General features: G+C 39.3%; 1 protein-coding gene across 1 annotated transcript; it reads right to left on the reverse strand.

Annotated features, from left to right (window-relative positions):
- Positions 1 to 8,813: 8,813 nt before the first annotated feature.
- Positions 8,814 to 119,196, reverse strand: COL12A1 (collagen type XII alpha 1 chain). The gene is made up of 66 exons (XM_040983050.1): positions 119,150 to 119,196; positions 116,240 to 116,347; positions 108,532 to 108,648; positions 107,014 to 107,157; positions 106,410 to 106,469; positions 104,270 to 104,533; positions 102,792 to 102,956; positions 101,798 to 101,971; positions 99,159 to 99,449; positions 98,352 to 98,954; positions 95,978 to 96,250; positions 93,892 to 94,164; positions 91,956 to 92,228; positions 81,659 to 81,931; positions 77,784 to 78,050; positions 77,197 to 77,389; positions 76,086 to 76,207; positions 74,238 to 74,387; positions 74,024 to 74,143; positions 73,739 to 73,903; positions 72,997 to 73,143; positions 70,250 to 70,389; positions 69,579 to 69,708; positions 68,075 to 68,217; positions 67,636 to 67,765; positions 65,012 to 65,148; positions 63,257 to 63,386; positions 62,061 to 62,200; positions 61,687 to 61,819; positions 61,546 to 61,572; positions 59,996 to 60,138; positions 56,474 to 56,603; positions 55,995 to 56,134; positions 55,478 to 55,607; positions 53,830 to 53,972; positions 52,594 to 52,723; positions 51,815 to 51,957; positions 49,720 to 49,849; positions 47,932 to 48,051; positions 46,650 to 46,796; positions 45,822 to 45,938; positions 45,567 to 45,713; positions 45,081 to 45,155; positions 43,286 to 43,425; positions 41,055 to 41,178; positions 40,738 to 40,881; positions 39,095 to 39,259; positions 37,802 to 37,840; positions 37,576 to 37,714; positions 35,009 to 35,151; positions 34,292 to 34,401; positions 29,502 to 29,651; positions 28,156 to 28,233; positions 26,547 to 26,633; positions 24,764 to 24,817; positions 23,659 to 23,754; positions 23,139 to 23,192; positions 22,832 to 22,885; positions 19,350 to 19,403; positions 18,637 to 18,708; positions 14,899 to 14,934; positions 14,724 to 14,790; positions 14,131 to 14,319; positions 12,794 to 12,862; positions 11,178 to 11,348; positions 8,814 to 8,986 (listed from the first exon to the last, which is right to left on the reverse strand). The coding sequence occupies exons 2-66, from the start codon at positions 116,310 to 116,312 to the stop codon at positions 8,814 to 8,816; spliced, it is 9,360 nt and encodes a 3,119-aa protein (XP_040838984.1). The 5' UTR covers positions 116,313 to 116,347; positions 119,150 to 119,196.
- Positions 119,197 to 144,179: the final 24,983 nt, after the last annotated feature.

Consider the following 144,179-nt stretch of genomic DNA (forward strand, 5'->3'; position numbering starts at 1 on the left):
GCATTTGATCTGAATAATCTAAACAATAGATGTTGAAACTGATAAATATATTTTTTATCTGCTTCAATTTGGCAACCCTGGAAGATGTTCTAACTGAATGCATTTCCAATTTGACATTCTTGGTTAATCTGGGGGGCGGGGGGAGGAGAGTAACTTTAGCTCCAATCAAAAGTTTTGATGACGAGGAACAGTTTTCATTAAAACCTCTCCTAACAAAATGTTAATTTTATAATAAACTCGATTGTCTAAACCTCCTGCTTGGTGTTTGATTATCAGGCAAAATTGTCCTTCTAATCAAAGATGATAGAACACCTCTTCCGCTTCATCTTCTGGACACCTGAGGATTTTTTCATTTCATTAACAACTCCAATATTTTGGAGCAACCTTTCTATTTTATTTTCCATTTATATATTTTGAAGAATAGAGATGGAAAGTTTTTCTGGGCCCAGTACTATGGCTCAGTGACTAAATCCTCACCTTGCATGCGCAAGGATCCTTAATGGGTGCCAGTTCATGTATCAGTTGCTCCACTTCCCAACCAGCTTCCTGCTTGTGGCCTGAGAAAGCAGTAGAGGACGGCCCAAAGCCTTAGGACCCTGTGCTTACGTGGCAATCTTGGAAGAAGCTCCTGGCTCCTGCCTTCAACTTTGGCTGTTGCAGCTGCTTGGGGGGCGGTGGTGGTGAATCAGCTAAAGGATGTTCATTCCCTCCATCTCTCCTTCTCCCTGTAAGTCTACCTTTCCAATAAAGATAAATGTTTTTAAAAGAAAATTTTCTTATAGTTTTGCCAATTAGCCTACTCTTCATTATTACATTGCCTAGTATTCACAAACAGAGAAAAGAAACATTAAAAGTCTGCCTGGGGCTTAGGGACCAGGACAAGCAGATTAGATTTCAGCAGGTCAGAGAACAACACAGAGTCACTTGTGGGCTTATACATCCTTTGTACTCACAGTGGTGATGAGAAATGTACAGGAAAATTACCCCTAGCAGTACTGGGACCACAAGAGGTATTCACCTTTGTGTCCATGGTAATGAGTAGAAATACACAGACATCTACATACAACCACACATCCGCAATAATCACATGTGCATGTCAACAAGCAGTTACACCCAACTAATGGTCACATAGAGCCACATGTCCATCCACAAGCAGCTGCACCTAACCTTAAGGGGCCTATAGACAAAAGAGGCCCAAAGCCAAACCATTATTTAACAGGCTTGCGGGCAGCTAGCCAAGCAGATGGACCTGTCAGTTGCCATAACACTGGTTATTTATAAGGTAGAGTACAGAGGTAGGGGAGCACAGAAATAACAAGTCAAGGGCAAAAGATCACCTCATCACCCAAGGTAAGGAACAATTAAGCCTTCTGTCATTAATTGTTCCCATACAGTGTTAAATACTCAATAGCATTCCTTTTCTGCTCTCTTTATAACAAAATAAACATGAAGTCCAATTACCCTTTCCATTCTTATAGGAAATAAACACATTCGTGAGAACTAGCATTAAGTCTTCTCATTAGAACAAGGGCCAGGAATGGGAATTTAAAATTTTTGACATAATGAGAATAGGGCTGGTCAAATTACTGAGCAGTTTCAGCTAACAAGTAGAGGTTGGTCATCATGGATTTAAAGATTTAAAAAGCTTGAAGGATGACTTTCTTCAATAGTGTTCAGTATTGGGTAAAGATTACAAATAGTCAAGATAATTAGAAGTTAGGGTTTTAATACATATGCATGATGGAGGGTTAAGGATCATGGAGTTTGACTTACTTGGGGAACAAATATTAAATGGGACTTTTGTTTTTACTCAGATTTACATAAATGGTCAAAAAGATGAAAACGGCAATTGTATATTACCCACATTCTAAAGAAAACCAGAAAACCCAGACTTGTAAGACTTCCAAGAACTGACTAAATCTATTCTGCCACCTAAACTACCACTCACTGCCCTCAGACAGCCTATATTTGCAGAAGACTGAAAATTCAGAACCCACTGAAGTGGATAATTATTGTTGTGGGGCAGAGAGTCGTGGCTTCTGCCTTCTATAGCAGAAAGAGAGCTCCAACCCATCATGAGAGTCACATGAGGGAGATTCTGAAGAGTCATTCATGCCTGTAAGAATGGCATGTTATCCCATTGCGGATATAAAAAAAAAAAAAACAGTGGGCTTACAGACCTGACTTACATTTCTATGTGCTTGGGAAAAATAAGTGAGACTCAGCAAGGCAAAGAGAGGGGATATTTGTTGGAGATTTCTTCCATGTGGTTAACAGGAATGTTTGAGTTACCCAAGGCCAAATGGACTTACAAGGTAGCCAGCCTTGAGCCAACTTGCTGGAATCTGTCCTTAATGGAATCAGGCAAGAGAAAATGACACTGATAGTAAGTATTCATTAAGTATTCTATGTGAGCAAAAGGTGAGTTAGCATTTAGACAGGTCATTTTAGAGTTCCATTACGCAATCAACAGTGGATCGTGCCCCTGAAGGGTCCCTGAAAAGCAGTAACAGGAAGCTTATTAAACTCCAGCATTGGGGCCCCTGACATATTAAATACTTACACCCAAGACAGAATTCTAATGGCACAGGTTAAGTAGAAAACCTTAACCTCTTCTTTTTTCAACTCTGCTCCCAAACTTGAATCCTGAAGAAGCTGTTGTAAACAACTGGTGTGTAATTTCTGTGGGTGTTCTGATTTGAAAATGCTTTATCCCCTTCACCACTAGTGTTAGAGCTTAATCCCAATGCAAGGTTTCAAGAGGGTAAGAACTGAATCTAGTTATGATGCTTAGAAGCAGGGCCTTTGGGAAGGGGTTGGGATCCCTTAAGGTCATTTAGGTAGAGAGTCTCCATGATTGAAAATGGGTTGTAAGAAAACAGGTCAGAATGCGCACATGCATTCACTCCCTGTCACTCACCATGCAGTTTTCAGCTCCACCTTAAGATTGTCAAAAAAGTATTATCACTGGATGTGGCTTCTTGTCCTTAGACCAAAACCATGAGTCAAAATAAACTAATATTCATTTTAACTTATCCAGTTTGTGGCATTTTGCTATTAGCAATAGTCAAAATTCCTATGTCTAATGTGTGGCTTTAAGGCAAAAAGAAAAATGGACACTAAATTGGATTTGAGATTAAAGCTTTCAATTGAATTAAATTGAGCTGAAATAATCTGGTGTATTCATGCTTGAAATTATTCACAAGAAATGAGATCTGTCTGTGGTACAATACGGGAGAGAAGGAAAAAACATATCAACAGAACATAGCCAAAGACGGTGGTTAAAACCAACTAGTTTTTTACTCCTCTGTAGCTAAGGTTGATCAACAGTGTATTTCTGTGACTTGGAATCCAAGCTGAATAGCAAAACAAGTGGAGACAAGGAAGGGCTGATGAATAGGAAAAACAGAGAAAGTTCCCTGTGCTGGGTATCACAAGGAAAAGTATCTCAAAAGTATCTTAATTTATAATGAGTTCAAATCTTGGAGACTGGGTAGCAGCATATAAGATACACAGAAAGAGAAAATTTTGAAGACAAGAAGATCAAGTAATTAAGGATGTTGGATTTGGCATCTTCATCACTGTCTTCCTCTTCCTATCTGTCTTTCGTGTGTTTGCACTCTCTGCCTCTTCCATATTCAGTTGCTCTCTTGCTTCTAATGCACAGATTCCAAGGACAGAAGGTAACACTGATGTATCCTTCACATGCTGTCCACTGCTCTGTTTAAGCCATTGAGTAGGCCCAGCTCTAACACATGTACTCCATGGTTGGAGCACAGATCCTGCAATTCTCCCCCTGGTTGGAGTTCTGAATCCAGCAGTTCGTTTGGGGGGATCCCCAAAGAAATATCACCTGATGTGATCCCAGGCTGGACTTATGTGTGCTTGCCAGTATGGGGTCTGGCTCTGTCTGTCATCCACATCACACAACATACACACTGGTAGTTATAACTGCTGGGTCAGTTCTGTTTCCAGCCTCATCTCTTATGTAAACCGATGGATGCCACAGCCCAGCCCAACCCTGCACACCACACACTCTGTCCTCACGTACACCAGCGGGAGATGCAGCCTAGTTGGAGCAACCCACAATAACCCTCACTAGACCTGCCCCCAGCCATGGTTCCTGTGCTCCCCAGTGTGTGCAGGAGACTGGTTCAATCTGTCCCACATCCTTTTCAGCTTTCATTCGTGTCAGTGGGCCTTGAAGTCTAGCTCAATTCAGCTGACCCCACTATCCAGCCCACACTCATGCCAGTGGGTGTCACTACCTGTCTAGCCAGGCCCACCCCAAGCCCTGGTTCTCAATCTCACCAGTAGGAGTTGCAACCCATCAGAAGAGTGTCCACATTTTCTCTACTGGGCCCACTCCCAGTCCCAGATATTGCATTCTCCAGGTGGTTCTCCAGTCTAGCTTGACAGGATTTGTTTCCAGTCTCAGGACTTGCCAGCTGATGCTATAGCAAAGCCCAACCAGCCTGCTCTTCCTGCAGCTTATTCCTGTACCAGTGGATACAGTCAGTTACCCCAGCCTGGCTCTCTCCCTAACCCAGTTCACTTTTAAGCCAATAGATATCATAGCCCTGCCCAGCTTGATCTGCTCCCAATCCCAGTTCTCAAACTTGCCAGTGGGAGTAGTGGCCCAGCAGGGGAGCCCCCCACAGCCCTCCTACAGGGATCACATACCCCCACCCCAGTCTCGCACGTGGTAGTGGGTGCTACAGCCCAGTCTGGCATGGCCTGCCTCACCTTGGCATTCACCATTGGGTGCTTCAGCCTGGCCTGACCCAGTCTAGCCAGTGCCAGCTCATGCTGGTGCTACAGCCTAGCCCAGCCCAACCAGCCTCCAGTCCCATCCTTAATGTGAACTGACTGGTGTTGCAGCTTGACTCAGCCTATCCTGCACCCCATCCTGGTTCTTGGATCTGCCAGTGGGTGTTAAGAACCGGCCCAGTCTGGCCTGACCCCAGACCTGACCCTCAGTTATGCTGGCGGGTACTGTAAGCTGGTCTGGTGGGCTGCTCCCTGCCTTGGTTTCTGTGCTCACCTGCAGGGACTGAGTCATGACAAAGGCAGTCTCATCAGTCACCTTGCCCCATAAGTTTACCTTGGTCATTGAAAACACAATGGAGCCTCAGGACAGAAAGACCTGAACACAAAGGGCTGATTCTTAACTTCCCACACATGAGAAACAATGAAAATGGTGCTTCTTTAAGTTATTTCTATTTTTATGGTCTTCTGTCACTCACTGCTAACCTAATCCTAATATTAGATGTGTTCACCTTGAGATGTCTGGAACTTGAGGAGGAATACATAGTTGGAAATACTGGATATGGAATTAAGTAACAGGCCTAAGATGCAGACTATAGGTGGGTCCCTGAGAGCAAGCCCATGTGATTTTTTACCCAATAGCCTTCAGCAGCTTTATGCAAGAGCAAAATAGTTAATACACACTCAATTAAATATCTATATTCACATCTCACTTTCTAACCACAAGTTTAAGGTGACTTAGGAATCACTATTACTTGAGTCTAAAAGGTTGTCTTTAAAATGGAAGAATTATCCCAATACTTCCTTTTGCAATGACTATTTATAGGACCCATGACTATACTATAATTCAAAACCTTTCTATTGGAATAAATGATAACTAAAAACAAATCAGAGACTTAAGCGTCATACACAGTACAATGGATATAGTGGAAAATAACTGTCTATGGATAATGATGTTGATTTATGTGTACAAAAATGAAAGTTTGAACGACTGCATAGGCAACATAATTCTTTATAGACTCAAAAGTGAATGTTCACATTATATGAAAAAACCCACACACAGTATCTTGCTATATTCACTGAATGATTTATTTTATTATACAAAATATTCTATGTAAAAATCTCAAAAATTAACCCCTATTTGTCAGTGCAGCAGAATTTATTAGAAGCTACAATCTCTTCCCACGATTATTTCAGGCTGTTTCTTAACATAAAACTAGTATATAGATTAGAATAAAAGCTATACATATTAAATTTCTTATACTTCCAAATCAAAAGAAAGATAGTGTTCAACTTGTTCTGTAACTCCTGCAAGTTTGAATAAACTAGCATCTAATTTCTCAGTCTTTCAGGGTTTTACCATAAGCTTTAAAATCCAGATTACCTGGCCTCTTCTACCTATCATTAAATCAAGAATTATAAAAATATTTTAAATATAGAAGCCAAGAAACAATTTATAAAGAAAGAAGCCACATCTATCCCAGCAAGCTAATTAATTTTTGTTTAACCTCTGGTTAGGAATACGTTGTCTATTGTTCCTTCTCTCAGCACAAACTAGAAGGTAGGGGCCAGTGCACTGCCAGAATCAGGAATCAAATCCACATCTACAGGGAGAGAAGGAATCAGTTCCTTTGTGCTTTAAATCCCAGTGACTCTGGATCTCCACTGGGTCAGTCACTTGGGAACCCATCTGCTGTTCATCAAGGAGGGTCAGAACCTCAAGTGAGTTGGAAACCATTGAAAACAAATTGATAAAACATTGAGATTTGAAAATTCTTTCCTGGAAAATTGAAATCCAGAGCCAGAGGCAGGGTTAAGAAGAACATTTGTTGACAAATAAGGATAAGAAGCACAAGAGCTAGCATCTTAGTCTTGTTCTTAGTCATTGGCTGCATTTGTCTCCTCTTACATCGGAAGAATTGAACTGGGATCATTTCAGCGATCTCTTCTAGCATAGGAAGAGCACGTGGTGAGGCCAGTATTGTGACACGGTTGATAAAGCTGCAATCTGCGATATCAGCTCATGTCTTGGCTGCCCCACTTCCAAATCTAGCTCCCTGGTAATGACCTGAGAAAAACTGCTGAGGATTGCTCAAGTGTTTGGGCAATTACCGCCCACGTGGGAGATCCAGATGAAGACCCTGACTCCTGGTATCAGCCTGGCTCAGCTCTGGTCCTTGTGACCAACTGGAGAGTAATCCAGCAGTTGAAAGTTCTCTTGCACTCATTTTGCTTTCATTCTGTTTAGTAAGTAAATTAGTAAGTAAATCTTTTTTTTAAGAAAAAGTGCAAAGGATGAGGTGAGGAATTGGGTATACCAGCCAGGATGTTACTGAGGATACCAACATCCATGTTGGATTTCTTGGGTTTGAATCCCAGTCCTGCTCCTCATTCTAGCTGCCCTGGGAGGCAGCAGTGACGGCTTAAGCGCTGGAGTTCCTGCCACCCACATGGGAGACCCAGACTGAGTCCCAGGTTCCCAGATTCAGTTTTTGCAGGTATTTGGGAAATAAACCACTGGCATAATATCTTTCTCTGCCTCTTTGACTTTCAAATAAAATGAAAACAAATCTTTTTAATTGTCCATGTTGAGGATTACAAATGAATATTTTCAGTTGGAAATCGTAGCCTCCTGAATAATATGTTCCTACATATCACCTATTCCTTTTGACCTTGGTCCCCAGGGTATATTTAACTGAGATGGTTGACCGTGGATGTCTGCCACTTCTCACCCCCCTTCAGTTGATCAACTCCTTCAAGTCAACATCTACATGTGTTTTGATATTTAGAATGATGTTGTTACAAGTTTAAATGAGAAAGACTGGCATCTTAGAATATTAAAATGTTCAGTAAGGACTTCAGTGGCAAAATGGGGTATAGGAAAATGAATAAATGCATACAAAATCATGTGGTTTGTTGAAGATTATTTGGTTGTTTGGGGTCTCCTAGGATACCTAGTTGTTTTTCCATCAGCCCACACATCCTCTGCATTCCTAATAAAGTCTTCTGGGCTTTTTAAAATCCCTCTCCTCTCTCTATGACTTCACCATATCATTAAAAATCTAAAGTTATTTAGCATAATTTAATAGTATTAGCAAGATTTGTAACCGTATCCAAGGCTATAAGTTTGTTTGTTGTAACAACCCCCTGAGCAATCCAAAAGGCGCATCAAAGAAAAAAAAATACCAAGTCAAATTTTCAGTAGTTTTATTGAAAAATGCCTCTTTTGTTTCAGAAATAAATAATATAAGGCAGTGAAATTCACAATCTGCAGTTAAAATATAAAAGCAGCAATTCTATATTCATAGTCTTGCAAACATTTTCCAACTGCTTTAGATAACTAAGAAACATTATGTTCTGGAAAAAAAAAGTTCATACTAAATATACAACACAAACATGCAATTCCATCTCTGCAGAATAATCTGCAATTTGGCATAAATGTTAGTGTGTCGTTGAAGGCACTATGGATCTGTATCCAGTTGATACAATAAGCTCAGCTACAGGCCTCGGGTCTGGCTGTTAGAGGAGATGTGTAAGAGCATTCTATGCCCTGAAGTATAACAAGATACAAGAGGAAGATAAATAATCGCATTAGAGTTGATGTTTCCTTCCTTTTTGTTTTTCAAAGAGGAATTATTTGCATGGTGCTATAACTGAATTGCAAAACAAAGAAAAATGTACTGGGAAAATACAAACTGCCCTCTCAAAATCTGCAGTAGCTCTGGCCTCCAGAACCTACTGCCTAACCCAAGAGTTTCATTGAGGTGCCGGCTGTGCTAACTAAAGCACAAGGCATGTTCTCTCCTTGCAGTTTTTGTGTGAAAAAAAAATTTTTTTGCAAGTGTTTCAAGGGCAAAGGCAAAGATTTTACGGACTGCGTGCTGCGGACTAAGCTTCCTGCAGAAACAAGGTTCTCTATAGATTAATGGGGATAAAGCAAGGCCGGAAGAAACATCGCAGAAAAGATGTACAGGGCTCCATCCGACCTGTGAATGAGAATCCCTACACCACCCCGCGGCTTGCCGGCGCGACGGGCCTTCTCAGGTTCACTGGCCCGGGCCGCGGGACAGGGCGCGCCGCCAGCGCGCGTGGGCAGGATGCTCCTCCGCAGGCTCGTCGGCCCCGTAGTCCTCGTACTCCGCCGTCCGCTCGGGCTCCACCGGCACGATGAAGGGCTCGCGCTCAGGCAGGTAGGCCCCACCCTCGGGCACGTAGGGCTCTGTCCGATTCAACATTACAGTTATGGCATGATTTGGAAGGCACACACTCAACACACACACAGGGCAGAAGCTAAAAGTTGCCACCCGAGGTGGTGGCACTCCAGTCTTAATCTCTATAAATAGATAAATTACAGAGTTCTGATCGCCTCCATGTGCGGAGAGAATTTTGGTGATGATCAAATAAGAAAATGGCATTTATCATTTAAAAAAAAATTTTTTTTAAGATCCAGCAATAAAATACAATCATTGCACAAACACCTGGGAAGAGTTGAAAATTGAGCCAAAGAACTGTAAACCCAGTTACCTAGGTAGGATTTTCACAAATCACTGCCACCCCTCGCCCCAAGTAACTGTCCATGACGTCAAACTCCTCCATTCAGAGAACAACTTGGAAAGGTAAGGAGAGGCGGAGCAGACCTCCTGGCTCCCTGAATTCTCAGGGAGCCGAGGAGTCACTATGACCAGGTAAGACACAGTACATGACATTTCCTGTGGCCGCCCCTCACACAGACTGAATTCTAGCTAGCCGGTGAGGAACACCAGTGACCGCAGCAAAACGAAGAAAGTTTCCAACTTTGGCTTGAAAATTCTGGTTACAAAACCCAAATGAGATTACATGTACAAAAAAAGAAGAAGAAAGAAAAAGACGCATGCCCTGAACCAGACACAAGGCTAACAAGCAAGGGATCAGAAGATTCATTCGGTGTTATTCCGGCAAAGAGCAAGCAGCAGGCTCGGATGCAGAAGCTTGCTGTAGAAGTGTTAACTGATTTTAGCAGACAGGATCACATACAAATCTCTACAAGGCACAATTAGTTTATTATTTACAGAAGACATTTCTCTTTAACCAGGTTAATTGTTTTTCTTTGAATGGCGTCATCTCCACTGGTTAGTAGTTTTATTATGCACCTCTTTCACAACTGAGGCTCCACATGACTGTGTTTGAACTTTTTGTAAAAGTATCGTTCTACATGATTGCTGAAATGCATCAGGCTTATAAACTGACACCACTGCTTTTGTCTAGTTCAAGTTAGTCTAAAGAGTCTCCACCCTCCGTTACGATGTGGACCCAGTTCATTAACCATATCTGTGCTGAGAGTTCCATTCAGACTCATTTCCTAATAAGCACGTGCGCAAACATCTCAGAAACAGGATTTTCATGTATTCAAACTGTAAGCAGCACTGGCGACTTAGAAAATGTGTTAGCCGGAACCTGAAACAGGTCAAAGATGATAGTTTTTAAAAGTTGAATTACTATGCAATATATATATACACATCCATCTAAGTATGTATTGGTTAAAGTATATATATATATCCATATATTTTTATATATTCACATATGTAATGAGGAGACTCAAATTAATTTTTCTAAGAGTTAAATTATAATTTGCAAATGGGTTTCATGAGAAATAGAAATTAAGATTCATGATCACTTTTGATCAAATGTAATCATGCATATAAATATATAGATATATAGATATTTAGATATTCAACTATTCATGCACTATTTGCTAGTAGCAAACCATATCAAACAGCAGTACCATTTTTAAAACTTGCAAGATGCTTGAGAATGTATTAATGAAAAGGTCACTGTTGACCACAGCATGACTACCTTATCAGCATATATCCTAGGTCAACCCAGCCCACAAATTCAGGTATAATTGTCATCCACTAGAATACCATTAACGACCTTTTAAAAGAAAAAACAAAACTATTCAGCAGCAGATTTTGTGAGCTAATTCCATGCCTAGTGTGGGATAATGAATTGTTTTTCCATTGTCTGCTCTAGGTTATTAAATTGCTTATCTAAAATTAAGTTCCAAAACAATTTTTATATATATTTGAGGCATTCTACAATTGCATTTAACAAATTTCTGTTCCCAACTTTCAGGCTAATAAAAAAAATTTAATCGGTAGCACTCTGAGCTCTCAAGGCAATACTGGGAGGTTTATGATGTGATTTGGTAAATACAGCAATATGGGAAGGAACAGAAAATAATTATCAGCTTCTAAGAGCAAAACAATGTTTATGCTTTGGAAGAAAACACTATTATTATGTAACCAAAACACAGAACTGGAAGAGTTTACATCTTTAAAAAAAATCTCAAATTAGCCTTCCTTCAATCCTAGGCACTTCTCTGCCACCTTTACTTCTGGTGCAATGGAATCCTTACAAAGGCAGTGACGTACCTGGGTAGCCTTGCCCATTGTATGGGATGCTGGCACACTGGGATGAGTCACAGTATCCAGGAGGGCCCGGGGGTCCTCGGATGCCTGAGTTTCCAGGACGACCAGGGGGACCAGGCGGACCTCTAGAACCTGTGGACCCTGGAGGACCTGTCCGGGATTCTCCTTGTGGACCTGGTATGGAGTTGAGACAAATGCATTTTTTTTCTTGTTAAATGCATCATACAAGAATAACTTAACAATAATTTAAAGGACACTTCCACTGCCTCAAGGTAGCTGCTCATTCATGTATGACAAGAGAACATGTTCTAAAGCAATTCCCAAGATAAAGCTTGATGAAATTTTTTTACCATGGACTTGTCAAGAGTTAAAACCAGATATCCATTATGCAAAAACCATACATTTTTAACCATTTCATTGAGAGAAACCTGATTTAGTAAAGCTTAGGCCAAATTAAAGGTGACCATGAAGTCTCTGGTTTGCACCTACCCTCCTAGAGAGAGAAGGAAACCTGAAGGAAGTGGCCCTGTGAGGCAGCCACGCTGAATGGCCATGGGAATGTGAGAGTGCCTGCCCAGCACCTCCAGAGTATGTGCCGGAAGCAATCCTATTTCTGGATCAAGTGATACTTGGCTCTGGTTGGTATAACTGTAAAAAGTGCATCAAAGAACAATGATCATGGTTACAGAGGTCTCATGGGGAGTTTATATTAAAGGGCAGAAAAAATTATTTCAAGCCAGTAAATGCAAGGCATTAAATAACTACACTACCATGATTTTTCCCTAAAAATATCAGGAAAGAGGCCCGGCACAGTAGCATAGCCGCTAAAGTCCTCGCCTTGCAGGCACCAGGATCCCATATGGACACTGGTTTTAAGCCTGGCAGCTCCACTTCCCATCCAGCTCCCTGCTTGTGGCTTGGGAAAGCAGTCGAGGACAGCCCAAAGCCTTGAGACCCTGAACCAGCGTGGGAAACCCAGAACAGGCTCTGGGCTTCTGGCTTCAGATCAGCGCAGCTCTGGCTGTTGCAGCTACTTGGGGAATGAGTCAACAGACAGAAGATCTTCCTCTCTGTCTCTCATCCTCTGTATATCTGACTTTCCAATAAAAAATCAAATAAATCTTTTAAAAAATATATCAGGAAAAGCAGTGACTGAAATTTTGCAATGCTATAAGGCCTTTTGTTGTTTTTTTGATTTGTGTTTTTGTCTTTGTTTTTAGTCAGCTCCATATTGAAGGATTACTACAAATAACAGGAAATGTAACCATTCTCCAAAGTCTGATGCCAAACAAAACAGTTAGAAATTCCCCACCAAAGGAAACAGCTTTTGTTTCGATTTAAACAAAGAGGAAAGAGGGACTCTTTTTATCACTAAAACTCATATTTCCAAATACTAAAGTTACAGTAAATGATTAATAGAACTTATGCATTTCAAGAACAAAGAGAACATAAAACATGAGAAGCATTTCTTCTGAGCAGAGCTTGCTAAAGCATGTGCTGTGATGCCATGGATGCCTCAAACGGTCCGAATGGAACCGTGCTTCTCCTGGGGGCTGTGTGTTCTTTCGGTATGCATGGTCTATTAATGTTGCTACCTCTCTGATTACTAACAAACTCACCTGGTGGGCCAGGCGGCCCTCGAGGTCCTTGAGAACCAATACCCCTTTCACCTTTCTCTCCTGGCAAACCTAAGGAAGGCAAAAAGAAAGCACAGGGGAAAATTATCGTTTTTTATCAGTTTTCATTGTAACTGGCAACATTTCAAAGTATTTTTTTGATAATTAATTTGAAAGGCAGAGAAAAAGAAAGACAGTGGAGAAAGAACGCACTGCAATCATTGCTTCACTCCTTAAAAGTCCACAGTGGTTATGGATTGGCTAGAACCAAAACTGGGAATAAGGAGCCATGTGGGTGGCAAGAACCAAATTACTTGAACCGTAACTGTTGCCTCCCAGGGACTATGTTGGCAGCAAGCTGGTGTCAGAAATCAGTGCTGGGAATCGAACACAGACAATCCAAGATGCTGATGTCAGCATCTTAACCACTAGGTCAACCACCCACTCCTTATCTGATAAGACTTGATTCAGGTCATTCCTTTTCCTAGTGGGAGAACATAATTTTTCACAGAAGTTCACTCCATCAGCCAAATTCTTCCTAGACATTTGTGTAATTCCAAACTCGTAGCCAAGAAGTAAATCTGGCTACAGTTCAGGAGGAAAAAATAATTTTAAGGAAACATGTCTAATACATTTTTTACAATAGCAATTAAGGAAAAAAAATCTTGAGTAAATACTTAAATCTTACTGAGGCAAAAAAAAATCTATCCTGTGTCAAGTAGCCCTATTAGTATAGCTTCCAAAACATTAGAACTATAGCAATAGCTAAGATTTGTCTAAACTGTTAGCTACTTCTTTGACAAAAGGGACTACTAGAATCCAAAACATCCGGAAACAAATAATCGTATTTTTTCCTTTTCCTTCTGTTGCACTTATCTACCATGAAATCAAAATCAATCAAAAATAGGAGATCAGTGCCAAGCCCTGAAAAATGGAACCAAAAAAAATTTGAATCTAAAACTGTAAAACTGTATAAACATATTCAGTTCCTGCTCAGCTCTTGGCACAGTCCTATCAATCAATAGAATTTTGATCCTTGATTAATTTGCTAACATACAGGTTTTTTTTTCATTAACAACAGCAATGCATCAGAAAATAGCATTATCATTACTGAGGTCTCCTGACAGAAGCACATTGTTTTCTAAGATACAATCTCTGTGGCCTGCAAATTATCTACAAATGAAGCCAAGTTCATGAACAGACAGCCTTTCCCAGACTGCTCACACAAGACTATAAACGTAGTTTGGCAAGTTCAATCTCAAACTTGTTTTCTATTGCATCTGACTCCTGTACTTGCAAACTCTTGCCTTTATCTCCATAACACAGCCAGAATTGCCTACCTCGTTCACCAGGGGGTCCCTGCATCCCCGGGGTGCCAGGGAAGCCTGGCCGGCCCCCAGGCCCGGGTTCTCCCCTGGCGCCAGCACTGCCAGGAGGGCCAGGAGGACCTGGTGGGCCTGGTTGGTTGCGATTGGAGTGGTAATCATTTGGAATCTGATTCAACATCTGATTGAATCTGCTCATCTGACCTACAAACAGAGAAAAAGACTTGTTAGTAAGAAATATAGTGAGAAAGGGAGGAGAGACCAAAACTTATTCCATTTATCCTCACTCTCAGAAATATTCTAATGGAAATCCTAAAAGCGGAAATATGACACTATAGTTACTAATTGCAAAATAATCCCTCTATTTCCCAAAAACGCTGACCTATAAGCCACATACTTTATATTGAATGTGACAGTTCATTAAAGGTTAATGAGGCTTTGAAATCAACCATTGAGACATGACAGATAATGTCACTCGAAGAGAAGCTTGTTTAAATTAAGAAGTGATATCATTTTTTGTGTGTGCCCAAAGTTTGGATAGTAAAGTTCAGAATTCTTTATTGGGACCCAGGAACCCTCATTTCTAACAATCAGTATAGATAGTTTACCATTTATCATTTGTTCACAGACTTGTCTTGCAACTGCTCTCATCATGTTCTGGGAAGCGATGTCTCCCTTGTCAATTAAATCAACAAGAAAAAATTAGTATTTTATGTCCATAGTTTAAAACATCAAGGTTTAACACACAAAATACATGTAACCTAAATTTTAACAACTACATACCCTATCACCTTTCTCTCCTTTCAACCCAGATGGACCCTGAAATAAAGGGAAAAAAGTTAGAAGCTGACACACTTGGCGTAGAATGATGCAAGAATGGGCAGGAAAAAGAGAACAACTTCTGACATCTAATAACTTGGGTAAAAAGGCAGATAGCAAAGAGATGGCAGGGTTGCCAACCTCTCCTTACAGCTCCTGTGCCACAGTCCTGCCTGCCTCATCCAGATCTGCCCCTGCAGCTCTTTGCAAACAGCACAGAGCCATAACTTCTGTGAACACACCTCTCAGAACTAGCAGCAACTAAAAAGAACCAAGATGGCTTCCAGCTTCATCCCCTGATGAATTAGACCAAGTTTAAAAATAAAACCAGCCACAGCTGACATCCCATCCTGCACCTGACACTATGACAATGCCAAAATTTCCAGAGGAAGGCAAAAAAATACATGGCACTCAAACTCCACCTAAACTCTGCCCATACAAATATTCAAATAAATCCCACCACAGATGCCACACCTATGCCTCCAAATAGTACAAAAGGATATCCACAAACCTCACTGAATTTAGCTCACTGTTGAGTATATACAGATGCTTTGCCTAAGTAACTCTGGCGTCTCCACTGGCCTTTACTGACATGTTGGCCTAGAGTTCTTGCCTGGTTTGGAAATTAGAACTCAACCTAGCCACCCTGTGACAAAATGACACATTATGCTTATATCTGCATTATTCTCATTTTGTTTCTAATGAAAAGAAATTTCTTTCTCTCTCCTTCTCTGTCTCCCTTCTCCCCTTCCTCTGAAAAGCATATGTCCTCCAAAATCATGCCTTGAGTTCAAATGTGAATTTTTCAGTTACTGTTGTAAAAGTTTCAAGACACTACAAATTTTACAGTGCCATTCAATATATAGGATTGTAACTGAAATAAATATGCCTGTGTAACAATCTTGCTTTGCTTTAAATCACATGATTAGTTAGCACAGTTCCTCATCGTGGAATGTTCCTGAGATTAATCTCCACTTAGTTTCATTAGGAGCCAACTCTCCAGCCAGTTATGTGTCCCTAACTTCTTCCAGTGATTCTTCATGCATTGAGTAGAAAAGGGAACTGGGTATCTCCCTTATTAAGTAACTCAGTACAAATATCCAAAGAGCCAGAGAATATCTGTCCTTATTTTGTAAGAGGGGTGCCACTAGCTAAGAGAGAGCTTGAAAAAGGTTTTCTCTAAAGTACAGCCAAGTTTTTCTTATAGTAACAAATTTTCAGGCTACCAATTATATCACACAAGTGCATACAAACCATTGACAAATATGATGTTCAGATAATGTACCAAACAGAGGCCACTTCTTACCATCTCCATAGAAACCAGCGTAATCCAAACTAAGACTCTTGATCAAACTATCCCAGCATCTTCCTAACTGGTATTCTTGCTTTTTGATTGGCCCCTTTAGTCTATTTTCTACAAATAAATCAGGAAGATACTTCCAAAGCAAAGTTAAGCCATGTCATTTCTTAGACTCCAAAAGCTTCCCGTTGCAACTGGAATAAGATAAATCTTCCTTTCTCTGGGCTAGATGATCCACACAGTCACCTCTTCCCCACTCTCTGACCTGAGCTCTTACGTCTTTATCCTTAACTTCCTTCATTTCTGGCAATCTTGCCTCTTGAATGTTCCCTTCACATGGAAAACTTGAGTGCTCACTCAAGCCTTTCATTCTTGTTGTTCTCTCTGTCTGGAACCATCTTCTCACAGATAACAGTCTACACTCTGCATCATCCTAGCGTCATCTCCTCAGAGACCTCCTCAGTACCAAAGCTAAAATAGCTACCTTGCTGCCACATCACTGTCATTCTCACCTCTCACTTCATTTCTCAATTACATCATGCCACTCACAATCACTGAAAGCTATAGTATTTATTTCCATAGTTTTTGTGTTAGTCTTTCCAAAATCTATGGAGACATAGACTTTGCCTTGCTTCCTATTGCATCAAATGACCTTAGAACACTAGTTAGCATTCATTTTAGGCACTCAGCAAACATATGTTGATTAAATGATTAATATGTTCTACAAGCAATTCTTGGAAACAGCCAACTACACAACACCAGGTACTAGAAGAAATGAAGAATGTATCCACTGGTTACAGCAGCTAATGCTGTAAGCGAATAGTGATTGAGCCAAGCTGTCTGCTAATTTTGGTTTTAAGAGAACACCACTCTACTATTTTTGGTTTTAGAAGAAGATAAGACAAGATAAGATAGAGGGGGGAAATTTTCCACTTTAGAAGGATGAGGAAGATTAAAGGAAAAAAGAAGTAGGAGATAAGGGCCAGATAAATGTATAAAAAATTATAATTATCACAGGAAAAACTAGAGTTTGGTTATCCCTAGGTTGAAAGTATTCATTTTTTTCTAGAAAAACAGATTAACTTTGGAACATGTTGAAAATAGTAGGGATTTTTTTAAAATTTACTGCTATTTTGAGATTGTTCTGAAATTTATTGGCATCCTGAGATTGTCTTATCTTGTGTTTTGAGGAATTCATCTTTACTGCCAGTATTTAGAGATCGTTTTGAAAGTATTGCAGCAGACATTTCTTTAAGCTTATGGTTCCCGCCATCAGTTCCATCAGTAATATTCACACATAGGACACTATCAAAGTCATAGTAAAATGGAGTTTTGAACAAGTAGAAATGCTCCTGCAAAGTTTTTGCCATGATCCGTTGAAGCAAAGACAATAATGAATCATGCAGCATATTGGAGTCTATCAAGAATCCTTCCATTCTGGCTACTTGCTTAGCTTGACACTGACATAGAAAACTGCCTATGCTACAGAAATGTGCTGTTTTAAATTTATATGGCAATAAAATTATTCCACTTAGGTTTATGTAACTTGAATAATACTGACAACAAAAGTTCTGCAGAGACAGATTAGCTTGGATAATAATGTGTCACTGCTAATAGCTGAACTTTAATTATTTTTAAGAAAATCTTTCTATTTCAGAAATATATTTTCAGATCCAAAAAAAAACTACCTAAATAAAGTCACATGTCACTCATGCACAAAAACAAACCATGTGAAGAATACAAAGCCCAACAGCCATCACAAATTCTTACAAATGAATACGTTACAAACTTCAAATTCAGATTTGGGGATGATAATTTTTAAAAATCAGATATGTGTAATACTATCTCAACTGTGATTTTAACTAAAATATCTAAGAGAACATTAAATTAAATGTCAATTGGGGCAAAAATGACCAGTTAAAATTAAAGCTAATAAGTCTTTTAACTGTGGGACTAATGCTCTAGTATCCTCCATTACAAAGAATAAACAGCACAGCTGGATGACACTGCCCAAGGATTAACATTACCAAACTAAGGATGGAGGCTCCAAGCACATCATCACTTACTTTTCAGACTTAAACAGCATACCACTCCAAATAGAAAAGAATCGTTTTGCTGACCCAGCTCTGAGTGTTTATACAGTGCAGAAATATGCGTCTTGGCTCCTAGTCCCATTCTCCTTTTAAAGAACCCCAATGACCACAATTTTCATCACAGGATTTTATAGCAATACAAAGAAAACTTTAGAACTGCTACCAAGTCAAATCCCGAGGTTTAGCACAGTTTCAACAAATACTTCAAACACATTGCAACAGAGATAATCCCCTGCCAAATGCTTGCAGTTCTCATTATTTATATGTGCAGCAAAATCACTGTAGGAAGAGCAAGGGCAGTCCACTTACTGGTCGTCCATGGTCGCCAGGTTTTCCTGGTTTCCCACTCGGTCCTGTGACTCCTGGAGAGCCTGGGCTTCCCTGCAACACAGAGGCCAAGAAAGGGAATGTTATGACAAGGGGAAAATCCCATCTAAAGTAAACTCATGAAGCATGGCCACTTTTGAAAGCTTTTAAATTAACAAAACAAAATTGTAACTTAAGGGAGAGTAAAAGGCAAATTTTAAGATATCATAAAGAAAAAGTTTTGAAAATTCTAGTCTAACCTTTAGGAACTACACAGTTCTGAAATACATTTTTGAGACTGATTGAAAATACACACATGTAGAAAAGCAGCTTTATATTTTATAGAGCAGAGCCCAAGAAAATTCATCCCAAAGCAGATATTCAGAAAGCAATTCCTAATTCACATATTTTAGCTTATTTCTGTTACAAAACTTGAAAATTTTTCAAAAATGGGGAATGAAAGCTTGCGCTGAGGAGGACTAAAGAAGGTGGCTGATTTTGCATCAAGTTTGACACCAAAGAAACCTGATTAAACATAAAAACTATATTTGAACACATCTCTGGTTTTCTCCAGCATATTCTGATTTAAGAAAACAAAAGCAGCTCCTCAACAGGATATAAGCCACTACACAGATAGCTGTGCTTAAAGAAAGGCACCTGCTCTTTGGGGATATGGAGTGAGATTGAGAGAGACAAAAAATACATTCCCTTCTTACCGGTGGCCCAGGTGGACCTCGGGGTCCCATAGCACCATCTTTTCCAGTGAAGCCCTGTTGTAAAAATGCAAGAAAAGTGAAGCTACATAGGATGCTGAGCATAGAGAGTAAAGAGGATTTACATCATCGTGTTTACTTTTTGGCAGGTCGACTTTCAATATAAAGACAAAATATATCCCCTCCAAATTCTTTTAATTTAACTTATGTCTTTTACTAACAAATTCCTGTTTTCATTCATTCATAGAGTTAAAAAAAAAAACTACATTATTCTTCTCCGAAGAAGGCAGATTCCTTTTTATGGAGATTACAAATTTTGCTTTTGAAAGAGTATCCAGAAGTCTAAGAGAAGACAGACCCCTTGTAATGAAAAAAAAAAAATCAATGTTCACAGACCGGTTCAGGAAGAATCAAAAAGGGACAGAAGGAATGATGCTGAGGCAGGCAAGTGGTATCTATGAGATGTAAGAGAGCCAAGCCACCTGATTCTAGAACTTTGTCCCTGTCCTGAGCAGCCATCAGACAGCTGGGCTATGAGTACTTGTTTCCACAGCTGGTAAATTACTCTGCCCCTTAACTCCCCACACATACACCTTCCCCGCCAAGAAAGAAGCAAAACTGAAGAGACAGGAAATCTTCAATCCTCGTAATAAGCGGTTGAATTTGTTAGTAGCATGTCTCTGCTTATCTCTTGCAACAGCCAGAACTGTGTCTGAGCTAGCTGACGAGGAAGGGAGACAGGGTTCATCTCCCACAGGCCCACAATTTTGGCTCATGTGCCTGCATCAGTTTGTTTTTTCTCTGTGTGTGCTCTGCCAAATGACCTCTGCCTGGGATGAGTCACCCTGCTCCCCAGTTTGCGTTCCTTCCCAACAGTAGATCTCTGAAATCCGGTGAAGGATTTCTGAATCAGATTATGGTGTTTTTTTTTTTTTTTTGGTTGTTCCTTTCCTCTGTCACAAGAGATTTTTGTCTCATTGTCTTCAGAGAATAAGAGTGATCATTTCACCTACATTCTTGGGTTCTAGCAAGAATTCGGATCATTTGGATCCCTGCTGGCATTAGGTCTCCACAGATCTTATTGCTTCATTGATTTTTACAATAGAAGTTGAAATTAATTCTTTTTAAAGCATGTTAGAAATATTCCACTTCCCTCCCAAAAAACAACTTCTCAGAAACTTACAGGTATAAGATTTCAGACTGTTTCCTGAAAGATCTAGGCCAGCTTAACAAAAAACAGACCTCATGCCCATCTGATGTAACATCAACATTCTGAGAGCCACTTAAGAAGCAGAAATGCTCCAGGAGTTTGGCTTGGACAGTTTGAATGGAATTACTTCCATATAAATTTCTCCAACTGCTATATGATACACTCTTTTTCACATTTTTCAGATAAGGGTGTATTTCTTAATAATCTTCCTTCATTCAGCCTAGGAACTAGGAACTTCCTGATCAACCTTTTTTTTTTTTTAGGAAAACATACTCACTTTCAGACAAGACTGGTTTTATGCCAATGCTACCCATATGCCATCTGCACAATGTGGTATGAACTTTTTTATTCTAGGATTCACTGTTTGCTGCGAAGCTTTAGTGATTGTTGTCACTTCTGCACACCTGAGGATGGCATAGAATAACTGCAATGCTGCAGCAATTATTGCTTTGTCAACCAACATGTCAGATACAGTTGTATTGGATAACTGGACGTGCTCTTCTCCTATTTGAGCTCCCAACGCTATGTCTGATTCTTAAACTCATCTGTGCTGTAGATAATTCATGCATCCTGTTGCTGTCTACTCCTTCCTAGTAACAAGGCACTAGTCTCCTCCACAGTCTTATGTTTTTTTCTCTTCACTTCCACCTCTGAGTACAGGCTGCTATTTTTTCCCAGTATGAGATCCCAATAACGTTCCTGTAATGTTCCATAATTGTGCAACTCCCACTAACTCTGCACCCGACTTTAAACATGCATGATACTTTTGTCAGTAGTAGAGAGGAGTATAGATTGTAAAAGAAAGAGAATGATTTCTTGAAAAGTCTCCTTGCCCTTATTCCAACAGAACTGGGTGGCCTCACCACAAAGTTGGACACAGATTAGAGTTTGCAAGTGGAAAAGCACAGACCCTCCCAATCCTTCACTTTTCAGGACTGCAGCGACAGTGGTGATGTGGCTGCCTGACCACTAATTCAGAGAGACCTCGTTGATGCTGATGAGAAGTGCCCTCAGTTTCTCACTATCTCAAGAATTTCATGTGCACAAGATGTCAGTAGATGCAGCAATGTGTCATCATTTCCCAGTTGCAATATTTTGGGGTATGTTTTCTAATTGGATTTGTCACTTTTGTACCTTCATAGTTGCAATTTATTGTAAAGTAAGAGTTGAGAAAATATGAAAGTATAGTTTCAAAAGAGACAGAAGAATGTATATATCTGTACCACCTCCAGGTCGCAGATCCCAGAGAACAGTTTTTTTCTTTGCCCTTTCTCTCATGCTCCCTCCTCCAAATTAAAAAAAATGGCATGGAAGCAAATAAAGCCTAGCATCATATCACTCACCATTTATTGTTATTTGGAGAGGCATTTGCTCCATCTGAAAACCTATCTTTCTGACCAGGTGGTGACTTTGAGGTGTTGAGGTTAGCAAATCAACATATGCAGGGACAGTGGTCACAGAGCTGTCCCCATCAGATCCCACTGATAGTCACACACTTGACTTTTTGGATTAACCAGAATGCGGGTTAGTCATGGTCTTGCGTCTGGAGCACACAATACCAAAAAGTCATTTGCTACTTTATGTTGGCCCACTCTAAAGTCTCTGGAGTCTTATTCATCATCTCCTATGCAATCAAAAGTGTCTGTAAAATTGCAGGACTCAGCATAGAGGCTATGTTTACTGGGTTTCTCATTTACCTGTCCTAGGAAACCTGAGTTTCCTACAATTATATTGTTTTCATCCAGAATCAAGAGAAAATCTGAAAAGTATCAGAATGGGTAAAATCCTTCCTAAATTCTAGCTGCCTACTATATCATGAAGCCAGAGTGATACCTGAATTCCACTGATGTAAAGAGGAGGAAAGATAAACTTCATAGAGATTGTCTTACAAATCAAATACTTTCAGAATTATGTAAAAGAGACTTGTAACAAAGGTTTTGATTTCAGGATTTAAAACATTGTGCCAATACTCTCAACTATATTTTTAATTTGTTAAAATTCCTTTGCTGGTCTTCTTTTGCTGAATATAACAAGATAGATGTTTTTAACCAAACTTAAAATTCTAAGGATTACCCTAAAGTGGCATCATTTTGATTCCTACACCTTGAGAGAGAACTGATATTGAAAGATCCTCTGGCACTAACTTTGCAGTCACCCAAAAATGTACAATTCCACATCTCTAGCCATGCAAACTGTATTGTGGAAGTTCCTTAATGTGCAAGAAATGGTTTCATATTGTTCACCACATCACTGCAGCCTGCCCAAGAGAACTTACTCTGTCTCCTGGAGGTCCCATTGGTCCTGGCGGGCCTGGTAACCCTGGTGTTCCCTAGCACAAAGAAAATAAGCAAGTGAAACACTGCATTTCCTATACAGGAAAGAATCTTTATTATTCCCCTAACATTGTTTTTTTCTTTTGTTTTGTTTTTAAATAAAGTCCCAGTGGCTCTTGCAAAGAAAAACGCAGAAAACCACAACCAAGCACATTGTCAGATATGGAGCAGTTGGCCAGTTGGCAGAGAGCTGAAATGGACAGCAATCTAAGACAGATGAAAAGAAGGGCAGCTTCAAGGACAACTCACTGCTCGGCCTGGAAGTCCCGGTTCTCCAGCATCCCCTTTCATCCCTTGGCGACCCTGGAGTAAGCAATGGGGACACAGCGCTCAGGCGTTTTTCAGAGATTAAGGGGGAAAGGGGACAAAGGGGTCACTTATGAAACCATCAGCAGCTCATAAATCAGAGGCAGAGCTTCAGAGATAAGCACACAAGGGAAATGAATAAACCATAGCTTGGAATGGTGATCTAAAGCTACAACTGGGTTAGAATCATTTCCACTTGCAAGGTAATGGGATAGCTATAGATAGGATAACATATTCACTTTAAAAGAGTGTAGTTTAACATAGAGATATATGCATTTCTTATAAGAACAGTTTTTTAAGGATCCAGTGAGTCCCTACAAAGTTATGTAGGATTTTAAATATGATCTGTATATTTGAAATAACAGTCATCATAATACTTCATCTCAATGACAAACGCTGTTGAATTCTAGGAAAACTTTTGAGTGCCACTAGTATTACTGAGTACAGAATGCTTTGTGCTTACTTGTTCTCCTGGAATGGAGAGGCCATTGGGTCCCTGAGGGCCTGGAGGACCCTGAGGGCCGGGAGGACCAGTATCACCACGAGGACCAGGGGGTCCCTAAAATATACAACAGAGAGACACCCACAAAACGATGGGATGCTGTCCACTGCTGACATAGCATCAGAAACATGTTGCATAATGCTTATAAATACCTTTGAAAATCTATACACCACAAATGTACTTACTAATGCAATTTTTTGCTTCTAAAAGGACAATTGGAAAGTACAATAAGTTTATAAGAACACGCTTGAATTTCACATAAAAGTCCTCCTAGAAGTAGATTTTCACCTAAAATACATTAAATATGATACATGCATATATTTATAATGATAGGTTTACTTGCGATCACAGCCAAAATTTTACTGGATTTATTTTACATCAGTCCTGACTTCTCTCAGACTAGGCTCATTTCTGGAATGAAGTATAAATAAACCAAGCAAATCAAGAACAGATATCCCTGGACCAGATTTCTGTGCTGGAGCTCCTTTGCAATTCAGCTAGGTAGGAATGACACAAACTTGGACACACCTGGGTTAACATCCCATTCTCACCCGTTTCAAACTGTGTTAGCTTATCACTATTAAGCTACACATTATGTTCATGAAATTATCTTGTGAGAAGTTTGAGTTGTGTTATGGGATATTACTATGGAACTGGCAGAGATCAGCAACCACCTAGTGAATGTATTTGTGACCACTCAGCTATTTTTCTGAGACCAGTGAAAACATGTGCACCATAAAACTACTCCCAAACTGGTCCAGACTGGTCCTATCAGGACTCTGCTGCCTATAGGGTCTTCTAACTGATAGCAAGAACACCCTGCAAATAAGTCCTTCAAGGTTCTTCTGAAGATTCCCTGTGTATGCACTATAGCTGTGAGATGCATCACATGCATTTCCAGTCTCATCTGATATTTTGACATTCAAAGACAAGACAGAGGCAATTATGTTTCCAGAGCCACATTATGAACTAACTCGCCCTAGTCCACACACTCCCTTAGTGGAAATATGAACAACCAGACTTCAGTGCATAGAAGAAATTCTATTGCACTCTAAAATCTACTTACAATTGCTCCATTGAGACCTCTTTCACCTCTTGGCCCCTTAGCACCAGGTCCTCCCTAAAAGGTACAATGAGAGTACAACTGAGTGTGACTGAAAGGAAATTAGAAAGGAGTTGGCAAGCAAAAATTACTTTAAGGAGTGAATTTTCCAATTATTATCTTTACAGCTACTTGCAAAGTATGAAATGTTTCACATCACACAGGTAAGTGAGGAAAGAGAATTTTTAAATTTGTATATTCTAAGTGTCCTATTTTTATGTTCTGGAACTTACTGTTAACAAAATTTCACCTTATATAAATATGAAATAATTTTTTAGAAAGAATCATATCTGAACTGCAATGACTGGTCTCTCTGCATTAATATCAGGTAAATACATAAGTATTGATGAGAATTGTGTAATTATTATGCATTTTCCTATGACCCTGAAAAATCAGATATGTTATATTAATTTTTTTAAAGTAAAAACATTTGAAGTTTATAGGCAAAAGTAAACATTAAAGATGCTTGAGTACAGTTGAAGAAAAGGGGTTTAGGAATTATACAAATTTTAGTCTTCAGGGGAAATAATGTCTCAGACTTTAATAAAGTGTGTTTAAGTAACCAGGACTGAGAAACCATTAGACAAAGATGAAATAAATACAAAAGTGGCATCTAATACTATCACGCAACTAAAGGAAAAAAAAAAACCCAGCCTTTCAAAAACACCCATGTCACATCCAGAATATAGTTTTATGATTATAAATATACAATAGATAAATTACTTACAACTAAAAAATAAATGATAGTGAATTTACATGCTTTTTATGAGAACTAAGTATACAATTAAACTGAAACCAATTTACACTATTTGCCATGGCTCAAGTATAGTAGAATTTTGTATCCTGGGCATTCTAGAGCTGTTGCCGTATTATCTATTTTCTTCAAGAAATCAACAGAGCTAACGCATGCATTCCTCAAAACAACTCAGGTTCGGATGTTGAATCGAGTAAATCAAGGGGTTTCACACTAATCAAAGTGACCTATCTGCGATCTTCAACGTTCAGGATATCATAGTAATTGTGAAAGTCCCTCTTCATATGTTATTCTCATGATTTGTTTGCTATGTAAAGCACACATGTTCTAGACCCAATGCAAGTAGTTCTTAGGTCAACCTCTCAACCATGGCTATATACCATAGATGGAAAAGCCTTCAGAGGCTAGGCATTCAGCCTAGTGTTGAATTTCCAGTTAGGCTGTTCATGTTTCCTATAAGAGTACCCGGGATTGAGACACAGCTCCACTTACAGAATCCAGCCATGTATTCTGGGAAAGGGTAAAAATGAATTAAGAAATTGGGTTCCTGTTTGCCACATGGTAGATACAGGTTGAGTTCCTGTATCCCAGTTTCATCTTGAACCTGGCCCTTTGGGAAATGAACTAGCAAATGAAAGCATGTTCTCAAATAAATAATTTTTAAGAAAGTTTTCAGGAAATGCAACACATTTAGAAGGTCATAACAGGTGGAAATGAAATTTTACATATTTAAGAGAGAAATTCTTGAAGGCTAGCCAGTATCATCATACAGCTAGAGAAAGGTGTTAAACAGGAGTCAATTTTTCTTCCTGCTTTATTCCATTTCAAATCTCTAGAAAGACTGCAAACATGGTCTACAATTTAATTTTCTTTCTCCTACAAAATACTGGTGATGGAAGCATTTTATGGATTCCATACTGACAAACAGATGATAACTTCAAAAATTATAATAGAAAAATCCGAGAGAGAGAGAGAGAGAGTTTGTTTCCTTACTGCAGGGCCTGGAGGTCCTGGAGGTCCAACGCTGTCCTGTGTGCAGGTGCAAGCATTTGGAAGAGCAGGGCATTTTGCTTCATCTCTCTGAAATTTTGGAAAGAAAATTGACCTATGAATTTAGATGGAAAAAATAATTTCTCATCTCACCTCTAATTATAGTCTCATTATTGTTATAAATACATCTATGCTGAAGTTTGCTTTACTCTTTTATACCTTTATTTTATGCCTACTTTAGGAAGCAAGAGCTATTCACAAGAACTCTGAATCAGTATTAATTTAATCTAACTTTTTCAAAATCAGCACGAGAGAAATGTGTATTTCAAATACAGACTCCCATTTCATTCCCAAATCATGTCCAAAATCCTTTCCAAAATTTACAATCACCTACTTGTTCTGCAAAGAGAACCCTGCCTTCCTGCCCCTCTCATTGTTAACACTTTCTCCTTCACTTTCTCTTCCAATGCCACTGATTTGCTTCATGTTTCTCACGTAATTAGAGCCCGTTGTGAACCTAGGATGTTGATTTGAACAGTTCTCTCCATCTGGAATGCTCATCCTCCACTACCACATTTGCTGCTTCAATTCATTCAGGTCTCTGTTAAAGTTTCGCCTTATCACCGAAATCTAATGATGTGTGCTATCACCTCCTAACCCTTCATTCTGTATTGAATCCCAGGGCTCTCACTCTGTAATCTAATACAAACATCCCTCTGATTGTGCAGGAGAAATGAGGACTTCTGTGGACAACAAATCCAGGCACTCAATTCCCTTAAAGAGCATGTTACCTATGCACACCATCTAATATACCGTAAATCACCTCTACACTACTTATAACAGCTAATACTTAGATGTTATACTATACTGCTTAGGGAATAACAACAATGAAAAAGTCTGTACATGCTCATTACAATGTGATTTTTTTTCAAATATGTTTGATCCACAATTGGTTGAATACATGGATTCAGATTCTAGATGAAGGGCTAGTTGTACAAACACATAACTATTTGTTACATATTTCTCTCCCTTTCTATAGAATATTCACTTTATACTGCCATAACCCTAGCACACTGAAGAGTTGGTTTATAACAAGAACTCTATAAGTATCTATTGAATCAATAGCATAAATTCATCTACAGGATGTATGAGCTTCTTTCCCAGATGCTTCAAATCTATCACAATATTGAACTTTGCAACTATTACCACCTGTACAGATACCATGGGGTAAATTTGTCGTCTCAAGAAGAAATATAAAATATTTCAACCATCTAAAAGTCTTAGACTTCAGAAAGGTGATGGCTTGTTCTGCAGAATGCTTAACTTCTATAAGCAATAGGACAATTCACAGTAAACTGGTTTATCAAACACTTGGGCTCACCAGGACTTTTCCAACTGTCAGGGAAATTTTCCAAAGATAGTCTTGTGCATTCCTGGTTTGCAAGGGAAGGACTGGTCATGCGGGCCCTGGCCTGAATCATGGCTGCTGAAGAGCATGCACCCTGCCATGTTCCTTGGCTCCCACTGGACACACACTGCTGAGCACAACGCCTCTCCCAGACTAAGCACCACAGGGTCACTCCTGCGGAATGATAAATTCCACTTTACTTACCCGTGAGGGAATATCACAACATCTGTCTCTGCTGGTCCACACAGGGCTGCAGACCATGTCAAAGTTCTGGATTTGGAACTGCAAACAACCAACAATATCAACTAGAGATACATGAAATATATTTAATGTTTCTACGTTTCAATCTTTTCCAGTTTCTTATACAAATTCCCTGAAGGTTGCTACTAGTCCTTGAGATCAATGTGGCCTTTTGTGTTCAGAAGGAAAGAGTACCACAAATGAAACTAGGAGAAGCATACAACAAAGTGACAGCCATTAAGATTGTGACTCTTGGTTCACTTTCTTGGCTAGAAACAAGTGTTTGGGATTGCTTGTGTATTTTCTTTTAGAATCTTTAATTTCTACATTTAAATGAATTTGAAGACTACATATATTTAAGTCAACTACTAACAGTCTTTGTTAAAAAATTCCAGGAAAGATTCGTTTATTTATTACACAGTTCAGAAATTGTTATTTAAGGACAAACAACCTTTTAAATAGTCCTCAGTTATCTAACTACAGCATATACTTCTATTCTTCTACTGTTTAAAAACAAAGTTCTTTTGACGAAAGCAAAAAGTTGTATAAACATAGTAATTCTCTTGTGGTTATCCTACTTAAATAGTAAATGAAATAATAATAAAAATAAATAAATTCACCAGTCACAAAATTGTGGATTTTAATCATAATTATATTCAATCTGAATGACTTGTTCACATATTATGAAATCAAAACTCTGTTTTTGAATCTAGAAGAAAATCCTGTCCATGGAAACTAAAGCTAAATTAAATAAATAATGCTATTTTTTAAAATAATAGTAGAAGCCAAACAAGGTTAGCTTTGCTTTTAGGACAACATGCTTGTTGGTTGATGTATACCATAACCTGATTACCCTGGTACAGTAAATATCTCAGATTTAACTTTTTACAACAAGACAGCATTACAAATGGAGATGGCATGCTCCTGCCTCAAGCTTGAGGCAGGGAAGTTGAGAATGAGACAGTCGGCTGTCCCATCACACCAATCCTTCTGAGACAGAGTCAGTCTTCTGTGAGTGGACACAGGCTCTGCTGACTCTTATCAGCTAGTGTCTACAAATGCTTAATGATCTGATTGCACAAAACACAACCACACGGAATTCTCTGGTGCCTCAGCACCATATTTTCTTCCTAACATATTATTATGTTGTATGAGCAGCATGTTTTCTGAATATAACTTCTTCCAGTTTTAATTTAACCACAAATTTGACAATTTAAAACTAATTGCAGAACAATGTTGCTGCATTATTGAGAAAATACTGTATCAATCTTAACAGAAAGTACCAAGAAAAATAAAAACTAGTTCCTTACTGTGGCTGATTTCTTCTCCCCTTTAAGAAGTTTCCCAAGAATCTCATAACCATCAGTAGTGATATTGCCAGCTTCTTTGATGTCTTTTTCTACAATTTCATAGCAGTCAATGTAAATCTTAACACTTTTTGAAGTCACCACAATATGAACCTAAAAAAAAATAATGCTTCCATTATAAAATTTCAAAACAAAAAATATATAGCTAACTTCTGCATATTTCATACCACAAATGTTTAAAAAGTGCCTTTTAAGCCATTCTTATTTCTAAATACACAGTTTAAACTAAAACCCAAGAATCAGGTTACAGTGTCCACAAAGTGAATTAATCTGCTGAGTGAGACGAACGTTGCACTTCTCTGGGTCTCAGTTTCCTTTACCTGCATACACAGGTGTAATTTCTTGTTTTCCCATCATGTAACATAATGAGATGACTATAGATGATGTGGCAGATAAATGACCCTATAAAAACTATATATAAATGGATATAATTCAATAAAAAGGAGCCTTCATGTCTTCCACTGACCTTGCTAAATTCAATTCTTCACCTGCTTTTCCACAATTTCAACCATAAAGAACCTGCACACCATGTGGACAGCCAACATGTTAAAAATTAACATGTCTTTCATAGAGATTCATTTGGAATCGATAAAATGTAGGATTACATAGTCTTTCAATTAAATAAGGTTATGTTGATTTACTTTTTGTCTGTTACTGAAGACATCTAGAACATGGATGGATCTATTAACAGATAATTAACCAAACACCTGTATGGCAACAATGTAAAGAATGGCTGTAGGGAGGTCCTTCACAGTTACAGTTTCCAATTATCAGAGCATCAGCACTCAAGTATGCACTTGATAATAGTCTAAACAGCTTGGCAGCAAATTAAAAGGAACACAAATTCCCTTTTAAATTCTGAGTCAATACATAAAACAATTTCCAAAATTTTACTTTATAGCTATATCTTTTTCCCATATGAATCTCTACCAAAACATTAATTCAGCATGTGTATAATAGTTATGTATTGCTTTTATATAAAGTAATACATAGCTTACTAAAAATAAAGTTTACATGTCACCCAGCATAAACAACTAATGTTGAATTTGAAAACATCATATAAACACCTCCAGGATGTTTATTATCTAATAACTAAAACTATTTTATTGGCTCTTATGTGAGTAACCACAGAAGCAAACATTCACAAAGTATTTGGGAAACAACTGGATCCAGAAACATTATTTCAAATCAAAACTATTTTAATTTGTATCTGAATTTTTTTCAAGTACACTTGTCTCTCAAGGCTAACCATGAGGAAGCACATTGTAAAAGCATATTTTGCTATAATTTATTCAATCTTTTACTTTCATTTTAAATACGTGTTAGTTCATATTGGGCTTTTCATTGGTCCAAGTAATTAGAACATCCAACCTGTTTCCCAACAAACTTTGTTGTCCATAGATCACAAGAAACAAATAGGGACCCTCTTGTCATTCAAACCCCTCCTCAGGCTGTGACACATCTTAAAATGGTGTTTCTCACTTATTCTTCTTCCCTTAACAAAAATTTCTTACATAGCCACATGCCATTTGTTGACAATACAAAGGAAACATAGTTTTTCAAGAGAATTCATATGAAGCAATAACGTCTGTCATTCACTAATTACACTCCTTTAACTCTTCTCTTCTCTCCTCTCCAAAGGGTCTTCTTCTCTTAGACTACTCTTCACAATCACACCAAGGTTAAAGAACTTGAGTTCAGAAACTAGATGGTAAGTAAAAAAGTGGTTGAATTTTTGACTCAGAAATGAATATGAAAGATTTGGTAATAACTGAAGGTAGTACTTGCATTATAGTACAAATGAGAATGGATTCAAGTAATAGAGTGTGTAGTACATACTTAAAATTTGCTAAGCAACTAGGTCTTTAGAGCTTTCAATATCCACAAATCCCAACATGATAACTATTAATGTTTTGATTAACTTGGTTCTGGAAATTATTTCAAAATACATCAAAACATTACATTATACTCAAACATCTTAAATATACTGACATCTTAATAAGCTCTCTAAATAAAAAATCAGGTCAAGGAATGTGGTAACAAAAAAGAATGGCAATATAGGAAAACGGACTTTGGAAAAGCAATCTGAGAGAAGACAGAGCTTGTGGGAAAGAGGGGAAAAAGGCAATATAGGAAATCAAAGAATGAGAATTTCTCCATGGGAAGATTAACGGCATGTCAAGATAGAAAGATCAGAAATTTATCTTGGTTCATAGAAACTAGTCACCATCACTATAGATCTCTAGAACAATGCTGCCTTTTAAAATATATGTTAATTTTAATCAACACAATGTAATTATACTTATTTGTTGGGTACAGTGTGACATCTCAATACATGCATACAGAATGTAATGATCAGAGTAGGGTGACTGTACCCATCATCTCCAGTATTTATCATTTCATTGTATTGAAAATATTCAAAATCCTCTGTACCAGCCATTTTAAAATATAAAATTAAGTTTTACCACCCATAATTATTCTGCTGTGCCATGGAGCTCTGGAAGATATTCCTCCTATTGCATTGCACCTCAGTGCTGCTTGCACTAACCCCACCCCCCAGGCTCTGGAAACCCCTATGGTACTCCCATGCTCCTTATTGTCTACTGCTATGAGGTCAACATTTTAGACTCCACCTATTAATAAGAACATGTTTTTGTTTCTCTTTGTTCCTGACTTATTTCACTTTACACAAGGTCTTCTGTCCCTCTATTTTTTGACTCAAAGTAAAGCACTCCATAAAAGTTAGAAATGTTTAAGTATCAGTTACTAAATGATTATTTAGAAGATTTTCAATATCACCAGTAGGGATTAAAAAATAAAATACTTCTCAGCAAATAACTCAATTTCAACTGAACCAAAATTAGCTCCAAAAAAAAAAAAAAAAACTTTGCCAGATTCAACATCTATTATTGGATAAAGACTCTCTGAACCAGTTACAGTCAGCAAACTAGAACATGCACTCCTAACAAGACATTTATTTCACTGCACTTCATAAAAGTTTTTATGTAGATAAAGTATCTAAGAAGATAAGTCCAAATGTCATGGAAAATTGAAATGAAAGATAGTTCATTTGCTGTAATACTTCATTTTGAAACTTATATGTAGTTTTTTCATAATATACATTTCCCATAAACTTTTTGAAGTCACTTGGTATACCATTTACTTAGATATTTTTAATTTTCATTTTTGTACATTTTTGCCAATAAGGGTATTGAAATTCCTTCAAGCTCAATGAGAATATCCCTTTATCATCCTTATCAAGAATCTGCTCCTGGCCCAGCACGATATCATAGTGGTTAAAATCCTCGCTTTGCATGCACTGGAATCCCATATGGTTGCTGGTTCTAGTCCCTGCAGTCCCGCCTCCCATCCAGCTCCCTGCTTGTGGCCTGGGAAAGCAGTCAAGGACAGCCCAAAGCCTTGGGACCCTGCACCCCTGTGGGAGACCCAGAAGAGCTCCCAGCTTCGGATTGGCTCTAGCCATTGTGGTCACTTGGGAAGTGAATCAGTAGGTGGGAAGATGTTCCTCTCTGTCTCTCCTCCTCTCTATATATCCGCCTTTCCAATAAAAATAAATAAATCTTTTTAAAAAAGGAATCTGCTCCAAAGGTAGACATTTGGCTCGGTTATCATGACCTTTTGGATGTCTTCATCCATATAGGAGTGCCTGGATTTGATTTTCCACCCTGCTTCTGACTCAGCTTGTTACTTCTATGCACCCTGAGAGGCAGCAGGTGATGGCTATTGCAAACATTTGAGAAGTGAAATGAAGAGATAGGCAATTTTCTCTCTCTCCCTCCTTCTCTTGCACTCAAATAAATCAATAATTCTTTAAAAATAAATAAAATGTAAGTAGAATATAGGTGAACAGTGTTGCTTATAATGGTTCCAATTTTTAAGACATAAGCATTTAAAACACATCAAAATGTAACACAAAAAGAAATGAAACCAAACTCTCATAGAAGAACCATCATTTTGATATTTACTGTGGCACTATTCACACCAAACAAGAAAAGGAAACAGCCTAAGTGCCCATCAACTGCTAAATGAATATAGAAAGCATGTACATAAAAAGGATTATGTCTTCTCACTTGCAACAACATGGATGGAACTAACAGTTATTAGGTGAAGTGAAATAAGCAAACACAGAAACACAATTAAAATATGTCACACACAATCAGAAAAAAAAAAAGTGGAACTCATAGATGGTTACCAGGGGCTAGGAAGGGTAAGAGGGATGCAGGCTTAGGGAGAAGTTGATTAACAAGTCTTGTGCTGCAGTTACAGGGAACAAAAGTCCCATGTTCCTTTATTGCACAGGGTGACTACACACAGTCCTATTTATCTTCTTTAGTTTAGGAAAAGGACTTTTTTAAAAAAATATTTTCACCATAAGGAACTAATAAATGTTTGCGGATATAGATCTGTTTGCGTTGAATGGAGCATTATGCATTATACACACATTTTGGTATTTACATATATCACACAGTACTCCACAAATATATACAATTTGTGTGTCTGTTCAAATACATCCAACGTTAATAATGTTTATCTCTTGATTAATATAACTACCACTTTAATTATTTATTCAAATTTATTAAATGCTATAAAATAAAATTCTATTTTAAAACTATACCTAAGATCCTACCAATTGAATATTTTAATAAATAATAAGAGGAATTTTTTTTAGTTTCTAATCCTGAGATAAGATTCAGACAATCTGACATTCTTACCTTATGAAAGCTTCCATAGAATAAGGTCTTCACTTCTTCTGTGTCAAATGTAACTGTTTGTACCTCGCCTCTTGTATCTTTGTTAAAGAATGACAATGTCTTGCTTGAAGCTGTAATCAACACAAAATTATTATTAAATTCATGATATAGTTTTATTGAAAGCATTAGCAAAATAATTCAGACAAATTTCAAAAATCACAATAATTTCATATGTGATAAAGTATAATTGTATCTGGAAAAGTCTAAATATAAAAGCATATATATTGGGTAAATATAAAAATTCAGATGGTGCGTAAAGAGAAAAGAAAAGGAAAGGAAAGGAAAAGACATTAAAACTACATTATGTAGGCCCAGCATATGCATAGCAAGCAGATAATCCCAAAAGTCAGCCAGATCTTATCCTGGTTATTCCACTTCCAACTGAGCTGCCTGTTAACAGCCTGGGAAAGAGGCACAGGATTTTGGGCTCCTCTCACTCACTCTGCAGACCTGGATGAAGCTCTGTCTGTGACTTCAGGCTGGCCGATGTTGGCTGTTGTGGTTATTTAGGGAGTCAACCAGCAGTTGCAAGATGTGTGTGTGTGTGTGTGTGTGTGTGTGTGTGTGTGTGTGTGTGTGTGTGTGTGTCCCTCTTCCGTAACTCTTTCAAAATGAATAATCTTTTAAAAGATACAAACTATAAATGAATAGGCCTTAAAGGAAGATAAAAATCCTTACGATCTGCAATCACTCCAACTTGTGGTTTGTAGTCTCTGTCTGTGATTTGCCAAATTGCAAAAGGGTCATTGGGAGTTTCTGGGAGAAGTCTGAAGAGTAGTATAATTGTGTATGAAGGAGGAAGTCCATTCGGGTGTAGATCTCTGTTAGACAAAACAAAATAAATACAAACAAATAAATAAGGATTTACCTTCAGAAACGTAAACTGTTAAACTTTTGAAGCAAAATCTTACTATGGTAATATCAGAGGCCATTAACAGTACTCTGTCTTCATATTAGGAGAAAAATTTGGAAAACATGCCAAAAGAAGAAATACAAACAGCCACTATGTAAGTAGTACTAAACTATTTATCATTTGATAAAATGGCAAAAATCTGGGTAAATTAGCAGATTTTATCTTACTTCACTATTAATCATAACAAATTTCTTAAATTAAAAGATAATAATTAGAGTGATAATCATATGCCTACAGATATTATCTAAAGAAAGCAAATCTTAAAACAAGTTACATTTCTTGGTATCTCTCCATCACTAATAGATTTAACACTTCTAGATTCCTCCCTTGAAGTCAAATAAATCATCAAAAGAAACTCACATATTACCAAAATTAAAACCAATTTTAAATGTTAAAGCCATGTACATGTGCAAATGTTTAGTGCCAATAAAGGGATATGGTTTGATTAAAATGAAAGAGTTCTGGCCCTAAGACATGATAAAAAAATATTTGGTCCCCTGTGTTCTTATACAGTCAGATCAGTCCTTGTTCTGGGGTAATCTTTGAAGCTGAATTGTTGGTTTTCTGCCTGAGACCACATAATACATTCTCCCTGAAGGTAGGAAAAAGGCCTAGATAAACAACTCTTGGCAGAAATGAAGGTGTTCCTCCTGGAATTTTGGCAGCAGGCACAAATGCCTCTGTAGGACCATGTCCTAGAACTACACCACGGGTACTTGTAAATCACACTGCTACCTGCTGTCCTCAAACATAGGCTCTAAGGAAAGTGACAGGATACATTTTACATGTTCAAGAGCTATCATTATAACATTTCATATGAAAACAATACTTTCTCCACATTAACTCATCTCTTATCTGGTTCATTTTTCTACTTCTTTAGTTAACTAGTGCTTATTAAGAATTTTGATTGTGTTGTATTTATGTTTTTCCCTTTCAGACAAAAGTTCTTTTCTTGTGAAAACCTACCATCAAAACCAGTTAAAGATATCATAAATTTTATTCATAAAACATAGTAAGTCAAAATGTGGGAATCATAACTTGAGACAGCTGAAGTTCTAGTTAGGTTCACTGGAACAACTACAGCTTTGAACCAGATTCACTAATAACAAGACAGTAGGAACTTACAATGTGGTCAAACTACAACAAAACAATCTGTACTTCTTTGAAATAAATTAGCTTTGGTTTTAATCTGAATTTTCCATTAGCTTTCCCAGAGCATTTCAAATTTCAGACATCATTTTCTAATTCTGTCCTAAGTTTCTGAAAGTTTTGTTTCTCCTTGTTCTTTTCTCTCCATTAGATGCCAAATCCATATTTTTTAACATAAAAATTTTCATTTTAATGAATAAGAAATATACATTTTTGGTTATCATATGCAGGTGCAAACTCTCATGAAATAAAATAACACCTAGAGCCACTCAACAGATGGCTACAATATTAGCCAATAAAATCTAACCTCCCTGATCATGGACAAGTGGAATTATAATGGCCTTTCATTTTCTAGAGTTCTGGACAGTTTTAAAAAAAAAGTTTGCTTTCATTCTGCATTTACTTTGTCTAGTTCTTTTTAAATGTGTGTGTGTGTGTGTGTGTGTGTGTGTGTGTGTGTGTGTGTGTTCACGTGCATGCATGGATGTGTACAGAGGGAAAAAGGGAATTGGGTAACACAAGAGAAAAAGAATGGGGCAAGAGGAGAGGAAGAGAGAATTCTCCCATTATCTAATTACTTCCCAATTTTTGAAATGGCAGGGACTGAACTAGAGCTACAGCTAGGAACCAGGGGCACACACGTACATGAGTGGCAGCAACCCAAATATCTGAGCCATTGCTGCTGCCTGCCAGGGTCTGCTTTGGCAAGAAATTGGAGTAAGGAGCATGAGCTGGGAATGGAGTCCAGGCACTCCAGCAGCCAACACTGACTTTTGCTGTAAGTGCTATGTTCAACTCCAGCTTCTCCATCCAGTCCTTCTGAACACATGGAGAAATGTCCAAAACAATATATTATCTTATTTTCACAGTCTCTGTTATTGGAATAACTATAATCCTAGCATTAAATTCAAAACAATCACTTATATGCAATTCTGGAGTACCCAGCTAAGATTCTTGACTTTGGAATAACAAAGCTTGAATCCCAGTGTCCTGCTTCCAAACTGCTCTAGAGCCTAATAGAAGACAATAACCTAACTGGATCTAAAGAACTCAACCTTTAAACCATCCATAAGAAGTCCTCTGACAGCTCTAAAGCTCTGAGGAAGTCAGCAAAGATTCTAAGCATCCCTTGCTCATGGCAAGAAAGAGTATCATTCATTGTAAACCCAAGTGTCACACTTACGCTGTAGGCTGATTCACAAAGGCATTCTTCTGAAGCCTGTAGGCTGAGTAGCTTGGGAAAGACCCTGACTCCAAAGATACGCCTTGTACAGAAGCAAAATTCTTTTCTGTCAGGTTGTATGCTTCAAGCATCTTAAAACCTTTACATCAAAAAAAATATCAGAGTGAGTAAATTATTTTATTGATCAGATCTTGAAATAAGTTAGTTCAAGGGTCAAAATGCTTACCTGGTGAGGTGTAGCCATCCAAATAAATGAGAGGGCAACCTGCAACACACAGTGTTCTTTAAGTACAGTTCACCATTGATGTACAAGCATTTTATATACCCAAGAAGTAGTGGTGCACATATTTCAGGTCAGCAAACTGTTTATTCATTTATTAGAAACTAACTTACCAATCTAACCTTTTGTAAGTTATTTCATGTAGACCACGAGAAATTACACTGTTAATCAATGTAGTAAATGTTTTTTTAATATTATCTAGTCCAGTTATAATTTTATGATGTTCTTATGAATAATAAAATATAATTACAGAGAATATTTTTCATATAACTTTCAATGGATTAAAAATTTTCTCACCCAGAGAATTCTGGATTTCAGAAAGAGTAGGAGGAGTTGATTCCTCCTGAGCATTCTTCTCTGGCAAGCTCCCAAACATTACAGACCAGGAGTAAGTATACATGTGTAAACAAGAGTAAGTCTACATGCATTATACACCCTGGACCGTGGAAGAGTTAAGGATACTGAAGAGTTAGGGATGCTAAAGGGCTACTCAAGACTACCTGGCTTAGCTAGACAACTCTAGCCCCCAACCCACATTCACCAATGCTGCTCCAACCTGTTTCCATAGGAGACCAGTGAATTTTGCTTATTTAGACTGCCTAGAACCAGAGCTCTGAGATTTAGAATAATGTTAAATGAGGGGAAATATTACACTATAAAGCAAAACCCTGCCAAAGATCAGGTTTCTTGACTGGCATACAGTTCTATTAACTAAAATCCCCAAAATTGGTACTAACGGACAACAGCTGAACAAGAGGTTTTGGCATCTAAAAAAAAAAAGCTCTAAAATCTAGCAAATGAAAACAATCTAATGTCTATGAAACACACATATACATACAAGTTGAGTCATTACTCCCTTGAAGCATAGATGCTAACAGCATAAATACCAATTGATTACTAGTACGGAAAACATTCATCTCACAGAAACACTTCTACATATGCAATTCTAAGGTAAATGTTAATTAACCCAAATATCGCAGACATTAGGGTAATGGGAAAATAGTATATAAAATAAGCTATTCCCATACAAGGACTATTACATCTTCAAGCCTAAAAATGGACCTCTGACCAGCACATATTTAGCACGATCTCAATGGAACAATGATTCATCAGCTTCTCTACTGGTTTCCCAGGATCTATTTATGCACACATGTGGTTCCACATAGGATAAAGGACTGTCCATAAATAGTTATTTTTCAAGACAACTGAAGTTATGAGTCTATGTTACTCATGACTTACTTGAAGTGGCAGTTTCACAAACAAATGTAATAAGATTGTCTTCGATCTTCTCGAAGGATTCAAAGTCATCCACAATGAACACATGTCGTTCACTTGGTTTGCTGGCAATGTTGGCAAGTTCATTGTAGTCAACATCAGCCACACCAACCACAAACACACTGAACCCTGCAAAGCAGCATTTCTAGAGTGAATCATACATCTTTTTTCCATCTTTCATGCTTAAACAGCTGAAAATAATCTTGGCAGAACTAATTCTAGGCTTTCTTAATGCATACAGCAAACATTTTTACATAAACTCTAATGAGTAACTATGGTCTTTCTAATGAATATGTAATAATTCAAGCATTGCTATTTCCCAACTTACAAAACTAAATCCATTAGACTTCTAAAATAAAACCCAAACAATTAAAACATGAATATTTTCAAAGCAGAAAGACTTTATGACACGTGCACGGTCTTTCACAGACTACAAACTTAAGTCAGCTGCTAACCTAAGAGATGCAATTATTTATAAAGATTATTGCAAAAAACAATCTCAAAGAAGACAAAAATACTTAACATTAATGATGACTCATAGATTTAGGTAATAAATCATATAGATTTTTATGCAGAAGACAATTCATGTAATGAAGCACTCTGCAATTTACTATAATAGATAACACACAGCATTCAGCTTTCTCTAACACATCTGCCTTGAATCCTGCTTGAGGCAGTGAGGGGAGAGAAGATAGTAATTTTAAGTACTGTAAATTCCTACTTTCGTCCATAGTAATCCTAAATAATCCAAAGGGTACTGCTGCCACAGAGCCACAGGGTGCTTAGTTGGCCAATCTATTTCAGAGAGGTCTTCCTGAGACCTCAATACACCCCCTTTGCAGTAATCTTTTCAGCAATCTGTATTAGATCCACATCTGCAAGGACAAGCTGAAGATTAAAGCACTTATGACTCTTCTTGTACAGGAACTAATACCAATATTCATTTCTAAAGCTAGCACTGTGGCGTGGCTGGTGAAGGACTCACCTGTGACTCCAGCATCCCATATGAGTGTCAGTCGGAGCCCCAGCTACTACTCTTCTGATCCAGCTCACTGCTAATGCACTTGGTAAGATAGTGGAAGATAGTCCAAGTTCTTAGGTCCCTGTGCCCACACAAGAGACTCAAAAGAAACTCCTGGTTCCTGATTTTGGACCAATCTGACTCTCACCATTGCAATCATTTGCTGGAAAACGAACCAACAGATAGAAGATCTCTCCCTGTTTTTCTCTCTTTCAATATCTCTCTCTTTCAATATCTCTCTCTGTTTCTCTAACTCTGTTTTTCAAATAAGTAAGTCTTTAAAAAAATCCGTTCTGCTATGACAAAAGCCTGCTCCATGATTATCCCATTATCATTGCTTCCTATACGCATCCAGTCACTGCGGGAAAAACTTGGTTTACCCCTGGACAAACCGGCAATCACATCTTCTATAAAGAATATACTACATCATTTTTGAGCAATGATTAGGAGCTTCTATATTTAAACCTAAATTAATATTTCAAGGGTATGGAGTAAAGAGTAGAATAGAAACAACAAAGTAAAATCCACAACTTTGGACTTTATCAACCATCCCTGTAACTGCAATCCAATTTGCACCCTTGCCTACCTGACTGCTGGATGATAAAAGCCGCCTTCTTGACTTCATCCTGCGACCGACCATCTGTGACCACAACCAATACCTTGGGGACATTCTTCCTCATGCCACTCTCCCAGGTCAAGACCTTCTCCTTGATAAATGTGAGAGCCTTGCCTACAGAGACAGAGCATGACAAGGAATTTTTTAGTGTCTCCTCAGTGAAAACTACCAAAATGTCATTAGCCACCCCCAACTGATAAGAATCCAAGTATTGGAGCACAGTCAAAAACGCTGCACCACTCCAAATGTTTGGAAGGCATAGTTCTATACACTGTGATTCATTGTACCTGTTCTTGTGTTTCCTCCTCTGTACCTAATATTCTGGAGGGCTCCAAGGGCCTGGGCCTTGTCATTGTATGTGTTCAGCTTGAACTCAGATTTGACCTCGTCACTGTACTGCACAAATGAAACCTGAAAGGAAATGTGGTTTAGCAGTGAGTGTAAGCCATCTCACCTTGTATTTCAACCTTTGAGTGACTTCTCTAGCTACAGAATGACAGGACCACGGGAATGCATCTCTGAAGTCATCAAATACAAACAGTATTATACTACCTGCTGATGTTCCATTAAATTCTCTAACTCCCAACACTGGATGAAATAGTTATAAATAATATTAGTAAAGAAAATACACTATATTCATATGGTGCTTTTCCTTGGGATGTAGGAAGAAATAGGAAAATCTAGCAACCAGCAAGGATTAGAAGAGCATTTCTTCCTGAAACCAAACGCTGGTTTAACATCTTGGCTGACTGTCAACCAAAGCAGTCTTTCTCAATGACTATATCCAGTCTTTGTCGATAACAGTATCTCTGTGATCACAATCATCATAGACTTAGCTACAGTGCGATTTAGTGGAAAAGTACTGGCTTTGTTTTGAGGACTCCCTGTCAACTGAGTAAGTTCCCTATTTCTCTGGCCTTTAGTTTCCTTATTAGTAGAATGGAAATGAATTAAACTCATCTTCCATTGGGTTGGCATGGCTCAAGTCCCAGCTGCTCCAAATCCAATCCAGCTGCCCACTAATGACCTGGGACAGCAGCGGAGGATGGCCAAAGTCTTGGGCCCCTGTGGCTATGCTGGAGACCTGGAAAAAGCTCTTAACTCTAGGCTTTCAACTGGCTTACAAATGGCTCTGGTCATTGGGGCCACTAGGGCCACATGGGGAGTTACCCAGCAGAAGGAAGAGCAATCTCTCTCTCTCAAGTAAAAATAACTCTTTTTAAAAAGCTTATCTTACATAGGTGCTTTATAAATGAATGAGCATGTACAAAGTATGGTATATAGGAGTTAATAAAGAACATTTTAGTTACTTTTATTAGAAATGCTGTGTCTAAAAGGATAAAGAGAGTAGCTTAAATCTTCATATATTATGAATATAATTATGCTAAATTTTTATTCTCTTGAGCTGGAACAATGCCTACAGGATTATTTGGAGATTTTAAATTTTGTAGATTCCATGAAATACTATTCCATAAAACAGGGCACAGTTGGTTATAACATTATGTGTTTTTTTTTCAAAATGTCTTATTTTCGTAATGCCTCTAAGACACCACTACAAAGTACAAACTGCCAAATAAAGAACAAAATTCACCCAAAAGAACAGGGGGAAAAAAGAAGGATACAGCTTCTGCCCTGAAGGAGTCAATGAATTAGGCAGAAGAGGGTCACACAAGTAGTGACAATATAAAGTGATACTTGCCCTAAAAGAAACGTAGACAAAATGCCTTAGGAGCATGGAATGCCAAAAGCTATCCGGAGGCCATTCTCCAGAAGGGCTGGAATTTGAAGTGGGTCTTCAAGATTGTAGAATCCAAGACATAACTAATAATAGCCTGAATCAGACTCTCTAAGAAGCTGGGAAGACTGCCCAAAATAGACTCAGAGTCACTGAGTCTAAGTGTCAATCAGTTCATGGGTGAACTGGGGGTGGTAAAGGAGACATTAAGCTTTACAGCCAGTTAGGGCTAAATGATGAATTAATCTATAAGTCTTCTTTGGGAATATAAAAATCTTCAATTTCCAGGATAACAAATTCTTGGCAAGCAAACTGCTAGTTATTATTTAAGGAAAAAAATGAAGGGCCCTCTGGATCAATAATGAATATTTTTCTGGTCAAGGTCCTAGCTTCAGGGTAGAGGACAGGATTCATACAACCACTACAGGCACTAGTCCACTCTGATTCTTCTACCATTTCGGGATACAACATTCCCAATACTTGAATGTTCAAATTTAGAGCTGTCTTTTTGGAATTGTGTCCCTGTTGAAAGTCATAACCAGAAAATTATAGAGTCTGAATTTCCTAAATTCTCAAATAGGAATGTCCATGTAGTCAAAGAGAATATCCAGAGAAACCTTTATTTATTTCCAATTCATTTCCAAAATTACACATGTAAAGAAAATAGCAAATAGTGAAGGTCCAAACATAGGTTATATTGAAAATATCTGAACTTATAAACAGAAGTTCAAGCAAATTAGCAAGATAGTACAAATCATTACCCATCTGGTAAAGGACACTGACCTGAATGCCAGCAGGGCTGATTTCATCAAAGGCTCCCACAGTATTAAAGATGAATTTCACGACTTTGTTGAAATTATCATCCCCAATACTCCAAGAGGCATCAGTCAAGAACACAATATCTGCCTTGGCCCCTTTGCACACTGGGGAAAAAAAGGAAAACCAGCAGAGGAAGTCCCACATCTCATGAATTATTTCATTCAAAGTAGAGTACATTAACTGAAAAACGCTGTGAAACAACCTGCTACTCAATCTGTGGTTCAGCAACAAGAACACTCACCACCTGTAAACCTATCAGAAATGCACAGCCTTGAGCCCTGCCCTAGACTTCCCGAATCTGATTCAGCAATAAGATGCCTATATGGTTCGAATATCCAGCATATTTGAGAAGCACAGAGCTGACTCTCAATTTGTTTAAATCCATTATGTAAGTACAGAATTTTGCCTCAAGAGACTCTTCAAGCAGGTTTAAACAATTAATGGGAGAAAATTCAAAAGCAACATTGTCTAGAAATGAAGGAGAGCCACCAGTGGGTTTGGATAGTTTTAATATAATGACCAAACATCTGATGCAAGCAAGTTGATTTTTTATTTTAAATTAAGTCACTAGAATCACATCAGATGGATATGACACATAAATATTTTTCATTTGAATTCTAAACTTGGAGACTATAAACAGAATCTTTAAAATAAGAACATTTAAGTTTATAAAAACTTCACAGGTGAGATATATGACAATATTTTGAATGACAAAGATCCACCAATAGACAGTTCAGAGTTACATTCTGGATGGGGGTAATGATACAGTAGAATGTAGATTTTGTTCTGTCTACTAAACTTCACAGAGAATCTAGAACTACTCTAAAAAAAAGGTCTACTTTGAAAAAAAAGATGAAATGCTTAAAACCAGGATTACCAAACTTCTTTGGAGGGTTCAGTTTATAGAAATCTATCATTATTTTACCCCATAATAATAAACTTCAAATTTTAAATTTATTTATATTACAGGACTCAAAGTTTTTTGATAAACAAAAGAATACCTACAATTAAATTCAATTTGTTAATGTAAATAAATTTGCCAAAGAATATTTTTGTTGTTAGATAATGAATACAATAAAAAGAAAAATGGGGGAAGCTGTAATCATCTAGATTCTTATAATATGAGAGAAAAACATGGAATGCTTTCTACTGAGTACTAGAAATATAATATGAGGAAAATGTAATAAATTCATTAGATAATTAATTAAAGAACAATCAATTAAAGTTAAGTGGATGGGGCACTAAACAATTGCTCCCAAATTACTGAGAAAGCACTTTGAACAGCTCTATATGCCCTTTTACCAGTTCACTGTGATGATTAAGTCTGAAACTTTAGATGAATGAAAATTATTTAGTGTAGTCCCAGGCACTTCTCAGATCAAAAGCCAGGAATTCCAAAGCTGAAGACCTCATGACTTCAGTTTTATATGTAGGCAAAAAGGCTTACAGTACTTGTTGACAGGAGCCAGTGAAAGGCAATGCCCACATGTAACTACAGACTACAGAAGTTACCACTAAGATATTACTCTGCAAAACTAAGGAAACTGAAGGTTGAACGAACTTACAACTGATTTTACTCACACTGAAATGGGCCAACAGGGGGGAAAAGTTACCCATAATTTTTTTTGTCTAAAACCATTTTGACAGCAGCAGTAAATAAGAACTGTTCTATACTCATTCAATTACAAATGAGCGTATATAACAAATAAATCCACTGATCTCTATCTGAAGGATTCATTGCCTCAAGGGCTGTACTTACCATCACGGGCTGGTGGAATGGTTGGAGGAGGAGGAGGTGTGGGCGGCTCTGTAGGGGCTTCTGTCGGTTTCAGGGCTAGAAGTTTGAAAGCAATAATTAGAAAATCACAGCATGTTCACAGTTTATATTCCCAAAAGCAAATATTCAGAGTAATATGTTATCAATAACAAATCAAATCTTGGAAACTAATACTGTAGGGCTTCTACTCTGTCCATGCTTCAAGCTCAACTACAACTGCAGAAAGTAAAGACACAAAGAAGAACATAAGGCCTTCAAGAAGGGCAAGAGTAGAATCCATGAGTCTGAGTCCATCTACATCTTCTCAGCATCAGCCAGAGCCACCTCTCCAACCCTTGCCCCTCTCCTGTCATTTCATCATTACTGCTGCCCCTAGAGAAGCGCCTGCATGGAAGGCACCTTCCTCTCTCACAGCTACAAATTCCATCCCAAAGCCTTATGAACAGTTCAAAGCAGTCCAAAACTTACTGGTATGTTCACTGACAGGGACACCTGGTCCCTCAAGATTCGGTGTCTGCACAAAAACAGTTACGCTGTAGTCATTGTCTGGTGAAAGGCCTGTGAAGCAGTGACTAGTTTCTGATCCACGCACAGTAATTTCTTGTCCTCTGGTTCCTGATTACGAGAAATACCAGTGTCCTCATCAGTCACACTGAAAGGCATCTCTACAGATCACTCTATAAACAAACTTCTACACTGAAGGCTAAAGGTGCAGTTACATACCATCTCCTGGGCTCAGTTTCAGCCTGTAGGAGGTAGCTGCCCGGTGAGCTGACCACCTGACACAGAATGTGTCCCACCCAACCTGGTAAGTTTTCAGATCTGTCACATTTAAGTACACTACAAAATAAAGCAAAAAAGAACGCGATTCATTTTGAAAGAAATGACGGAAAACATATTTTGAATCACAGAATAATTGTCAAATGTTTACTATGGCAGAAAAATAAAAATCTAAAATGTTAATGTTTTAAATGAAACATGTAGAAATTACATAATCACAAAGGATTTTCCTCTACTTCACTGATTTTCAAGGAAAGAAAAATCTATACATTTTCTTTGCAAAACTATAAACGCCAAAGATGTCACATAGAAAATCTTGAGAAATTTTTCCGAGAGTCAATCTGATAGATCTCTGAGTGGTTATTAAGGAACCTGATGACTACATCTATATCTTGACCAAATCAGTAATCACAATTCAGTCATCTGAATAACTAACCAATGCATCCATTCAATCAATGAATTTAGGCAATTTATATCTTACATCAAATGTTGGAAAAATCTAAACCACACAAAAAATCTAATTTTATGGCTCATACATGGAGGAAATAAAAATTTTTATATTTTGTCTAATTCAATATATAATATTCTGTATGGAAGAAACATCATCATATATAATTATTATGCATACAGATAGGCCCATTAACTGGGCACAAGCTGATCTACCTACTTAATGTGAGGAAACATGCATATGTCATGAAAAAAAAAAGAAACAAAGAAACAAACAAAGGTTGATCCGATCATTTTCACTACATGAAAATACCCATGACTCACATGTGGTGCCTTGATCTGTCAAAGGAACACTGAGCCCTGAATCATACTGAGCATAAACATTCACATCATAGGTCGTGCTGGGATTGAGATTGTGCAATGTGTACGATGTCACTTCTCCAACAAAAGCTTCCATGGGCTCATTGGAACCTGGAATAACAATCACAAAAGTGCACCAAATTATGCCATCAGTTGCTTCAAATTTTTACTTAAAATTAAAGATCTTGATTTAAAATCAAATGGTAGGATGAATTCCATTAATTCTTAGAGTCCCTCATGCGCTTGCTTACTATAATACATACTGCATCCTGTGGTGAATATGAAGCTGTAAACACAGACAGAATTATTTATTCTATCCTCACAGCACCTAATATGTAGTAAGCAACCAGTTAGTGTTCCTTTAGGAAACAAGTTTTCACTCTCTTTTCCAAGTCCTACTTTACCAATATAGTGCTTTCCATACAGTGGGTGCTTAATTATCATTTGTCAATTTGTTATAGAAATGCTGAAGAATGTCTATCTCAGACCTCATTCTACATAATTTAGTCACTGAGAGTTCTCAGATATCCACCCTGCTTCCCCTTCTAAGTTCTCTTTGAGTTCTCTTTGCATTTGCTTGCATGGATTGTCATGTCCTTTTTCTCCACTTTTTTCTAAATCATATTTCTCCTTAAATAAATGGAAAATTCCCTAGCACATTTGATACAAAAAAACATTTTTCTTCAAAATGTTCTAAGCACAGATAGAACATGGAAGCACAGATGAAATCAATTTATGTAAAATGGCAATGGGGAGTTGACAGGAAATATACCATGAATAACGTAACAAGTGTAAAATCTACACCCATATTGAGTTAGTGATGCGGACATAGAATGAGTATTACATTATACTCCAAAGGCAAGTGCAATAATTGTTAAGCAAAAAATAATGATAATAATATTTAAGGAAATAGAACCTTAGAAAATCTATATGCAAAATAAAGTAATACCTGAGAATAAGTTCATATAGAATAAATATGCATTATTTCACAATAACAACAAATAAGAAACTTAACCAAAAGCATCTTTGCAATATTATATAGACCAAATGAAACTTTTTAATCAAGTAATTTAGTAAGAGCCTCAAGTACCCCTATAGAAACAATGGTACTTTTAGGCCACTGGCTTAAGACAGTATGTCTAGAAACTTACCCAGGGGTGGGAGGAAATACTTTCACATACAATTAACCCATTTGTTTCTCTTATACAAATAAAGCATTTCTACAATGACAAAGGGACTCCCTTACCCACTGGCTTGTACACGATTTTATATCCAAGAACTGGAGAAGGTGAAGGATCCCAGGACACCCTGAATCTTGTGTACCATTCATCAGAGATGTGTATGTTCTGAGGAGGAAGTAGACCCACTGCAAACAAACATGAGCACACATTACAGACCTTTCCACAGTGCACAAAGGGAACACAAAACCTGATAGTATTGACAGGGCAGCTCTAGGAGAGCAATATTATGTCCCATAATATCCTCCAGAAATAAATGAGTCACTGAAGCATTTAATGAAACTTAGTGGTTTTCCAATTTCCATCAGAAATTGATGATTTCTAGAACAGCCTCTCCAGCCAAAGATAAGAACTTGCACTGTTATGTTATGTGGCTCAGAATAACAGAAAACAATCAGGAGATCACAAACCCATTTTAGAGTGCTACAGATTGATAGAATCAGAAAGCAACTTAACGGCTATCTAGTGCAACCACTTCGTCACATAATGCAATACGGTTTGCACAAGACCACACAGCTAGTTAGTGACTTAAACAATTTCTTCCTCTACCCCTGGGCACTCCACCAACATAACCTAGAGCAAAGTCTTAAGCCCGGAGGCACAGCTTCCAAACCAATGACTTATAAAGTCAACGCTGTTCAGTTAGCACATCAAATAAGTGCTAAGATATTACTTACAGCATGACAGAATAATACACTAACTTGAGGTTTATTTTTCAAGGGTGAAATTAGGCATGGCTTTGACCCTTGCTGGAAAATTCTAGATGCAGTAAATGCTTTAAATATATTTTGACAAGCACAAGATTGGGACCAATGCCACACCATTTCCCCCCGCCCCATACCACACAAACACACAAAAAAAAGCCAAAATGCATTCTTAAAAATTTAGGGGAAAGTGAAAAAGGGAAATTTCTTACATTAAAATCATCTCGGGCACAGAACTGTCTTTAATACAGGAGATCCACTGATCAACAGATTATCAACAGATTGTTGACCTGAGCTGATCAACTTAAGTCCCGCCTTTTGCTTAGGAGTTCCCTAACATTACCTCTGCCAAATTCTGTGATACTATAAAGGTCCTTTAAACACAAAAAGGGTTTTGGCAAGTATGTGTAAAAAGAATTCCAAATCATGCTACCTAAGTAGACTTTTCCTATGTAAACTGGAACGGAAGAATGTTAATATTTACTAGGAACAGAACTCAGAGCCATAACCCAGCCTGCCTTCATGCTACCTCAGTTGCCTTTAGCCTTGGCTGTACACTGGAACATCCATAGATCTAGGCCACATATCAGATCAGCTGTTTTAGAACCTGTATCCCTGGGAGTAGTACCTAGGCACAAACACCTTCAAAGCTTCTCAAGGTATTCACATGAGCAACCAAACTGGAGACTCTAACCCATAAGAAAGTTACCACTGAATAGGTTTAGAAATGAGCATTGATGATTCTGTTCTTTAGTCACCATTTTTAGAAAATGTAATATGAAATCTAAATATTAATACAATATTAATGTAATATATAATTTTAAGTGCATATGTTAATATAAAAATTAAAATTTCATTTGAGAGGCAGAGAGAACAGAATTGCCATCCATTGGTTCTTCCCCAAAATGCCCACAATGGGTGAAATAGGTGGGAGTCAGATATGTGCATCAATTCCACATACTTGTGGGATGAGGGCATATTAATTGCTAAATGCCCATACCAGAGTATAAGTTATTAAAAGGTGTAAGAAGCAAGATAAGAAACTTGACAACTTCAAAGCACACAATAAAGGAAACTCCAAGGAACACTTACCAGTTCTTCCATTTCCTGTAAGATGGCCACCATCTCCATCCTCGTAAACAGCAATAATAGTGATTTTATATGGAGTATCAGATTGCAGGGGCTGCAGTATTACATTGTTTCTTCTGCCTGGGACTGTGGTCTACACAGGAGGTTAAATTACAAAGTTATTACCAGCTGGAGATAAAAGACAATATTGTTTTATGTATTCTCATGAAGAGTAATGGTTTTTTCCTATTTTCTTTGGGCTACACATCTTTTGTGGCAAGACAAATTGTCTACACTGTCTCTACACAGTGTGAAAAAACAGTTTCAGTCTCAGGCGGATCCAGGCTCCAATGCCAGATCAGCCAGTCAACATCTTCGTAGGAAATGGGGAGGATTTTAAGCACATACACAGCAGCTCAAGGCACACTACTGATTATGGCAGCACTCAACACGAGCTACTTCTTCCTCTTCCGTTTCACATTACTGGACACTAAAGCATCTTATCCACTATGTAAGTATTTTATAGCACCAGGCATAATTCTCCTTTTAAAAAAACATATATTGGAGAGGCAGAGAGAGATACAGAAAGAGAGAAAAGCTTCCTGTTAGGTCAGTCTCCCAGACCATCAAAGACTTGCCCAGGCCAAAGCCAGGAGTTTAGCATTTAGTCCACATGAGTGTGAAAGACCCAGCTACTTGAGTCCCCATTAGTTGCCTCCATGGGCATGCATCACAAGTAAGCTGAAAATGGAAACCAGGAGTATCTGACAGGGCATTCACACAGAACTTCAAATACAACACAGCAAGCAACCACTGTGGGCCAGGCATGGCACTAGCTACATGTGAGCAAAATTATACTGTTTCTTCCATCAAAAATATCACTTCACAGGTAGGAGTTGTAGAATGGCTCAGTAAGTTGCCTCTTGGGATGAATGCATCCCCATATCAGAGTCTGGGCTAAAACCTCACTTCCACTTCTGTGCCAGCTTTTTCTGCTATTGTATTCCCACCCTGGAAGGCCACAGATGATAGTTTAAGCACATGAAAGACTTGGACTGAATTTATGGCTCTTATTTCGTCCTGTCCATCCTTGACTGATAAAGGCATTTGGGGAGTGAAAAATTTGAAGGAAGATCTCTCTCTTTTTTCTCTCTCTCTTTCCCTTCTTGCTTTTCAAATAAAGAAAAATAAATAAATATTTTTAAAGAATGTCAATTTTGCTGATACTAAGTGAAAAAAATGTAAAAGAGGAAATGGAAAATACATTAAATTATCTCATCAAAGAAGAAAGAACCAGGCACCTCTTAAACTCCCTCTAATACTGTTTTGCTGCTACACACAGATTGAATCAGTCAATCCTGTAATTTGCATCCTGACTTCTTCATAATCAGTAAAGTGGGTAACGTTTCTGGAACTTAACACAATTAACCATTAAATTTCAAATAAAATGCAATGTTTCCATCAGTTACAAGTGAATTGACATAGTAAGGATTATGGGGATTTGGATAATCACATCATTTGAACATGGCCTTAATATTTCAACATAATGAGCATCAGATTTCACTAAACTTGATGTTTGCGATGTCAATCAGGCAGTCAGAAATAAGAAACACACAGGTGAGAGATGAGCATTTGGTGAAAGCAGTTAAGATGCTGTTCAGGATGCCTACGTCACATATCAACTCGCCTGGTTTGGAATCTTTGCTCTGCTTCTGATCTTGCTGCCTACTAATGCTCCTCCCAGAAAATACCCAGGAGTGGCTTGTGTGCTTGGGTTCCTGCCACCCATGCAGGAGATCTAGAACAAGTTCTGCACTCTCAGCTTTGGCCTGACTCAGACTAAGCAGTTGCAAACATTTGAAGAGTAAGTTAGTCAGTGGAAGAAGATTCATTTATTCATTTTCTCTCTCACCAATGATCAAAAATAAATAAATCCTTTAAAATATATGCAGATGATGATGGGATGATGTCTTTCTACCAGAGAAAAGGAGCCCCAAAACTGCTCTTCTACGCTGTGGGTTCATTTTCAAGGCTGAGAAAGTCCCGTGACATATGAAGGACAAGTTAAATCACCCTCCAACCATATGAGATTATACAATGTGCCAAGCATTACACTTACATATTCATCAATTGGATCACCAACAGTGGGAGAATAAATGATCCTGTATTGCTGAACTGGCCCATCAGCATGATCCCAGGTTACAGAAAGGCTATTGGTTGTTTCCCCAAAGACTCGCATATTTCTTGGTCCACTTCGAGGCACTAAATTTGAAAATTAAATTATTAAAATTTTAAAAGCAGCATAAAGTTTGCTACCTTCCTGAAAACATGGCCCAGGTCACATTTTGGAAGTTAGGTTTTTCCTGATTTCTTTGTGATAAACAGTTTACTTCCTTAATACAAAATATACATCTTCTATGCTTTTAATGCAAGCCCAGCATAAAGTGGTACATCTCACAGGTACAACTACCTATAAAACTGTGTCACATAATACAATGTTATTAAAAAATAAATTAATTAAAAGAAAAACCTAAATGTAAAAATAGAAAATAGACTTTTTGTCAGTATAACCACCTCTTTAACGAAACCCAGAAGCCAAGCTTTCACATTTCCAGAGTGCCCAACTTGTGAGAAGACCCATCACAGAGCAGAAAGAAGAACCCTTCTTAATTTTAGGGGGAAAATGACCAAATCAAGTTCATCAAGCACAGAGTCATGAACCCAAAGCCTCAGTCTGAATGTGAATGTGGGGACTCCCAGGCAGAATCCCATTCAGAAACCTGTCACCTCCTCAGCAGAGAGGAAGAAAATCCTCCACACCCCCAATTACCACCCGCCTCCCACTCCTCACTCCCTCAGAGAAGCCACACCAGCAACTAGGGGAAGCGGAAGACTCACGTGTTCGTCCTTGGCTAGGGCTGGGATTGCCCTCTCCATCTGAGTAGAGGGCCACAATGTCCACAGAATAGGGTGTGTCTGGAATCAGCCGCTCCAGGTGCACTGTGCGGGTATTTCCTGGTACCACAATCTGAGAGGGGAGAAAACACCAGAATCTGCCTGAGAACAACCTAAATGTTTAGAGAGTCTTAATCAGCATACTAGTATTTATTACAAAAGACTGAACCCAGATTCATTGGAAGCCAATTGCATTTTTCTGCTCAGGCCACAGTGTCAGATGCCATTCCTCCTAAGGAATTCCCATTCTAAAAGAGGTTCATTCATTTTGATGTTTGATAGATTCAATCATCTCCCCATTTGTGTTTATGATGAATATTCTCAAACATAACCTCCAGGACTCATGGTGTTTTTCCAAGAATTAATTATTAATTATCAATCTACTTAAAATTCACTGAATATTTGTGAATTGGAAACATGCAAGGACAAACTGTAAGAGCCAATGAGGTAAGTTTAAGATAGCGTCATAACTAGGAAATTCATGCTTTACACCAAAATTAACACTGACAAATATTAGCTATGATTTATGTTTATCACTGAATTTAACTAATTTTGGTAATCTGAATTTTCCCAAAATCCTTTCTCTGAATAATCCTGTAATTAATACACTTGCCTTAATCATTTAAGGACCAGCATGCGTTTTAGCAGGCTAAATGCTGCTTGTAACCACATACCCCACACTGGAGTGCAAGTTCAAGAGTCAGCTACTTTGCTTCCAATCCAACTTCCTAATAACATACTTGGCAACAACAGATAATGGTCCCAATAAAGTGGGCCTTCACAATTACAAGAGAGGCCAGGATGCAATTCCTGGTTCCCAGGGCTCCAGCCTGGCCTTGACCTGACTACTGCAGCCATTTGGGGAGTGATTCAGAGGATAGAAAACCTCTCCCTTTCTCTCTCATTCTTGGTCTCACTCTCGCTCTGTCTTTCAAATAAATACACCTTTTCTGAGAAAAAGAAAAATTATGTAAATATCGTCTACTGGCATATCTTACTTCATGCTCTTGTAGGCTACCAAAACTGACACAAACAAGCAACATTTGTCAGGAAATGTTCCCATGAGTGGCAGTGTCACCTCAATGGCTGATTTATTATTCCCTGCCAGCAGCCATGGTAGGAGGTACAACAGAATCTACAAATTCTTTGGCTAAGCTCTAAGATGAGAAAATCACTTACAGATTCTGAGGGTCTTGTGCCAGACACAGGAGAATATACAACGCGATACTGCTGCACAGGCCCAGGAGCAGGATCCCAACGAACATCAAGGCTATTGGGTGTAGGATTATACACATGGATATTTCTTGCCAGTCCTCTCACCACTGAGGAAAGGAAAAGCAACATTTATTTCTTGGGCCTGCTAAACATGGCAGGCTTTTATCACTTTCTATAACCTACACTCTAGAATGGGATGAAAAGCCAGGCTATTTAAAAGCACACTAAAACTCCCCAAATTCAAAGTTAGTCTAAGTTAGGCAAAAAAGACCTCTGTTTATATGAAGCCACAGCTGTTCCAATAAAAACAAGCTAGAGGGCCTGGCGCAATGGTGTAGTGGTTAAGGTCCTCGCCTTGCACGCCCGGGATACCATATGGACGCCAGTTCTAATCCCAGCAGCCCCACTTCCCATCCAGCTCCCTGCCTGTGGCCTGGGAAAGCAGTGGAGGACGGCCCAAAGCTTTTGGACCCTGCACCCACTTCAGAGGCCCAGAAGAGGCTCCTGGCTTCAGATTGGCTCAGCTACAGCCATTGCGGCCACTTGGGGAGTGAATCATCGGATGGAAGTTCTTTCTGTCTCTCCTTTCTTTATATCTGCCTTTCCAATAAAAATAAAATAAATCTTAAAAAAAAAAAACAAGCTAGAGATACAGAGCTGGACATGCCCTGAAAGGACATAGAAGTAGGGGAAAAAGGCTTCAGCTGTGTAACTAAGTTATGCCAAGAGAGAAGAGAAGAGGCACTCCACAGAATCTGCCTTCTGCGTAAACCTCACAATCGCCATAGACACAGTCTAACTCAGGCAGCTACTGCACTCACTCATCCTTTCATTGATTCCTTCTTCACTCAACAAGAGCCACTAAGTACCTTCTCTGATTAAGAGAAAAGGCAAAAGGAATTAGAAATGAAATATAATCAATTCTCAATAGGGACTTGAAGAAAATAATCTAGGTACTAAACTCAAATTCTACTTTAGCCAATACTGTCATATTTTCAGACAACTATTTTTTAGTTAAAAGAAGCCATCCATGTTACTTTCCTTTTAACCATCAGGAAATATATCTTTGAAGCTAAAGAAACATTTAGCAGTATGCACAAAATACTTTGGGCTGTATTGCAAAGAACAGTAAAATCATCATAAACTGACTTATTAAAACATTAATAGCAAATAAAGCCTACAGAATTTTAATGTTCAAAAGTACTTCTTCAACAAAACAGAGAAATATGCAGTCCAAATAATATAACGAACATAGTTGAACAATTCACTTCATGAAAGCCAATTACAGAATAGTGAGTGCATCATGAAATTTTGCAAAGCAAGCTGAAGGAATTTTGGTCAGAGAAAGTGAAAGACTAAGTGACATTGTAATAATTACATACATATTTAAAAAGTCCTAAAGTCATTTCAAATAAATGTCATAAGTTGTTTTATTTTACAAAAACAAATGTTAAGAGTTGATAATGTTTGAGAGGTGAACTGGTGATAATTTTAATACGTTTAATTCTACCATTCTGCATTTGGCTAATTTTCTCTTATGGACTTCCTAGGACTTCTATAGTGAGAATCAAACTTTATGATACTATACTTTATGATACTATACTATACTTACATGTCCTTGCAGTCTCTGATACACGTCCTCCGTCACCTTCATTATAAACAGGAACTACTGTAATGGTGTATGGGGTATCTGGCTGCAGATTTCTGAGAATGGCATAATTGGTGTTCCCGGGGATTGGTACCTAAGAATTTTAATGAGGTATACAGTAATTCATTTGAAAACCTTGTGAGAGAAACAATGCTTCAAACAGTATAATACCGACTCAAGGCAAAGTTAGAATCAAGTTCCATAACACTGAAATACAATGATGTATCAACTCTTAAAAGGATTATGAAGACTATTATATACTCCTGTACACACTCCCCTTTGGAACTCCCTGGAATGATTGCTTCTGCCCATGGCATTAAACTTGCAACATCTCTGTTACATAGCCTTTAGGACACTAGCTACTTACTCTTAGTCAAGTCTTATTAAAAGAATACAAATTTCTTCAACACTAAAGGAAATTGGTTAATTTTCCCAGTTCCCCTTTAGATCACTCAACAACTACCATTCAAGATATAATTACCAGTTCCTCTGGGCCTCCTGCTGTGGGTGCATAAAGGAGCTTGTACTGGCGAGGATTTCCTTCCGCATGGTCCCAGCGAATATTCAAGGTGCTGGTGGAAGGGTCGTACACTCTTAGGTTCCTCACAGTGTTCAGAGGCTCTGAAATGCACAGAAATTGTAACAGCATGGTCTTCACAACCCCAAAAACACAAGCTTGGGGATAGCTTACAAGCACCCTACAACATAGCAGACACCGCATAAATGTTAAAGTAGTGAAAAAAATGTTTGGTAGTCTTGTGCATATGTCTCATCTACCCAACAGAGCAAGGCACTGTTTTATACTACAAAGTGAAAAAACAGCTCACAAATTGAGACCAAGATACTATTTGAATGAATCTTCCAACATTAATAAAACTCTGGATCCCTGGTATTTTGAGATGAAGGTACAATGTCAATGGCATTTACAAAAGATGTTGCAGGGACTCGGGTTTCACTTACTGGTCTTGCCTCTTCCAGTCATCCGACCTCCTTCACCATCTGGATACAGAGAGGACACAGTGATAGTGTATGGAGTGTCGGGCTTCAGTTTCTGCAGGACCACACTGTTCTGCCGTCCTCCAATCGTAGCCTTGAGTAAAACAGTCCTTGGTGAGCATCAGCCATCCATCTCCATCTCAACAAACTGTTAGAAAAAGCTTTCTACTGAACTGCTCTTGGGCACCCTTGCCAAGTTCTGGAATCATACACCACAGTGAGAGCTTAAAGTATGTGATGGTAGAATTTTGAAAGTAAAATATGCACCTCAGATCCCATGAAGGATTCCAAGCTTTAAACTGGTGACCTCAAAAAGATATTTCAACTTGCCAGCCACCAGCACTGCAAAATTTTATCCAAAACACATTTTACAGAACTCTTCCAAGAGAAGGCATGAATCACAAGCAAGCTACAAAGGGACTTCAAGATACCAAACAACTGCAGAATTTCAGAGACACTACCCCATTCAACATTAGTCTTTCTTTTTCACAGATGTTTTTTATTTACTTTAGAAGCACATTCAAATGATTCAGCAAAAGATCTAAAGCTCTTAGTGCTTCCCCCAAAGCCCTGCCACTCTAAGAGCATTAGCTGTGTAAACGACGTGGCCAGAGAATCTGCCAAGCCACACTCCAGCAGGGCTTCCCAGTTGTCTCCACCAGAACAGCCTTATGCTAAGAAGCTTCTCAATTTCCTCCAATTATGGAGGTTGAAGCATTTTATTCATTGCTTAAGGCCATCTAGCTATCTTGTTGAAAGAAAATTTGTACAATTTGTTAACAGTCTACTGAATTCAGATGTTTATGCATGCTAATTAAAATCACATGAAAATGGCATGTTGCCCACCATGAGTGCACATGTACATGGCTGGATGTGCCAGTGGAGCCCAGATGTTCCCAACTTAGCACCCATTTACTCAAGCAGACTGAGCTTCAGAGAAAACTTCAGCAAGTCAACTGAAATCATCCTCAAATGAACAAATTGACCTGTAGTGATTAACTTTAGTAGATTTAACATTTGAGGTTATGAGATAAATGCATCAATTCCAACACTAGCCATTTTTATTTTAAAAAAAAGTCTGATACATGAAAGGTCTTAGACTATCTACTCAGGAAAGCCAATCTCACAAATAGACCGTTGTTGACTTACTTTTCCCATGTAGCTTTACAAAAATAATTTTAGCTTTACTGATTCACTACTTTGATTACTTCAGGGACTAGCATTAAAATGCAAATATTCTTCACAATAACAAACTTTAAGGGATGATCAGCAAATACTTCCAGGGAATTAGTTTATGAGACTGTCTAATGATAGCAAACAGCTGAAGGACGTAAACAAGACTCATGGGAAGCAGTTGGAGCACTGGTGTCACCAGAAAGGGAAATACTAAAGAGAAGCTTCACCAAATCTGTCCTGGCACAGAACAAGAAGAAGCTCTGTTTCTAAAATTAAAGTATCCGTACATCTTATTTGTTTTATCTTAGTTTTTATAAAGATCAATTGGATACAGCTGCTATTTACTTTATTGTTAATCATCTATTTAACCAAAACAGACCCAAAAAGATCCCAGTCCAATCGCATCATACTACGTAAGACTGCCACTATGGAAAGCTCAAAAGACAACTCAGAAGTAACACTGAAGATTGGAATGTTTCTAATGCAGCTAAGTCCTTTTATGAGATTGCATCAAAAACCTTAAACCACCATCCTAAAGCTACGGCACACCTGAACTTCATATAACACTTCTCAACTTGTAAGCCACATCATGGGTGTCATGAAACCCACATCAAGCCAGAGAGAGTAAAGCTGCCACCAGTGAAGCCAGCATCTCATATAGGCACCAGTTCAAGCCCAAGTCCTAGTTGTTCCATTTTTTAAAACATTTATCCACTTTCACTGGAAAGTTGGATGAAAGAGAAGGAGAGGGAAAAAGATCCTCCATCCACCAGTTCACTCCCCAAGTGGCTGCAACAGCCAGAGCTGAGCCAGGCAAAGCCAGGCGCCAGGATCCTCCTATAAGTGTCTCTCACACATGCAGAGTCCTAAGGCTTTGGGCCATCCTCTACTGCTCTGCCAGGTGACAAACAGGGAGGTGAGTGGGAAGTTGAGCAGCCAAGACACGAATTGACACACATGTGGGATTTCTGCACATTCAAGATGAGGACTATAGCCACTAGGCTATCATGCTTGGCCCTCAGGTGCTCCATTTTGTATCCAGCTCCCTGTTAATTGCCTCAGAAAAGCAGCATAGGATGGCCCAAATATTTTGGGCCCCTGCCACTCATGCCGAAGACCTGAAAGAAACTCCTGGCTTTCAGCTTCAGCCTGAAGTGGCTTTAGCCCATGCAGTCATACGGAGAGTGAATCAGTGGATAAAAGACTCTGTCCTCTGTGTGTGTGTGTGTGTACTCTCTGCTGCCCTTTCAAATAAATAGATAAATCTTTAGAAAAAAAGACACACAAGCTTCAGCTCAGAAAGATGTATAATGATGGAGTAATAGAGATTACCATAACCAGATGTGGAGATACAATGCAATATGTATCCCTGCTTCCAAATCAAAGATGAATTCCCAATGAAACTGTCGGAAATGTGTAGACCATGGGATGCTGACTGTCTGACATTGTCTGTACCAGCAATTTAGGGGCACAAATAACAGACTGATGGAATCATGACTCCTCATGAAGGACTATAGTATTGTAGCAATGTGAGTAAAATCTCTTGGGGGTAGGATTTGGGGGGGGGCGGGTGGGAATCCCAGTCTCTACGAAATTGTGCCATAATATTCAAAAATTCAAAATAAAAATTTAACAAAAAAGTCAATGAGTATTTCTCTAAATCTATATAAGAAAATACTATGAGAAAAACAACCAAAGAATGCCAGACCTCACAAGAAGAATTACAAATGAATCAGTGTGTATAACTGCTTGGGTAAAGATTCTGGAATAGAATACTGTGTGCAGTTATAGTCACACACTTGACAAGAAACAAAGCTGAAGAAAATTCCAAGACTGGTAAGTAAGGTAAACAAGACGCACAAAGGACCTACTAAATGAGGGAAGACTGTGAGATGCAGTAGATGAGGGCTGAGTTGACAGGGATCTTATAACACATCAAATCCGGAACAGAAAAAAAATAATAAAAATAAACTTCCTAAGTAAGTTCAGCTACTTGTCTGTACTCAGTAAAGTTCCATATTCTACCATCCATAATCCAGTGCTAATACTTGTTAAGGGGAACATAAATGAGCTTGTGTGCATATCCAATGCTTTGAAGCCACTATGAAGAACAACTGTAATCTCCCAGGAGAACATTCAGTGAGCCTCTCAGACGACAAACCATACAGAGTAACAGCTAGAGTGAAACAATCCCATTCAATGGAGCAAATAATGTAGACCTTTAAAGTGTGATTTAACATTAGGGACAAAGCAATTTCAAGACAGATGGGCAGAGTTGGCCCAAGTTATAGTCTTTACAAAACAAATTACCGTCTGTTCATTGCCTTCCCCTGTTGAAGGCTGATAAGTAATTCTGTATTTCTGCACACGACCGCTGGCAGGATCCCACTTAACAGTCAAACTGTTCGATGTGGCATTGTACACCTGAAGGTTTCGTGGGCCACTTTTTGGAGCTGAAAGAAGATTATTGAAAACAGGGTTAACTCACAGAACAGTGCAACCCCCAAAATATGTACATATCCCAAGAAAATGGAAGTTTCATACATCTAATTTACAATTAAACTTGATGCCTTAACAAAGATGATTGTTGAAATCTTAAGTGGTTCTTGGTAAGAATGCTTGTAAACCCCAAAACTCAAAGTTAAGAGTCATAACTACAACATCATGGTATTTGGAGATGGGGCCTGTGTTACATGAGACCATGAGGATGGGGCTGTCCTGATGGGATGAATATTTTTAGAAGGAGAAAGGAGAAGCCTTGTTTTCTTTCTCTCTTCTTCACGTGGAGACACAGTGAAAAGAGGCTGCTTTTAAGCCAAGAAGAAAGCCATTACTAGGCACTGAACTGGCCAGCACCTTGATTCTGACTTTCTTGTCCCTACAACTATATTCTGTTATTTAATTCACCCCGTGTAACACCTTACTATGACAAACCAAAGTAATACACTGCTTAACAAGTAGTACAGGAACAAATTTTTTTTTAATTTTTGGTTTTTGGATTTTGCTTTAAGAAATGTCTACATAGAAGCATCCATAGTAACACTGTGCATTAAGCCACTGCTTCAGACACCCACATCCCCTTTCAGAGTGTCAGTCCTGGCTACTACACTTCCCATTCAGCCCCATGTTACTGTGCCTGGAAAGCTGCAGCTTATGCCTTAAGTACTTGAATTCTTCCTACTCATGTGGGAGACGTGGATGATTCTGGCTTCCATCTAGCCAGTCCCAGCTATTGCGGCATTTGGAGAACGAACCAGCAGATGGGAGAATTCTTTTTCTGTCACTCCTCCTTTCAAATAGTAGATAGATAGATAGATAGATAGATAGATAATAGATAATAGATAGATAGACAGACAGATGGATTCATCCTTTTAAAAAAGAAGAGGTGGGCATTTGGCCTACCAGTTAAAAATCCAGTTGGGATCCTGCATCCCATGCCAGCATGCCTGGTTCAAATTTCAGTTCTCCTGATTACAGCTTCCCACTACTGCACACCCTGGGAGGCAGCAGGTAATGGCTCAAATCATTGTGTCTCTGCCACCCACAGTGGGGAAGAAGTTTCATTCTTGGATCTAGCCTTCAGCCCTGACACTGCCCTGGCAGTTTCAGATACTTAGGGAAGCAAATCAACACAAAGGAGTTTTCTCTCCCTTGCTCTCTCTCACTCTCACTGTATGTTTGGGTGTCTGTCTTGATGCCTCTCAGATAAATATGGTTAGTTAATTTTTAAAAGACCTGTTTAAAAGCAATCCCAACCAACACCTTACAATAAAAAAGTAGAAAATCAGTTCACAATGTGTTTTATAGTATTTTTCATTCATCCATTACGTGTTCATTCAAACAGCAAATTAAAGTCTTACCTTGTGTTGTTAAAGGTATCAGACGCACTAAAAGAAAACATAATGGGGAGGGGGGGGACAATATTAGCAATGTGGTCATAATTCTATTGTTTAAATTCAACTTTAAAATGTTAATGTCCTATTTGAAAGCTGAACACCTACATGTGCGTTCACTGCCAGTCAGGTCATCACTTTCTGACTCATCAGGATAGATGGCAGTAATGGAAACTTCATAGAGAGAGTTGGGATTCAGATTTTCAAATACCAAAGTATTTTCATCTCCATTTACAATGGTCTTGTAGAAAGAAGATAAAAAAAATATTATCCACACAAAATTAAGTTTCCACTTTTGCACACTCAATGATAATTCGATGACATTGTTTAACCTGGTATTCCCCTTCCTATGAGCTCAAATGTCATTAGTTAGAAATGTTTATCTGGCAAACAGAATTCTTATCTCAGAATAAGATAATAATATATATTTCAAGCAATCATCACATAATAAAAAGAAATAAAATATTGAGGGTTCACACTACCTCCATCTTATCTGAACTCCCAAAAGGTGCCCAGGTTATTCTGTAAAGAGACACATCTGAAGCTCCATGATCCCAAGTTCCTCGGAAACTCTCTGGTGTTACATCAGTAATCCTTAGATTTGTCGGGGCTGGAACAGGCCCTATCATTGAAAAAAAGCAGGACTAAGTTTTGTACTGTGAGTTACATACTTAATCTAATATAATAAATAAAAATTGCCTTGTTTTATTTTATTTGACATGAAAACACTAAATATCTTGCTTAGAATCAAGTATTTCATCAAGCTAATTCATTAGAAAAATTAATATAACATAGAGCTCTGGAAACAACATGCATTATTTGCATATAGTTGGTTATTATTAATATTCTACTAAAGTCAAATTTCAAGGTACCATTTAACAGCCCCTCCTAACCCTATAGTTCTTAGCCTTTTTATGTCTACCATTCCTTAAGAATCTAATGAAAGCTATGGACTCTTCAACACAGGAGCATACAAAGCACAAGTTCCAGCTTAAATATCATACAGAGCATGGACATGTCTGTTCTAGTCACCAATAAGTCCAGAGTTATAAGAATCCACAAAAGTCTCATGGGAGATTCACTTTTAATTACATTCATTTTTTTTCCTTGGTCAATTTGAAGAGATCCTCCTAGCTGAAAGATCCTCTTTCTTCCCAAGACAATCATGAACTACATCTAATACCAAAACAGTCAATGTGATAGCCAAGGACACAGATAATTATTTGTTGCTCAAAAGTTATTATTCTAATGCCCCAAATGAATCAATTTCATTTTTCACTTTACAGGCATAATTGCTGAAGTTAAAAATGAAAATGTCTACCCTACTTTAAACAAAACTGGAAGTATTATATTTTGAAAATTGATTATGACATTTCTACTTAAACATAAAGCAAATTCCATCCTAGGAAAATTACCACAGAAAAGCAGTTCTGAACATGTTTAGAATTATAATCATGATGCAGGTAACGCGTGCATAAACTGTTCCCTAAAACTGATTCTAAAAACACAAATGAAATTGCTAAGAGAGCTGACATGGCAGAAAAACAGTAGAGTAAAAAAAGGAGTAGCTGACAAATCCAAACTTCAGAGGAAGGTTGTGGCAATTGATAAGATATCTGCTACAACTACATATAAAGTGCTGTATGCCAAGTATCAATAAGTCAGGGACACAACTCACGGGTGGTTTCTTGAGCAGTCGCTGGGGGAGACTCGCCCTCATCATACACTGCAGACACGCTGACTGTGTACGGGGTTTGGGAGAGGAGGTCTTTGAGAGGAGTGCTGGTCCGTGATCTGTCCACCTCTACCTGGAATTGCAACACATCAGTGGAATTATTTTCACAAAGGATTTAGTTTTGGCATCTCCCTGTTGTTTAGGTCTCAGCATAAACAATGTGAAGTGTGATGTAAAATGGTAATATTTCCAATTTGAATAGGAATCCAGAAACTAGGCACACTTAAAATGGTTCTAAAGCACGAAACATATATATGTCATATCTGGCAAATGATTTCTGCTGGGTTCAAACAACCTAAAAGTTTTTCACCTATTTCTTTTCATATCACCTCCTCTCTTTCCACATCATTATCTGAGGAAGGAGAAGTGGACAACCTTACAAACAGTATTCCTACTCTTTTAGTCATATGCTTGTGAAAAGATTCTCCAAGCATCAAATGAAGGTATGACAATGTCATTGCAAGTGGTATCGCACATGATAAATGAGCTCACTACACAAAGTCACTTATTTCTTCCTCAATGAACTGCCATCTTAAGAAAACAACAGTCAGTGTTTTTCCAAGAATGTTTCCACAGGTGGCTTATGCCTTTTGGGTGTGTTTTTAGGCTCCTATTTTGCTCACACAAACATGAAAAACAAAGCCTGCTGTGTCCTAATACTGCCGGTTGCTGATGCTGGCTTGCTTCAACTTCTGCCCACTATCATGGCAGACACAGCAGTCACTCTCATAATGTTTCCTGCCGAACAGGACACCAAGGAAGCAAGAACTAACTGAGGCTGCACCTGAGATAATGTCAGGTTGACTCCTTGGCCAAATAGGAAACCAGCAGCATCAGTTCCCTTTGTTGGATTGCGATGGGGATTTGTTCTTTCTCTTTCTTTCTTTCTTTCTTTCTTTCTTTCTTTCTTTCTTTCTTTCTTTCTTTCTTTCTTTCTTTCTTTCTTTCTCTTTCTTTCTATTTTAGGCTCAGTGAGTCCTACTGATTTTTATATAGAACAGGAAGCTGCATTGCAAAACTCACCAAATTTTAAATAGATTTGAAGGATTGCAAATTTGTGCAGATTCACTAGAACATAATTCCCGTTCTTCATAAACAAAAGCTGAGAAGAAATGTTCTCATTTGTTCTGCGCATTATCTCATGTTCCATGGAAAAGAACCTTGTGAGAGCTATGGACTATGAAAAGCTATGCTTTTCAAAGTGGAAATGTAAAACGAAATGGATAGGTACACATTTTTCTCTGACTGTAAAAGCAAGTTGTCATGGAAACAGCTATTCACCCCAATGTCATCTAAAAAATGTTAATCCTCTAAAAGACACTTTTGCAATAACGGATTTTTGCTTTCCCTCTGTCATACTCAGTTGTCATATCTTACTATTATCTGATAAACTCCCTCTCTTCCTCCCAGCATCTTCTTGCTGTCTTCTACTTTTAGAAACATTTTGACAGTTTAAGTAATTCCTACAATGAAAAGCACCATATAAGGCATCTAGATGAGAAGTAAATACCACTTACATTTTAGAATTCTTTACCTACTAAGGATTATGCTTTTAAGATTGATGTCACTTAGCAAAACATTTCTAAGCTCAACACAAAACAGTCCAAGTTTCAGTACTATCTTCATAAAGTGGCAAGTACTGAATGCATGTTATTATCTGAGCTAGTGTTTCCATATTGCCTCCAACCTGCAACACACCTCTTTGACATCCTCTTCCGGGGTTTTGTATCGAACAATGTATTTGCGGACTTTTCCAACCACAGGTTCCCAAAAGACATTCATGGTGCTGTGAGTCACATCTCTGAGTTTCACATCTTGAGGTCTGGGTAAAGGCACTGGAGAAGCATGGGATATTAGATCCAGATGTGTTTCTCAAGCACAATGCTCTAACTCATCCACACAAGCTTTCAAGAAACTATTTGGAGAAAACCTAAAAATGTGTTACCAAAATAACTGAAAAAAAAAAGGTTATGATCATAGAGTACCATTATTCCATTAGGTAGAACAGAATTCTCCATATGAAGGCTTTTTAAAAATAGAATACATTTTGGTTTTTATCAAAATGCTAACTTAACAATATTAATCTCTCTCACTCAATGTAAATATGCCCTATTACCATTTCTCTTAATCATCTCTCAATAATAAATCATAATTCATTACACATATACACACATGTTTCTTTGTCATAGTTAAGACAGTTAAGAGAAAATAAAATCAATAGTTATTCTCCCTTAAGATCGCAACAAAGAGGCTCATGACACAACCTAATGGCTAAATCCTCGCCTAGTATGTCCAGGATCCCAAATGGGTGCCAGTTCAAATCCCAGGTGTTCCACTTCCCATCCAGCTCCCTGCTTGTGGCCTGGGAAAGCAGTCGAGGATGGCCCAAAGCCTTAGCACCCTACACCCGTGTGAGATACCCAGAAGAAGCACCTGGCCTCCAGCTTTGGATCAGCTCAACTCCAGCCTAACTCTGGCTATTGTGGCTATTTGGGGATTGAACAAGCAGATGGAAGACCTTTTTCTCTGTCTCTCCTTCTCTCAGGGAATCTGCCTTTCCAATAAAAATAAATAAATCTATAAACAAGATTATAATAGAAAAATTATTGAATATGAGTAAAGAATATGAACAACAGTAAGCATCCAATAAACTTCTAAGAAAGCTCACAGAAGTCAAAATGCTTATAAGAAAATCAGAGGTCAAAATTCTCATAAGAAAATCAAAATGATAAGCTTTTTAAAGTTAAGCAAAATTACCTTTAAAAAAGAAAATAAGAGAATAATGATGGAATAGACTCAACAGATGTACTCCTTACCAGTTGGCCATTCTTCCACTCTCCCTTACCCTGCCTCTCTCTCTTCCAGAAGCTTTGCATCCTGTTCTGTGTTTGCACACCACCATCCTATCAATGCCACCTTCTCTGTGTACTCCCTTCCTCCACTGTGGCAGTCCAGCACTGAACCAAATCAGACATCACTTTATTTCGTCTAACTGTAACTCTGGGAGCATGTAAGTCCATTCCTGACTGACCTCACTCTATCAGCACCAAACACAGTGTAGCATATAAAAGGCAACTGATAAACATATACTTATTATTCATGACTCTTACCAGGGGAATCTCTCTTTTCTGACCCCGTTGAGCTTTTATTTCCTAAGTCGCTTTTTCTTCCCTAATTTTTCTCCTGTTTTTTAATTTCCTTAGACATGTCAGCTCAGACTAAACAATTTAAGCAAGGCATCTACTCCAGAATGTCCACCGCCACAAGTATGAAACAAAATACCAGCTACATGGACAGGATAGGTGCATTGTCATTTTTCTTTAAAACAAAAAGTAAGCTAAATATGAATTCTTGATGAAATAATCAGGAAGCCCAAGAGGGAATGACCAGCATTTGGAAGAGAAATATAAACCATTATGGAGTCCATATATTTTATACGGCTTTGTAATTTCAATACCTAGCCTAGCAGCCAAAGTCCTCGTTTGACACACACTGGAATCCCATATGGGCTCCAGTTCTAATCCCAGTGGCCCTGCTTCCCATCCAGCTCTCTGCCTGTGGCCTGGGAAAGCAGTGGAGGACGTCCCAAGGTCTTGGGATCCTGCACCCACATGGGAGACCTGGAAGTGGTTCCAGGCTCCCGGCTTCGGATCGGCTCAGCTCCAGCTGTTGTGGCCACTTGTGAGGGGAGTGAATCAATGGACAGAAGATCTTCCTTTCTGTCTCTCCTCCTCTCTGCATATCTGACTTTCCAGTAAAAAAACGAAATAAAATCTTTAAAAAGTATACCTAGTCAATGACTGACATACAATGGACACTATCTTTTTGATAGATGACATAATTGACCAATTCACTTAATTGAAACACATTATTCACATATGACAAAAGAGTTCCAACAAGAATTTTGGACATCTTGATCTTAAACCCACATTTTCCTACAAAACTAATATAATATTTCCGCTCTCATGAATCCAATACACCGTGTTTCATGGATTTAAGACAATAATGATTATAAGATGCACCACTATTTTATGTTCTATGCCTTGGTTGATATCTTGCCAACAGCAATAAGACACCACTGACTGTAAGATACAGTCCAACATCAAGCATGTTAAATGTGACAAATAATGAATATGCTAGAATCAACTTAATATGCAGTCAAAATCTATACATAAAGCATTTATTCCCCAATTTGATTATCAAAAGTAATGACTTTAATTGATGAACAAATCATCAATTTGTCATTAGCATTATGTAAAGAAAAAAATCTAATCAGCAATGTATTTATAGCAAAAGGAAAGAAAAAACTTGTAGTCTCTTACAGGTCATTTCCCGGGCAGTGGCAGGTTCACTGGTGAGGTCATACAGGACAGCCTGGACTGTGACTTCGTACTCAGTGTTGGGAAGGAGGTCAGACATCTGCACATCATTCACTGTTGGCCCCACACGCATCTGCAAATGAGGATGCCAAACAGAAATATGACACTCAAGTCAAGCGTCTCCACTGTGTAGGGACATCTGGTTGAATCACATGATATAACACAGCTTTATTTTTCTTTTACAAGGATTGAAATTCCTTTATCATTCCACTGTTTTGTCAAAATATCTTACAGGCTACCCAACTCCACTTCTGTGTTTCTCTATTTGTGTGTGAAGTAATAAATAAGAATATAAACAATCTCAGTAACACAAAGACTTCAGAAATACAAAGCATCAGGAATATTCAGTGGCTATATAAATACATAGGTTGACATATCTCACCTCCTTGGATTTTGTTGGTTCTGTGGTCTTAACAGGTTCATATGATACAGTGTACCCTGTGGCTCCTCCCACAGGCTGCCACTGCACACGCATGGTGGTAGGACCAATGTCATAAATATTCAGGCTGACTATAGGGACTGGCACTATCAAAACATAACAGAGACATTAGAGTAATTCCTTTCAGGTCACTTTTTACTAAGTGTTTCCTAATGTTATTCATATTAAAATATGCTAAATGGGGTGAGAAATCAATGCAACTCAATATAATCCTTCCCAAACCTCCCCCCCCCATCCAATCCTATAGTTCATTGCTCTTAGCACGCAGGACTACATAGTATAACCATTTGATAGGGAAAAAAATTTTTGGAATGCAAATAATATTACAGTGAGTCCATGTGGAAACAAAAATAGCCACAAACTTCCTGAGATTTAAATCTATTTTTCTGGAATATCATTAACTGCTTTTACACTTCAATCACAGAACTTCAGATATAATGATATTATAGTTCATGTTTCTTGAGGAAAATTATTGAAACAAGAGCTTCATACATTAGTAGGTGGAATTAGAAGATTTATGAGATATTTTTAAGAGAATTTCAAAGGTAGAGTAAAAAGTTTACAATCTTCACTGAAGACCCATATAGTTTTCAATAATTTTTTGTTTTGTGATTAAATTTAAAGTTTTCAGGAATCATCACATCACTCTTGCCAACTATAAAGCATATTATTTCTTGGTTTCTATAATTTAATATAATAGAATATAGGAAAGATAAGAGACTTAGGAACTAAGAAGAAAGTAGTCAGTTCTTGCCTTAGCAAGAGTAATGTTCATTCCTTCCTTTTAAAAAATGGCTTCCCTTCTTCTTCCTGGAGTCCAAGCAAGAAGCAAGAGGAAAGGAAGAACATCTCCCCCCCCCCAAAGCACCACTTACAATCAAAATCATTTGGAGCTTCTCCAGGGATAGTCAGAAAGAAAGGGATATCCCACTGCCAGTGGGACGATCCTGTACTACCGGAAATGAAACAGGCCATCTCTGCACAGCTCCTCTTCCTATGCCTGGGTCAGCCCCCACACATCACCTCTCCTCATCTACTTCTGAAGAGCTTCGCTCCTCAGTGAAATGTCACTATATCACAAGCACGCACTGGCTTGGTGTACTAGCTTCCTGAAAAGCATACATGAATTTTAAGAGATGTCCTGAAAGCAGGAAGCCTCAAGACACTAACAACTAAATAATACTGTTAAAGAGATTTTTCTCTCTAGACAAGAATGCTGTGATCAGCCATTCTATCAGCAGTGCCCATTGATGGCAGGAGCAGCCAAAAAGGAGAAAATTATTGGATATTTATTGAACACCTGCACAAAGAGGGCCTTAGGTAGACACGCTGGATAGAGATTCAGTGAGGACATTATCTGGAGAGATTAAAAAATAATTCCACATGGATCATTACCTCTTTACTCAGATAACAAAAGCTAGAGAAAGTTACATTTAGTTTGACTTACAGGTTTTTTCTGTGCCCTTTAGAGGCTCACTATATTCGTCTTCTACTACAGAATACACATTCACAACATACTCGGTCTCAGGCTTCAGATCTTTCAGCACTGTACTCGTTTCCAGTCGACTCACATAAAACTAAAGGGAGGATATAGCATAATAATAACTTCTATTATAATCAATTCCTTCTCTTCTACAATACTTACAAAGTAGTTAACTACAAAGAACTTAGAATAATTAAATGAGGCTGCTACTGCCTTCTGCTTTTGAAAACTACCAGATTACAGTGATATTTTGGACTACTCACATAACTTGTTCTCCCAGCTGTTGTTTTTCTTATTTGTAAAATGAGTGGGTAAAGCTAGACAACCTTTAATGCTCCTTTGAAAGTCTAATTCTACTACATAATCAAGAGCAAATCAGGCATCCCTTAATCACATTTTAATTAAAAGTCACGTTAACATTCTACAACTCATAAGAACTATAATATATGCAAAGTTCCTTCTCTCTAGTTAAGTTCAAATGGAAGCACCTGCCAACCATAGCAGAAACCACCATTCTGGACTGAGTTCTGCTTCACTTTACACTCCGTCTGCCCTTCACACATTTTTCTGAGTTCTAATGAGGAGAGCTCAGTCTCAGCAACGTAAAGGAGTGGATGTTGATGACGTCTACTCACTTCTTGATGCTTCCCTCCAGAAACTGGGTAGTATTCCACCTTATATCTATCCACACTGTCAGAAGGAGGCGTCCAGCTCACTCTAAAAGAACGATGAGTTCGCTCAGAGATAGCCAAATTGGAAGGTGCTTCCAAATCACCTACATATGGAAACAAAGTACATACACTTTTTTCAATATTATGGTGATTAAATTTGAATCTGAAACATTAATATCCTGATTACAAATTTTTACATCTTAAATACACTGAGTAGCTGCAATCAGCCAGTAGGAGGCCTTTTGCCCCTCAGACCTCTCTGAATGAGCAAAGCATTCTTCAGCCTCTAAAGATTCTAGCCTGAACTTATTCTTTCCTGAACACTTTTCCTCTTCTTAATTACACCAACAGATTGCCCGTCCCCTAGAGTCAAAGCTGACTCTGCTACACATTTGCAGATTTAAACAATAAGCAATGATGAGTCCTGACAACCCGGCCTCTCCATTATCTCTATGATTATTGGTACCATATAGGTTCACTTTCTGATTATCATCTTGATTACAGATATTAGCATTTTATTATACCTTATCATTTTATTAACATTTGATTGTCCATATTAACATCCTATCTCCATAAATGTAAAGATATCATCTGTGAGTACAGAATATGCTTCTTATTCATGTTTAGTTCCATTATAAAAACTAGGAAAGTAATAAGAAAAGCTAATCCCATTGACACTCAAAAGACAGTGAAAACAAGTATTTTAGAATGTGGGAACACCCAGAGCAAATATTTGAACAGCAACTAAGAAACCATTTAGAGCACCCACATTCAATATCAGAATGCTTTGATTCAGTTTCTGCTCCTCCGATTCCTACTTAGCATCCTGTTAGTTTACATTCTGGGAGAGAGAGCAACAGGCTCAAGTACCTGAATCATTACCAACCACAGGGAGGACGCAGACTGAGTTCCAGGCTCCTGCCTTCAGCTTGACCCTACTCTGAATGTGTAGGAAAATGGGTAGTAAACCAATTAATGGAACAGATATCTTTCTCTCTCTCTCCCTCTCTCCCACTGTATCTGGCTCTCTGCTCTCTCCCTTGGTGTCTGTCTTGCTCCCTTTGCTTTTCCAACAAAATTAAACTGAACAAATAAAAATGTTTTGAAATGTTAGGAAGATCTTATTGTTTGCAATCGTGTCGTCTGGGCACAGATACAGAAGAAATAACTAATATAACAATATCTAAAAATTAATACCAATGGAAATAGAAGTATTAAGTTCAATGGTACCAAACAAGAATGGACAAAACAGTAATTTAAAGAGAAAAGAATTTATCCAACGACTCCATGAACATAACAAATCATTCTCATATAAACTCTTCCAACTTTCTTTGTAAGTCAAAACTGAGGAGAGCATGGGCATTCCTAGCGTCTTAATTTGTATTGTCCTTGGGTCACAATCAACCTTAAAATTATCAACTAATTTTACTGTCTGGGAAACTAGGATGAATGCATCCATTACATGGCTGATTTTAAAAAAATGAAAACAGATAAAAGACATTTTCATCACCACTAAGAGTTCTTTCAGCCCGAACAAAACTACAACTCTCTCAGCTAATCCAAGCCAGGAGCCTACAAATTCTGGCTGTCTGGTTCATCTATTCTCCAGTGAAAAGGTCAGTTTCTTATTAAAAGTCCAAAAAAAGAAAATCTGTAACATCTTGGAGAAAGAAATTCAAGAAGAGGCATTCAAATAAATACATTCCCATCACTCAGAACATGTGAAACATTTCTGTTAAACATGTGAAACCATATCTGTTAAAGTCATTTCAACTTTTCCAAACTGGAATAAATTAATAAGGGATAATTTCTACCAAAATCTGCTCGTAACTGAAAGTAGATTTTCTTATAAAGATCAAAATTTTCATTATCAGTTTTTCAAAAACCTTCAGTTTGTTTATCAATCTTTACCCTATGATTTACAGACACAAATCCATCTTCACTCTCCTTTGTACTACAAATCTAACTTTATTTCTAAATCCTAATTTGCATGCAGAGCTATTTCAAAGACCCATAAAAACATCTTTAATCACATGACCCTTAATAAGTAATGACTTTTCTAGATCTCAGTTTCTTCATTGATAAAGAGAGATTATAATTTCTAAAGTTAAATCACTAAAAGTTTAACATCTGTTTTCATTTAGGAATTAGAACTGCAAAGTATCAAATTTCAACATCTACAGTTGAGGCAAAGAAAAATCTTTCATATCAGTGATTCAAAAAATAATTACAATAATACCAAATTTCAAAAAGCAAAAGTCTGAGCAAACCACCTAATGGAAACCTGCTAATTACAGTAGAGACATTGTATAAGAAAACATGTCTTCACTAAAAGTGAACGCATCCCTCCTTCTGTCTTCCACGATTTGTGTGTGCTGAGCGATATACACATAAACTAAATGTAGCTTCAAATAAACTAGAAGCCATTTGCTAGTATGGTGCTACCCCAGAAAAAGAAATTCAAGGGGGAAATCAGTACTTCTCAGTCAGGACCAGCTTCTTCCCTTGCCCTCAGCAAATATTCAGCAACATCTGAAGATATTTCAGCTGTCACAATTCAGGAACTATTACCAACATCTGGTAGACAGAGATAAGTAATTCAGCTAACCACTTCACAATGCACAAACCAGCATTCTCCTCAGCTCAAAATGGAATTCTCTAATCCAAAAGACTGATGCTGCCAAGTGTAGGAGACCCTGGGCAGCACTGACCTGGGCCTTTTACACTGTTGCACAAGTTAGTGGTAAGATCATCCACAATCCTGGAGAGGGACTCAAAATCTGCCACATTGTATGCATGCGTATCATCCGGGTCAGTGGCGATCATCTTCAACTCAACCTCATCAGCATTTTTAATACCTTGAAAAATGAAAACATACAAATTAAAAATATTTCTCAAAAATAAAAACAGGGGGGAAAAAAGCAGAATTTTAGTCTTCTAAGCACTAACTACTTAAGGCAAATGACCAAGAATTAAAATGTTACTAGCTGAAACATAAATATTATTTTTCCTCAATGACAAAATGAGTACTCATCTAGAGCCACAAAAGAGGAGCAGAGAATAACAGAAACTGAAATCTATCCTAAGCTGACTTCTTTCAGATGCTTCTTGCAGCAATTTCCCACCAAAAAGTGTCTGCTCAATGTTTTTTCTGGAAAGTAAAATGAAAAATATCAAAAATGAAATTGGTTCTGTGGAAAATAAAACAAGAATTTTCCTGAATCCTATTAATAATACATTTTTCCTCTTAATCCACTGCTTTGCTCCTTAAAAAGGGAGGTTGTGTCCCATCACAAGAAAAAAAATGAATCCGCTTCCTGGCACATCACTGTGATAAATAATCTGATAGGGAAGATATGCTTGTTTTTCTAGTCTTCTGATACTTTTCTAACTAAAAGAGATGTCCTTAGAACATGGTAACCCCAAAGATACTTCTCTCTTTTCGGGGCTCACCAATAGCAAACAGTTCCACGCCTTCATCCTTGAGTTTCTTTGAAGGTGCCTCAACATCATCCTGTGATTTTCCATCAGTAATGAGAACACCAATCTTGCGAGCACGAGGCCGCATTCCAGCTTGAGTTCTGAAGTTCTGTTGGCGGATGAAATTCAAAGCCATGCCTAGTGGGAGTTTTGGTTTATTTTTTAAAAAGAGAGAAAGAGAATCCATGACCTCACTGTTTAGCCACATGCTCTAACCCATAGCACAAGCTGAAAGAGTCCCAGGGTATCCTCACTCACCGGTGAGAGTATTGCCTCCTTTGTAGGGTAAATTTGCCACAGCTTGCAGCAAGCTCTTCTTGTCACGGTGAGTATTTAACTGCCATTCTGTTCTGGGGTCCCCACTGTACTGAGCAAGGGCTAAAACAACACCATTGGTATTAGTATATATATATAGTGAAAAGCACTTAACAAAAATGTCACAATGTCTTCAGTACTATCAGAATGAACCTACCAATCTGTACTCTTTTGGGGCCGATATCAAAGACCTCCACAATGCGAGAAATGAAACTTCTCACAGTTCTAAAGTTGGCCCGGCCGATGCTCCAGGATCCGTCCACCAGCAACACAATGTCTGCCTCTGCTCGGGTGATACACTCCATCCCTGGCACCACAATCAGGACACAAGACAGTAAACAGTTGTAAACAGTAAACAGTTGTTGGCAGGGTTCCTCCCTAGCCAGCCTCTGCTACTCAGATATTCAATATTGCCTAACTCAGTACTATGGCTCAGCTCCTTGTTTTGGAGCAGGAGACTCTGAAAATAGGCCTATATGATGTATTGGTCTCAAAAAACACTTTCACAGAGACTACCAATTTCTCACAGGATCATTTAGTGGCAAATCTCTTCATCTTTGCCTACATTTTCTGCTCACAGTCATAAAGCCTAGAGACTTGACTCAGACCATCATTGTAAATTGCATGGGCTCACATATTCAAGAGATGAAATCAATAATAGTATTTAGCTATCTTACTATAAGACTTGAATAAAATTTTAACTTAAAGATTAGATGTTGCATTCTTCTGTAATACTTCACAGTCATTAGCAGATAAGTATATAATGGACTGATAAGACATGTAAACTATAAATGGTTTCAATGAGCCACACTTTCTCTTAAAATAATGAAGTTCCTAGGCGATTCTCGCATATAGTATAAAGATTAAACATTTGTATCCTAAAATTAGACCTTCTTTAAAGAGAGGCATATTTTAAAACCTAATAAGAAAATAAAAACCTGATACAGCATTACATTATGTTATTATTAATTATTTAACTCTGCTATGTATAAAAATCAAGTCAATACAGATGGTGAAATAAGCACATTTAAAAAGCCAAGAAAGAAGGAAGACAATTTAGAAAAGTATGCAAACAAATACACAAAATGAGAGCTGTAGAGACAACAAGCACAAACACTGATACAAAGCTAGGGTGCTTTGGGGAGAGAAAACAATCCCAAATCCACAGTGTACAAGCTACAAAATAAAAATATAAGTTGGTTAATATCATCATAAGAAAATCAATGACATTAATGCAAAGCAGCAAGTTTTAGTGGTCATTTATTTTATCCACAACCATTTTTTTAAATGTTCCCTTTTCCAGGGACTTATTTCAGCATCTCATCATTACATCACAAAAAGGTCATTGACAAAACATTAGGAATGCTTATCAAATTACAATGTACCATGTGCCAGCATCTACCACCCATCCCATCAGGTATTTAGGTATCCCAAGTGTTATAACAAACAACTAAGTCTTAGCAAATCTGCTCCTACTCTGTCTACTCCTCCTGTTTCTTAGTTAATGATAAAAAAAATTTTTTTAGAAATAAACTCTGTCTCTAAGTATGTTAGAGACTAGTTTCATGTACATCAAGGCTGCAACCACATTAGGGCAGATCTAAGGAGCTTAACTTACTATTTTGCTTCTCAAGTTGTGGCTGCCCACTCTTTGATGTAACCTCACTTTGCTTGTCTGGCCTAAATAACTCATTGCTGCAATTACTTCAACAAAATAAAACTGCATCTAGTCACCTAAAACAAACAAAAAATATATACAACACCTTACACTTGGGAAAAATTCAGTATTAAATAACAATTTAATATGTAATAAATGTGATGCTGACAAGGAAGCCTTAAACAATTTCAAAAGTATGCTGATGAGATTCATGAAAGAGCTTCTTATTGAACATAAATATTATGTAAAAGTTTCATAATCACTTTTCATTATATAATCTAACAGTTCACATTTGAAATAATTTCACAGTGCTAAGTTTCCCTGGGGGAATATAACTCAGTTTCTTACCAGAGGATAAAAATGGCATTACAGTTGTGTCAGAAAGGGTAGTCATTTCTTGTCCAACAAGTGGTGAACTTTCTCCTCCATCAAACATTCCAAAAACATTTACTTTATAGGTGGTACCTGCCCTGGAATATTAAAGTTATATGACTTGAATGGGCCGCTGGTTCATGTGGTAGCATTTTTTCTTATTTCACTAGCATTTATTTTATTTCATTAAAATATTCACAAACATTCACTCAGAACTTCTAATGTACAACATTTTAAGAGAAGAAAAACATCTTCCCTCACATTCTAGTTTATGATGAGCCAGTGAGCATATCAGAGGACAGTGATGATTCCCAGCATCCACTGCCATCCTTCCAGTGAACAACTCTTACAACGCTCATCAATAGGCTTTGAGAAGATGGTTGAATTCTTGTACCTTGTGAGATAACGTAAGGCACCCAATACAATGCCTAGCGCGTTGTAAGTCCAGTAACTTCATTTTGCCCTACTCTGGTGAAAGTGGATGACAAGTATGGGTAAAGATCTCAATATTTTTGAGTGAGTGTCCCAACAAATAAACTGGCAAAGAGGCAATGCACAGTAGTCCATTCTTTTCATTGTAATGAATGAAGAGTGTTGTTCAAACTCAAACTTCCTTGTTTCCCACTGCAGGGCCTGAAGCTAAACCTTTAATCAGCTCAGCCTGACCTTCTCCTGTCAGCTGGCAGCAAGCACAAAGTCTTGCCTTCTCCCTCCCATGCATCCCACTGGAGAAGGACTCACACTTGAGATCTCAGCGTGAGTCAGCCAGTCCCTTCCAGAAGGCCTCACACTACCACATGGTTATATATTATGAATGCTAACTTTTAAGCATCAGGGTTTCTATTGAGAAAAAACACCATTCCTGATTGCCTAGTAGCAAAATTAAAATAAAAATTTTGCCCAGGCCTAAATACTGTTGCTAACCTCTTGGGTCCTAACCTCAACTACAGCGGCACCAAGAATGAAAAAGCAACTTTTGCTGAGTCTACATACCCTTGTGGCTGCAGACATATATGTAATTATTCAAGTAAGGCCTCTTAGTGCATAAGTTGCTCTATCTTGTAGCACAAGTGTGATTAATGCATACCTAAGTTCCTCCAAAACAACCGTGTTGTCATATGGTCCAACCACTAACTCCCCCAGTCTTCTGTCATCCCCTGTGGGGTGGAATGTGACTTTATAACCCTTCACTTCCCCAGGGGCTGGCTCCCAAGTCACTCGGAAGCTTGACATGGTTGGATCAGATGTTTTGAGGTTTCTGGGTGACTTAAATCGAGAAGCTGCAATGATAAAAACATTTTTAAAATATTAGCCATAAGATTAAACATTTGGAAATGTTCTATTAACTCCTACAAAAATGTGTATTTATATAATATGTTAATTCTGGTAGCACAAGATATCATGTCCTACAAAAGCACTGTTCACAGAGTGCTATACAAGTAGATATATAAATAAATCTCAGAATTCCAACCAAGTTAGCAGTAGAACATTAATCCACAGGATGATTTGGCTGGGAACCACATTGATAAAGAAAAAAGAAATCATGCATACCACTTAATAATTACAATCTGTTATGGAATCAATTTTAAACATTTACAAAGGAAGTACATACATTAAAATCTTTTAAGGAATTATATAGTTTCTCCCATAAAAACTTCAGTTTTTTGTTTTTACCTGTTGTTCCTGATCCTTGCCTGATCTTTCCTTCCCCAGTCTTGTATATCGGGAGAACTGTAATGTCATAGGTGGTCTGGGGTTGAAGTCGCTTTAACACTGTTGAAGTGACTGTGGGTGGCACCTTAGCAACCATTTGCCTCCCTCCTCCTTGGGGGCGATACATAACACGGTAATTGACCACTTTCCCTGGTGCTGGCTTCCATGTAACTCTCATTGTGTTTTCTGTTTCTTCATCTACTTTCAAGGTTTTGGAGTCTCGGGACACTGTAAAATAAAAGGAAATTTTCAAACTTTCCTTACTACATCGAAAGAAATTACATGTGTCCAACTGCTTGTGTATGTGAAAAGCTAACTGTGTTTCTATAAGTAGTTCATTCTTATTCAGCACTTTCATTTCTCATAAGCTCATAATCTCAGTGGCATCTAAGTAAGACTCTCTTTTCATCCTGCTCAGTCTGAAAAATGGAAGTTCATATTGCAGGGATTTCCTGTTTGCATGATAGCGACTTTTGTGAAGAAAATAATCATTTCCAGAGATAAAGTTTTAGAATTTTTCATTTATTTTCATCTATAAAGAATTACCCCAGAGGTAGTATTATTTTTCTGATACATAATTAGGGCTTATACGCACAAAAATTCAGAATATCAAAATCATGAATGCATAGTTAGATATTTTACTCATGTCTTTTACAAAAAGTTGCAATACATAACCAAACAAGTACTATAGAGTTTCTATTTGTGATTGACTTAAACATATACTATGAACAAAAAACAACTTCCAATACAAGAAAATATCTCAAGGGCAGAAAGGATATATTAGCATATACGGAATATTTGAAGAACTACATTTTCAATAGCACTTGAAAGAGTCAGCAGGATAGCATAGTAAGTTAATCCTCTATCTGTGGCCCCAATAACCCATTTGGGTGCTGATGCTAGTCCCAACTGCTATACTTCCAATCTAGCTTCCTGCTAATGGCCTGGAAAATCAATGTAGGTTGGCCCAAGGCCTTGGGCCCCTATTCTCCTGTTGGAGACCCAGATGAAGCCCCTGATTCCCAGATTCAGACAAGCTCAGCTTTGGCCACTCTGGCCATTTAGGAAGTAAAGCAGCAGATAGAAGATCTCTCTCTCTCTTTCTCTTTCTTTATCTTTCTTTCCCCCTACCTCTCTCTGTGACTATGACTTTCAAGTAAAAATAAATAAATCTTAAAAATAAACACATAATAGTACTTGGCAAATATGTAACCAGTAGCATTTATTCAGGTAATTAAGTTAACATCTATTAAAAAACAGATCACCAAACATCCATAAATAGAGGTAGTATTATTTTTCTGATACATAATTAGGGCTTATACGCACAAAAATTCAATTCATTTTAATAATGCTGACATTCAAAAGTACATAGCATTTTCTTTGATAAGAGTTTAAGCAAAAAAAAAAAAAAAAAACTTTGAAAGTTAGCTCCAGCCATTGCAGTCTTTTAGAGAGTAAACCAGTGAGTGTCAGATCTCTCTCTCTCTCTCTCTACTTGTCTCTCTCTCTGCCCCTCTCTGTGTAAAGGCTGCCTATCAAATAAATCAATCTTTAAAAAAAATAAAATTAACAAGGACTCTTTCATGATTTTGAAAGAAATGCTCATGTTCAATAGGGAAGAGCATCTAAACTGAAAACCCTGCCAGAAGTGAGAGGGCCGAGAACTCAAACAAAACAAAACAGTCACAAAACAAGAAAGAGTAAGGTCCAGACACAATCAGTGATCCCTGAGACATGAGAGTCCAATGAAGGCAGTCTCCATGACTGACAGCTTTGTGCCTCTGGAGAATTTCAACGGCTCCATGCAAAAAGGGGAATCCAGTTGATTCTCAGTGGCTTGTCCTAATTGAAGAAATAGTGTTGCTCATGTAGGGCGTCTAAGGCAACTGGAACTTACAGAATATTCTTATGCAGAAGTACTAGAAAGAAAAAAAAACTCCAAAAACATTCAAAAAGTCCCTCTTGAGTCTTTAACCCAGTATTAGCACATATGCGTGAGCAAACGACCCGAAGTCAGGGTAAGAACCACCTAAAAGGGACAGAGGTAACACTTTCTGGAGCCCATGTAGAGCCTGAAATATTGCTCTTGGTCAGGAGACAAAACCTGACAACTCTCGGGCCTTCAGCAAACTTTCAGAAGTTGTTGACTCAATAATGGGGAAAATTTAACCCTAAACTGAAATAAAACTTAACAGCAAGCTTCAGAAAGAGCAAACAATTTACAGTTAAATTAACTATGTCTCTGAAAATGTTTACAAATTTTTATTAAAAACATGCAGCACTCAACACAATAAAAACCCATAATGCCTAGCATCTAATGAAAAATACAAGGCATATCATGAAGAAAAACCCCAAACTCATGTTATATATTGAATCCCATTAATATTTGTATGTTCAGACATTAACCTTCACTGGAGTGTGGAAATGGTATCTGTGGGGTGACAATTAGAGTTAAACGAAGTTGTAGCAGTAGCATAATCAAATGGAACTGGCATAGTTATAAGAGAAGGAAGAAATGCCAGGGAACACTCTCATAGGTGCCTATGTGTTTCTTGCTCTGTCTCTCTCGCTCTCTTCTCCTCTTCATCTTCCTCTTCCTGTGTATTATATTCTGCCTTTTAATTAATTCTTTACAATAAAAGAATTGAAGTTAGATAAGATATAGCATATCTTATCCTAGTTTAATGAGAAACTGAGTATCAGGGAGGGAAAATAAAGGCAATTGAATTTCCATGATTAAAAAGCAATATTTTTCAATCCATTGATGGGTAATCCAAATGCTATAAAATGCCATAACACCCTCTCAAACACAGTGTAAGTTCTTTCTGTGTTTTGATATCACTTAGAATGAATCTCAGACATCCACTGGTACTGCCGTATTGGAATGGGCAACGGAATGTTTCCGCTCTGTGACTCTAACCCAAGATTTAGTTTCAGGTGAAAGCAATGCTAAAGACCTTCCTAAATGGTCTTTGGAAGGTTGGAAACATACATAATATACATATGTTTCTCATGTACCCTTCCCAATTCCCAACACACCCACAGTTTCCCAGCCCTTTGTACTCTCTTTTTCTTCTTAACATCTCCTACAAAGTGATTCGTTTGTAATAATTGTGTAGCCTATATTGGCACATCATTGTCACTAAAATGTTTTCTTCAGAAGCAGAATTGGGAAGCCTTAACCTATTCTCCACAATCAGATGATTGATCATTCATAATCATTCAGAAGAGAGCATATGAGTGAAACAAACGGAAATTCAAGACACCAGAAAATACACCAAACTTTTGAATTAACTTTACCAAATATAACAGGATATAATTTTAAAAACCTAAAGTTAGTCTTAGTTATATGATAATCAAAACCTCAATAACCACTCATCATTTATAAAATCATCTCAAGGCACAATACTTGGTACTTCACAAATATTATTTCATTTAATCCTCATGACAATACTAAAAGCTAAGATCATCTGTATTCTGGGAAAGTGAGGTTAAAAGAAAGTCACTTAATTTAACCAAGGTCATGCAACTATAAATGTGCTTGAATTCTCTTTGTGTCCATGGGGTGTCCTATGTAGATGACCATTCCACTATGGAGGTGGAAGAAAAAATGGAAAATATAGGCACTTGGAAGGGATTCAGTATTTCCAAATCTGATCCATTATTTAGATATGAACACAATCCTAATTTAAACTATAGTCTATAAAAATCCTAATTTTTTATTTACATTAATCATATAAAGAATGAAAGTTGAGTGGGTTCAACTGTATGTCACCTGATCTGACAGCTATTAGTTAGCACATATGCAAATCATGCACACCCATGGAGTCACCTACATCCAGTTGTGGCATCTCCAGTCAAAGGTGCTCCTTCTCCACTGCTGTAAGTTGCAAAAACTGAGATTTTGTATTTGGTCTCTGGCTGCAGGTTTTCAATTACAGTATGAAGTGCATCTCCAGGAAGATTTTTCTCTCCCGCCTCAACATCATCATAAAGTGATTTCCATGAGACTCTGTAACCACGAACCATTCCTGGAGCAGATGTCCAATAAGCCCCAATTGAAGTGTCAGTGATGTCTTTAGTAATCAAATCTTGAGGGGACCCACGTTCTAGGATAGAAATCAGAGAGCAATTATTTTTATAGATATTTTAAGCATTCATTCATCCTGGCAGACATCTTGACTTGCTGGTCTCAGACTCAATTTTATGAAACTATTCATTCCTTCTTTCTGAGCTATTTGATCTGTTGTATCAGTGGAACAGAATGAAGGAAAAAAAACTCAAAAATTATACTTCATTCATACCCTTGAGATTCACCTCCCTATGCCTGGCCGCATTAAAGAAATCTTCAGGACAAAGATAATAGCCAAATTTGAAGCAGTGCATGCCTTGAAATTTTTTCCAAAGGAAAAAATGCATCTAAATCTCCCAAAACTTTCACGTTTCAGTCAGTTGTACGACTTAATTCTTTGTTGATAAAGATCTTAATTTCCTTACTATAATCCTTCCCCCTATAATTCAAATAAGTTTATTTTTAATAAACCAACATAATTTACAAAACTGAGACTATCTTTTATCTCTTACAGATGTCAAGTCCACCATTTTCTGAAGAAACTTTGATTTGTAATGAAAAAGAACCAGAATTTCAAAATTTTCATATAACCCTAACAAAACTAAAAACTACTAATTATTCTAGAAAATGTAAAAGCTATTAATCATCAAAATAAAACACACCACTTGTTCTAGCTGATTGAAAATGTCTGCTATTCCACCAAAAAAAAAAAAAAAAAGAAAAGAAAAAAGAAAATGTCTGCTACTAAATTTTGGCTGCTTCACTTAAAAAAAAATACAACCCAAATGGAAAAACATGGAAACCTCAACTTAATAGGAGGCACAGATATCTTGCAATAAAACTTTAATTTCTATATTTTCAACTTAAGATAAATATACACGTCATTTATATTGGCTACTTTTACCAGGGTTTGTACCACTATATAGTATAAACACAGAGCTATGTGCTTCCTTAGCATATATTTTACCAGTAACTATTGTATATTCATGTTAATTAATATCTAATAACAACACAAGAACTAGAAGAAAAATTCTTGCCAGAGTACTGAAGGTTATTTTTAATTTGAATCACAGATTCAAAATGAGCAACTTTAAACTAGTCACAAACAATTTCAGTGCAAACAAAGAAACCAATTAATGAAAAAGAAATCTAGGTGGACAAAAACCTATCATATATGGCTGATTTCAGAGGGGAAAAAAAAATAAGCAAACAGGAGCTGGCTAACCTACCAGACCTCAAGCCCAAATGGAAAAATTTTAATTCCATTATAAATAACTTCAACTGCTGACAGGGCATCTCCTATTTGGAAGAAAATCAGTTACATATTTCACTGCAACCAAGAATACTTATTTTCAAGAACATACTGACTGTTTTTCCTCAGTACTCAAGGATGATTCTTCTTTTAAATGCTTTTTTAGGTGTATTTGCTGTTTTAATGCCCATGGACCTTCATAACTTCTCAACTTGAAAAAATATAAAAGTACAATTTCAAGCTGTTTGTTCCTTTTGTTTGATCTAGTGGTTGGGGTGTTTGTGTTCCTGATTTTGTTTTGCTTTGAACATTTAGATCCCACCAACCAGTCTCTAACTTTTAAGTGTACAGCATTTTCCTTGATTCGATGTGCACTATTTTTCCATATGTGTGTCTTCTCCTAAATTTCCTAAATTGCAGTCAGGAATGACTGGGTAAAATGACTTTACTTGAAAACAACTTAAACTTAAGTAAACTAATTATCACATTAAGAATATTGCAAAAATGTGCAAGACAAATAAAACTAGCTAGACTGTAAGAAAATTATCTTCCAAATTAACACTGCGATAATTTACAAGCAGTAATTTCAGCTTCTACTTTTCTTAAAAGTTACGATTCCCAGCCTAATTATCCCATTCTTTCTACAGCACTGAATTTATGACATTGTTTTTTTCCATGACAACAGACATCAATCTGACAAACACAAGTTAATGATTTCATTATGAGAAAAATAATAAGAGAACTGTGGCCGAAGCAAAAGCACATTCACAAAGACTTTTCTGGGCTTAAAACAAAAAAATCCTCCATCACTGGACATGTCAAATCCACGGGCTTTAATCAGCTATTTTAACTAAAAACTAGGACAAAATGTCAGCAAAATTATACCTTAAAAAAATTAATGCCTTGAAAACAATTCACAAAAGCTCTTTTTTAGGTAGCAAATTAGGGCCAGCATTGTGGGACAGTGCATTAAGCTTCCATCTGCAATACTGGCCTCCTTTATGAACAACCCTTCAAATCCTGATTGCTTCACCTCAAATTCAGCTTGGTAATCAGCCTGGGAAAGAAGCAGAAGATGGCCCTAGTGGTTGGCCAAATGACATGGGAGACCCAGAAGAGCTTTAGGCTCCTGCTCTACAGCCATCTGGAGAATAAACCAGGGCCTAGAAGATCCCCCACCCTCTCCCTCTCTCTTTGTGACACGGCCTTTCAAGTGAGTATATCTTTTCTTTATAAAATGAAAATAAGGTAGCACTATAAAGACAAATTATTGAGTTCTACTTAGCAGTACAGCATTAATTTGAATAAATTCAACCATAACAAAGCTTCTAAAAAGCATAGCTTCTGTCTATGGTGTGTAGAGACATAATTTGCAGACACATCACAACATTCCACATTGGTGGCCAAGAAATGCAGACTGCAGACAAGGAAGACAGACACTTCAATCAAGAAGCAACAATTGGAAAGGCAAATGGCTTGACACAGGTTTCTCATTTATCAAACAGTTTGGTAAGAATATTCCTAAACATTAAGTTTATGCTGCTCACCCACACACACATACACTTAAAATTTTTTAAGATTATTTACTTGAAAGACAGAATGACATGAGGATTAGAAAGGACAAAGACAGAGATTTTCCAACTACTGGTTCACTCCCTCAAGTACCTGCATCAGTTGGGTCTGGACCAGGCCAAAGTCAGAAGTTCCATCAGGACCTCCCACACTGTTGGCAGGAACCCAAAAACTTGGGCTACTTCCCAAGGTGTGCATTAGCAAGAAACTGGATAGGAAGCGTGGATTAGCCAAGACTTAAACTGGTCGCCACATATGCAATCTGGGTGTCCCAGGCAGGATCTTAACACAGCACCACAAAACCTGCCCATGATAAACATTTTTCCAAAAGAAACCAGGAGAGTTGCATTACCTTCCAAAATGGCAAAATGGTGTTAAAAAAAAATGGTGTACAAATGACAAGTAAGTTTTATTAAACCTGTCATCTTAATTTGGCCAAATATCAGAACACCAGAAAGTAAAACAACTGCTTGACAGAAGTGGCCTACCTATTTACATGCAGGCTAGCAAACGACCAAACTAGTCCTGGGAGTAGGAGTGCAACCAGGCCATCAGCAGACTGTCAGCTCTGAAGACCTGGTCCTCCACAGTAAAGTAACTGGACTGGGCCTGACTGAAGGCATAGAATCCCCCAGAGAGCTGAAGGGTATCGCTGTCCCAAATCACCAAAATCAGACACCTAGGGCTGTGCCTAACTACTAAACTTCTTTCAAATTTTACTGGGATCCTGATTTCTCTGCAATCATTTACTCTTCCCCTAGATCTTTTCTCTTTATCCAACTACTTCTCTCTGATGCCTACAGAAGCGTTAATTTGGAAGATGTGGTTCGTCAGCAGAAGAAAGAACTCACATTTGCTTTCATTCATAAGTGAAAATATGCCTTAATATATGCTTTTACAAACAAATATTCAGCCTCAAGCCTCCAAACATAAAAAAAATTAAAGATAGTGAAGCATTAATTGACCTGACTTGATCAGAACACATTGTTCACAGTTCTTGAAACATAGAGCTAAAAGCCATTTTTTTTAAAAGCTACAAGAGTTAGAAATGCTAATGAATCTCATGTCATCATCACACCTTAAACACAAGTATGGAATTATTACATTGTACTCCCTAAGTAGGTACAGTTTTAAAATAATTTAAAAAGAAAGAAATCTGCCTCCTTTAAAATAATGGCAGATATGGTGGAAGTAAAACTGGTCAGAATTACTGGACAGCATGCTACCCTACAGGAATGTCTAAATGTTGACATGTTGAATAGTTTTGAGTATTTCCAAGTACAATATACCATTCTTTGGTGTAAGGGAATAATCTCAAGTCTGTCACTCTAACACTAGTGAACTGTATTTAAGCTTCTCATCCTATCTGCTCCATCAACATACGTAGGTGGTCCACTGCTCTCAACACATGCTTTCTATTGAAAGCTGATTTTATTATTGTGTGAATGTATTTTAATGAACGTGTTAGCTAGCCAGGGATTTGTCTATTTTAGTATATTGCCGCTTTTTCATCCTCCTAAGGAATTCCAGGCATTAACAACCATAGCAAGAGGTCATCTGAGTTGTTTGGACTTAATTTGGTTAGAATGAGATTGGGCAAAACGCACTTTTTCTACACACCTGAGAGGGAAGAAGACAGACAAAGAAAGCAATAAGAAAGAAAAACAGTCTAAAGGATGATCTGAAGACCCTCTCCAGAAAGACCCCTGCACCTCAAAGTAGAAATAGAATAACCACCCACAGCAGACTTTTGCCACTTTGTCATTTTCTTTGTCTACACATAGATATACCTCTGCTCTAGCAGTAGTCCTACCTCTCTGAGTTCCTTTGCTCCTGTCCCAAGACACAAGTGTGCATTTTGTGCTGCTGGGATCTGTCAGATTTTACCTAGGTGACATGGTTTACAATATTATTTAACCTCAAACTACTTAATCTCTCCTGAACTATATACCTTTGTCTTGCATATCACTTTTATCTCTATTAATAGAGATAATCTTCCAAAATGATGGTATACTTCATTTTTATTTCTTTGATTTCCTCTCAAGAGTTTTCCATATATTCTCTTCTTCCCAAACAGTACTACTAAGAAATAACAACATGCACATTTATCATAAATTTAAAAGTGCAAAATTATATCAGGCTTTACATTTTGGCATGTCGCACTTCTGTCCTAACTATAAGACATATATGCCAAAGGCATTTTTCTCATGCTGTTTGCATGCATCTCTGTGCTACTCTTTGGGAAGTAATTTAGACAGGTGCATTCACCACGATCTGTACATCCACAAGGACTGACTTATACAGTGCTTGTTTTCCACATACCAGGACAAAAAGTTAATGTCCCATTTAACTAACTTTCCTATGTTCTCTTAGACCTTTTCCATTTGCTTTGTAAAAAGCAAATTATCATCCAATTCAAACATAATTATAACATGAATTAGCCAATGACGATAACTGAAAAATTAATCATCACAAAATGAAACTGTATTTCACCTTATAGATGGTTCCAGTCAGCTTTCACTGAGCTTCACATACCACTTTCAAAAATAGAAGTTAAATTGAAAAATGTAATGTAAACTCTCTTCTAAACCAATTTGTCTTTTCCATTAGAGCTCTGCCCCAAAGTCATCCAACTTTCCATAGGAGAATACAGAAGACCTACTTCTGGACAACATTCATGTGGAAACACGCTTGATTTACAACTAACAAGTCAGAGTCATCATTCCAAAGGACAAAGTTCACTATTGATAAGTTAACTCCTTTACTTGAAGCAACACACAGTTCTTGAAAACCTCTTTACAAATCCCATTCAACTTCAAAACCTAAATGAGCAAAAAATATTTCATCCATAATTATCCCTCTAGATTTGTTTTAGATTCTCCTCTGATAAGCAATTCACACACACACACACACACACACACACACACACACACACACACACACAAATAGGAATTACTATTCAGTGACTGCTATAAAGTTCACTGGTAATAACAGAATTGTTATACCCAACATGCATGCTCTTCCAAATTATGAGACAGCAGTAAATCCACAAAACACAGAGACCTTGTTTAGCCCATCTGGGAGAAGACTCATCAGGCAGAATTCTTGGGATATGCTAAAAACCTCATTGTAAGAAAATGTCAGCTGAGTTAGCTTGGTTTGATCTGTAGGAAGCCATTCATTCCTAGGACATTGGTGCATTGCTATAGCAACTGAAACAAAGGATATTCTTAAAAGTTATGTTTTCCATACTCTCAATAAAACATTAAAAAGTTTAAAAATCATATTATCCCCAACCTGAAAAGTTCATCCATTTGTGGTAACTATGAATAAAAATTGGGAGTATTCAGTTAAAGGTTTATAAAATTAAGTTTTCTCCTAAGTGTTAACAGTGAAAAAATGCGAAAACCAGAAGTTCTACTGAGACCTAAAATGGATTTCCAGGTACTGCAGTGTTTTAGCAATTACATTAAGTCTTCCTACATCAAGAACAACAAAAGGGGGAGGGGGAGCAATGTAAATCAAAGTTAATGGTCTGTGCTCAGATGCCTCTGAAGTTTCAATCTGAAATAGTAATAAACTCTACCTTTGCAGTTCTACTGCATACAGCGCTACAGCCAACCATGAACTGTCCTAGCGCCAGTGCTAATAAATCTCTCTTCCAACGACAAGGAAAATTTCTGATCATTGGCTGCATTTCAGAAAGAGAACTAGGAAACACAGTCTAGTCAGATAGCTGCAGACTACACTAAATTTCATTAGTCTTTCTCTGTTTGAATCTAAAGTTGCAGTGCGCTTGAGGTTATCTGTAAACTCCTCAATGTACAGAATGCTCTTGTTGGCTAACTGCATGCTTTTGGAGAGAAGAAACATTCCTTCAATGTCTGCTCTTACCACCTCGTCTCCCAAGAGAAAAACAGATTAGAAAAACAGCAGTCCTCAAGAGCAGTTGCCTGGCTCTGTGGCTGGGCTTTCCATTCCCTGCATTTACCATCATATCCTATTCCTGTATATGGTATGTGGATTTGGCTGAGTTAATATAATAAAATCAAATGGAATAACCAGAGGGAAAAATCTTCCATTATTTTAATTTAGTCACAACTATGCTTTCACATATTTGTCAAGTTTACCACACATAATGCAATGGGATAAATATGTTAATAAAATCAAGCTGGCAGCATGGCTTTTTCTGTGTAGTAAAGACCTTTAGTGTGTACGAAGGAAGAAAAAGGTTTTGATTGTTATAACTGAGTTACAAATCAACCATATTTTAGGGCAACTTTGTAAATATGCTAGCTTTCCTCCTTTTTGGAAAATGGAAAGTAATAGTTTTAAAAATTGTTTGGTTATCCCATCTGTCAATCTGCCTTAGTGGTCACTTCTGATCAAACCCAGGTGCACCTGTATATGTACACACTCACATACACAGGCAGTCTGGTAGGTGTTCAATACCACCTATGCAGAGCTGTACAGTTATAAACTTAGCCATGTATCTAGTCCAGAAAAGAAATCAGAATTAAATAGAATGTGTTTACTATAAAACCAAAATGTACATTAATGTCATATGAGATATTTAATAAACTATTACTGGTAAATAAGCCTTTATTTTTAAAATCAGTATTTTTATATAGCATGAGTATAAATCAAGAGGAAGAAAATGTAGATGAGTATCAAAAAGCTAAAAAGCAAACTAGAGGTAACATTATTAAATTCAATAATGCTCCTTAAAGAAAACTTTTAAAAATACAAGAGCATGCAACTCTTGCAAAGAATAAACGTTCAAAAATTGAACCCTTAAACAAGCTGTGCTGAAAGCCTATGGAAACTATATGAGAAATGAAACACCAAAGGATCAGAAGAAAAAGACAAAGTTCTCCCAAAATCCTGAGTGTGCACCAGATGTGAAAATCACATGCTGTATGCATTGTATCGTGACTCTACACCTAAAGCAAATTCCTTTTCTGACTCCTATGATTTTGAAACTTGTATGCAACCATTCAATATTTCTGAAATACAAGAGCTATAATTTTAGATTTCATTGCAAAGTTAACAACTTGTTTATTTTTTGTGAATGTTAAATACACATAATATTCTATAGTTTCAAATGAATTACACTTACAATTACACTCCCATTTGATCTCTTGGGATAACCCAGGAAAATTGAAGAGAAGATGAATGCCAGCACCCCTTTATAGTTGGATAAATAGTAGCTGAAATGGCTTAGGGAATATTTCTCAGGTCTAAGGTCTGCAATTAAGTATCACGATCAGGTCTCATTTGGTTATCAGCCCTTTAAATCTTAGTGTTTAATGTTTCACTTGAATCTTCTTTTAAAATCAGATCTCATCAGCTAATCACTTTATTTCTTTATTTTTGCTCTATTTGAAAGGCAGTGTGACAGAGTAATGGACCTCTCCTGTCTGCTAGTTCACTTTTCTAGCGCCTGCAATAGCTAGGGCTTGGTCAAGCAGAAACCAGAAGCCCACAACACACAATCCAGGTCTCCCATGTCGGTGGCAGGGACTCAAGACCACAAGTTATCCACTCTTCCCAGAATGCACATTAAAGGAAGCTACATTAGACATGAAGGAGCAGAAATTTGAATCAGGCACTCCAATATGGGCCACAAAAGTCCCAAGCAGTGATTTTATTGCTTTGCCAAATGCCTGCCTTGGGTAATCATTCCAAACTTTCGGCAATTCTTACTTTGGTTAGATTTTTATGTTTTTAGTTCTTGACTATTTAAGTTTACAATCACAGTTGCCAAGTTTTGTTCCTGCCAATAACAATATCCTCCAAATTCTGGAATCCATCAAATTTAATGGACATTTTGCCAGGGTCACTGTGCCTTTATATCAGAAAATGTACTCCATATTCATTTTCTTCCTGTAACCATTTAAAATAACTCATATAAAATATTCCAATACCATTCTCTATACTTACAATGTCAGGACACAAATAGAAGAATGATGGAATTGGTTACTGTTATCGAGGAACTAAACTATCATTAGGGGAAAACAGGAGGCGGAGGTGTCAGAGGGTAAAAAGAGAAATCCCTGAGCCTAAGGCACTATATCATGAAAAATAAAGAATTTTTTAAAAATACATATATATCCTGGTAAAGGGAAGGAAATCCTGATGGCCCATCAAGACCCTCAGCTGTTTAATCACATCATTGTTATTACCCACTGATTCATCTTTAACATCAGAATTCATTCTTATTGTGATGGAGTAAAGTTTGTATTTTCTTTCCCTTCGACTACTTAACTAACTCTTATGATGATTGAAAATAAACCTGTGCTGGCATTACATCTCAAAATATTTAAGACAGCACCAGAATGATGGCATTGTGGGTTAAGCAGCAACTTGCAAAGACAGCATAGCATATGAGCTCCACTTCCCAGCTAGCTCCCTCCTAATGTGCCTGGAAAGGCAGTGGAAGATGGTCCAAGTACTTGGGTTCCTTTCACCCAAATGGAGACCTGGATGGAGTTCCAGCCACTGCCTTTGCCCTGATGAAGCCCTGCTACCATTTAACAAGGAACCCAGTAGATGGATGCTATCCCTGTTTCTCCCTTTGAGTGTGTATGTGTGTATGTATGTATGTATGACTCTGTCTTTCAAATAAATAAATACCTTATTTTTAAAGTCTAAGAGCAATAAAGCTCTCTGAGAATTCTAGAGAATGGGCAAGTAGCTACTGCCTTGATGGTTCTCTCCAAGCATTGAATTAGCTTTGAATTTCTAAAATGAAACTAAAGTACAGTTACAGGGATTCTCCTGTTTCTCCACTATTACTAATGCATTTCAGCATGGCAATGTAAAGAACACCTGACTGAAAAGCAGAAAAGGGTTTCTGAAGGAGCCTGGGTGACATAACCAGCTGCATAGCCTTGCATAATCAAAAAGTTCTTCATCCCAAGGTCCCTTCTCATTTTGAATGCTCTGCAACCATTCTCTGTTTAACCATCCTATGGCATTGTGAACATGTTTGTGAAGCCTTATTATTCATCCTCCTCCGCACAAAACATTTTTCTAACCAAGCTCGATTTTTTTCAGTTGCTCACACTCTACATTTCTGAATAACAGGCAGTCTTATGATAATTCATTTTCAATATAAATTCCTTTTGGGAAAAATGAGTGCACATTCCCTGATTTCATTCTCAGAAAACAACGTAAGCTTCTTAAAATGCAAAGTCACAAACAAGCTCAGTAAATTCCATAAAATATTTGTTACCTTCAAGTGTTGTTCCTTGTCCAAAAAGGGCATCTCCAGCTCCAGATGCATACAAGGCTGTGACTGAGAGGGCATACTGTGTCCCCTCCTGTAATCCTTTCAGCACAGCACTGGTTGAGTTTCCTCTCACGGTACTCTCCTGAGTTTCGCCTCCTGATGCTGGCGTGTATGTGATGAGATACTGTTTCACTTTGCCAGGTGCACTGCTCCAAGAGAGATTCATACTTGATGTCGTAAGGTCGGAAACTCTTAAATCTCTTGGATTCCCTCTAACTTCATTCAGAAATGACAACAAAATCAAAACCGTTATTTTAAAAAAAAATCTTGAAAACATTTTGTTACTTTACAATGAATATGCGTTATATCAAATTTACATCCTAGATCAATCTATAACAGCCTTAATTGTTGACTAGTCAACTAAGTTTTATTCATTTCTAAATCAACAGTACTCATTTCCAAATCAGGCCCTCCATGCTAGAAGAAGTCAAACAAAGCAGGAAAAAAATCCTTTTCTGTGTGCATATCAGTTAAAATACTTCATGTTGCAATCTTTTGTAGAAAACTATCTTCCTAAATTTTGCCTAAAGTGTAACAAACAACCAGGAAACATTGAGTAAAAACAGTTTGTCAGTATGATATCATGAACATTGAGTATAAAAATGATTTTTAAAAATGATGCTGTGCTGGGGAGAGAAGGATGAAAAAAAAAAAAAGGAAATAGCCTCATGCAACCTCACTTTGGATGCAACTCCCAGAAGCTACTCATTCCTTCACAACTGTGATGTCTGGTAGATTGATTTTCCTAGAAGATTGGCCATGTCATCTCTGAAGGAGCTCACTGTATCCCAACCCTATGTCACTCTACACTAGTTTTACTTCCAAAAACAAAATGATGGTGAGCAAGTGGGTTATCTCATGGTGTCCCCTGTAAACAGTCCTAGGTTCCCAGCCAGAAAATCAATACAATAAGTAATATCCTCCCAAAAGGAAGAGAGGAAAAAGGAAAGAAATAGATGGAGAAAAAGGGCCTCCAGTGGGAAAGGATAACGAGTGAGGCTGCAGAAGATGAGTGTTGTACAGTGGGAACAAAGGAGTGTGGTACAGCCCAAGCTACAGTGGACATTCTTGTGAGCATCTGCAGGAGGGCATGAATGCGGATTAACCACTTATTAGCTACACAGTTCAGAGCTGTTTTTTAACTTTCCTGTAAGACTGGAATAATAATAACTTCACAGAATCTTTATAGGATTTGACATAACACAAAAAGACCTCTTCACAGACCCTGATACAAACAGGTGCTCAAGAATGGCTTATTACTGCTAACACATCCTTAAAGGTATCACAATTTTTGAAATTAGGATAGGAAATAAAATGGTAAATATGAATGCCTCATTTTCCTGATTAAATATGTTAGTTTAAAAATCAGAGCCTAGCTTTTTGGCACGGCAGATTAACCCAGGTTAAGCCATCATTCACAACTCCAGCATCCCATATCAGAGTTCCATCTTAGGTATCTGCTTCTAATGCAACTCCCCTAAAATGCACCTGCTATTAGAGACATTCTAGGGAGTGAAGCAGCAGACAGAAAATCTCTGTCTCTTTCACTCTGGCTTTCAAGTAAATAAAAATGTAAATCTCTTTTTTTTAATTCCCAAAGCAGAAAACCATAATCTGTTTCAGTCCCTTAATTACAACTTCAGTTGTTATCAGAATAATTTATAATACTGTTGGTAAAGAATGTTCAGCTCATACCATAAAATTCAAATTGTATTGACAAAAATAGTCACTAGTAAGTCAAAAGTATGAATAGCTTCCACTAGAAAAATTATAGTTTAAGACACTTAGATACTTAATGTGTGTCAGGCCTTGCATTATTTAAACAGTTATTTAAATTTTTCCCTCTACATTAAGACTCTCGCCAGCATACATCCTCTACCTTCTTCCGTGGCTGCGGTTCCAGTCAGTGGAAAGCCAGGTCCCGAGAAATATTCAGGAATTACAGATACTTCATATTTTGTGTCTGGAGTCAGGTTCTCCAATGTTTCCCTTCTCTGATTGGCTGGGGTGGTAACTTCTTTGCTTTCTCCACCAGCGACTGGTCTGTATATAATCCGATACCTTAAAACTTTCCCTGGAGCTTGAGTCCAGGTAATTTTAAAGCTGTCTGTTGTCTCATCTGTCACTTTCAGGTTCCGAGGGGCTCCTTTTACTGAAATTAAACACACACATACACATATATATATATATATTCAAAAATAAACTGGCTAATTTTAGATGGAAAATACAAAAGTTAGCTTCTGATCACTAAATTACAGAATTTCTTACACAAACCATGAGCAGTTTTTAACATCTCATTGTTGCATTCATATAGCCAGACTAAAGTCTTAAAGAGAAAGTATCTTGTAAATATCTAGCAAGAAACTAAGTGCTGTTTATATTTTAATCACATAGGGCTACATATAACAGTAAATTATTAAAACAATAACCACTCTATTAAATGGTATATTTATATTTCATAAAGTTGAAGAGTAAAGACAATTCATTTCTTCAAATGTAAGTAGCATCTTAGTTCCACTAAACTTTCTAATAGATGCAGGGAAACAACGCCTCACATCAAGGGCTACCACATTTATCCACTTGACCATGCTGTCTTATACAGTCAGTTTAATAGCTAACATTTTTATCTGAAGTGTCATTTGACTGGTAGAAAATGGGACCATATACAAGCATGTAAGGAAGCAGGAACATGACAGGTACCTAATCAATACCAGTTAGATCTAAATCTTGAGCTAAATTACAATTGAGTAACACAAATTCACAGTTTTAAACGAAATTTTCATTCAGCCCAAACGAGAACATTCACTGACTTTTTATTTAGAAAACATGTTTAAATTACCTATCTATTCAACATGATAAGCTACCTATATAGACAACACAGCGATGGTGAACTTAAGGCCATGTCTTCTAAGTCCACTATAATTAAAGTATAGCACAATATGCCTGCATTTAATTCCACGAAGAACTATAAGTTTAGTTAGTTATTCAATACATTATTAGAGCTCTCCAGGGACAAAGACAGGAAATGTATCTCCCAGGAATAGAAAGAAATGTTGGCAGCCTCACACTGCTGACTCATTCTGAACAGCAAAGCAGCAGATTGAATTAGGCAGAATAGATGAGCTAGATAGACCGATGAATGGAACTTGGCTCTAAAGTGTAGCAGATATGTAATTTTGAGCCTTAGATTACTCTTCAGTAAAACATTACTATGTACTGCATTACTGAAGTGGTTAAATGAGACAATCCATGGAAAACTTTTAGCGTGGCAAGAGCTCCACAATTATTTCTGTGAAAGTACTGAGTCAGAAACTTCCTTGTTGATCAAAGTTCAAATCCCAGATTCACTGCAAACAATAGATTAGAAAGGCATTTTCCAATTTCACTGCAGTAATCCAACAGTGAAAGTCTTAAGCGCAGATGAATGCAGTGGCCTCTACTCAAAATGTTTCTTCTTAAGACCCCCACCTCTACAGTGCTGAAGAACAACGGTCAGCTTCCCAAAGCAGCACTTATGGGCATTAAAAAGAGTCACCAGAAAAATACAAGCATGGACTTCTATATTATATGATCACAAAATTATTAAAAGTAACAAGATGTCTTTGATCACTTATTTCCTGGCCTTAAATCACACACAAAAGAAAATGTCAGTCTTATCTGAAAAAAAAAAAAGGCTTCATTTTTAGATAAAAAAAAAAAAGTTATCTAGCTTTTATCAATACACAATATGTGACAAAACTATCTGCGTCTCATTTTCTCAAATCCACCAGAACAAACCCAGAGATTCTTTTTACTTCTAACTTTAGCTTTAAAAAGATTCTTGAATAGCTGCATTTTAAAGTTTTAAGCCTTACAAAAACTTAACTTCAGACTATTGAGCAGATGATCATGACACACTACTCTGCCACTTTGTCCTTTAGTATACTGCTAGTTTTTGAAAAATGGTGGCAGAAACTCTAGCCCACCTTCTGCAGTGGTCTCCTCTCCAGATATGGGGATGCTAAAGCCATCTTCATACTCAGCTGTCACATTGACCAAGTACAGGGTCTCTGGCTTCAGGTTCTGGAGAACAACGCTGCGGCTCGTAGCTGGCTCCACCACTGTGATCTCATCATCCCCACTGGCTTCCTTGTAGGTGATATGGTATGAGAAAACATTTTCTCCAGCAGGAGACCAGTCAGTTTTGAAACTGTTAGAAGTTACTTCCGAAAAACTGAGATCCTTTGGAGGCACATAAGCTATTGAAAACAAAACAAAGACATAATTTCAAATTTTTATATCAACAAAACAGAAGTGGACCTAATGGAATGCTTTATATTCATTTGGGAAAGTATCTATTGGGACCAATATTTTGAACAAACCTTCCACTTATGACCATTGAGAGAAAGCATGTCACTTACAGTCCTACAAAGAAGTCTTGACTACTTACACATCACAATACAAAGTACCTAATTTAAATTGATTTGACTTTTGAGCTTCTTAAGACAAAGAAGTAGTGGACTGGCCTTGACCACAACTGAAACATTTAAACAATAGCAGGCCCAATGCAAACTAACAAAATTGCCTATTCATCTCTGAAACTTGGAAATTAACCTTTTGTAGCAAACTGATAAAAGGCATGAGAATTCACTTATAAAAACACTGGATCTTCACAAATGAAGAAAAGGATAGGGAACTCCAAATCTAAGGAATGCTGCACAAAAATTATACAGAGAAACATGCCTGAAAGAATTCAAAGATCCAGAACTGTGTCTAATCACCTTTCATTTAAAGGACCTAACTCAGTACCCAGCACATGTATATACAATAGATGAACTTCTTAAAAAGATGTATTTGTTTGAAAATAAGAGCAACAGACAAATCAAGAGAGAGAGAGAGATTTTCCATCTACCTGTTCACTCTCCAGATGGCTACAAGTTTCATCCAAGTTCCCACATGGAAGGCAGGGGACCAAATACTTAGGACATCCTCTGCTGATTTTTATAAAGCAGGCCATTATCAAGGAGCTAGATCTGAATTGGAGCATCCAGAACATGAACTAATGCCTATACAGAATCATATTGGCAGTTATGCCACAACATGGGCTGTAATATGTGATTTGTTTAATTGGGTATGACAAGCCATGTCACAAAGCTGATTGAGATCCAGGAGTAGAAACATCTCAAGTCTCTTAGGAATAAACAGCTTTTTCTCAGCAAAATTATTCATATCCTTGAGAAAACTGTATCCCCCAGCTAAATGATCTAACTCAAGGACAGCATTTGACCTAACAGTTAAACTGCATCTGGGACACTTCTCTCCTGTATTAGAGTTCCTGAGTTCAAATTCTAGATCCACTCTCAATTCCAGCTCCCTACTGATCTGCACCCCAAGGGGCAACAGGAGATAACTCCAAGAGTTGGGTCTCTGGCACTCCTGTGGGAGCCTGGACTGAGTTCAGATCAGCTGTTGGGATAAACAGGGTAGCACACTTGTTTAAGTCACTGCTTAAGACACTGGCATTCCCATGCTCGTGTGCCCAGCTTCCTGCTAAAGCACCTGTAAAGGCAACAGAAAATGATGCAAGCACTTGGAGACCCAGCTGGAGGTCCCAATTCCTGGAGAATGAACCAGAAAATAGAAGATCTGTACCACCCCTTCCACTCTACCTTCAATTGCTTCTCTGCCTTTCCTTGTCTGTTGCTCTGCCTTTTAAGTAAATAAATAAATAAATCTTGCATAAAAGGATTTCTAATTGTTGCAGGCACTGGGGAGTAAAGAGAAAGAGGGGAGTTCTCTCTCCTACTCCTCTGTTTCTATACCTATAAAACAAAAATAAATAAATAAAATACATATAACTTCAATCATTTTAACAACACAGAAACACTGTATTGGCCCAGTGCGGTAGCCTAGCAGCTAAAGTCCTCGCCTTGCATGTGCTGGGATCCCATATGGGTGCTGGTTCCTGTCCTGGCTGCTCCACTTTCCATCCAGCTCCCTGCCTGTGGCCTGGGAAAGCAGTGGAAAATGGCCTAAAGCCTTGGAACTCTGCACCCATGTGGGAGACCTGGAAGAGATTACTGGCTCCCGGCTTTGGATTGGCTCAGCTTCACCGCTGTGGCCATTTGGTGAGTGAATCAGTGGGCGGAAGATCTTTCCGTTCCTCCTCCTCTCTGTATATCTGACTTTCCAGTAAAATAAATAAAATCTTGAGAGAGAGAGAGAGAGAGAGAGAGAGAGAGAGAGAGAGAGAGAAGCTGTATTTTCTTATATATTAAAAGAATTTGAAGAATCCATAATTTTGAAACTAAAAACACATTGTTCACAAAGAGGTAACTTTCAGACCCAAAGTCTGCTAACCTTTTTTCTTTATGGCCGCCAATTCTTGCTCGATTCTAAGGCAGATAGACTGTGTAAGTTCAAAAGATATCCTCTGAAAAGCATCAAAGTCCTCCACTGTGAACACATGGGTCTCGGCAGGAGGAGAAGCAATAGCTTCTAACTCTGAGCGAACAGCATCCTTCACACCAACAGCAAAGATTTCAACATCTGAATTCCTTAGTTTTACAGCAGGATCTTTGAACGCATCAGACGATTTTCCATCAGTGATAAGAATCATGACTTTTGGTACATTGCTTCTTGAACCTTTGCTAGGCACAAATATTTTTTCTCTGACGTAAGTCATTGCTTTGCCAGTGTTCGTGGATCCTCCTCTGTAGGGGAAGGTGTTTATTGCTTCAATTATATCTTCAACCTTGGTAAATTTTTTCAAGGTGAACTCTGTATGAGGATCTCTACTATACTGAACAAGACTTATCTGTACCCTATTTGGTGAAATTTCAAAGCTTTTTGCAAGAACTTCCAAAAAGGCTCTAACTTTAACAAAGTTTGCAATTCCAATACTATATGAGCCATCAACCAAAAATACAATATCAGCTTTTATATCCACACCACGTGAGCATTCTGTAAAGAGAAAAACAGTTCATTAAACTCCATAAACAATTCTAAATGCATCATTAAAATATAGATATCATGTCTTTTTGCAACAAGAGTCTTTTAAAGAAAACTATTTAGAAATATTGTTTTTGTAATAAGCCTGAACTAGTAAGGTATATCCTTAAAAGGACCTTCACATATCACAACCCTTCACATGCATCTGTAACTTACCCACTTGAACTTTCATTGGCTGAGTCTTCTCCATTATTGAAATGGACTCACTGGATGTCAGTCCCTTCAAGGCAGAAATGCTGATCTGATATTCTGTGTCTGCTGAGAGGTCGCGAACACTGAGTGTGGTTGTCTGAGGCCCTACGCTCAGAGCATGGTGTCGGCTTCCTGCGGTCATTGGCGTAAGGAGGACTTTGTAGCCAGTCACTGCACTAGGTGATGGATTCCAACTTAACTTAATGTATTTTGATGAGACTTCTGTGGCAATTAAATTTGAAGGAGGCTCAACAACTACAAAATAACAGACACATTGATTAATAACAGTAATAAGATGTAACTTTATTAGTCAGGTCTTTAGATTTGAATATTCAGTTGTTCTTTTTTCAAATTAATAATGAATATGTCAGGAACAATTGCCAATGCATCTTCCCCAATTCCAGTTGTACTTAACAAACACAAAGTGAATGAAGCCCCACCTTAAGTTAGGTTGCCGAGGAATTTAGAGAAAAGCAAAGTCTTTGAAAGAAAGTAATGATAGGACATCAAAAGCATAATTGTTCTAAGATTTTCATTCTTACCTTAAGCATTTCACCCGTTACTTTTTTTTCAAAATAGATCTGACAAATATTAACTAAAATCAATGACTCATTCAATTCTTTATAAAGTAGTTCTCTTTTAATATTGTGATAGAAGTAAAACTATAATGTTTTAAAGTTAGTTTATAATATTCCAAAAGAAGAGTTTAGCAATTCTGAAATAGCAGGTATTTTTAACGTTAAAAAATTTCATTCCCACTATTTCAGGGTAAGAAAGAGTGCTCAATATATTTTTAGTGTTAACAGAGGTGAACCAGTAGTTCATAACACACATAATGACACATAAATGTTGATCATCTAAAAAGCTTTGACCCTCACTTCAGGTCATAGCCATGCATTTAATGGTTCACATGCACTATTTTAAAGTACTTCAGACAAATTTTCAAAACTCTAGATTTGCCAAAAGAATCAACTGCCATGAGATAGAAATTTTTGTATTTATAAATTAGTTTTTAAGAAATACGTGCAATAATAAGCAAGAACTTATCATTCACCTCCTCAAAAGGCAATCTGATGTGGTACATAAAAGATGTTCAAGTGAGAAGTAGTGGGAGGGAAGTAACAATTGCACCAGCTAGATATTTTGGTCAAAGCTCCTGAGTGAAGAAGATGCATGTTGGGGAACAGAAGCCTCAGACCAATGTCGGTGGGAGAGAGGAGACTCCAGAAAAACGTGACCCTCTGTGCTGCGGCCTCTCTTTCCCACACCCGGAGAATTCAAGCAGTGACAGAACAAGGTTTGAGCTCCCCTTCCATACAAAGGGGCACACCCCAGTGAAGAATCAGTGTGCTATAAAAGATCATGTAAACAGAGGTAATCGGGGCAAACTGGATGTGGGGAAAGATGGATTTTATAATGATTTTGATCAAAACAAGTCAGACATTAAGCAATAAGAGAACTTGCAGCGCATGAAGTAATGAGAAGTTCTGAGATAGAATTAAGACCAATGAACAGTGCCAAAATACTTAGGATTTGGAGATTAAAGGGATTGTATGACTGAAGATATAGCTATTTAGAACTTATCTTTAATCACATGTTAATTCTCAGGCTGAGAGTATAAGCACCATGGAAAAATAGAAAGGCTTTGAATTGTGACTTTGGATCTTCAAAAGGATACTTCTGAACAATCTTTGGGGATGTCTTTTCTTTCCCCCACGTGTTTAGAAGTAGTAATTGCTATTATAAATGGGACATTTTTCCAGATGTACGAGGATCAACCTCTCTGATCGATGGAATACGCCTAATGGCTTTAAAAAAATCTGTGCAAAGCAGGCTGATGTGAAACTCTTGTCCTTAGCCAGTTAATAGAAAGTATTATTACATTAAGTTGCAGAATACTAAAACAAATGTCTCCCCAGCCAGGCACTGTTTAAAACAGTACACAGTAATTAAAGCAAGTTCCAGAAGAAGGTAGAGTTATGGAAAATGCTTATTGTATGCAAAACAGTTGTAAAGAGAGGCTAGACTCTGGTGCAACAGTTAACATGCTATTTAGGACAGCTGCATTCCAAATTGATGTATCTAAATTCAAGTACCACCTCCTTTCTCAATTCCAGCTTCCGGATGAAGTTACACCCTAGGAAAGCAGGTAATGACTCAGCTGATTGGACCCTTGTCACCCACACTGAAGGCATAGATTGAGTTCCAGACTCCGGACTTCAGGAAGATCCAATCCTGGCTGTTGTGGGCATTTTGGAAGTAGGTTAGCAGATGGCAGATCTCTCTCCTTATCTATTTCCTTCCCCCTCTCTGCTTCTCAATACATAATGTCATTTTTAAAAGTTTAAAGGGAAAAAAAAGTACCACTTTTCCAGAAACAATGTTAAGAACTTTAAAGTATTACAAATATTTGATCAAATGTTCCACTGGTGAGGAAGGGATGATACAAATGGAATCAACAAATTACTGAAAAGCAATACAAATGGAGTACTCAATTAGACAACTGAAGGGTATATTTAAGAAGACTTTTAGGATATTTGTAACACTATCAAATGATGGAAAATGCTATCACTAATGGAATCCCCAGCAAACAATCCACTCACCTTCTTCTCCACTAACCAGTTCACCAAGCTGTTCATCAACACCTGAGCACACCTGAGAAATGATCTCATTCTGAATATCGACAATTGCATCAAAATTGGCCACATTGAAAACATGATTCAGTGAAGGTGCGGAGGCAATTTGCTTGAGTTCTTTTGCATCTGCAGCTTTAATACCTTAAAAACCAAAGGCCAAGAATTGACTGGAATGGAAAATGTGCCACATTGGAGAATTTCTTTGCTTTCTCAGTCTCTCCCAAATGAGTACATTTTCAAATTCTTATTAAGTGACCAATCAGAATTTCTTTGCTCCATAGTCAATGTACAACTGCTTTGGTTACAAAACTATTTTATAATTTCACACAAAGTGCTCAGCCAAATAAGAAAACGAGTGGCTGGTAAAACAAAGTGGGCTCTTATCCCAACCATGCCATCACTTGTCTCTGCCATCTGTAAAGATAATACTTTTTTTCTTCCAGCATTCTGAATGAGCTGGAGCCTTCTGAATTCTTCAAGCATTACATAATATAGGAAACACATAAAAAATACTTAATGATAATACAAGGCGGATCTTTATGAGAATCTTTGGCCCAGCATACTGCAGAAAGTAGAGAACTGGCATGGCGATGAATACCAGCTCACTTGATGCACTTGGTAAGGGAGCAACAAGAGGGGAGTGGGTAAGCAGAAAGTTCACTCAAAGATGACTGGGCATAAACCTATATCAGAAAATGCTTCTGGGCACATCCTTCCTTGAGGATTTAATCCTTCAGCTCCCAAGCATTAAATCAACTGAAATGCTTCCTTTTTTAATATTCACTAATTTTTTCTCTTGTTTTTCATTTTTGAAATGAAAATATGTTTTTTGTACATGATAGTCAAAAAACTAATATTGAGATAAGGATCTCACCAAATAAAAATGCCATAGCACAGCAGCAATATATGCAAAAGCCACTACAAGAAATTGTTCTGAAATAAAACAATTAACTAAACCTACCCAAGGAGAAAACTTCAACTCCAATACTACGAAGCTCTCTTGCTGGAATTTCCACTTCATCCTGGGATTTGCCATCCGTGATTATAATTGCTACTTTAGGAAAGCCAACTCTTGCTCCAGCAGATTCCGTGAAAGTGTTTTTCACTAAGTAATCAATAGCATCCCCTAAGAGAAAACAACAGATATGTTCATTCATTCTGTACTATAGAATTTTGGTCAAAAAATTCCGGGAGTAGAAGTGGGTCCTTTAGGGAAACAGTGGGCACCTCCCTCTAGGGTTGCCAATCCAACTGATGAGCATGAGGACCAGGACTGGGGTAGGCAGAGCTAGACAGAGACGGGTACTGGCCAGCATGTGTATAGGCTAGATAGTGTGGCTGGTTGGGTTTGAGCTAAGCTTCAATGCCCATTAAAATGTATAAGAGTTTATGGGATATGGGACAGACTGGACCAGTCTGCTATACACTACTGTAGGTAAGCACGGGAATCAGGGCAGGGTGTCAACAGGACTGATGGGGGTTATTGTGGATTGCTCCAACTAGGCTTCAGCTCCCACAAGAGTATGTGAAGGCCAAGTGTGTGGCAGGCAGGACCAGGCTTGACTGCAGCATCCCTTGATTCACGTGGAAGACAGGGCTGGAAACAGAACTGACCCAGCAATTGCAACCACCAGTGTGTGCATAAGCTGATTGAAACAACTGACTGTACCGGACCCTGTGCTGGCTAGCACACACAAGAATCTGGTCTGGGATCACCTCAGATGAAGCTTGAGGATTCCTCCTCAACTGAACTGCTGAACTCAGAACCCCAACCATGAAGAGAAGTACAGGTTCCATGGTCTGGCCGTGGAGTGCATGTGTCAAAGATGAACCTTTTCAGTGGCTCAGATGGAGTAGTGGACAGCATATACAGGTGCACATGGAGGATATGGCAGTCCACTGGAGCCTGCAGAGGACACCTGGTACCACAACAAAGGACGGAGGACAGAACAAATAGAACAACTACCCAGCCACGAGTTGGCAGTGAAAATCTAGGTAAATAGAGAGTCCAAGGTAGACTATGTCAGCCAGTGGATTCTGAAGAGATTTCATTGTGCTTGGAATGGTGAGACTGATAGCAATTCAGAACAGTTGAACTACCGAAACCATTTGAGCAGTGCCCTCAGAGCATGCCCCACATCGGGGACCCTTGGATGGTTGGGAGGCTGGGTAGGGCTTTCCCCAGATACACACAGAAAAAAAAGAGAATGTGGAAGTAATGGTCATATCCACTTTCCTGTAACCCTTGACCCTTTGTACCCTAATCAACTATGTAAGATCATCAAAATAAAATAACTAGAAAAAAGGAGAAAAAGTATTGTCATAGTCAAAAGTTATATAATTAATTTCAAAATTAATCAATGTGCAATTAGTAGGCAATTCTTCAATTTCTTTCTTAAATAGACATTTATTTTAAACAATAAGAGTCTGAAAAAATACCTGTCATTGTGTTGCCACCTTTGTATGGAATTTTTTTAATTGCAGCAAGAAGCTCATCTCTTTGGTAGTACTGGTTTAAATTAAATTCAGTCCTGGTATCAGAGCTGTACTGAACAACTCCAACTCTTGTCTTCTCCTCTCCAATGTCAAAAGCAGACACAAGAGCAGCAATAAAGTCTAAGATATACTTGAAATTATTTCTTCCCACACTCCATGAGCCATCCACAAGGAAAACTAAATCAGTCCAAGCACTGACAGAGCATTCTGAAATACATAGAATATTTATATTTAATGACACATTACTAATCAAACCATCATTAAGTGATACAAATTACCATTGCAAACTTGATTCTGTAATCATTGTGTTCATCAGAACATACTCACTCAGTATTCTTCACTCACATACACAGAAGAATATAAAAATCTGTTGATACACATAAAAGCATTTTGAGTACCTTTATCAAGATGCAGTAATGGAAGTAGAGTTTTAGGTATGGGACATCACACAGGAAGAGATAAAGAGATATGCAACTACTCTCCAGCAGCATACAAAGTATTGTGACATGAACCTACCTGCTTCGTAAGTTCTATTCTTAAGCATCTTTCAAAACAAAAATTACATAAAACATCTCGGAGACATTCAAAAGAAGTTACAACAAGTGTTACCTTTCTAAATACCATATTATTATTTTATATTATATAGCATATATAATATAGTATATTATTTATATGTATTTATTCAGCAGTTGGGCTGAAGAAAGAATACATTTTTTAAATTCTTCTACATTTTTCAGTGTAATTATCTTAAATTTGCAGAAGTATTAGTCTCAAGAGTTAATGTCATCCAACAGAAGTGAAATGCATAACAGGATCAGAGCCAAAATACCTTGTCATGATTATCAACATAATCAGAGTTGACAACTAAAACATACTTTCACTAAGCGACTAAAAAGACAATCATTTTAATTCAAAAGTTAAAAAAAAAAAATCTTGTGGCATTCTTAAATTAATCAACTACAAAGATACTATTTTTTTTCTCCCTGTGATGAATGTTAGCTTGGTTTTCATAAAAAAAATCTATATTTGTAAGCAACGTGAGTAATTTTGTGAAGGTTTGCATGTCCTTGAAATCATTTGATAGATACTTTAAAAAAAAAAAAAGGTATTTGGCTAGGATGAAGAGGAAAGGATCTTGGAAAATCTTGCAAACCAAACACAAATTGCATGCTGAAATATTTTTTGCACACTATTTAATAGGTCAATTTAAGCCTGCTAAAAAGCCCATGTTTGGCATAATGCTTTGATTTAGAATAAACATTGATGTTTGGGGAAAATATTTGCACTACAACTGCCTACCATAAACTTCATTTCAAATTATTACGCATGGAAAGAATGAAAAAGAATTATCTGAAGAGAAAACTTCCAGATAAAGGAGGCTTTGTGTTCATAATCTTTTTATTGTCATTCTGGGTCATAAATTCAACTTTTACAAGCTGGGAAATCAGAGGTTCAAGAAACCCCTATAGGGTCCATCCCAGTAAGTCAGACAAAGCAGAAGGAAACACAGGAGGCTAAACCACAAAATCTAGTCTAAATAAAATTTGGTTACAAATACACCAATTTGTCAGAAGTCTTACAGAGACTCCAGAAAAGGTTGTAACTGACAAGCAAGGCCATTGGAATCACCCTAAAGATGATTTTAACAGACACCTCCACTCAGAAAGTTATCTTCATGGCAATAATTGGCTTAAGACACTAGCCGAGGGCTCCTCTCTCATGTTTCACTCCTGTATTTTTCCTGTATCCCTAAGAATTGCATATTTCTATCAGATTATACTTAAGAAAGTGGTTGAGTCCAGGAAGAAGACTTTGCTTTTTTATTTCCTGTCAGATCCCTGCATAAGTTTGCTTACATGCAAATTCAAAACACTCTTATTAAAAGGAATAGTTAGTAAACAGAATGAAAACTTAAAAAATCCTTATAGATTTTATTACTACTTGCTTGCATATTTCTATTTTACTGTCTTGCTCCTTCTAGATAAAGCTTTTGGAAATTAACACAGGAATAAGATCAATGAATATATATACTCCATTCATGACTTATACAAATCCAAGGAAAATACTAAGGGGAAACACTCACTTTGTATCTCTGTTTTGCCAGGTTTCTTCTCCCCTGCCTTTGATGGATCACCTGTTTGAACTAAATCAAATTCTTATTGTTACAAGAGGAAATGAACTCAAACAAATATTTCATTAAAAGAGAATAAATCCAGGTACAGTAATGCCCAGCTGGTCAGAGAGCAATGCCAAAAAAGCATTCCCTCGTGCATATGCTATTTTCAGAGAGCTTTGAGAGATATTTCAAAAGGGCATTGACATTGTTGCCTGGCAAAGTTGAATGTTTTTAATAGTTTTCACTCATAACATTCCTACTGTTTCCAGAAACTAGGGTTACAAATTAGGAATGAATTATTCATATTTGCCAAAAACTAGGATCATAGAAATAGTCAACACAGATATAAACTAATTCTGTATAATAAAAGATGAAATCTGAAGTTCAAAAAGTTTTCAGCAAAATAAAAATATGAAAGAAACAACAAGAAGAAATAGCAAAACTGGAAACAATGAGTTCACCCAGTTTTCTCTAAACCTCAATCCTTCCCACCCTAATCAACCATGTACTCACTTAAAAATATAATATTAATAAAAAATAAAAAAGAACTTGAATTTGTACATGTGCTTACTTGTTAGTTGTCCTATAACTGGCACACTTTCTTCCACTTCATCATATGAAGTTATCGTCACCACATACTCTATTTCAGGTATAAGATCTGATAATAAGGTTTCAGTGGTACTAGCTGCAAGGGTGAATTCTTTAGTGGGCCCATCTGGAAATGTAAAGGGAGAATATAATTGTAACAGGACTTCTTCACATAAAACAAAACACAAGATATTGTAGTTCCCAAATGTTCTCAAAATCTTGGAAAGCTTCAATATATACAATTTTCAGAACATCCAAACTTTATTTTTCACTGTCTTCTAAAACAAATACTCTGAGTTTCAGAAAATCAGGAAGTATATTGTTATTGCCTTTTCTTATCACAATCACATGCAGTACTTGCACAAGTACTCAGACTCCCTCTGAGTTAAAAGTATATGAGGATATCAAAACAAAAATCTCTCATTGATTTTAGAGACCAATGGTAAAAAGGATTTTCATAAATGAGATATAAAGCAGAAAGTAATTTTAAATAACACATTGGAACAAAGTAGAAAAAGAAGGTATGAAACCAAATTCAGGAAAATTCCATAGCTTATAATCAATCCCTAGTGGAAAATCATTTTTGTGGAAGAAACATATCTTCCATACGCAAACATGTGAATATCTGAATGAATAACCACAGTCCTTTGAATTAAGTAGATAACAAACATTTCAAGGCACAATGTACTGCTTACTTAAACAGAAACAACACTATTCAATCAGCAAATGATAGTTTGTAGGGACTAAGTGCTGTTAATGTTTTTAAATATCTTAATTTTCACCAAAATATAAGTAAATAGGCAAAGCTGAATCTTAAAACATGCTCTTATTTCCACATGAGAGATGCAAAACCAACTGGGACCCCCCCAAAGAACAAGATTCTAGGGCTCTACTGGGCTGGGCATTCCTAGTGCCAGGTTCGAGAACACTGGGAGGTAGCACTTTCTAACAACTAGAAGTGGATGGGCTCTAGTTGAACTGTTTTTCAGCTTGGAGATGAATTAACTATTTAGCAATAAATATATCTGGAGAAAAAATATTTGGAAAAAAAATAAATTCTTGTCCTCTTTTCAAGTTCTCAGATCACATATTTTTTAAAGCTTCCTGACAAACCGGCATTTAAAGGCCTTGGTAGTTTCTGAAGGCCACGTGAGAAACAAACAGCTCTAGTGATAAGTTATGTTGGCATTGTGCATCTCTATTATCAATCAATTCTTGTCACATGGCAAGAATTCATGAAATGGTTATTCATTAAAAAAAATTTTTGTTTTAAAAAAAAATTTTGTTTTAATTTACAAATCCATACTTAGTGACAACAGCTTCATACAGTCATACTGCGGTAATAAAAGGACTACAGCATAAAAATGAAACAGTGGTACCAAGCTGGAACTCTACAGACCTGAATCTGCCATCTCAGATCCTCACGATGGAATGGAAAGATTACTAAATCACATCATCTTTGATGTCTCTATTCTAAAAACCTCCATATCTCGAGACTCACCTGTTGTAGGGTCCACTGTTATTCTGTAACCCACAATAGGATCAACTGGTCTTGTCCATGACATATGCACAGTATTTTCATCTATAATTTTAAAATTCAAGTCTGAAGGTGGGTCAACTGGAAAAAAAGAGAACACAGACAAATTACTTACATTTTCCAACTAACAGAATGGCCAATTTAAAGAATTGAATGAGCAAAGCTTACTAAAATTGTCTTTGCATAAATTTGTTTCCAACAAATATAAAAAACTTGTTGGATGAGAATACAATTAAAAGCTGACAAGATATGACAAAACATCAGAAAGTATATAAATTACAAAAGACAGCACAAAACATTCTTGATTCTTGAGTTGCTAGGTCATTCAAGAATGGCCAGCAAAATCAAGCACAACAAACATATTTGGATACAAGTACATACAAGTACAATGAAATCACATACAATAACCACATATGCAAACAATTCACATAACAATTAAAGGAATCTCAATACATGCCGAGTGCATTTTGAACAAGCATGCCAAATCACAACCTGCTTACAATCACAGAAGTTAATTTAGACCATTTTGACGTAACACGTTTTCCATAATTGGGAAAAGAATTGATGGTGTTTCGGTTCATTCTTGGCATTGTTGCCTTGCTATTAAAGGGTTTTTTTTTTGATAAATCTGAATCTGTGGCAGAGATGAAAAGTACATTTTAATGAAAAGAAGAAATCATGGGAAACTTGATTAGGTCTCACAAGGAGGTATATATTTAAATGTATATTCACATTCAAATGGACAAATATTCAAAACTAATAAGAAATGTTAAAAATTTATAAATATATATACCATGATGAACAGATGTTTATACAACTAATATTCTGCCTGTTTACACCAACTTGCTGTATGTTTCCAAGGTGTAAACCAATCCTGTTACTTCCTTTGCAGCAGGTATACTCCATACTCAAAATGGCATTTTAAATTAAAGTGCCAGTATGGTCCTTTACAAAGCAATGGTTAAAGATGAGAGGACAACATCAATGTTTATCTATGGACACTCATTTGCAGAACTTAAAGAAAGAGTGAAGAAGGATGAGCAATCTGAAGACAGGACTGTGCATTAAAACTTTGAAGAGCCAAGGACAGGAGTAACTGCAAAGTACAGAAAGGAATAGTTTACACACAAAACTGTACAGCATCATGCAGATGTCAATGGAATGTTGACTTGCTTTTAGTTTCCCACAATGAACAAAAGCCTCCATGTACAATAGTCGCTACACAAAGACATATTTTATAATGATATTCTTTCTACAGTGTTCATGCCCCATCATGCAGGATGGTACTGACTCACTGTCAGTGCATGGTCAACACATTTCAAATGATTACTCTTGAAGTGAGTCCATAAAGTCAGATGATTTTCAGCCATACTCTTCTTAAAACATTGCAGTTTGCAAACATCTCTTATGAGTCAGAATTTTTGCATCCATTTTGAGCGATTACAATCTCCATTTAGATTTTTATAAAGGTCAATTAAAATACAGTAATAGCTCTGAGATATGAGTCATGGAGTTATATGGGGTTAGGGGTATACATAATATTAATAACACATTTAATGGAAATAAAACAAATTAAGCAAACATTTGCTTTAATCAACTACTGGTTACAACTGCAGGAGATGGCTTTGTATTCTTCTTGGAAATCCTAGTACTGGAATGGATGTTATTTTCTTACTATCCATACACAGGCAGTGAGATTAGACTATTAATTCACATGCATAGTTTATTCAACATTCTTTCTGTGATCATATTGCAAGGTTTAGTCATAGTTTTCACTTACTATAACAAGCATGCAACAAATGTTAATAGGACAATAAGTAAAAGAATATCATTATAAAATATTGTTCTAATAGCAATGGCTCAGGACAAATTTAATGCAAAGGCAGACACAACTGGCCTGAGCATGCTCTTAAAAATCAGTCCATGGAAAAACAGTACCACCAACCTTGGGAGGAAAGTGACCTGAAGCAGCAGACATTAGGTTAAAACTGCTGGAGGGCAGCAGCCCACCTTGTTGATATCCAAATGACCAGGACTCCAGATAAACTGAAAAATTGACTGTAGGGAAAAGTCTTAAACATTTCAGAGGATTTTAATGTGTTCAATGAAACCGAAATGTGGTGCTTGGGATTTGAAAGTCTGAAAGAAGGGCTGATCAGCATGTGTACAAGTTGAAGCCTTCCCTGTTTTTCCACTTGCCAGATCTATCAGGTGTTACACAATTCAAGCTTGTCATTCTGTTTCTACATTTATCTCATGAAATAGTGAAACAGGTGTATGTGACTCAGTTCAAGTTAAACCAACACAAAACTATATTTTATTAACTTTGAAACTCTTTTTATCCACATAATGATAATTCATAACCACCACTTCAATTAGAACCCAGTGTCCCCTAAAATAATGCTGATGCTCAAATGTTTCAAATACGATCTAGCTATATGTGGAGTATAATCGTAAAAAGCAATAGTTTTGTAAATTAAGATTCTTGGCTAAAAGAAAAAGAACTACTAAAGAAATTTTTTAAAAAGAACTAGTAAAATATACATCAGTAACAATCATCCAAAACACTGAATACAGTGAAAAACTAGGATATTATGCATGTGTAACTGTAATATTTTAGTCTTATCTATCAGTAAGGCTTTTTGTTATTAAACCCAATGTTTTGAAAATCTCATTTTGCTGAGGTTTTTGTGACATACACTGGCAGGATTCAGGACATGTAAAGAATGATGACAGCAGCTAACATTTGTTAAATTCTTTTGCAGTAAATGGAAGCCAGTCCCTTTGTGTAGTGTCTCTTCTTTTTTCTTGTATAACAAGAAGGTTAATACAGTTAAACAAGCAGAAACAATTTAATCTTACAGGTGGATTCAAACTAACTGTTTTCTACTATTCCAGATTAAATGGATGTAAGAAGAAATATTTTAAGCATTTAACTTTAGAAACCAACATCTATATATAGCTAACTGTTAATATGAGATGAATGAGTTTATCAGAGATGAATGAATGAAAGGATGAGTGGATGGATGGGGGATGAATGAGTAGAAGCAGAATAATATATGGTGTGTTACTTATAAAGCAAGTATGAGAAACTACTACTGAAGTATAATCTAGATAAATCTATGAATCTCTTAGACTGGCATTTGAAAGAACAGCACTCAAAAGTGTAATACCCAAAGAGTGCAAACAGTTAGAAATACACAAAGTATGAAAATTTTCTATGTTCAGTAGGTATTAATTTATTTTTCTTGCAACTTTAATGTAAATTTTATTATCTTTCATATGACGTGGAAAGCTATTCCATTTGGATATAAAATATCAAAAATGACGAATTGAAGATTGAAATTGAAAATTTCAAACAAGCAAAATGTCACTTTGTACATATTACAAAATGCATTTTTTCATCAAGGTGACTGCGTCAACCAGCTGTCAAACAAAATGTAAGTAGAGGATAGCCAAATTAACACTAAAGTATAACTAAAAGCTCTGGGTCTTGTCTGTGCTTTATCCCTAAGTGTGTTAATTCACCAAATTGTTCAGCCTCTCTAAGTCTCCTATCTGGAACCAAAAGAGTGGCATAGCAGGATAATATTCTGCATTAGGTACCAGTAATCCCATATGGATACCAGTTCTTTTTTTCTTTTAAGATTTATTTATTTTTATTGCAAAATCAGATATATACAGAGGAGGAGAGACAGAAATATCTTCCGTCCGGTGATTCATTCCCCAAGTGACTGCAACAGCCAGTGCTGTGCCGACCCAAAGCCAGGAGCCCAGATCCTCTTCCTGGTCTCCCATGCAGGTGCAGGGTCCCAAGGCTTTCGGCCGTCCTTGACTGCTTTCCCAGGCCATAAGCAGGAACATGGATAGGAAGTGGGGCTGCAGGGATTAGAGCCAGATCCGGCACCCATATGGGATCCCGGCTCATTCAAGGCAAGGACTTTAGCCACTAGGCCATGGCGCCAGGCCCTGGATACCGGTTCTAGTCCAGGCTTTTCTACTTCGAATACATCTTCCTGTTAGTGGCCTGAGAAAGCAATGGAGGATGGCCCAAATCTTTGGATCCCTGCACTCATGTGAGAAACTCAGAAGAAACTCTCAATTCTCGGCTTCAGACGGGTACATCTCTGGCCATTATGGCCATTTGGGGAGTAAACCTGTGGATAGATCTCTCTGTGTTCCCACCTTTTCTGTGTGTAAACTCTGACTTTGAAGTAAGAAATAAATAAAGCTTTTAAAAAATTAAATGATTACTAAATTATTCATTAGTGTGTAATTTGTGTTATAATGGAAGTTAGACAAAGGATTATGGAAATATATAATAAATTAGTGTCTGAATCCAAAAAAAGAACAGCTAAAGTTTATGTCCCCAGGGACTGTGTTGTGGTGTAACAAGCTAAGCTGCCAGGTGACCACTGATTTATATCCTGGCTGCTTCCCTTCCACTCCAGCTCCCTGCTGATGGCCTAGGAAACGCAATGGAAGGTAAGCAGAGTGAGTGGACCCCTACGGAGGCCGAGACAAGCTCCCGACTCGAGCTTGGCCCAGCCCTGGTCAATCTTGCCATTTCAGAGTCAATCGGCAATGGAGAATATGGAGAATATCTCTGTGTCTCCCTGCAATTCTTTCAAATAAATAAACAATACATATTTTCAAGCTTATGGCCTCTTTTCACTGACAAATTATTATTCCATGGCTCTTTACATGTTATAAAGTATAAATCAGACTTTGAATATTAAACAATTGTTTACAAAATGTGTGTTCACCTCAAATTTATGTGAATTAGAGACGCATGTAGTTATCAGGAAATGCTGGCCAATAACCTTTGAATGCATAGTGCTGAACTTAGCAAAGGATAATTAACATACTATGTGCTACTCAGTGAACAAAGTAATTCACACACACTAGGTCATACAAAGCACTAGTCAAGTTGAGACTATAATAATAATAATAATGAGACTATAATAATAATAAAGGCTGTGGCTAATAATTACAATAACAATTACAAACATTGTAGGCAAAAAAAAAAAATTGACATTTTCACAAGAGACCATGACATGAAAAACACAGTTCTTCACTCAAGTAGACAAAAGAAAACCACTGGACAAAGGTAATACTACTGCAAAAGGAAAAAAAAAATGCAGACACCAAAATCTTCTCATTGATACTCAGCAAAGTATTGCTTTTTCAATACATAAACCTCTAAACCAATAAAAATTGATTCAGAAATAGAAGAGTGTAAGTATAAATCATGAAAGAATAGGAAAGAAATTATGGCTGCTTGAGGACTAAAATCTAAAGGCCATGGTGCCAAATAAGGGTGAATAAGCTAAATGGTTAAAAATACCCGCCACCCTTGTTAGTATTTCAAAGGAATTCTGTTGCCAGCCCATTGTCTCCAAACAAGCCTTGGCCACAGATTTTGTAAGACCGTCAGACTCCTGGGGCCGCTTAATTGGTACTTAACAGCACAGCTGTGCGGTCCAGCACAGGAGCAAGCAGCCACATGTGGCTCTCCAGCATTTGAGCTGTGGCCAGTACTAGAGAAAAGCACTGCAGGGATAAAACACACACCCAGTTGCAAAGACTTAGGACCAAAAATGCAAAATATCTAATATTTTTATATGGACACATGTTGAAATGATAATGTTAGATTAAATTCAATTTCTCCAGTGCCAAACTAGAGAATAAGGCCAAAAAAAAAAAAAATTCCATTAAAATATAACCCTTAAGCCCTGACCAAAGAGCAAAGAAGACAAGAACGCAAGAGAAGAAACTGTGCCACATCGGAATAAACACAAATTTAAAAGATAAATACAGGTAATACAGAAATCCTCAGGACTACACGTGGTAAAACTCTTTTGAACTGAACTGACTTTTGTCATTTTCCAGCAATTTCAACCGAATTCTTTTCCTAAGGTTTCTCAAAACTGTTTTTCAAATACCAGTTGCTTGAGCAATAAATGGGCTACTTCAGTGAATTATCTAAAACAAAACAAAAATCTTTACTAGGGCTTTGAAAACTTCCTCAAATAAAATTCCTTCCAAGCTAAGCAGCTTGATTCATTGCCCATAACATCAGCATCCCATCAGAGTGCTGGTTCTAGTCCAGCTGCTCCACTTTCAGTCCTGCTCCCTCCTGCTGCACTTGGAAACCAGAGTAAGATGGACCGAGAACTTAGGTCCCTGTCACTGGCTCAGGAGACCTGGGTGAAGCTTTCAGGTCCCAGCCTTTGTGGCCATTTGAGGAGTAAACCAGCAGCTGGCTCTCTCTCTCTCTCTCTCTCTCTCTCTCTCTCTCTCTCTCTCTCTCTCTTTCTCTTTCTCTCTTTCTCTGCCTTTCAAATACATAAATGCTTTTCTTTTTAAGGACAGAAAAGAAAAAAGCATTAAAGCCTGTGTTACTTGTCTATCACTTTACAAAGGTTGTTCTGAAAAGTCTCCACAAAATCCTACCAGAAGACCCAGCAAGCCTGTCAGTTTTCCAGATGTGTCCTACATTTTGGAAACTCGCTGCTTCTCCAAAACTTAACTGTACCTGCAGTCTTGAAACAGTCCCGACACAGCCCCACTCTTTCAGCAACCTCCAGAAAAAGACTCCCCCTGGAACTTGTGCAACTGTCCCCACGCAGAAATATTTCTCAGGAACTTCACCAGAGGTGTTTCTTCATTGAAAAATATATATATATTAAGATGTCGTTTCTGCCATTACACCATTCACTTTGTAGAAGAATGCAATTAGCTTATCAGGTCTCCAATGACCACTGAGGGATTAATACCTGGATCTAGAAATTCGGAGCCTGTGCACCACACAAAGCCTTGGGCCCCGAGGAGCCCTTCCAGTCACCGTCTCACAACCCCAGATCCTCTCCGGAGACTCGGTGCCGAAGCGCGGGGCTCCCCGGAGGCAGGCAGGAGGAAGCCCGGGACGGGCGCTGGGCGTGGTGCCCAGCTCCTCCAGTGCGCGCCAGCTTCCGGAGCTGGAAACCTTGGCCCAGGCCCAACCTGTCTGAACCGCGACAGTCTGGGCCACGCGCCTCGGAGCACCGCGAGTCAGACAGGGACATCAGCGTCCCCAGTACACGTGAAACGCCTAGGATCCCGATCCTTGATTGCTACCCCTACCCCTGAAAGTTCAGCTGCAAGCTTGCTTACACTGTCCCCTCGACTCCGGAACTCCCCCCAGAAAACACACGGACGCGCGGAGCTGGCCTGTTGGAGCCTTTTATTCCGTGCCGTCACCGAGGTCGCAGCCCCAACCCCGGGGTTACCGCACTAGAGCGCGCACTCGCGCCTGGGGCTCCCGGGTGCAGGCAGCCGTGTCCTGTCCGCGGAGCCGCGTGCAGCCGTCCCCGCTCCTGGGCAGCTGGTCCTCTGGTCGGCGGCGGCAGCGCAGGTGGCGGTGTGGACAGCACACCGCAGAGACAAGCACAAAGCGGACCACACAGCACTGCACCAAGTGGGGGAAGCAGAATACAGAAGAGCGGGATATCATAGCCGGAAAACGGACACACGGCAGGACAGGGGCGTGATTCTCAAAAGGAGAGAAACCACGGCAGAAGGCACTAAGAGCAGAGGGGAACAAAACAAGCACCTGGGGCCGAGAGTAACGTTTTCCCCCTGTTGGGGTTGTCAGTGCCGACTCAGCAGGGAGGAAAGGGGAGCCTTTTACCTTCTGCCTCAATGGAAGCCAGGAGCAGGGCCGCGCCCAGGGCGGCCAGCGCTGGGGAAAGCCGGGTCCGCATGCTTGCTCTCCTAGCTCAGGGACGCATGAAGGGATCTGCGGGAGGAAGCAGTGACCGCATGAGCACCGGGTCTGGGCAGGCCTGCAACCAGGTTACTGCTGGAGCCTGGACCCAGGCCAGCACCCGATCAGATCTGCCTTCATAACCACAGGGCCTATCCCAGCACATAATGGGCCTATTGTGGCTCTCTGGAAGTCAAGTTCATCTGCAGAAGTTTCATCCTGGCACCAAGAGGGAGCTGCTGTGTCAAGGGGGTCCTGTTTCCCTGACAACTGGTCTGCCCAGCATCCTGGGGGAGGCCCCTGCCGGCCCCCACATGACTTCATCCCACCAGGGGGATGGCTGATTCCAAAATCACAGTATCACTTTACTCAGCTAAATGTCCCTTCCAGTTGTGGATTGCACTTGGCTGCCATTTCCTAACTGCTGAAGTCTTTAAGTACTTTAGTGGTCTCCGGGTGTTCTGGAAAAGTAGAATAAACCTCCTTCTCTCTTTTTCTTCTTCTTTTTGTGCTGCCTACAGATGTGCAGCTCTGTAAGGTCTGAAATGGAATCTACAGACCTCATTCAGATCCAGCTGCAACCCGACCCTCCAGCTAACCATGTTGTTTTCACATCCATGAATCCTTCACCCGCCACCAGGGAAAAAAACAACTCTAAAATACATCATAAAAAAAGACAAGGCCAAAGGAAAGGCAGTACACCCCTGTCTGCTTTCCGGATTTTAATGAAAATCTTGGGGTAATAAAGAATCTTCGTATTACGTGTCCATTGGTCCTGGAAAACCCACATGGAAGTCCACAGCAGAACACGCGCTGAGTCTGTAATTAGACCATCTCTTCCTGAAGGACAAAGGGTGTGCCCCATCTTTCAGGGTTTCCTAACACACAGTAGGTGCTTCGTCCTTGTCAGCAGGGCGGAAACCGCCTAGAATAAGCTCCATTCCAACCCAAAGACAAAGGCTGCCAGCAACCAACTGAACTACAGAGCTGCTAGCAGTGAACATGAAAACGTTTGACTGTGAGATGCATAATTTTTTTTTTTTTTGCAAGGCAGCAGGAGAAGCTAACAGAAAAACGAAAAGGGGGGGGGGGGCTGTCTTGCTTGGGAATTCAAAGGGAGCCAAAGATAAAGCCCTCCCTGAGAGAAGCTGACAATCTCCAACCACGTCTTTCCAAAGTGTTGGCACTGGGCATTGGGGCAGCTTTCCTGGACCTGAGTGTAAATTGTATTTTAAATGTCTAATGGAGCAGGCGTGCCAAATCGCCCGGAGCGCCTCTTTATGAAGCAACATTAAGATTTTGGCGCTGCAGCGGGGCGCTAGCAAGTTCTTTCTTTCTAATTAACAACTGTTTGACATTTCGAACCCGCTTCGACATCAGTGAAAAGCAAGAGGTGAGACTGACCCATTGTTCCCGTCATCTGGCCTCAACTTTGCTATAAGAATTTCCAATTCACTTGGCAGTCGCTGCCGCGCAAAGTTAAATGCTGACATTCGACCCACCGAAAAGCTGTGTGCAGGCTGGAAACACTCACACACACACACTCACTCTCTCTCTCTCTCTCTCTCTCTCTCTCTCTCTCTCTCTCTCTCTCTCTCTCTCTCTCTCTGCCTGAACCTAGAGCGCCACCTTCCGACGGCCTGTTTCGAGGCAGGAATGAATCCCCTCCCCGCGAGGAACCCGCCAGCCAGCCCGGCGTCCGGACGTATACGTTTCAAGGAGAAAAAGTTCACTCTCAGTGTACTGAGCCAAAAACATTTCTCGGACGCCTAGCAACCCTCCACTGAGCACTCTCAGACATCCGTGTCTGAAAGCGACTGCCTCGACGTGGCAACGAGGATTCCCTCCGAGTCCCGGAGGTGGAAGGGAGCCCAGGGGCCCCGCGCTCCGCCGCCAACGCACCCCTCCTCCACACGCTGCAGGAGGAGGCCTGCCTCTGCACTTCCAAGTTTAAATTACCCACCCAGAGAGACCCGCACAGAGAGAGACCCACGGGGTCCCGCCCCCACAGGTCCCCTGCGCGACCCCCACTTGCTCTCCCCGCGGGAGGAGCTCCGCGCTCCCTCCCTTTCTCACTGCCCCCCCACTGCGCCCTCAGCATTCTTCAGGGAACTGCAAAACGCGCGCCGGGGAGGGAGGACTGCAAGCGGAGTCCCCGGGGAGCTCCGGAAGAGTCATCGCAGGGTTCCCGAGGATGCCCAATTCGGGGTCCCTCTCCTGCTCCTCTGCAGCTCCCGGCTCCCCTCGGTTGGTTGGGACGAGCGCCCCACCACTGTTCTCCACGCGCTCTCCGGGATGAGCGCTGGAAATCTCCCCCAGAGAGATCCCACCGCCCCGGCGGGTGACAGGCTTCTCCCCGAAGTTGGGGGGAAGCGGACGAGTCCCCGAGCGCAGGCCTGACCCACCACCTCTGGGGCCGAGGGGAGGACGGAGGGTGAAAAGCTGAGGAGGAAGGCACTCGAGCGCACACCCGGGCGCGGGCCAATGCCTCCCCCGGCCCCGCGGAGCCCCCGCCGCCCGTGGCCCCGCGCACCCGGCCCTGGAGTCCCCAGCATCTGCCGGTGCCACTTCCCGCCATTCGAAGCGTTCCAGCAGACGCTTGCGCGCGCGCCCCGCCGCCCGACACCGGCTTTCTAGAAAAGCTCATCTTCTCCCTCTCCCCTTGGAAACCCCAAGCGAACCGCCGAATCCCTCTCTGCTGCCGCTCGCCTCCCACAAAGCCCAACCTCTCTCTCTCTCTCTCTCTCTCTCTGCCCGGGATTCTCCAAGGCAAGGTGAGGGCAGCCTTGCGGGAGCACGGGGCAGCGGAGAGCGGGGCATGGAAGCCTGGCCGACCTGAGGAAGCGGTGAGCCGCAGCCGCAGCGACGGCGACGGCAGCGGTTCCCGGCGTCCAGGCAGCCGGCGCCCGGTGTGGCTCGTGCCTGCCGCCGAGGTCGGCGCTGCGCCCCGGGCGCACCTGGCGGCCACGGGCGTGCAGGCGGAGGCGCGGCGGGCCCGGAGGGGCGAGCAGGAGAGCGCCGGGCAGCGCTGCTGGCGGCCGGCTGACGCGTCTGGGGCTGCTCGCCTGCGCCGAGTGGGGAGCGACTCCGAGCCGCGGGCTACTTAATAGAGGGCTGTTCCCAGCTCTCAGTTTACTCGGTTACGAAACGCCTGGGAAGGTGGACGGCTGCCACGGGTGATGTATGCTCCTCCGGCGGTGAAGGAGGTCTACTTTTGGGAACGTGTGCATACTTCGAGCATTCCTTCGGCGTGAGGTGGCGAGCGCCGTAGTAGCAGCGCCCCGCCGGGGGGCGGGGAGAGGGCGGGAGCCGGGAGGGGGACAGCCACAGCCGGGTGCCCTGCCAAGGGAAGCCGCGAACTCCTCCGCCTGGGGCGGGCCCGGGAGCTCGGGTTTCCCAGTCCCTTCGAGTTTCTTTAATGAATTGATTTTTTTTTTTCTAAATTAAGAACAAAGGGGAGTGGGAAAGCGACTCGCCTTCGGAATCACAAGGATGTGCGGCGCAGGCACCATTGCCCACGCTACTCCTCCGCTCCAGGATCCATCCTGTCCCTAGCCCCCATCATCGCCACCTCCACCTTCCTCCCCCTCCGTTCTGGGTGCACTTAAAACCGATTTACAGGGTTTCCATTAACTAACTGTCTGTGCACGCGGCGGGCCTTCTGCCTTTTGCAATCTCGCAGTGGCGATTGGCAACCCGGACAGCCGCCCGCGCGCGCCGCTCCGAGATGGGATGGCTTTGCCAGTCGCGCCCCGCTTCTGAGTTGCCGGGGCATCATGAAACTTGGAAGCATCTTCCATCGTGAGCATAGAAGGGAGGTGGGCAAGAGAAGCTGTGAAAAAGCCTAGGGCTCCGCTACCGAGTGGCTACCGAGTAGCTCAGCTGGGCTGGAGTAAAGCTTGGCTTCAGACTCTAAGCTTTACTCTTAGAGCCCCGTGAGTTCAAAGGAACCAGGGGCCATAGGTGGGAACCCCGAAGGCATCCACACCTACACACTTCCTAGAGGGCCAACCTTCTTCCAAGACAGTGGCTTCTTCCCTGCTCCCCCTCCACACGCTTCTTTGGGCCCAGAATAGGGAGTCCAGTACCCGGGATTGCCAGACCGTAGGGACGCACGCGAGGTCGCCGCAGCACCAGAAAAGCGCTCCAAGACCGGCTCGGCGCCCTGGCTTTTTGAACCCCGGGAGTCACCTTCCAGCTCCGGTCTGTGGGAGATGTGATCGAAGACCACTGTCCCTAGAACTGACTGTGGTCGCTGGTCGCGGGAATCCCGTCACCCATGTAGACCCCACTTTCCCCGTTCGACCTGACCTGTGCAGATTTGGCACAATCTGGTCATGCTAACTTCCGACAGTGAATTAGCATGACGGGAAATGCAGAGCGCCCTCCACACCCCTGCCCTGCACCTCTGACTGCCTCCAGCGAGAACGGGAGGAAACCAGAGGGGAGACTGGGAGGGGAGAGTAGAGAAAAATAGAAATCGCCACTTCTGCACATTCCCGAAGCACGCACAGCCCACTCAAAGTCCAGCTGGGCAGCTCTCACAAAGAGCCCACACAGCGCGCAGCCTTTTCCCGGTTCTGAGCCTCATAACCTTAGTGTCTGACAGTACACCCCACCCCATCCCCGTCCCGACCGGGAGCGCGTCGCAGGGGCAGATAACCCGCCGGGCGTGGCACAGGGGGCGTTGGCCATCGCCCGGTCTCATCTGGCTTGCAGCTGGGTTGTTCTGGTACCAGTGGGCGCCTGCACCCTCGGCCTCACCTCTTCAGAGTGAGAGCCCCCTCAGCGCCAGAGCCCCCACCAGGCTCGCACAGCGCGGGCCGTCAGGTCCCACCAGGCCCACAGACGTGCGTGGGAAGAGGCAGCCAAAGAGCAGGGAGTTCCCGTGGGCTGCCGTCCGCGCAGCAGAATGTGGTGCCCAGAACCTGAGCAGGCCAAGGAAGCTCCCCACTCAGGACAATGGCACGCCATGGCTAGCCAAGGAAACTACTTCTTTGTATGGCTGCCCATTCTGGCTAAAGGTTACTCGCGGCACAGATGTAACTCTGGGAGTTGATTTGCTTGGTTTAAAAACAATTCTTTCCTGTCAGTCTGGCTAAGATTGGCAAGGGAGCTGAGCAGCCGCCACCACCTCCTCTAACACACACACACACACACACACACACACACACACACACACACACACTCTCTCTCTCTCTCTCTCTCTCTCTCTCTCTCCTGGGAAGCAGTCTCTGGCTTTCTCTTCGCAAAGGTCCAGGAGATGCCTGATCCGGAGGGCGCACACACCTCCCTCTGCTGCTGGAATCGCGGGCTGGGACCCCGCGTGGGCGTCCTCCGTGCCTGTAGACAAGATCGCTCTCACACTTACACTGAATGCTTCTGGGAATAATCGCTGCCGAGCAGTGTAACTAGCACAGATCGCCAGCTGTAAATGCTCTCTTTCTCAGGAAAAAAAAAAATCCCTAGGCAAAACTGGCGAGGGGGTGGGGGAGAGACTCCAGATGGGCTCTACTGAAAGACTCTTCTCCACAAACTAATCCAGGCGCCAGGGGTGCAACCCAAGGGGTTGAGATGATCCCGGCTTGGCGTCTCCATTGTTTGGTCCCTGGGGTCTTTACGCTAGACTCCAAGTATGGGAAGTGGACGAACGCGGGTGAACACGTGGGAACACGTCCATCCTGGGCCTATCACTGTGCCTGCAGCTCTCGGGCGCTCTTGAGAGCCGCAAGGCTTAGAGCGAATTGACAGTGAAGGTGGAGTGAACCACAGCTGGCTGGATGTATTCTGTAGTGTTGCTCCCTCCTGCTTCCATTCCTCTAGCCAAACCCGGGCTCTCCGTCCCTTCCCTCGCCTCCAGCTCCCACCTCTTCTCCCTCCGTCCTGGGTGCCCGGTGGGTCCAGAGCCCCTGATTTCTTGTACGGCAGCGCTCCCTAGTGGTCAGCGCAAACTCTGGTGTCGCCGGTGAAGGTGACGGAGTGCAGAGCTTGCGAAGTTGTTGACAGTTTTACAAGTCTTGGGGTGAGCTATTGAAAAATGTGTCCTTCGTCTATCCGATTCCGTGGACTGGCTGAGAGATGAAAGGCAGGGAGGACGAAGGGGAGCTAGCCGTCAACTTTCTCTGTGTCAGTTACTTAGCTTCCTATAGAAATTTTTTCCCCGAAGAAGGAATGGATACAGATTTTTGTAGCTCTTGGGGTCCTGTGCGTGCTGTCCCCAGAGCTCACGGTCCTCAGGGATCTTGGGTGGAAATGTTTTCACAGCCTTTGAGCTAAAGATGGGAAAAGATGAGGAAGCGGTCCACCTGCTCTGCGGAGAGGCAGCCCAATCAGCATGCATCAGAAGCTGGGGTCTGACTCCCGCCCTCTGGATCACAAAGTGCCACTCCAGGACACACACGTAGCGATCCCTGGCTGTGAGCACCATGGCACATCTTCTGGGGCCACGCTCAGAGCCAGTCCAGGCAAAGATCATGAAAGACAGGGCTTGCCCTCAAAGGTGCCGAGCAACACCTGCCCAACCAGAAGCAACTTCACGTGGCCCAATTAAATCTAGCAGGAGATGATGTGGCCATCAGGTGTTTTAACGTGGAAAGTGAGAAACAGTAGCCAGCCCTCTCTCTGCATAGCAAAGCCTAGGCACCCCTAGAGACGGGAGGGGGCACACTGCACCCTTCTGTGTTCTCCCTGCATGCCTGCTTCACCCCTGTGCTCTCATTGGTGTGGAACCAACGTCCCCTATCAGAGGGTGCGCATCTTTGACGTGGAAAGCAGGAGCTACATCTTGTTGGTGTGATTAAATCAGGTGGTCCAGCCCTCCTGAGACCGCAAAACAACGTGCTCATGTAGGGACGGGAGTCCTAGCAAATACCCATCCTCCTGAAACGTCTTCAGATCAGTCTATAAAGATTTAGCAAAAGTCAAGTACTGCTACAAGATTTTTGAGGTAGTTATAACTCCCATGAGCAAAGTACAAAACCTAAAGGAAATAAATCCATTTAAGAGTTTAGAAAAGTGGGCCCAGCGCGACAGCTTAGCGGCCAAAGTTCTCACCTTGCATGTGCCAGGATGCAATATGGGTGCCGGTTCGTGTCCCAGTGGCCCCGCTTCCCATCCAGCTTCCTGCCTGTGGCCTGGGAAAGCAGTCGAGGACGGCCCAAGGCATTGGGACCCTGCACCCGCGTGGGAGACCCGGAAGAGGCTCCTGGCTCCTGGCTTCGGATCAGCTCAGCTTCAGCTGTGGTGGCCGCTTGGGGAGTGACTCAACAGACAGACTCTATGTCTCTTAATTTATCTGACTTTCCAATAAAAATAAAATAAATATTTTTGAAAAAAGGATTTAGAAAAGCAACTCTCAACCTTCGTTGCATTAATATGAATACTATTCATGGACTGCCACTCCATGCCGAGATTGCGCTGACATGCACTTTCAGGCTGGTGAAAAATGTGAGTAATTCACAGGAACCCATTTTTCAAGATTTGGTCTTGGCCTTCAAGCTTCCTTCCCAGTAGATGAAAATGTGTTAATAGCGAGGCTGGAGTCACAAAGTTCCCAGTCAGAGCTCCTGTGGAGGGCAAAGTGTAACCAAACCAAGGCTGTATTTTCTAACGCATTTTCTTTTTTTTTTTTTTTTTTTTTATTGTTGCTTACATTGTATTATGTAGTACAGTTTTATAGGCGCTGGGGATTCCCCCCACCCCTCCCATACCCCTCCCCCCATGGTGGATTCCTCCACCTTGTTGCATAACCATAGTTCAAGTTCAGTTGAGATTCATTGCCTGCAAACACATGCCCAGCATAAAGTTCAGCGTCTTATTGTCCAGATAAGTTCAGTGGCCTCTTGGGGAGACCTTCTATGGTCTGAAGATAGGTCTAACAGAGTAAAGATCCGGTCAGTTAAAAGCCCCAACAAGGCCTCAGTATCGATATACAACATTATGGAATTAATTGACATAGTATTGGGTAAACAATATGTTAAAAATAATGCAAGTTCCATTCTTCGAAACATCTGGGTTGAGACAGTATCAATGACAGGTTCAAAAAATAACAAACAACCATACAAAAATTACAGGTTAAATCAAGGCAAACATGTGGTATCTAATCTTTTGGGATTCACTCATTTCCCTTAGCATTATAGTTTCCAGTTGTGCCCATTTAGCCACAAAGAACTGCATTTTGTTTTTTTTAATAGCTGAGTAGTATTCCATGGAGTAGATGAACCAAAGCTTTCTTATCCAATCTTCTGCTGATGGGCATTTCGGTTGCTTCCATGTTTTTGCAATTACTGATTGTGCTGCAATGAACATAGGGATGCATGTTGGTTTGTCGTAAAACAGGTGTTTTGGATATATTCCTAGGAGTGCTATTGCTGGGTCATATGGTATGCAGATTTTGAGTTGTTTGAGTGTTCTCCAGACTGATTTCCATAGAGGCTGTACCAATTTGCAGCTCTACCAGCAGTGGAGTAGGGTTCCCTTTTCCCCGCATCCTCGCCAGCAAGCGTCATTGGTGTTCTTGTTTATGTGGGCCAATCTTGCTGGTGTTAGGTGGTACCTCATCGATGTTTTAATTTGGATTTCCCTTATTGCTAGGGAGCTGGAACATTTTTTCATATGTTTGTTTGCCATTTGGACTTGTTCCTTTGTGAAATGTTTGCCCATTTCCCGTGCCCATTTCTTGAGTGGCTTGTTCGTTTTGGTTTTTTGGTTGTTTTGAAGTTCTTTGTATATCCTGGAAATTAGCCCCCTATTGCCTATATCGTGTGCAAAGATCTTCTCCCACTCTGTGGGTTGCTTTTTTACTTTGTTGATTGTTTCCCTTGCTGTACAGAAGCTTCTTAGTTTGATGAGGTCCCATTTGTTTATTCTGTTCTCAACTGCTATTGCTTTTGGTGTCCTTCTTAGAAAGTCGGAACCTACTCCTAGGTCTTGCAGGGTATTTCCTACATTTTCTTGCAAGAGTTTGAAGGTTTCTGGATGTAGGTTTAGGTCTTTTATCCATGTAGATTGGATTTTGGTGTATGGTGATAGATGTGGGTCTATCTTTTTGTTTCTACAGGCTATCAGCCAGTTGTCCCAACAACATTTACTAAAGAGGCCTTCCCACTTGCTTGAGTTGTCATTGGTCTTTTTGTCAAAGATTAATTGGCTGTATTTGTGTGGGTTCCCTTTTGGTGCTTCTATTCTATTCCATTGATCTTCCTTTCTGTCTTTGTGCCAGTACCAGGCTGTTTTGATAACCACTGCTCTATAGTATGTCCAGAGGTCCGGGATTGTGATTCCCCCTGCTAACTTCTTATTTTTCAGGATGGTTCTAGCTATTCTTGGTTTTTTGTGTTTCCAGATGAACTTTTGAATCATTGTATCCAGTTCCGTGAAGAATGTTTTGGGCAATTTGATTGGAATTGCATTGAAAATGTATATTGCTTGTGGTAGTACAGACATTTTAATGATATTGATTTTGCCTATCCAGGAGCACGGGATGTTATTCCATCTTTTGAGGTTTTGTTCAATTTCCTTTTTAAATAGTTTGTAGTTTTCTTCGAATAGGTCTCCTACGCTTTTGGTTAAATTTATTCCCAAATACTTCATACTTCTCTCTGCTATTTTGAATGGTATCCTGTTGGTTAGATCTTCTTCCATCTTGGTGTTATTTGCGTACACTATGGCTGTTGATTTTCGTTCGTTAATTTTGTACCCCGCCACTCTGCCAAACTCTCGTATAAGTTCTAGCAGTTTCTGTATTGAGTCCCACGCACAATAGGAAACAAGAAATCATCAAAACAAGGGAGGAGATAAACCAAATAGAAATCAAAAAAACTATACATAAAATCAACAAATCAAAAAGTTGTTTTTTTGAGAAAATAAACAAAATAGACACTCCACTGGCCCGATTGACCAAAAAAAAAAAACAAGAGAAAGTGAGAATCAATAGCATTAAAGATGAAAAAGGCAACATAACAACAGACACTGCAATCATTAAGAAAATAATTAGAAATTACTACAAAGAACTGTACTCCCACAAATTTGAGGACCACCGAGAAATAGAAAAGTTCTTGGACTCCCACCACTTACCAAAACTCAGTCCGGAGGCAACTGCAGAATTAAATAAACCCATAACCGAGGTAGAGATTGAAACAGTCATCAAAGATCTCCCAATGAAAAAAAGCCCAGGCCCAGACGGCTTCACTACAGAATTCTACAAAACATTCCGAACAGAACTAACCCCAATCCTCTACAAGCTCTTCAAAACAATAGAGGAGGAAGCAACCCTCCCAAACTCATTCTATGAAGCCAACATCACCTTAATCCCAAAACCGGACAGAGAACCATCAGAGAAGGAAAACTACAGACCTATTTCTCTGATGAACATTGATGCTAAAATTCTTAACAAAATCCTAGCCAATAGAATTCAAAAAATCATCAGACAGATCATTCATCCGGATCAAGTAGGATTCATCCCTGGAATGCAGGGATGGTTCAACATTCGGAAATCCATAAATGTTATAAACCATATCCAAAATCTGCAAAACAAGAACCACATAATAGTTTCAATAGATGCAGAAAAAGCTTTCGACAAAATCCAACACCTCTTCATGCTAAAAACTCTAGCCAAAGTAGGCATAGATGGGAAAATCCACAACATAATCAAAGCAATTTATGAAAAACCCAATGCCAGTATCATACTGAATGGAGAAAAGCTAGAACCCTTCCCACTGCGATCTGGAACAAGACAAAGGTGCCCGCTATCACCACTGCTATTCAACATAGTCCTAGAGGTACTTGCAGAGGCCATAAGACAAGAAAAAGAAATCAAAGGCATACGTATAGGAAACGAAGAAGTCAAGCTTTCACTATATGCAGATGACATAATCCTATACATAGAAAAACCAGGAGACTCTAACGCATTTTCAAAAGTTGTCTAGCTCACTCAGCTTGTCTTACCCAGCACCGACAGCAAGCTGCTAGACCTCGGGTGGTGTGCGCCCCCTGGTGGTTGATGAAAGATGGTTATCATTTGATCGCTCTCGCTGTTTGATCACTTGCATCTCCAACACTGTGCAAATGCTGTGACTCTAAGTACAATGTTCATTAGGAATTCGGGTTCTTTTTTTCTTTTTCAGGCAAAGTGTTTTCCTTGACAAATGTCGAAGATCAGAAATAAACACTTGAAAGTCAAATATGATTCAAAGTGTGGGCACTTATGCATACTACATCAGTTCAAGTCCCAGCTACTTCATGTCATATCTAACTTCCTGTTAATGTCTGGGAAGCAGCAGATGATGGCTCTAATACTTGGGTCCCTGCCACCCTCGTGGGAGACCAGATGGTCTCCTAGCTCCTAGCTTCAGCTTGGCTCAGCCCTAGCATTTGCTGCTATTTGGAGAGTGAACCAGTGGATAGAAGATAGTCTGTCTGTCTGTCTGTCTGTCTCTCTCTCTCTCTCTCTCTCTCTCTCTCTCTCTTCCAAACAAATAAGATTTGAAAGAAGTCTAGCAAAAGTGAGTAATTGAAGGCTGAGGAACTAAAGACAAAAGCAATTTCAGCGGAAGGAAACATGGCTCAAATACTTGGGTAGTTGAGCAAGTTAAAGGGCATCATAGGAAGCCATCAGCTCAGCTTGGGATATGAAAGATTCTCCAGAAAAGAAAATGAAGTAATTTCTCCACAAGTCTGTAACAAGAGAGAAGAAAACAAAGAACAGACTATGAAATATCTATATATTTATGAAACACATGTGAGAACTATAATCACCTAATATACAAGCAATAATCATTTAGAATGGCAAGGAAGGGTCTGAGCTTATATCCCACTTACAAGCTAACAAGTTAGCCTTCGTCTTTCAAATAGGTAAGAAAATTTTAAAATACACATCAGGAACCAAAGACAGAGAATATGTTATTGCCCTCAGTAACTACAGACACGAGTCATGAGGTTTACACTGGTTTCCCAAGCCAGTGACCACAGAGCCATGCAAAGAGAATCCAGGTTACAACAGATTGCCAGACATGCATAGACTCCAAGACTTTCCGGGTGACCCTTGGATATGCAAGGTGTTGTGAGAGCAGGAGCCCTGTGGGACCAGGATCCCTGAAGGACAGGTTGCCTGCCACACTGCACGGTAGACAGACCTGCCTGTGCCTCTTGAGGAAAACACGCTGTGCTTCCTAGAGCTAGTAGAAGCACACTGCCCGACAGAGAGCATCTGGGAGAAGAGCAGTCAGCACTCCTGCCAGATCAGCATGCAGCAATGCGAGGGACTCCGACAACAAGGATTCCTGGGAACTCGCGTGAGAGAGCAAGCACTGAATGTCAAGATGGGACCTGAAGACTTTCTCATGAGAAAGACTCTGAAGGGCTAGGGTAGCTTTACAAGCAAACAATTCAGAATGAGAAGTTTAAAAAAAGAAAGAAAAGGGAAAAAATCACCAACGGGGAGGAAATGTCTCAGGCAGTAAATAAAGTGATTTTGGCAGAATGTTTTTGAGCATAGGTATAATAGCATTTGGTTTGGAAGTAACTAAGATGCAAAACTTAATCTACTAAACATAATAACAATAATTTACAAAGTACCCACTGTATTCTAGCTAATATACAAAGCATCTTATGCATGTCAATCCCACGAACTTTCATTTTTAAAAAGTTTATTTTTATTTGAAAAGCAGAGTTACAGAGGAGACAAAGCGAGTTTCCATCCTCTGGTTTGCTCCTTAAATGGCCGCAATGGCCACAGCTGGACTGGTTCAAAGCTAGGGTCCAGGATCTTCTTCGGATCTCCCACAGCGGTCCAGAAGCCAAAGCACTTGGACCATCTTTTGCTTTCACAGGTCACTAACAAACCAGGAGCTGGATCAGAAGTGGAGCAGCTGAGACATGAGCCTGCACTGACTCCAGCTTAATGTGCTATGTCATGGTGTGGACTCAAACGTAAAATCTTATCTCATACTGTGAAGGAGGAATGAAGGCTCAGAGCAGTCAGATCATTTGCTATATTTTATGGCCATGATTGTTATTTTATTTGATTGAGAGTTCCCACCCTTTGTTTCAGCCCATGAATATCTACAACAATGGAAGCTGTGCCAAGGCCAAAGCTAGGAATTCAGTCGAGGTTTCTCACATGGGTGACAGGAATCCAATTACTCGAGCCGTCAGCACTGTCTCTGCACGGGCAGGAAGCTGGAATCAGGAGCCAGAGCCTGGAATCAAACCAGGTACTCTGTGGGGGACGTGGGCACTCTAACCTTCATGCTGAGACATGTAATAACCAGGCCCTGAACTCAGAGCTCACCAACATTTAAATCTGTGATCTTGTCATTACATCACTGTGAGCAAGGCTAAAGGTACAACCACTGCTTGAGATAGCTGAGTCACATATCATAGTGCCTGCTTTGGGCTCCCCCACTTCCAACCCAGTTTCCCACTTAAGCATACTCTGGGAGGAGCAGGCAATGACTTAAATACCCTGGTCCCTCTCACACACATTACTAAGATGGCATTCTAGGGCATGTTAGGGTCCTGGCTTTGCCTCGGCCTCATCCTGGCACTGTGGTCGTTTGGGAGTAAATGAGTAGATGGAACATTGCCTCGCCAGCTCTCTTTCTCTCTCTCTCCTCTCACTCTCCTCTCTTTCTCTTTCTCCCTTTCCTCCTTTCAAATAAAATGAAAATCCATCCAAGAAAAATTTTTAAATGAATGACTGTTAAACGTAGGAATTATAATAATAAAAATCAGACTAGAGAAAAGTGGGGTCTGACCCCAAGGATCATCATGAGTTGCTGGGAGTGCCGCGAGGAGGGTGGGCAGAGTGGAGTAGGAAATAGCAGGAGCGGGGCAGTGCCTGGGGTCGGGATACAAGGTTGGGAAAATATCCTATGATTAGAAGCAATTCCAAGCGGCCGAAACAATAACGAGGTCATGAGGAAAACAAGGGAAGCCGAGCGAGAAAGCCACTTTCAGACCTTGAGCAGAATGCCTTGAGATGTGCCTTGTAGATCCTCAAGTGCCTTCTAATTCTTTTCTTAGCAAAGAATATTTGTTAGTGGTTTTTTTTTATTATCATAATACAATTAAAATAGCATCTCAGATTCAAATTCAGAAGATTTGCCTAAAGAGTTGGATTTTTTTTCTTTTCTTTCAGAATACTGAAAACCATGAGAAACTGCCAAAGACACAAATTAGCACTCTGTGTGACGGGCGGTGAGAAGTGTTCCTTGGCACTGCTCCAAGCTTGTTCATGGGTGGCTGCATACATAGCCCCACATGCGATGCAAAAAGCATCTGGGAGGGTCCGGCATGGCAGCCTAGCAACTAAAGTCCTCACCTCACATGCCCCGGGATCCTGTACGGGCGCCAGTTCTAATCCCAGTGGCCCCGCTTCCCATCCAGCTCCCTGCTTGTGGCCTGGGAAAGCAGTCGAGGAAGGCCCAAAGCCTTGGGACGCTGTACCCACGTGGGAGACCCAGAAGAAGTTCGTGGCTCCTGGCTTTGAATGGGCGAAACACCGGCTGTTGAGGTCACTTGGGGAGTGAATTATCAGAAGCACAATATTCCTTTCTGTCTCTCCTCTCTGTATATCTGCCTTTGCAATAAAAATGCATAAATAAAAATAAAAAATAAATAAATAAGTAAAAATAAAAATACATACCCAGTATCCCCCAGTCTTCCCCTATTTGCCGCCCAAGTGTTCAATTCATCTAGCTGGAAGTACATGAAGTCCTTGCTCATTGTTTAAGTTGAGAAAAATCATTTAAAATTCTTATACCAGGAGGCCATCAATGCTGCTTTTCTTGTGAAATGGTTTTTCTTGTGTTTTTTATTTCGTCCCTGATAGTAATAGCTTTAGAACAAAACCACAAACTGCCCCCCAAATATTCCCAATCTCTCACATTAAAAGCACAGAAGACTGTGTTTTCAACAGAGAATTTGTTTGATGCCCACTGGTTATGGTGTTTATATTTCTATTAACTCTTTCTGGAAATGAAGCCTGATACCTTTATTATTTGTATTACTTCTTATGAAAAGAAAGTTCAGGTGTCTGATCTTATACTTTTCAGCAATCCTGAATGCTCATTCAGGATTTTTTTTTACATGGGCACTGGGGAAAAGTCAGGAATGTTGCAATGTGGCTGTTGCGTAAGTTCTGTGCCCACTCTGTGGATGGAGATGACCCTAGTAGACCACACCAACTCAGGCTGCATGTAATAGCCACTCCAAGAGGCAGAAAATCGCCCCCCATCTGAGCTCCACCTTCACACCAGTTAATTCGCCCAGAGGGTGGGGCCGGGACATAGTGTTGAACCTGCATGGGTAATTCTGTCAACCAGCAGGTTGATACATGCTCCTCTCAGCAAAGGAGGCTGCAAACACTGTTTTCAGCTTTCAGAGTCGCCTGCAGCCATCAAGGAAGAACAGCTAACATGCTGGAAACTGGTCCTCGATCAATTGTCTAAGTGGAGAGTTAATTTCCAGCTCATTCTATCCATTAAGTTAGAAAATTTACTATGAAAAAAAGCCATAAAATTAAGAGGCAAAGTTGATGCACCCGGGTCTTAGAGCTGGGAGTAGCTAGTATCAAACCCGGATCTGCCTGCTTGCCAAATATCCTTTGCCACTTTGTTAATCCTAGTAAGAATCCAGTTCATCAGGGTGTTTGGCATCGACATTTAAATCCAACAAAACATGGCACAGTATCATTCTCAGGAGGATGTTCAAATGAAATTTATTTTTGTGCTCTTAGTATCATTGAATTTAAAATTTAGGAGTTCATGGAAAGTGGAATATATTTGGTTAAATGGAAAATAATTTACTTTATTGCAAAAGCTCTGGAAATTCGTGCACACAAGTATATCCAAAGATGAAAACATTTTTGCCTTATTTGTTCTGATGAAATGCAGATAATATTTTTACTATATTTATACTACACAGATTAGTTGCACATTTATAAAGACAGCAAAGAAACTATGTGGTAGGTCTTATTTAATGCTGCTAGAAACTACCACAGTGATGTGACAAAAGACATCTTAGAAATCAGGCAGCCGATGTCCAGTTTGCAAAACCTGAGAAGCTAAACAGTTGCACAGCTCGCTTAACATATTGTCTCTACCTGCAATGCCACCAGCAGAATCCAGGTCCCAACTGTCTGGTTGACTTCCCTTCCGCTATTCTGGGTACCGACTTCCTGCCAAGTCAACTTTGCAAAACAGGTTAGACTCATTGCCTCCCCGCCCCCAAACTGGGATTGGAATAGGACCTAATGGCTTGCCACCTATCACAACATATCTGGATCTGCAATCTTGAAAGTTAAAGCAAAGCAAAACTTTCCACAAATAGAAAATGACATATGCAACAAGTTGTGCCCTCCCCACCCAGCACCACAGCGCAGCTGACAGAACTCCAAAGAATAAGGAATGTCTCAGATCATTAGTCCCAGCTCTAGAGCAAGTCGGGCTAGGAGGGGTGCAGGGTGAGGGGGAGAGGAAGCTGTAGTTTCCATTTGCTGCATAGAGCAAGAAAGCTCAGACCCCTGCCCACACATCCCCTCAGTATAGAGGAAACTTCCGTGCACAGTGAACTTGAAACCTGGAACAAGCAATATCTGTCCAACAACAACAAAATCCCAACAGAACATTGCCTTGGCCACTGCTAATCACCCCTCATCCTGCAGTGCTCACAACTGACTCTACTATTCCAGAAGCTTCTGCTGCTAGTGAAGGGACAGCAAGTACCTGGCACTTCAAACATTCATGAAAATCATGAGATAGGGGGCCCGGCGCGGTGGCGCAGTGGTTAAGGTCCTCGCCTTGCGCGCCCGGGATCCCATATGGGCGCCGGTTCTATCCCGGCAGCCCCGCTTCCCTTCCAGCTCCCTGCCTGTGGCCCGGGAAAGCAGTCGAGGACGGCCCAAAGCTTTGGGACCCTGCACCCGTGTGGGAGACCCAGAAGAGGCTCCTGGCTTCGGATTGGCATAGTATCTGCCATTGCGCTCACTTGGGGAGTGAATCATCGGACGGAAGATCTTCCTCTCTGTCTCTCCTCTCTGTATATCCGCCTTTCTAATAAAAACAATAATAAAAAAATAAAAATCTTTAAAAAAAATCATGAGATAAGGAGTCCGCAGCTGATGTGATTCTACAACGTCCTCTGACACACAGCTCCCATCTATCTTATAACTCTACAAGTAAGTCTCTATTTCAAGATACTAAAGTCACAGCCTGACTTGCAGCATACCAAGAAAAGCAGCTATACTAAAGCAAGTAAAGCAGTAAACCCAACTGCATGGGTTCAAGTCCCAGCTTGATCAGCTCTCTGCTAAAGCACATGGGAAAACAGTGGAGGATGGCCCAAGTCCTTGGGCCCCTGCACATATGTAGGAGACCAGGAAGAAGCTCCTAGCTCCTGGTTTCAACCTGGCCCATGCCTGGTCATTGGAAATGAAACAGCAAATGGAAGATCTCTACCTCGCCCTATCTAATTCTGCCTTTCAAATGTTGAATTATGTTTAATTATTAATAATTTATTTATTTTGAGTAAGGCCTCCAGAAACTACTCGTTGGCAATTTTGATTATATCTCATTAGATAGTTTAGTCACCTGGACAAGTCCAGCTGCAAGAAAGGAATTTGGAAATGTGCTTTATACTGCCTATTCCTGGGTCTATCCAAAAATTGGAGGCATTTGGAGGTGGACAATGTGGCATCGTAGGGTAATCCTCCACCTATAGTGTCGGCATCCCATATGGTTACCAATCTATGTCTCAACTATTTCACTTCCAAACCAGCTCCCAACTAAGACACCTGGAAAAGCAGCGGAAAATGACCCAAGTATTTGAGTCTCTGCACCCATGTGGGAGACTTAGAAGAGGCTCCCTGCATCTGTTCTTGCTATTGTGGCCATTTGGGAAGTGAACCAGCAGATTCTTTCTTAAAGATTGATTCATTTATTTGTATTGGAAAGTTAGATTTGCAGAGACAACGAGAGACAGAGAGAAAGGTCTTCCAACTGCTGGTTCACTCCCCAGGTGGCCACAATGGTCAGATCTGAGCTGATCCAAAGCCAGGATCCAGAAGCTTCTTCTGGGTCTCCCACATGGGCGCAGGGTCCCAAGGCATTTGGCAATCCTCTTCTGCTTTTCCAGGCCACAAGCAGGGACCTGGATGGGAAGTGGAGCAGCCAGGATATGAATCAGTGCACATATGGGATCAGTGCATGCAAGATGAGGACTTAAGCCACTAGGCTATCACGCCAGGTCCAAACCAGCAGATTAAAAAAAAAAAAAAAAAGGATTGATGGAGAATTTTTGTGACACACATTTGAATAATAGTTCATATTTCATTACTGGTGCATTAGTAAATTGCTGTAAAATGTACAAAAAGCTTTAGTCAGTTCAGGTGGCTTCAGTAAAAACACAAATTGACTCAATGGTATAAACAAGGAACAGCTGTGTCTCATGGGTCTTCAAATCCAAGCTCTGAGGAACAGGAGGTACAGCTGAGGATATGCTTCACAATATTTTCTCTCCTTGTATTCTCACATGGAGATACAAGGAAGAATGGGGAGAGAGAGAATGGAAGCAAGCTTTCCTATCTCTTCTTATAAAACCACATGATCGGGCCCGGCGCGGTGGCGCAAGTGGTTAAGGTCCTCGCCTTGCACGCCCGGGATCCCATATGGGCGCTGGTTCTAATCCCGGCAGCCCCGCTTCCCTTCCAGCTCCCTGCCTGTGGCCTGGGAAGGCAGTCGAGGATGGCCCAAGGCTTTGGGAACCTGCACCCGCGTGGGAGACCCGCAAGAGGCTCCTGGCTTCGGATCGGCATAGTATCGGCCCGTTGCGCTCACTTGGGGAGTGAATCATCGGACGGAAGATCTTCCTCTCTCTCTCTCTCCTCTGTGTATATCCGCCTTTCCAATAAAAAAATAATAAAAATAAATCTTTAAAAAAAAAAACCACATGATCCGAATCATTGTAATACATCATTTGGAACACACTTATTCCATATCAGATTGTCTACTTCCAGTCCAGGTTCTACTTCCAATCCAATTCCTGATAAAGCACAGCCTTGGAGACACCAGACGACGGCATAGTGCTGGGTCCCTGCCACACACAAGGGCAATCTATAGTGTTCCTGGTTCTTGGCTTCAGTCTTACACAGGAAAAACTAAGGAGTCTGGGCAGAGAACCAGTCACCCAGCACAAAGGAGGACTCTCCTTCGAGTTGCTGTCTTCACAAGCTCTTTAATTCCTGGCCCTTACTCAGTATGGTTTTCAGACTGACTGCACTTGAAAGCAAAGCATCCTGTGAGCTGGATAGTCTATGGCTGTAGCCAGTCCCCAGGGAGCAATGGGGTGATGAAATCATCCCTCTTGGCATCTCTCTACAGACATGTGTTTCCCCTAGTGAGTCATTTATCCCATTAAAAAAATTTCACGACAAATTTTATTTCACCTTTCCTATCAAACTAGGCAGGGATATGACTACTTGACAGCTTTTACATTAAAAAAAATTATACAGGAAAGTAAAGAAGGCAAAACAAACATAGGTATAAATAGAAAGCAACTATAGGCTTCCAGGAAAACATAGGTGTCTTAAATGACCGCAGTTGATCTTGTTAAAAAAAAAAAAAAAAAAGGAAGGGGCAGATAACATGTGAGTCACAGAGAAACCACAAGATCCTCTCAAATGTCAGGAAGGCTTTGTCCAGCAATTCTAGATCTTTGAAATATAACTTGAATATTTGACATGTTCCCAAAGCTGGCACCTTGGTCTCTGGAAAGCTTTGGTGTTGTGCTGCCGGGGTCTGAGGTGATCCCATGTGCAAAGGCATGTAGACACAGAGTACCTTCTGTAACTTGAGCAGGGCACTTCAAAGGGTCAGGGACAGAGATTACAAAAATCTCAGAGAGGAAAGTCACTGTGTGGTTAAGTAGATAGTAAAAGTGGAAAGAAAGTTAATCAGAGGAGAACTGAAGGGAAAGTACTTTTTAAGCTGATCTAAGAAAGAGAATCATGAGATGCAGACAGTGGTGTTGTCCCATGCCCATAGATAGCCCGTTGGAGTGGAAAGAGCTCTTACCATTTCCTCAGCATCCCACATTTTCAAAACTAGCCGGCGTTGTTGCACAGCAGGCTAAGCTACATCTTAAGATGGCTCCTGCTGCCTGTGTGGGTAACGCATGAAGTTCCTGGCACCTGGACTAGCCTGGCTGTTGCAAGTGCTTGAGATGGAAACAAATGTCTGTAAGATACCTCTCTTGCATGCCTTCTATTTCTTTCTTTCCCTCCATCTTTCATTCTCCCTTTCAAATGAGTACATTAGTCTTTTAAAAATAGCATCGTAATATTTGAAAAATATAAAATCAAAAGTCAGGTGTAAGTAAACTTTATATATATTCATTTTGAAAACATATAAGAACTAAAGATATTTCAAAAAGTTTATGGTAAGATGGGATTCAAAGAATAATTTGTTTTGGTGCAAAAAATTTTTAAATCTGTGCACAGTTTTTCATGATACGAATTTTCCATTAGCTTTTTGATGACCCCACATGTGTTGCTTATAGAAGTGTAACTTAAAAGTTAAACATTTTCATTAGAAAGGAGTTGTGTACATATCATATACTCCCCTAAGATTCTACATAACTCCCCAAATCAAATACTACATATTTCTCAAGAGAAATGACAAAATATGTATATATCAAGGCATGTGTGTAAATGCTTACAGTAGCATTTTCCATTATAGAGATAATCTGGAAAACTTGAATGTCCATTAAACAGATACACACACTTAGGTCCTGCATACATCGGCTACAGCTTAGACTTGTAATGGAACAAACTACCGATTCATGCAATATAAATGAGATTCAAACACACTATTCCAAGTGAAGAACCACATAGCACTGGCAAAACTATAAAGACAAAGAGCAGAGCAGTGATTTCCAACAAATGGAGATTGGGTACAAAATTGCTTGCAGAGGAACAAATGGAACTTTCAAGGGTGATGCAAATATCACAGTTATGGCATGGTTGTAGGACTGTTTGCATTTGCCCACTTCCATTAAACTGTATAATTAAAAGAATCTGTGTTGCATGTGAATTGTTCCTCAACCAAAATTTACAAGCATACTAAAGAAAAACGTGATTTAAGATTTTTTTTGCAATCTGAAATTAAAATCATGCTAACAAGCAAAGAGATTTATGACATATTTGTCATGAATGCATGTGTCCATTTGGACTGATATAATGAAAATACCTTAAACTGAAAATTTTTAATTTTTAAAAAGACAGAGGTAGACAAACATCAATTTTCCATGTGCTAGTGCATTTCCCAAATGCTTGTTATAGACAAAGGTGGGCCTAGCTAAAGCCAGGAGACCAAAACTCAATCCCAATCTCCTACATCTGAGCAGTGACCCTAGTATCTGAGCCCTTACCTGTTACCCACCCGGGTGCACATTAGCAACAAATGGGATAGGAAGCAAAGGAGTCTAGACCTAAACTAGGCATGCCAATATGGGACGAAGGCATCCCAAGTGCTAAACATCCAAACTGCAGCACCTAACATCTGCCCCAACATTAGATAGTAACCTCTCACAGTTCTAGACACTGGAAGGATCAAGATCAAGGTACCAACAGATGCCAATCTGATAAGGGATCTCTGCTTCAATGGTGGCATCCTCTTGCAGTGTCCACACAGAAAGGGAAGGGTTAACAGCTCTCTTTATAAAGGCACCTACCCTTACCCCAAGCCTGAAGGCACTATCCCACTCACATAAGATTTTGAGTTGAGGGCCAGGCATGATAGCCTAGAAGTTAAATCCTCACCTTCCACAGTCCCAGATCCCATATGAGCACCGATTCAGATCCAAGCTGTTCCACTTCCCATCCAAGTCCCTGCTTGTGGCCTGGAAAAGCAGAAGAGGATTGCCAAATGCCTTGGGACCCTGCGCCCATGTGGGAGACCCAGAAGAAGCTTCTGGATCCTGGCTTTGGATCAGCTCAGATTTGACCATTGTGGCCACCTGGGGAGTGAACCAGCAGTTGGAAGACCTTTCTCTCTGTCTCTCCTTCTCTCTATCAATCTGTCTTTCCAATTAAAATAAATCTGGAGAGAGAGAGAAAGAGAGAGAGAGAAGAAGCAAAAGCAGAAGAAGAAAGAAAAGAAAAGAAAAGAAAAGAAAAGAAAAGAAAAGAAAAGAAAAGAAAAGAAAAGAAAAGAAAAGAAAGGAAAAGAAAAGAAAAGAAGGGAAAAAAAGGAGATTTAATTTTTAGTTGATACCAACTGAGTGATAGGCATATAGAACTGAGTGATGTAATGCACAAATTGAAGGGTGTTACAACCTAGTGAAATAAAGTCACAACATTGATTAGCACATGCATCAACAGAGCGTTAGTCAGGGTGTGAGGAAGCACAGTGGAGCATCTGAAACAGATTTCTAGAAATAATACACCCCTAGTGGCATGCCTCACCTGAATTATGCTTCAGTAGGGGTCAGCCATATAAAAAAGAAGGACATCTTTAGCTGAAAGAGTAAAACATACAAAAACAGAAATACGAATAAAGTTCATGGATCGGTTCTAGTTTTGAAAAAAGAAAATTAAAATGAATAATGTAATGAATGAAAAGGAGAAAATATAGCATGAACTATACTTTATGTGAATTAAGTTAGAACTTTCCCTTTGCCTTTGTGTATAGCCCAAGCCTAGCTTCCTGCTGGAGTACGGTCATTCACTTTTTATTTGTCAAATTCTATTTCATAGAATCAGTAAACTTTTGGCAATGGAAGGAAGGAATAGATGAATGAAAAAAAGGAAGAAAGGCAGAAAAAAAGGAAGACAGGGAGGAAAAGAAGAAGGAAAATAAAAGAAAAAAAGTTTATAAATAATTATTTCAGGAGGAAAAATAATAAAAACCATAATCATTTCTTAAATTTTTATTCATTTATTTTCACTTTATTTGAAATATTGAAAAGGAGGCAGACAAGCAGAGATACATCTTCTGTCTCTAGTCTGTTTCCCAAGTACTTACAACAGTTAAAACTGGGCCTGGCCAGAGCAAGGAGCCCACAACTCTATCCAGGTCTCCCATATGTGCGGCAAGAACTTAAGTTCTTGAAAGAAAGAAAAAAAAAGAGAAAGAGGACGGGGACACAAACACACAGAGCGAGGGATGGAGAGAGAGAGAAGGGAAGAAGGAAGAAAGGATGAAATAAGGAAGAGAAAGAAAAGAAACTCTATAGCAGTGAGGCATAATTAAAATGGGATATTTCTTTGCCAGGAAATAGCAAAAAGCTTGAGAACTCTGAAACACAAGCTCATAAATTAATAGGACTATTATATACAAATAACAAGCATTTCTTGCTTTGGCTTTAATGACAATTAATTCTTCTTTGGCTAAAGGAGTGGTACATATTTCATTGATCTATTTCACTTGCACTGCTTATTATCATACCCTATTTATTTCAACTTATCAATTTAAAGCTTGACTCCAACCGTCTACTTTAAACTGTTTTTAGCTTTTAAAAGAATTCAGAACACAGAAACCTAGTTGTCTGCATGCTGTATCATACATACAGTAATCATTTAGCCTGCTATGTAACATCATGGTCTGAAAGACTCTTCCCAGAAAGTCAATGGAAATAATGGAATCTAGTTATCTAACAAAAACATGTACACATAGCAGGCTCCTATACAGTATCTCACAATACTCTGTTTCCTTTCTACTGACCAGAATTTGGTCACGTGATATGATGTTTAGGTTTAAGTGCCAACTTGACTAGACTAAGAGATTCCCAGATAGTTGGGAAAGCATTATTTCTCATTTTATTAGTGAGGATGTTTTTCCAGAACCCTGATGTGGGTGGTTACCACTCAATTGGCTAAAAGTTTTGGTGCAACACAAAGGCGAAGTAAAGGCAAATTCTTCATCTCTGTTCTGGGAGATTTTCTCCCACCCTTGGATTCCAGGACATGTACCATTAGCCATTAGCTCACAGGCTCTCAGGCCACTGGCATCAAGCTTAGACTCACAGCACTTGCTTTCCTGCAACTAAGACCTTTGGGCTTGGATCAGGACACACTAAACTGGCTTTCCTGATTCTCTAGTGTTTAAATGGCCTATCATGGGACTTCTCAGCTTCCAGTCTCGTGAGCCAATTCCCATTAAAAAGCCCCTCTCAAATGACCTGCATTTATATCTATACGGATCCTAATTCTAAGGAGAATCCTGGTTAATACAAATGACCTACAAGGGAAGACAGGAAATGTGGTCTTTATTCTACACAGTCTTGTGTCCACCTGGGAGAAAAAGAAGTAGTGGGTACTGTAGAGAAACCAAGAGCCCTTGAGTCAAAGATGAGGCTCCTCTTGCCCCTCAGAACACTAGGACCACAAGGCATTGTTCCTGCTCAGCCACACACTTAAGATTGGTCAAAGTTTTCCCTTAGAATGCTTTTTGCTGTGCTGTGCTGTGTTTTGGTTTGGTTTGGTTTGGTTTGGTTTGGTTTGGTTTGGTTTGGTTTGGTTTGGTTTGGTTTGGTTTGTTCAGGATAACCCTGGAGCCTTACAGGTTGCTTTGCAAAGTGCTAAATTCAGTGTCTTGCAAAGAGAAAAATGCTATAATAGTTACCTTTTAGGTTCCAAACTGTTTGTAATGAACCTGTCGCCAGCTAGTGCCCTGAGCACTCAAACGGCTTTATAGTGACTGATTTCTCCTTTAAGACCCTAAAGCTTCCAAAGCACCTGATGGTCTCCAAAGTTTTTTCTGGGTTTCTGGGAAGAGTTACACTCATCAATCGGTCATCAGGCACTACTACAAGGGCAATGTCTCTGTAGAGGTATCCAGAAATATGCAAAGTTCAACCTTCCTTTCATTTTAATGCTAAGCTCTCTGCTCCAGGAGGAGCTTAAGGCTTATTCCTTGGCATGAGACACATGCCAGGATCTGCTTCGGAGGTGTGCCTGCCTGTGTCACCTTGTGCCCAACCCTGTGGGTACTTACCCTCTTGCATATGCCCAGAATAAAAGACATCCACATCTCCTTGTTCACAACGTCACAACTTTGGAAATAATTGCCCACCATCTCCTAATAGGCTACCAATAAACTCCTTTGCGTGACATCCTTTGTTTTCTACTCCCAGCTAGACAGCCTGTTCTAGTTGACAAAACCATGAAATCTCACAGCTGCACAGGAGATAATATAGTCTAGTCCCTTTCCTGCAGGTCACAGCCCCACATTCAGAAAGCAGCCTGTGTATGGTCTTGGAAACTCAGCTAAAAACCAGAAGGAGGATTTGGTAGAGTACACAAAACCAAACAAATTTAACAAAATATTGAGAAAACGAAGAAGTTTATTCACTGAGTTTTCTTTGAAAAATGATTTTCGTTCCATTACATTGCAACCACTCAGTCTTTTTTAAAGTTTCTGTAGCAAATTGCTTGTCAACAGAGGTAGCGGTTTCTGTCTCTAGTAGCTCCAACATTTGTGCAAATTCTTTTTTCATTTGTGAAAGTTACAATGTATTTTGTATGTTTAGGGTGGCAACTCCAAATAGAACATTCTACCTTCATATGCTTGTTTTGTTTTATATGTATTTGAAAGGCAGAGTTATGTGCACCATTTCTAGGTTTGACTACTTTTCAAAGATAAGTGACTTTCTTTAGTAAACTTAGTCCTGTACTTCCCAGAGGGTCAACTGAAAGCAGCGCAAGAAAACATCAAAATCTTTCAGTGTTCTGTGAATCTTTTGCAAAGAATAAGTAAATAACATGTTTGTCTTTGAAATATACCATTCATGAGCATCCAGGCTGTGTCACCAGTGAACGCCCTGAGGCTTTAGAGATAAATGTCCCTAGCAAGAGGAAAGAGGGCCATGTTTTCATTTAACTGGGCTGTTCCTCCCTTGGAACATACTCTAATAAACTTTGTTTCCCTGTGTCTTCTTTCATCTCACTCAACTATAATTCATTACTGTGTCAGTAAAACAATGGAGGCAAGTGCCACCACTGGTAACCGACCCGTATATACTACTGTACTATTTTGATAGATATTTCCTAATGGCTAATTTTGTAAGACAGATCTGGAAAAACTTAGATAAGATTGATAATCTACTATTTTTCTTTTATTAGAAAATATCCTGGGTAGTTTCCATAGCACCAAAATGACCTCAGGAATAATTACATATTTCCATTAATTGCAATGAAATAACAAATACTGGTGAGGACATTTCCATTGAATTTTCTCTTTCACATACACTTTTTGTTAAGGGCATTAAGTAAAAACAAGCCCTGCAACCCACTCAAGGATGGACTACTTAGAGGACTAAATTTAGAATTAGGCAAAAGATTCCTGATGAATTATTCCATAAAAGGCATGTAGGAGCAAGGACATAAGCCTCAGAGTCACTTTAGCTTCTGGCCTGACAGCAGATCCAATCCCCCCAAAAGACTCCCTAGCGCATGAACTCTAAAGCACAATCCCATGCTCTGTATTCTTCTCCACTCCTCTCTGTATTATTTTCCAGCTGACCAGGACCCACAGAGAGGAATATCCACAGGGACTGAAAAATTCACAAAAAAAGCTAGCTTAGTTCCATGCTGCACCACGTCCCCACAGCCCTAGCCTGGCTTCTGCTAAATAAACCCAGCCCGTAACTGCCTTCTTGCTCTCTACCATCTGCCCCATGTAGACATGCTGGTAGTTAGCCACCTCTGCCGACTTAGTCCTTTTGTGTAAATTTGTTTTGACTGTGAATCCTTACCCTGTTTCCTCTCTATTCCACTCCTCTGTACTCAGAGAGAGCACATTAACTTACTAGCCACCTGAAAGATATGCCTGTCCAGACAGCTCCTGGATCATATTCTTTAGAAACGTAATTTCATATTTGAGAAAGATGGACAAAAATAAGAATTTTTTAAATGTCTCCTTACCCACTAAAGAATGTAAAGTATTAGCAATATTTATAATATCTCTTATGGTTTCCTATACAATACTAACTCTTGGGGTTGATGTAATGGCTCAATGGCTAAATCCTACCTTGCAAGTGTGGACCTCCCATATGGGCACCTGTTCATGTCCCTGGCTGCTCCACATCCCATCCAGCTCATTGCTTGTGGCCTGGGACAGCAGTGGAAGATGGCCCAAGTCATTTGAGACCCTGCACCCATGTGGGACACCAGGAAGAAGTTCCTGGCTCCTGGCTTCCAATCAGCTCAGCTCCAACTTTTGTGGCTACTTCAGGGGTGAACCAGCGGTTGGAAGATCTTTCTATCTCTTCTTCTCTCCATAAGTATAATCTGCCTTTTCAATAATAAATAAATCTTTAAAAAAATACTAACTCTCAAAAATTTAATTGTATCTCTTTAAAGAGAACCTTTCATCACAAGAAGGGACCCTCACAGGGTGGGTTTATGGGCACTAATTAGGCTGTCACTTGGGATGCTCAGTGTCTGGATTCACATCTGTATCAGCTGTCCATTCCAGCTTCCTGCTAATGTGCACCCAAGGAAGCAGCAGGTAATGGAACCCTGCCACTCCTGTGGGAGACCCAAAGTGAATTCTGGGTACCTGACTTTTGTCTGGCCCATTCCCAGATGTTGTGGACATTTGGGGAATGAAGCAGACAGAAAATCTCTATGTGTGTACCTTTTTGTCTCCGTATTTCTCTCTCTTTCAGTTGGCTCCAAAATTAATTTTAAAAAAAACGAACATAAATAAAAAGCATATCTTTGAGAACAAAAAGAAGGGACTCCAAGAGCTTCTTCCACAGGGTCAGTGCTGTGGCATATCAGGCTAATCCTCTGCCTGTGGTGCTGGCATCCTATGTATGTACTGGTTATGGTTCTGGCTGCTCCACTCTCAATCCAACTCACTGTTTA

Source organism: Ochotona curzoniae, unplaced genomic scaffold (genome assembly GCF_017591425.1).
Source record: "Ochotona curzoniae isolate NIBS_2020 unplaced genomic scaffold, NIBS_Ocur_1.0 contig_3819, whole genome shotgun sequence".
In the NCBI taxonomy this organism is placed as follows: Eukaryota; Metazoa; Chordata; class Mammalia; order Lagomorpha; family Ochotonidae; genus Ochotona; species Ochotona curzoniae.

Excerpts from the sequence above, each read along its gene's own strand:
- COL12A1 (XM_040983050.1), bottom strand. The coding sequence starts at position 116,312 with ATGCGGACCCGGCTTTCCCCAGCGCTGGCCGCCCTGGGCGCGGCCCTG. Across the intron at positions 68,218-69,578 it reads AAAGGGCACAGAAAAAACCT|TGCCAGTCCCTATAGTCAGC; the intron begins GTAAGTCAAACT and ends ATGTTTTGATAG. Across the intron at positions 46,797-47,931 it reads AATCGTGTACAAGCCAGTGG|GTTCCAATGAGCCCATGGAA; the intron begins GTAAGGGAGTCC and ends TTGTTATTCCAG.